The 144,179-nt window shown below is 43.8% G+C and overlaps 1 long non-coding RNA gene across 1 annotated transcript; it reads left to right on the top strand.

The window, feature by feature from the left end:
* The first annotated feature begins 53,857 nt into the window (after positions 1-53,857).
* LOC149441797 (uncharacterized) lies at positions 53,858-127,906 on the top strand. Its single transcript, XR_016307294.1, has 2 exons — positions 53,858-53,941; positions 127,532-127,906. It is a non-coding gene; the product is annotated as an uncharacterized LOC149441797 (long non-coding RNA).
* The last annotated feature ends 16,273 nt before the right edge of the window (positions 127,907-144,179 follow it).

Genomic DNA, 144,179 nt, shown 5'->3' with positions numbered 1-144,179 from the left:
GATGATGCCAACATGGTCATTGTATTGTGAGTTCGGGGTGCCATGGTGATGCCTCTCTCCAAGAGACAGATTCATGATGCCTTGCACTCATAGAAAGTGGACTAAATGATGCTGGGTTTTTATCCTGCACTGGATCATAGAGCTTGTGATTCTACGGGGAACAGCATCAGAGAGGTTCACCAAGAACTAGATTCTATTTTTTATAGTTCTTGGGCAGAGAAGAGGGTGGAGTCTGCTTTTTAATACTGAACTGTATATTTAGATGTTTATCTGGAGTTATGTTTTTTAATAAATGTAAAATTTTGTTTAGAATGTAGGATAATTATTACAATTTTGATAACACAACTGTTCAGTTGGATACCCCATTGAACCATTATGAGGAGGTGTATTACCAAGTTCCAAGACATACTTTTACAGAGCATACAGTATTCAAGGAGACAATGTGGATGACATCTCTCACTGATACTCTCCCATAAAGTTGAGAATTGATGGTGGTAAAGTGTCCTCCATGCTGAAAGTATGATAGGGCGGCATTGTAGTAAAGTTGGAGGTGTTACATGGGGACTATGAAACGTGAACGCTGGTCATCTGTTAAGCCCTCAAATAATCCTCGGAAGCCTCACAGTGTTGAACTGCTAAGACTTTATGGGGTTTATTTACTAAAGCTGGAGAGTCTAAAATCAGACTCCCTTCTGCATAGAAACCAATCAGCTTCCAGGTTTCATTGCCAAAGCTTCATTGAACAAGCTGAGGTTAGAAGCTGATTGGTTTCTATGCAGAAGGGAGTCTGATTTTGGACTCTCCAGCTTTAGTAAATAAACCCCTATGCGTCTTGATGTTATCTCCAAGAGATGTCAATGAATGTAGCTAGTTGGCTTCTCTTAAGGTTTCATAGTTAAGTTTATTAGATATTTGTTTTGAAAACTCAGATAGTTTAGGGTAAAATTCCAGTGGAATGTAAGTCATAATGCTGAATAAAGTTATTTAAGAGACTTGCATGCATGATTATCTGATAACTGTTTTGTTTGTATTATACAAATCACTCCATGTGACTTTTCTCCTTTACACCAAAGGCAAGGTCAAATAAGCTTTGCACATGGACATGGCACACCTAGCTCAAGAGCCCAAGCCCCAAATGATGCCATAGCAAATACGAATTTTATTTTCAGAGACTCTTTAATTTTGGCCCACAAATTTTAAGTATGAAATATACTGTTATTATGGCTAATAAAAAAAAATGTATTGCACCCGAAAATGTGATAGTGTTAACCCTTTTGAATCCGTATTATTAGGAAAAATTCAGTGTTGTAATGAATTTTACGTTTAGTCCACTGAGATAATAATATATTTTGTCAATTGGTGGTCAGTCTCATAAAAAACAATCCAATACAGTGATTTGGTGTATATAGATAGATAGATAGATAGATAGATAGATAGATATAAAGATATATATATATATATATTACAGTTGTGTTCAAAATAATAGCAGTGTGTTGAAAAAAGTGAATAAAGCTCAAAATTCTTCTAATAGCTTTTATTTCCATCCACACAAATGCATTGGGAACACAACACATTCTATTCCAAATCAAAACATGAAGAAAAATATATCAAATAAAAAAATGGAAGAAAAGTGAATATTAGACGGTTCAAAAAAATAGCAGTGTTTGTATTCTTCTTTACAAACTGAAACATTCACTATATAAACTGAAGAATGTTTGAAGATTTTGCTTTCCTTTGAATGACTTCATGAATATTTGGTTGTAGTCGCACTGTTTCTGAGAACTGCTGTACATCTGTGTTGCATGGAGTCACCCAACTTCTGGCCCCTGTGATCAGGTATTCCAGCCCAGGATGATTGGACCACATTCCACAGCTCTTCTCTATTTCTTGGTTTGGCCTCAGAAACTGCATTTTTGATGTCACCCCACAAGTTTTCTATTGGATTAAGATCCGGGGATTGGGCTGGTCACTCCATAACGTCAATCTTGTTGGTCTGGAACCAAGATGTTGCACGTTTACTGGTGTGTTTGGGATTGTTGTCTTGTTGGAACACCCATTTCAAGGGCATTTCCTCTTCAGCATAAGGCAGCATGACCTCTTCAAGTATTCTGATGTATTCAGACTGATCCATGATCCCTGGTATGCGATAAATAGGCCCAACACCGTAGTATGAGAAACATCCCCATATCATGATGCTTGCACCACCATGCTTCACTCTCTTCACAGTGTACTGTGGCTTGAATTCAGTGTTTGGGGGTCGTCTGACAAACTGTCTCCGGCCACTAGACCCAAAAAGAACAATCTTACTTTCATCAGTCCACAAAATGTTGCGCCATTTCTCTTTAGGCCAGTCAATGTGCTCTTTGGCAAATTGTAACCTCTTCAGCACACGTCTTTTTTCCAACAGTGGGACTTTGCGGGGGCTTCTTGCAGATAGCTTGGCTTCACATAGGTGTCTTCTAATTGTAACAGTCCTCACAGGGAACGTCACACCTTCTTTCATCTTCCTGGAGCTGATTGTTGGCTGAGTCCGCGCCATTTTGGCTATTCTTCTATTCATTCGAATGGTAGTTTTTCGCTTTCTTCCACGTCTTTCAGGTTTTGGTTGCCATTTTAAAGCATTTGCGATCATTTTAGCTGAGCAGCCTATAATTTTTTGCACTTCTTTATATGTTTTCCCCTCTCCAATCAACTTTTTAATCAAGGTACGCTGTTCTTCTGAACAATGTCTGGAACGACCCATTTTCCTCAGAATTTCAGAGAGGAATGCACTGTAACCAGCATGTGCAACATTTGCTGCCTTCCTTCCTTAAATAAGGGCAATAATTGCCACCTGTTTTTCAAAGAATGAATGACCTCACTAATAGAACTCCACACTGCTATTATTTTGAACACGCCCCTTTCAATGAGTGATTCAATGACACAGAATCAGCAGCATGCATGTCATGACTGTTGGGTCTGTTGGATTTCTATTACTCTACTACACCTGCTAGTAAATTATTTGCCATGTAGAAATATAATTTCTACCAAAAACAGTGATTGATCCGGTTAGTGATGTCTGACTGCTATTATTTTGAACACAACTGTGTGTATCTATCTATTTATCTATCTATCTATCTATCTATATGTATGTGTATGTATGTATATATATATATGTATATATATAAATTTAGAGATTGTGCTATATTGTGTTTATTAATAAAAGTTTACAGTTTTGTATATACTTCTCAGCGTTTTATCAGTATGCTGCAGGTGCTGGAGTCCCAGATATATTTTTATTTTTTTATTTTAGTCTTAATGTTATTTTAAGGGCAATCTAAAACGTCCTACTTGCACATTTCATTTATCACCTGCAGTAGATTTGCATTGATCATGTATTTTCCTGGTGTAATTTTTTTTCTGTGTTCACATCCTATAATAGAGTGAATCTTCACATTCCTGTTTCAGCAGTTCCTGTTCAAATATGAGGCATGTGGCATGGTACTGCACTGTAATGCATGATTTCTGCCTGTAGACTAAGGACTGGCACTTCCTGTGAAGACATTACATATCCTACAATCCCTGGGTCTCTCAGGCTAGTGCTGGTGCAGGTGAGAGCGACACTGTAAATAGATCAGACACAGACACAAACAGGCAGGACATTAAAAGACTCAGAGAGAGCTCACCGATGCAACCAAAACATTGTTTAGAAATGTAAATCGATGTACAAAAAATATCTATAAACTCTGTGAAAAATCACTAAAGAAAAGACACCCCTTATGAGGAAGTCAATGAAGTGACGAAACGCGTCAAGGGACGTTGCCCGAGAAACCGGAAGTAGCGGAGCGGCCATTTTAACTGTGGTAATAGTGTTTGGCGGTCCTGGAAGCTGCTTTATGGTGGAGTCATGGGATCTTTATTGGCATTTTATGTAAGCATATTAATTAAAGCGTGGAGTTATTTATCTTAAACATACTACACTATTTGGATCTGTTTTATCTTTATGAATGGATGTATTGGAGTACTAAGGAGGTAAGAGTATTGAAAGGAGCATTGGGGGATCAGAAGGTACCCACGAGGTTCCAGTAGATCCGTATCCATACCCTCCCTTGCATTTATCTATAAAGGCTGGCTTATTACTTAAGGTAAGGGTATGCAATTCAGCCATATTAGATGTGTGCACTGAGTGTTCACTAAGTACTTTATATAGTAAGAATACACAGAGTGGTTCACTATCACGTGTTTTCATGGGTCACCATGTGTTTTTACGATTTATGCGTTTTTTATTAAATTTATAAAGTTTTTTTGGCATAACTAATTTTGGGATACTAATGAATTTATATTGTGAGGATAATACAATAGTGAGTTTTCTTTTATTTTGAGGTACACTTCACTTACTGGATTTATACGGCGAGTTTTAAATTGGAAGAAAAGATTTATGGACTTTATTTTTGTTTTTTTATGTTATAATTGTATGGACACTAAGAAGGTTTATGATAATAATTAAAACATTTTTTTAAATGACATTAGCATTCCTACATTTGTAATGAAACGCAGAGCAATTGGACAGTGTGTTACTTGAACAGGAAGTTGTCTTGTCCCTTTGGCGAACAGGGACAATCCAGGTAAATTAATACATGAACATGGTGAATCAATCAGCCATGGCACCACAAACTGCAGCCACAATATGTGAGCCCATCATTACAAGTTAAGGCAAACAAACTGCACAGGGAAGTGCATTCAGAAAGTATTCAGACCCCCTTCACTTTTTTCAATTTTGTTATGTTGCAGCCTGATAATACACTTGTTTAAATTTTTTCTCATTAATCAACACTCAGTACCCCATGATGACAAAGGATCTCTGGATCGGGTTCTTGGTCACTTCTCTTACTAAGGCCCTTCCAATTGCTCAGTTTTCGTCGAGCAACGAGCTCTTGGAAGAGTCCTGGTTGTGCCAAACTTCTTCCATTTGAAAATTATGAAGGCCACTGTGCTCTTGGGAACCTTTAATGCAGCAAATATTTTTGTAGCCTTCTCCAGATCAGTGCCTTGCAATAGTCCTGTCTCTGAGCTCTGCAGGCAGTTCTTTTGACCTCATGGTTTTTGCTCTGATACAGTATGAATTGTCAGCTGTAAGGCCTTTTATAGAGAGGTGTGTGCCTTTCCAAATCATGTCTAATCAATTTAATTTACCACAGGTGGACTCCAATCTAGGTGTAGAAACATCTCAGTAACGATCAAAAGAATTGGGAGGCCCCTGACCTAAATTTAAAGTGTTGTTGCAAGGGGTCTGAATACTAACCCCCGGTTCACATCTGTGCGGGTGGTGCCGCTGCGGATCCACACGAAAATCCGTGCACCCGCACCACCCGCACAGAGAATTGCAGACCTGCGGGCGGGTGCCATTAGTTCTAATGGCACGCCGCCTGCACTGGGAAACATAACCGTACTGGGAACCGAGGTTCCCGTGCAGGCTGAGTTTTCCAAAGTAGTGCAGGGACTTCTTTCCCTGCGTTTCACGGGCATGGGAGTCCATTCAAATGAATGGGCTCTCGTGTCTGAGCAAAACGTGGCAAGCATGGCCACATAGGTGTGAACCTAGGGTTATGCCAATCTGATATTTCAGTTTTATTTTTTAATACATTTTTTAATACATTCGCAGAGATTTCTAAAATTCTGCTTTTGCTTTGCCATTATGGGGCACCGAGTGCAGAATAATGAGACAACAAAAATTACTTTAAACAACTGTTGTATCAGGCTACAACATTCAAAAAACATTGAAAAAGTGAAAGGGGTCTGGAAACTTTTTGAATGGACTGTAACTGCACTAATACCTAGTTAAAACAACAAAAACATTTGAAAGTGTACAGATTTATTTAAAGTGTGAGTTTCTAGATTGATACATTGATGTTTAAAAAAAACTCTATAAATATATATAGTGGGGGTTAGCTCAAGTGGGGATCACCTTCTCTGGAAAAAAAGCTGGTCCAATGTCAGGTCTTTTCTTAAAATTCTGACTTTTGGCCAGTTTTACTTAAAAGGTTGCACAAAAAAAGAAAATAGAGCCTAATATCCAGGCACTAACTAAACAGTACAGATTCCTCTTTCACAGGTGAAGGGCTTTTCCCAGTCACCAACAAAAAACAAGCCTTTTGCAAACTCTTTCTTTTCTCTTATAGAGAAATTTCCACATTTAATGCTGGTTCACACTATAGAAACGCAGTCCAGATGCGTTCTGGATGCATTTTCGCATGTGTTGCGTTTTTTTGCTTTCAAGTTCATTTTTCCCTCTCTCTATTTCTTCAATATAAATAGAGACATGTGCGTTCCAGTGAGTTTTTGGTGCGTTCCGGTGCGTTTTTGATGCGTTTTACCACTTTCCAGTGCAGTTCTGTTCAGCATGTTCTACTTTTTTTTCTGCAACCGGAATACACTGGAACTGCAATCACTGATGTGAACTATGACATTGACAACCATAAAACCTACTTTTTGTGTGGGTTCGATGCAGAAAAAAAGCAACTGAAACGCATGTAGTGTGCACTGGCCCTTATCGCTCTCTCTCTCAGGAGGCTTCCTGAGAGCCAGGCCAGAGCATCCGCAAGGAAAATCAATCACTCCCAGCGCTCAGAGGTCCTCCACAGTTGGATATGACATACATGAAACCAGGGGCGGACTGACCATTTGGAAACTCGGGCACTGCCCAAGGGCCCGGGGTCAGTAGGGGGCCCCATGAGATACCTCTGGTACCTTTTTTCATAAGCTTTTTTGAGTTTGGGCAAGGACACAGGGGCCCCATGATCCCCTATTGCCCAGGGGCCCCATGAGTTGTCAGTCCACCCCTGCATGAAACAACAGGTCCATGCCTGAAATGCTTGGCAAATGCAGCCCTAAGCTGTCAAGCTTAGCTCTGTAGAAGAGGGTGCGCCTCCAAAACATGTCAGCTCCCCAGCATGGCGGGGTGTTGAAGTACGCCTCATATGTTGTACCTTTGTGTGTACCCATTTGGCATTATTTTTAAATTTTTTGATAAACCTTTGGTAATGCACTACGGTAGGTGCTTGTGCCCTCCTGTTTGTTTTTTTGTAGTTTTTCAGAGTACCCTCTTGCTCCAGTCCTTCCTTATTTATCCCACCTGCTGTTGGTCACAAGTGGGAAGCAAAATCCAGTTTGGAACCAATACTGCCAAGGTAGTCTGGAAATCCGGAAAAGATTCCACCTTAGTTTCCCACATAAGCAAGCATGTGAGGTAAAACATACCGTCCCTCAACTACCTCCCCTTTCATTTTGTCACTACATATATAGGGAATGAGGTAGAGAGGCAGGAGTTCACCTTAGTACAGACTGGGAGGTACTACAGGTCAGGGCTTCTGGAGCCCTCCCACCCTTCCAGAAACTGGAGAACTTTCTGGAACAGGAGAGAAATAGGGGAGGAAGCACATATCTGCATGTTTGAGGGACCTTGGCCAATCCGCTGGCAAGAGCTGGGCATGGTCACCAGGGCAACCCTCAAATATGACAGAGCCTGGGGAGAGGGGGGAGTCGGGTGGAAGATGGACTAAAGGAAGGCTGGATGGTTGAGCCTGGGAGGGGGCCCCCAGGAGGGGAGCCTACCCACAGGCAAGATGCCTAATGGGAGGATCTCTACTGCCTCAATGTCTCTATGGGATGGACCTGTTAGCAGTGAAGAAGTCAGCCCAGTAAAAGGCCTAAAAGCAGCTACCAACCCGCCATGATGACTGGACAGAACTGAGTAAGTACTCCTACACCCCCTCAACCAGATAAGGGGAGAGGGTGGTCAGGTGCAACACCCAACTAATCTTCACCTGGGACTGCTTAACTGCAAGCTCTTGGGACCCCCTTGCTCAGGGATATTCTCAGCACAGTTTGGTGAAGAGAAGAATTCCTCTGGAGTCTGTGACAGTTCGCTGAAAACGGAGTTGTGCTTTATTTTTGTCAGTCCACCCTTTTATAGTTGCTAAGAAGTTTGTCCTCGAGTTCTACAGTTCTTTGGGCATCCTATATACCCCTAGGCCCCTTCCAAGATGTTAACCCCTTAATAAAAAAAAAAGAACTAAAAACCAGTTCAATGACTGTTTTACAAACTCTACAAGTACAAGTGTTGAAATGCAGACTGCCTGGCCATGCAGAAGTTAAGGGGACCCAATCAAATCCAGCGGCCCTGTTCCAATCCATCTCACCCTGTTCCAGTTTCAGTTCCTAGTTACCCTCTTGTTTGTTCTTATAAATACTATCAATATTCATGTTTCCAAGCTAGAACCCTGAAGGACTGTAATCAATAAAATGTTTAGCAAATGGCAGTTGTTTCTATGACCTATTTCAATAGACTTTTTATATAGTTATATGATTATAGGTTCCTTAGCCTTCTGTGTTGCTTGAAGGCTACCTTTTTTTCCTTTTCAGTCAGAATTTCACTTTTCATTATAAATAGAAGCCTTTTCTAATGTCCGTTCTCCTCAAGCCAACTTCATGTGCTTATTTCACCTTTGCTGAGTCCATGGCAGTCTTCAGTCTGCACCTCTCTGTTCAAAATTTCAAAACAATGCAATCTGAGCCCACCACTTCCTGTAGAATCATGTGACCATTTAGGAAACATCGTATCCCATCATACACTGCCTTACTGCATCATAGAATAGGACATGTTTTACCTCTCTGAAGCACACCTCCTTCATTACTATACCACCTCTTATTTTTCCACCCGCTTTTTCTTCTTCCATTAGGGTGGGTGTAATGCAATGACCTAGTTTATTTGATGCAAATTGAATGGATAGTTCAGGTGTTCATAAAATATGTAGTCTGATTGTGCAATCTATGTACAATATCCTTTAGACTTACCAAAATTTTATAATAAGAGGACACGCCTATCTATCCAATCACTCTGTATCCATTCAGACAGGCACTTGCGCTGCATAGTTGATGGTGAATCTAAAAGATTGTATATGTAGCACTCCTATAGTTAGCTAGGGGGAGTAGATAGGTTTTCAGCCAGAGGCTGAGCAGCAGGTCAGGGCTCAGGGTTCTGCAGATCAGTTCCCTGATACCTCCCCCTGCTCTAGAGACTTGAGAAGTTTCTGTAAGGCAGTGTGTGGGAGTGAGAAGGGGCTGATCTGCATACCCAGGGCACTCTGGCCAATCCCCAAGCTGGGGTCTGGGCAGCCTTTAAATATGACTGAGTCAGCACAGCAGGGGAGTAGTGTCGGGTGGAAAATGGAGTGAAGGTTGGAGTGTGGAGCCTGAGAGGGGGCCCAGGAGAAGGGCCTACCTGCCAAAAGGAGCTGGAAGGGGGGATCTCTCAGCTTCAACTATTCCCTGAGAGAAGACAGCCTGGGAAGCAGAGAAGGAGCCAGCCAGCATAAAGCCTGAAGGAAGCCACCAACCCACAAGCTTGCAGGAGAGGACTGAGTGAGTAATCCCACACACCCTGGGCCAGACAAGGGAAGAAGGCATTCTGGTGAGAAACCTGACTAGCCCTCATCTGGGACTATTGATTTAAATTGGCAGATTTTGAGTCCCCTTGCTCAGTGATTCCCATCTGGGGTCTGAGGTGGTACACCAGGAGGGATGGAGAGCTCTCCAAGAAGAGAATTTTTGTCTGACTTGTACATAGTTGCTAAGGAGTTTGTTTTCAAGTTGCAGCTTCCTTGGGCATCCCATACACCCCTCAACCCTGTCCAATTTATCAACCACTCAATAAAATCACAAAGAAACAAGCTCAAGGACTGTTTTAGCTGCTGAACTACATCCTTGCTCTACTAACAGTGTTCCCATCCTGCACGACATATACCAGGAAGTCATGGAGGAGTTTTCTATGGAAGAAACTGGAGGTTATGCATGCTCTAAATATAGGGAAAGCTTTTTCATGTCTGCAACAGAGGTACATTAATTGTATATTGGTACATTGGTAGGATGGAATTTAGAATAAAAAAGTTTAACTTTTTGGCCATTAAGTTGGCTTTAAGCTGGCCATACTGTGTATGGATTGAAATTTAGCCTGTTCAATTCTGATCCATGTATGGGCAAGAAGGTTGTATATAAGTCGATCTACTAATTGACTTTTGTACAACTACCCTGTCGGATAATCCTTAGAGTGTCTGGCAATCCAATAGCGGTGAAGGAGGTATTACACAGGACCACCGATTCTCATTTGTATGCTGTAATTATCTGGTGCGATTCAGCACCCATCACAAGTTATTACAATTTTATCTGTTTTATGCAGTAATTAAACATTTTAAAGGATAAAGCACTATGTAAAGTTTTATTTTCATGCAACAGAGTGGTGACTGAGGGGGAGGTGAGCGGAAAGCTGTGAATATTGATCTGGTATATACAAAGGAGATCCACATGGTCCATCCAAGGGACAAAAGGCGCTTTATGACTGAGCAGTTGATGTTAGGTCAGTGGAGATGAGCGGACATCTGGTGGTGGTGCAGTCACTCAATATTGCTGGTTTAAGCATAAATGGTGGCGCTGATTTCAAAGGCACAAGACCTTGTTTACCGAATGTAAAGGACTTTATTTTGATAAACATTCATTTTACAAAATTTTTACGTATTATTTAGCACTGCTATTACTTTATGATATAATAGAGAGTGTTATTACACTAAACAGCGCTGCCCGAATTGTTTTAAGTCATGATGGGGCCATGTGTATGCACTACACCCAAACACTGGTCTCTTCTGTAATCTTACCATTGGTATTGCTGAGAACCTGTTGCCAATGGGGTAGTGCTAATAACTTATATGTACCCACAGCTATCATGGCAGGTAAACAGCATAATACCCACATACAAAATCACAGGCTTCCTGAAAACTCGAAACCACCACGGAAACCACGCAAGCCTCACCAGTCAGGAGATGAGCCATGAGCTTAGCCCAACGGCAGAGTATTCTTCATTCCAGTGACTATCTCAGTAATGCTGAGAATGAAAGGTATCCTGTGCAGATGCAGATTTAAACGAACTGATCCTGGCTGGTATGCTACATTTTACTTTCTGTAAAGTAGAGGATTACATAGTAATGGATTGCAGCATGCATTTAAATAAGAATTCCAGGTATGGCATTTTTTACATAGTTACATGGTCCAGCTTAGATCAATGTAATTATGCATATACAGTTGCAAGAAAAAGTATGTGAACCCCTTGGGATTAGGTGGAGTTTTGCATGAATTGGGTATAAAATGTGCTCTGAACGTCATCTAAGTCACAACAATAGAAGAACGCAGTCTGCTGAACATAATACTACACAAACATTAGATGTTGCCATGGTTTGATTGCACATAACATGTAAACATTCACAGTGCAGGGAGGAAAAAGTATGTGATGCCCTAGCTTAATGACTTCTCCCAGAGCTAATTGGAGCCAGGAGTGAGCCAACCTTGACTCCAATCAGTGTGATGATATTGGATGTGTTGCTGACAGCTGTCCTGCCCTTAAAAAACACACACCTGTTTTGGGTTTACTGGTTTCAAGAAGCACTGTCTGATGTGAACCATGCCTCGCAGAAAAAAGCTCTCAGAAGACCTACGATCAAGAATTGTTGACTTGCATGAAGCTGGAAAGGGTTACAAAAGTATCTCCAAAAGCCTTGATGTTCATGTGTCCACGATAAGACAGACTGTCTACAAATGGAGAAAGTTTAGCACTGTTGCTACTCTCCCTACGATCAAGAATTGTTGACTTGCATGAAGCTGGAAAGGGTTACAAAAGTATCTCCAAAAGCCTTGATGTTCATGTGTCCACGATAAGACAGACTGTCTACAAATGGAGAAAGTTTAGCACTGTTGCTACTCTCCCTAGGCATGGTCGTCCTGTAAAAATGACTGCAAGAGCACAGCGCAGAATGCTGCATGAGGTAAAGAAGAATCCCAGAGTGTCAGCTAAAGACCTACAGAAATCTCTGGCACATGCTAACATTTTTGTTGACACATCTACAATAAGGAAAACATTAAACAAGAATGGAGTACATGGGAGGACACCACGGAGGAAGCCATTGCTGTCCAAAAAGAAGATTGCAGCACGTTTGAAGTTTGCAAAAGAGCACCTGGATGTTCCACAGCACTACTGGCAAAATATACTGTGGACAGATGAAACCAAGATTGAGTTGTTTGGGAAGAACACACAACACTATGTGTGGAGAAAAAAAGGCACAGCACACCAACATCAAAACCTCATCCCCACTGTGAAGCATGGCGGAGGGAGCATCATGGTTTGGGGCTGCTTTGCTGCCTCAGGGCCTGGACGGATTGTTGTCATTGATGGGAAAATGAATTCCAGAGTTTATCAAGACATTTTGCAGGAAAACGTACGACCATCTGTCCGCCAATTGAAGCTCCGCAGAGGATGGGTGATGCAACAAGACAATGACCCAAAGCGTACAAGTAATTCAACAAAACAATGGCTGCAACAGCACAGAATACGCCTTCTGGAGTGGCCCGGTCAGAGTCCTGACCTCAACCCCATTGAAATGCTGTGGCATGACCTTAAGAGAGCGATTCACACCAGACATCCCAAGAATATTGCCACACTGAAACAGTTTTGTGAAGAGGAGTGGTCCAAAATGACTCCAGATCGTTGTGCAGGTCTGATCTGCAACTACAGGAAACGTTTGGTTGAGGTTATTGCTGCCAAAGGAGGGTCAACAAGTTATTAAGTCCAAAGGTTCACATACTTTTTCCTCCCTGCACTGTGAATGTTTACATGTTATGTGCAATTAAACCATGGCAACATCTAATCTTTGTGTAGTATTATGTTCAGCAGACTGTGTTCTTCTATTGTTGTGACTTAGATGACGATCAGAGCACATTTTGTGCCCAATTCATGCAAAACTCCACGTAATCCCAAGGGGTTCACATACTTTTTCTTGCAACTGTATGTAGGATCCCTCTAGAAGCTAGAATCACTGTGGTAGACACTGCTTCTACACCACCATTACTTGATCTTTACTTGCTTATATGTCTGAGTGGGCTGCACTGCTTCATTCTGAACACAGTAGGTTGGTCACTTGGCACGGGTGACATTCAGAGAATAGTTTGCATTTTCTCAATGAATGCAAATCTTCCTTTGATTGGATGAGCTGTCAAGGCAGGACAGTAACATCACGCTCTCCACCTTGTCCAATCAGAGAAAGTGAAAGCAGGGATCATTTTTATACACCCCATCTATTGCCTTTCCATCTTAAGGGAAGCAGTTGGGGTGGTAAAAAGTTAATCTTTCTGATTCATCAAATCAACTCCAGCTTTGCTCCTTCAGTCTCCTTGTTGGGCAGTAAATCGGTGTGTCTAGTGAGCAGAAGCAAGAAGCAAACCCAACAAAAAATATAGTGATTATAGTGATCAAACTAGAAAATGTGTGCATTACAAGAATTGTTAGCCAAGTCCTTTGGCAGATGATTTAGTAAATGTATATATTTCTCAACTGTGTTTGCATGGAATTCCTCCAAAGCATTCCAAAAGAGTATGTACTTAATATAATTAATTTAATTTGCAAGGGGTTTATATGACTGCACTACTAGATAAGTTGTTAGGATGTTAGATAACTCTAGTTCTCTTTGGATCCCCTGTGATCATTGAAGCAGTTTTTGATTGTTTTGGGCTGTTCTGGATCTCACAGGCTGCAAGTGTGATTGTTTGTTTCCCCCTACATTCTAGAGGGTTCTAGAACATAGTGGGCAGGAAAGTCAAATGATCAGCCTGAATATTTATTGTGCTTCAGCTAATCTCTGGGGAGGTGTGCCCAGTAGGTGCTGAAGAGGCTGATAAATAGTCTGAGCTTTAGAACAGCAGGGTCTTCCTGTTGAAGGGATTTCACCCATCGGGGTGGGGTGCCTACCCTCCCACTTCCTCCACAGCAGTTCTACTGATTCAAGTTGATGTTCATTGAGGCTGTGGCAAAACTGAGGGGACCTACATCTGAAAGTGTCTCTAACATCCAAAGACTTCACCTAAAGGATTCAATGTGCACAGTCTCACCTAAAGGATCCAGTTTGCACAGTCTCAAGAGAAGGTATCTGGAGGAAGTTCAATGGGTACAGCTGCTCCCATTGCCTCATGAGTACTTACTTTATTACAAGAATCTGGTGACTTGGAAGGTGCGGTCTGTATTTTCCATTGTAGGTGGCCCTTAACCTGAGTGGTACCACAGATGGAGAGGAGGTCAGGTCAAACAAGGTTTCCTGGGTATTGGATGCAGTGTTCTGGTTGGCTGCATCCAGGTGACCCCCAGAGGCCATCTTGGGTCAGCAGAGCCTTTATAGGTCCCTGCCCCTGGGTTTTGGTGTGCTTTTTTGTAAAGTGATTAGCGGCAGAAAAATGTTCCAAATGAGAAGGGACAGAATAGGGCTCTACCATCCTTCAAGGATGACCGATGGGACTGACCAGGCTGTACTCAGCACTCTAAAACATACGCTGTTGGCACATCATTTCCTGCTGCCTCTCTGCATTTGAACTGAACTGTGAGTGTTTCCCTTGTGGTGCTTCCTGCCTGGGGTGTTTGTAATTTGGCATTCATACAAGTTCATTTTATTCCAACTAGTCTTTATTGCTGCCTCACGATGCTGCATCTTCCCACAGACAGTGTACCAATGGAATAGCTGGGCCAAGTAGTTCCTCTCCTGAAAGGTCCTTACATCTGGCCTTCTCTAGTCACTAGTGAGGGACAACTCTAGTCACCATAATTATCTTTCCTGCAGACATTACCACTTCTTGTGTTTCAGCCTACTTCATGGTCCTCAGCTGTGAACCTGTAGACTGTTCCAGTCTACCTTCACCTGTGCTAAAGATTCATGGTCCCCAGCAGTGAATATGTAGACTGTTCCAGCCTACCTGTACTTATGCTACTGTTACTAAGTGAGAAGTGTCCTCTGATAACAATACCTGACATTTTAGAGTATCCCACACCCCTTTATCCTCTTCGGTTATAGGTTCTACAAGCAATAAATATTAAAAAGACAACCTCTAGACTGTTCAATGAGCTGGAGTGAATGGACTGTTGTTTTGTGCCTGGCTGCCTCTGCAATGTCTTGGGAAAAAAACTAGGGAGTAGCGCTACGCTAATTACAGTATTCAGTCATCAGTTTATTAATGATGGAGAAACACCCTTGGAGTTGATCATTTCTCAGATTACAGTATTTCCTGAGCAGAAAATTCTCTATTTTCCTTTTGTGTGCTTTCATCTTATTGAGTCCATTGTTCTGAATTTCCTTATGAGACAACGGAGATAAGGACCACAGAGTACATATATGGTGTGTATAAATAACCAAGACAAGTATACTGTTCTGGTTGATAATTTAGTGCAGAAAGAACATGGATAATGTAATGTATGAAAATAAAGAATTAGTGGGGTTGCGTGAAATGAAAAGAAGCCTTAGAGACCAGGAGGAAGCTGGTGGTGCTGTACCAAATGACTTATACTTCAGTGGGCCAGGATAGGATTTAAAGGGTCTGTCCACCCAAACTGATATTAAAGTTCTTAATAGATTGTCTAGAATGCTTTTGGAAAAATATACACTTTCCAGCCACTTTATTAGGTACATGTTGTTAGTGCCAAGAAAATATCAGCAACACCATGACACCAATACCTCCAGCCTAAACCATTGATACAAGACAGGATGGATCCATGCTTTCATGTTGTTTAGACCAAATTCTAACCCTATCATCTGAATGTCACAGCTGAAATTGAGTCTCATCAGACAAGGCAATGTTTTACCAATCTTCTATTGTCCAATTTTGGTGAGCCTGTGTAGCCTTCGTTTCCTGTTCTTAGCTGACAGGCGTGGCACCTGGTGTGGTCTTCTGCTGCTGTAGCCGATCTGTTTCAAGGTTCGACATGTTATGCGTTCATAGATAGTATTCCGCTTACTTTGGTTGTAACGAGTGGTTATTTGTGTTACTGTTGCCTTTCTATCATCTCGAACCAGTCTGCCCATTCTCCTCTGACTGCAGACTTCAACAAGGCATGTTTATCCACACAGCTGCCGCTCACTGGATATTTTCTTTTTTTTCGGACCATTCTCTGTAAAGAGATGGTTGTGTGTGAAAATCCCAGTAGAGAGAGCAGCAGTTCTTGAAATACTCAGGCACCAACAACCATGTCATCTTCAAAGTCACTTAAATCCCCTTTCTTCCCCATTCTGATGCTTGGTTTGAAATCCAACAAGTCACCTTCACCACTTCTAGATGCCTAAATGGATTGAGTTGCTGCCACGTAATTGGCTGATTAGCAATTTGTGTTACCAAGCAATTAAACAGGTATACCTAACAAAGTGGCCAGTGAGTGTATACAGTATGCATACTCATATCCTCCTCTCGTAAATGCAAACTCCCACTGCCTCTTGGAGCTAATGTGCTGGGATGAAAGGCACTCATGTTGGCTCTGAACACGCCATAAGGACAAAAAGCAGCTGAACCCTAAGTATGTACCAAAGATTAGGGCTTTGTTCCAGCACAAACCATAGCCGTAGTCCCACCCAGACCTGTCCATGCACTGAACATGCCATAGATAAAAAAAACAAAGTAGTCGCACCCTGATGATCAAGGTCCTATTTCAGCACAAACCATAGCCATTGTCCCAACCAAAGGACTTCCTACTCTAATGCATTTCACCACAAACTTTTTCATCATAGATCAACAATTAAGCCCTCTGCAGTGAAACATATTAGGTGGGTGGTCTCTGGCCAGAAACAATGGCTATGGTTTGTGCTGGAATAAAACCTCGATCCTTGGTACACTATTGGTGTGTGGTCGCTTTGCACTTTTTCCCCATAAAGCCCTCAAAGTTGTTTAATTTCCTCTCCACTATGGGCCACAGATGTTTTAATTTAACGCTATGCAAACATAGGAGCTGATAGCTCTGTCTCTCTGAGAGTCATTGTCAAACAATGTGGGCAAAGCTAAACATGAGAGCAAACATGAGAGTCTTGCTGTACAGAACCAATCAGAGTGGCTCTGTACCCTATGATGGCTGTGAACCGATCCCAGCCATCACAAGTGTAAACACTAGTAGAGTTTATAAACAATCAGACCATTAAAAACAGAGACAGTTACCCTTCTTTCATTGTGAATGAACTGAAAACAAAGCAGGAAAGAGAACTTTAGTAGGTCCAAGGTGAACGTGGGGGTCCTTAAGTGTCACCTGCCAAAAGGCACTGGAGGAATTTAAAGTGCCACTGACCACCAATGATTGTGGAATTATTTTTGAGGGAGTTTAAAGTGCCACCAACAACCTGTGAGATTATTTTTGGAGGGTTTATCTGTCTAAAAAAAGAAAGCAAATTCAATTTGCATGTCAGAGTAATTGTCTGTAAGACTATCACAGCATAGAAAACTGAGAAACTGTGCCAGTCGCTTGAGTCTTCTTAGTGTATCAATTATTTCCTGTGATTGCCATGGTGTATTCCCTAGCCAGCTAGGAAGAGATACACTTTACACTTTACATCCTTAGTAGTGTTATCCTAACTAAATTAAATCATTTAATTAAAATCAATCAGGCTGAATTAACAGTAAAAAAAAAAAAAACGCAGCACTTTGTTTTCTTTTGTTTTTTTTTTAGTTCTTTTTTTTGAGGAAAGAGTGGAACCCCTGATTGGTTTATTTATCTGTGTATAAAAATATAATTTTCCTTATCTGCTGTCCCAATGACACCAAGGACAACAAGGAGTGGGGCAAAATCTCCCCAAAGGAATGTTATTAAAAAAAATTATATACAGTGGGGATCGAAAGTTTGGGCACCCCAGCTAAAAATTTGTATTAATGTGCATAAAGAAGCCAAGGAAAGATGGAAAAATCTCCAAAAGGCATCAAATTACAGATTAGACATTCTTATAATATGTCAACAAAAGTTAGATTTTATTTCCATCATTTACACTTTCAAAATAACAGAAAACAAAAAAATGGCGTCCACAAAAGTTTGGGCACCCTGCAGAGTTAATATCTTGTACTGCTCCCTTTGGCAAGTATCACAGCTTGTAAACGCTTTTTGTAGCCAGCCAAGAGTCTTTCAATTCTTGTTTGAGGTATCTTTGCCCATTCTTCCTTACAAAAGTCTTCCAGTTCTTTGAGATTTCTGGGCTGTCTGTCACGCACTGCTCTTTTAAGGTCTATCCATAGATTTTCAATTATGTTGAGGTCAGGAGATTGTGAAGGCCATGACAAAACCTTCAGTTTACGCCTCTTGATGTAATCCCCCGTGGATTTCGAGGTGTGTTTAGGATCATTATCCATTTGTAGAAGCCATCCTCTTTTTAACTTCAGCTTTTTCCACAGGTGGCATCAAGTTACCATCCAAAATTTGCTGAAATTTTATTGAATCCATTTTTCCTTCTACTCGTGAGATGTTCCCTGTGCCACTGGCTGCAACACAACCCCAAAGCATGATTGATCCAACCCCATGCCTAACAGTTGGACAGAGGTTCTTTTCATTAAATTCTGTGCCCCTTCTTCTCCAAACGTACCTTTGCTCATTCCGGCCAAAAAGTTCAATTTTAACCTCATCGGTCCATAGAACTTGTTTCCAAAATGCATCAGGCTTGTCTATATGTTCATTTGCAAAGTTCAAACGATGATTTTTGTGGTGAGGACGTAGAAGAGGTTTTCTTCTGATGACTCTTCCATGAAGACCATATTTGTACAAGTATCTCTTTATAGTGGAATAGTGTACCACAACTCCAGTGTCTGCCAGATCTTTCTGGAGGGATCGTGCAGTCAAACGTGGGTTTTGAATTGTTTTTCTCACAATCCTGCGAGCTGTTCTGTCTGATATTTTTCTTGGTCTTCCAGATGTTGCTTTAACTTCCACTGTTCCTGATGACTGCCATTTCTTAATTCCATTCCGAACAGAGGATATTGACATCTGAAAACGCTTTGCTATCTTCTTATAGCCTTCTCCAGCTTTGTGAGCGTCAACTATTTTCAGTTTCAGTTTTCTAGACAACTGCTTAGAAGAACCCATGGTGCTGATTGTTGGGGCAAGGTCAGATGAGTCTGGGCATTTAAAACCTTTGAGATTGACATCACCTGGTCTTTCCAGACGAGGATTGAGAACAATCCATGACACTGGCAGGTCTCAGCTTGGCAAAGGGGGCAGTGCATGCTATAAATTCTGCAGGGTGCCCAAACTTTTGCAGATGCCATTTTTTTGTTTTCTGTTATTTTGAAAGTGTAAATGATGGAAATAAAATCTAACTTTTGTTGACATATTATAAGAATGTCTAATCTGTAATTTGATGCCTTTTGGAGATTTTTCCATCTTTCCTTGGCTTCTTTATGCACATTAATACAAATTTTTAGCTGGGGTGCCCAAACTTTCGATCCCCACTGTAGCTTCTAATTTTATCTCAGTTTACTAAAGCAGTGGTCTCCAAACTGCAGTTCTTTGTTTGCTTTTATGCTGCCCTGGGGTGATTATTCCCCTCACTGTCAGCAACAGTGGTGCATTGTTACTGACACTGACAACCGGGCGCTATTCCTCCTACTGATACCAATTATGCAGCACTATTCCTTCCACTGACACCAATGATGTGGCACTTCTCGTCACACTAACACTAACGATGGGATACTATTCCTCCAACTGACACCAATGATGGGGCCCTTCTCTCACTGAGACCAAAGTTGGGATAATATTCCTTCCACCGACACCAACAATGGGGCACTAATCTTCCACTGGCACCAAAGATGGGACACTGTTCCTCCCCCTTAATACCAAAGAGGGGACACTTTTTACTCCCATTGGCAACAAGACATTTTCTACTCCCAATGGACACAGTTCAGCCATCCTAAAGTTTGAAGGACCATAAACTGGCCCTTTGTTTCAAACGTTTGAAGACCCCTGTATTAACTGAAGCCCCATTAATGGTTCATTTACACCACCCAATGCAGTTCCAAAGTTAGAACTAGGTAATTTCCTATATATCCTATGGCTTCAGTTCACACCAACTGTGAACTGAAGCCACAGGAATGAGAATTGAAAAAAAATGAGAACATATTGAATTTTTGCGCAGTGTTGGCTAATTTCATACATTATACAGAATGGTATTCTCATCAAACAAGAACTGCATGTTCTTTTAGAAGATCTTGATACAAAATGTTTATATTTTTTATTAAGGAACATTATCTGTGGCTTATCTTGTATCCTTAAAAAAAAAATACAGCAGACTATCATGTTTACAGTACACAAAACCAATATAAATAAGAAAAATACACAACTGGATACAACTTAATGTTAAGATTGCATTGGAATATATTTATTACTAACAATTGTTAAAAAATAGGAACATTGTGATTACAACATTTGTCTCAGACCTGCTTAACTGCCTTACGGCAAATCTTAGGATGCAATCTTTGTGACTTTACTGTTGTGTATTTGGTAAGATAAAGCTTATGTGGGGGAGAATACGGAAAAATACAAAATATTGCATCATCAACATTTTTGTAGACACTGTAGAAGGAATGAACTTCAAGCTTCCTCCATATTTGAGGGGAAAAAAACAGATAAATGTTTGAAGTGTCTATGTCAAAATTGTATTTCTAGTACTTAAATAGAATTGATCTGTTATAAAAGTATTAAAGTTACGCTAAAAACGTATTTACATTATACAGTCTAGGAGATTTGATGACGGAGAAGGATGCAGGTATTCTAGTAGATCATAGATCTGATAGCAATAGTAAGCATGGCCCCGAATAGCCACCAGCAACAACCATGCTGACCATAGAAGATAGAGTACACACTCCTGTAACGTGAAGGAGCTTCACCATCTTTGGTCACTTACATTCTCTTGGCTAAAGACCCACACCAGAAATAAGGAATTTCCACACATTCGGCCTTTTAAAAGGTTTTACTGTAGCAGGAACATAATGTACAGTTCTTGGCCAAAATAGCCGTCCACCCTGCCTCTTTAGCCCTGACATCAGTAACTCACAGTTCAAGTTCAACCCTAACATAGGACATTCATACAACCCTTTCAGTGTCCTAATTGTAGGTCCCCATAAGTGGGTTCTCCAAAAGAGCCTGTACTGGACCTACCGTGAAATGTTCCTAAAGCTAAAAGATCACATGGCAATATACTAGAGGTAGCTTCTTCCCATCACTCTCTGCCCCAGGCTCTTCTGGCTCCAAATTATAAGGAACTAAGCTAGCCCCACCCACCATATTCACCCAGAGGAGGGGTTTGCCTAAAATGGGTTCTAACGCCTGCTTACAAACATGTAAACCCAAAAGTAGAATAGAACAGTATAGACGAAAAAGTGAGGCTTCCTTGTCCCCATGGAAAAAGCATTAGTAAGTCCTCATCTTACAGTTCGTTATTGGAAATCAATTCACAAAAAAGAATATGGAGAGAGTACTTAGAGGGGAAACATGACTGATAGAAGGCATGGATTGCCACAGCTGTGAGGAAAGATTACACTCATAGAATTTCCTTGGAAATTTTTCATTTTCATAATGTTTGTTTGATTTTCTAAGAGGTTAAACTGAGGATCGTTTTCGACCGTAGTGACAAAAAATATTTGAAGGGGCAGGATGGAAATTGTTTCTTGTTTCTTATCTGAACAAATTAAATTAAAAAGTTAATGTGGTGTTCACCACAAAATTGCATTTGCTGAATTGTTACTCAGGAGCAGAAGTTTCATAAACATGAAGTTAGTTAGGCTATAGTGAGTGGAATGGTAGTTGATTGTTTTCCTCTGATGAGGATTCCTGAGCTGGAAGTTTGATTGCTTCCGCCCTGCCTCTGGAAAAAACTTTCAGAGAATAGGGAGGAAAATTCAAATGATTGGCTGAATATTTATCATACCTTAGCCAATCCCTGAAGGTGGGGGATCCACAAGGTGGCTGGGGAGGTGATGAATAGACAGAAGGCCTGGGCAGATTGTTCTTTTGTCATCCTGGGGCTGCTGCCTCTAGGAGAAGAATCACTAAGGCAAGTGACTACCATTTGGGCTTCAGCGGTTGCTGGGCTGAGGGCCTTAGGCGAATTGCTGAGAAGACATACCTGTCAAAGGACACTGCTTCAGAGTCTTGGTCTGGAGAAGGATTTTGTTATCTTTCTCACAAAAGATTTACTTGTGGCAGACAGTTCCTATGACAATGTGAGTAAAGATCTTACTGGGGACCAATAGCTGAGCAAAGCAGAAGAGATCAGTGGCCAGAGATTGCCCTGTGGTCTACAGCTCTTAGACATTCTGACTATCCCCTGCTACTTCCAGGAAATGTGAAAATTTAGAGTGTTCTTTACACGTAGGGCTTTATTTCAAAAGGTAAATATAAAGACAAAGTACCTTTAAAGCCTATCTAAGGCTGTCCTATCCACAGGGTGACAACAACACAAAATAAAGAACTTAAAGTCACCTTCATACAGGAAGTAGAACATTAGACTATGTATTGGAAGGAACATTGAAACAGTGTCCTTATGTATTGAATGTAGGCACAGGAGTGCCAAGACACCCTGAAATATGAGGAAGTACATTATTATTATACAAGATTTATATAGCGCCAACAGTTTGCGCAGCGCTTTACAAACTGAAGGTAGACATTACAGTTACAATACAATTTGGTACAAGAGAAAACAGAGGGCCCGGCTCGTTAGAGCTTCCAATCTAGGAGGAAGGGTTGAGTGATACAAAAGGTAATAGTTGTGGGGGGGATGAGCTGATGGAGGAAATAAATGGCGGTTTGCTAGGCAGAAGCAGGATAGACTTCTTTAAAGAGGTTTTCAGGGATTGTCTAATGGTAATTTTTATGAGAAATGTAAGAATATTCATGAAAGAGTGACATGTGAGATTCCACGGTGGTGGGCAGAGGTGACTGTTCCATCAAGGGTTGGATAAAGGTGGAGATGCCTTTTAGATGAGGCAGAAAAAGTGGTCACAAAAAGTTGTGACATCTTTTCTATCCTTGTGATTATTTAAAGCAGCGCTCCTCGGCCCATGCCCTATCGAAGATTTCGATTAACACTGATCTTGTTGAATCTAACTACAAAACGCTACTTCGATGGTATTTGGTTCCTGCTCGCCTAGCCAAAATGTATCCTTCCGTTTCATCTGGCTGTTTCCGACGCTGTGGTCAAGAGGGTACCATGTTTCACGTCTGGTGGAAATGTCCAGTTGTGAGTAGGTTCTGGATCCGCATATTTAAGTTTCTTTACTCAGTAACAGGAATTAGTATCTGTAGATCGCCGGAAGTGGCCTTGTTCAATATACTACCCTCTGATGTTCCTAAAAAATCGATTAAATTAATTTTATATATAATACTGGCGGTTCGCATTACCATAGCTAGAAGTTGGAAGCAATCCTTGATCCCGCTGGATAGAGTGAAACAAAAACTTAACTGGATAATGGTTAATGATAAACTGACGAGTATTGTCACTGATGATGTGTCCAGATTTGAGAGGACTTGGGAGCCTTGGATTAATTATATTACTGTATCGTCTGGCAGCTAACCCCCCCCCCTCTTATTTTCTTTCTTTCACTTGGGAGTAATTTCCTTCGTCTCTCTCTTCCTCTCTTTTTCTACTTTATTCGTTGAAATTTTTTTTTTTCTGTCACTTTTGGTTCATTTTGGTTTAATTTTTGTTGATTGATTTATGAAACCTGTACGTCCTGATGGCTATGACACTTTTTGTGTGAATTGTAATGCTATTGTCTGATAATCTTTTTACGTACCTATTAGAGATGAGCGAATCGAAGTATCCGAAGTGGAATTCGAGTCGAATATCGGAAAAATTTCGATTCGTGCCGAATCCGAAAAACAGCCTAATTCGGACGCGCGAATCGAAATTTTTCCGAAAATGGCGGCTGACATGTGCGGCGACGGAGCGGGGATGTCGGGGAAGGCGCGCAGACAAGGCGCGCTGCCCCATAATGCATTCCTCAACGACATGTGATCGCATCAGCCAATCAGCAGCCAGCCAGCCAGCACTGTGTAATGGTCGAGGTATATATAGCGGCCATTTTGGAAATCTTCATTTGCCTGCAGTCATTGAACAGAGGCAGACCGCTCTGTACTAGGGACAGGGACAGAGTTAGGGCCACAGAAACGAGAATTGGGGACAGAGAGAAGTTACTTAGGGACAGAGAACCATTACTCAGGGACACAGACTTGTTAATGAGGGCCACAGAATCGTTATTTAGGGACAAAGAAACGCTAGTTAGGGCCACAGAATTCATACTCAGGGACAGACAGAATTTTCACTCAGTGCCAGAGAATTGTTACTTAGGGCCACAGAAACGTTATTAGGGCCACAGAATTTTTACTCAGGGACAGACAGAATTGTTACTGAGTGCCAGAGAATTGTTACTCAGGGACAGACAGAATTGTTACTGAGTGCCAGAGAATTCTTACTCAGGGCCACAGAATTCATTCTCAGGGACAGACAGAATTGTTACTCAGGGACAGACAGAATTGTTACTGAGTGCCAGAGAATTGTTACTCAGGGACAGACAGAATTGTTACTGAGTGCCAGAGAATTGTTACTCAGGGACAGACAGAATTGTTACTGAGTGCCAGAGAATTGTTACTCGCACAGACACAAAATTGTTACTTGCACAGACACAGAATTGTTACTCGCACAGACAGAATTGTTACTCAGGGCCACAGAATTCATACTCAGGGACAGACAGAATTGTTACTGAGTGCCAGAGAATTGTTACTCAGGGACAGACAGAATTGTTACTGAGTGCCAGAGAATTGTTACTCAGGGACAGACAGAATTGTTACTGAGTGCCAGAGAATTGTTACTCAGGGACAGACAGAATTGTTACTGAGTGCCAGAGAATTGTTACTCGCACAGACACAAAATTGTTACTTGCACAGACACAGAATTGTTACTCGCACAGACAGAATTGTTACTCAGGGCCACAGAATTCATACTCAGGGACAGACAGAATTGTTACTGAGTGCCAGAGAATTGTTACTCAGGGACAGACAGAATTGTTACTGAGTGCCAGAGAATTGTTACTCAGGGACAGACAGAATTGTTACTGAGTGCCAGAGAATTGTTACTCAGGGACAGACAGAATTGTTACTGAGTGCCAGAGAATTGTTACTCGCACAGACACAGAATTGTTACTGAGTGCCAGAGAATTGTTACTCAGGGACAGACAGAATTGTTACTGAGTGCCAGAGAATTGTTACTCAGGGACAGACAGAATTGTTACTGAGTGCCAGAGAATTGTTACTCAGGGACAGACAGAATTGTTACTGAGTGCCAGAGAATTGTTACTCAGGGACAGACAGAATTGTTACTGAGTGCCAGAGAATTGTTACTCGCACAGACACAAAATTGTTACTTGCACAGACACAGAATTGTTACTCGCACAGACACAGAATTGTTACTCAGGGCCACAGAATTCATACTCAGGGACAGACAGAATTGTTACTGAGTGCCAGAGAATTGTTACTCAGGGACAGACAGAATTGTTACTGAGTGCCAGAGAATTGTTACTCAGGGACAGACAGAATTGTTACTGAGTGCCAGAGAATTGTTACTCGCACAGACACAAAATTGTTACTTGCACAGACACAGAATTGTTACTCGCACAGACACAGAATTGTTACTCAGGGCCACAGAATTCATACTCAGGGACAGACAGAATTGTTACTGAGTGCCAGAGAATTGTTACTCAGGGACAGACAGAATTGTTACTGAGTGCCAGAGAATTGTTACTCAGGGACAGACAGAATTGTTACTGAGTGCCAGAGAATTGTTACTCGCACAGACACAAAATTGTTACTTGCACAGACACAGAATTGTTACTCGCACAGACACAGAATTGTTACTGAGTGCCAGAGAATTGTTACTCAGGGACAGACAGAATTGTTACTGAGTGCCAGAGAATTGTTACTCAGGGACAGACAGAATTGTTACTGAGTGCCAGAGAATTGTTACTCAGGGACAGACAGAATTGTTACTGAGTGCCAGAGAATTGTTACTCGCACAGACACAAAATTGTTACTTGCACAGACACAGAATTGTTACTCGCACAGACACAGAATTGTTACTCAGGGCCACAGAATTCATACTCAGGGACAGACAGAATTGTTACTGAGTGCCAGAGAATTGTTACTCAGGGACAGACAGAATTGTTACTGAGTGCCAGAGAATTGTTACTCGCACAGACACAAAATTGTTACTTGCACAGACACAGAATTGTTACTCGCACAGACACAGAATTGTTACTCAGGGCCACAGAATTCATACTCAGGGACAGACAGAATTGTTACTGAGTGCCAGAGAATTGTTACTCAGGGACAGACAGAATTGTTACTGAGTGCCAGAGAATTGTTACTCAGGGACAGACAGAATTGTTACTGAGTGCCAGAGAATTGTTACTCGCACAGACACAAAATTGTTACTTGCACAGACACAGAATTGTTACTCGCACAGACACAGAATTGTTACTGAGTGCCAGAGAATTGTTACTCAGGGACAGACAGAATTGTTACTGAGTGCCAGAGAATTGTTACTCAGGGACAGACAGAATTGTTACTGAGTGCCAGAGAATTGTTACTCAGGGACAGACAGAATTGTTACTGAGTGCCAGAGAATTGTTACTCAGGGACAGACAGAATTGTTACTGAGTGCCAGAGAATTGTTACTCGCACAGACACAAAATTGTTACTTGCACAGACACAGAATTGTTACTCGCACAGACACAGAATTGTTACTCAGGGCCACAGAATTCATACTCAGGGACAGACAGAATTGTTACTGAGTGCCAGAGAATTGTTACTCAGGGACAGACAGAATTGTTACTGAGTGCCAGAGAATTGTTACTCAGGGACAGACAGAATTGTTACTGAGTGCCAGAGAATTGTTACTCGCACAGACACAAAATTGTTACTTGCACAGACACAGAATTGTTACTCGCACAGACACAGAATTGTTACTGAGTGCCAGAGAATTGTTACTCAGGGACAGACAGAATTGTTACTGAGTGCCAGAGAATTGTTACTCAGGGACAGACAGAATTGTTACTGAGTGCCAGAGAATTGTTACTCAGGGACAGACAGAATTGTTACTGAGTGCCAGAGAATTGTTACTCGCACAGACACAAAATTGTTACTTGCACAGACACAGAATTGTTACTCGCACAGACACAGAATTGTTACTCAGGGCCACAGAATTCATACTCAGGGACAGACAGAATTGTTACTGAGTGCCAGAGAATTGTTACTCAGGGACAGACAGAATTGTTACTGAGTGCCAGAGAATTGTTACTCGCACAGACACAAAATTGTTACTTGCACAGACACAGAATTGTTACTCGCACAGACACAGAATTGTTACTCAGGGCCACAGAATTCATACTCAGGGACAGACAGAATTGTTACTGAGTGCCAGAGAATTGTTACTCAGGGACAGACAGAATTGTTACTGAGTGCCAGAGAATTGTTACTCAGGGACAGACAGAATTGTTACTGAGTGCCAGAGAATTGTTACTCGCACAGACACAAAATTGTTACTTGCACAGACACAGAATTGTTACTCGCACAGACACAGAATTGTTACTCGCACAGACACAGAATTGTTACTCAGGGCCACAGAATTCATACTCAGGGACAGACAGAATTGTTACTGAGTGCCAGAGAATTGTTACTCAGGGACACCTAATCGTTGAATTAAATAGTATGTCAGACAACATGCAGAGGAGTGGCAGAGGAGGCAATGTTTTAGGAGCGAGCAGACGTGGCAGCAGAGGAAGGGGTCGAGGCAGCAGTATTCGCAGCCAGAGGCCAGTGCTCCCGGTGTCATCCAGCGGTCGTGTCTCCACCGACAACCCTGCCGTCATTGATTGGTTGGCTCGGTCGTCTTCCTCTTCCCAGGTCACCTCTGACACCTACAGCCAACGGTCGGTGGGTACGTCAGACACAACCGTTAGTTGGCATGGCCCGGGAGCAAGCCCACTGAAATCACGTGTCCTCTACCTGCCCCTGTCCTTTGCTGTTCCCTCACCAAGCGAAGTATCGCATGCTGTGGGCTCAGCCCCACTGTACAGTGAGGAAGAGCTAATAGAGGGCGGTCAGGAACGGGGGGAGACATCGGCCTTTTCAGCAGCCAAGCGAACAAGTACTGGCGAGGAGAGTGGCTCGGTAGCCGGTCTAGAGACAGGTCTGTCTCCTGACCCAGACGCAGCCGAGGGGGCTAGTAGTGAGGCGGAGACCCTACTTGATGATGAGGAGGTTGATCGCACTTGGCAGCCTCGTCGTCATCAGGCAATTTCTTCCGCATCATCAGGAGAAGAGGGTGGCAGCTTGGCAGCAAGCAAAACAGTCGGTGGGTTGCCCAGGAGACAGCAGCAGGGTCGCATCAGTGTCAGTGGAGCCAAACGTCCACGGAGTAGAGCACCAGCTCCACTGCAGCCTACCACCACGGCCAGTAGTGGTGCCGGTGCGCACGGAGGAAGTAGCAGTCAGCCAGTGAAGAGTAGCGGGGGCAAAGTTTCCTACTCGGTGGTGTGGCAATTTTTCCTCAAGCCGCCCGAGGAAGTAAACGTAGCCGTATGTCGACTATGTGGCCAGAAATGCAAGCGTGGCCAGGGGGCCCATGTTGGGACTACAGCGTTGCGTCAGCATATGCAGCGTCACCATTCGGTGGCCTGGGAAAACCGTGATAAACATACGGCGGTTCTGCCTGCCCCAGCCCCCGCTCCATCACCCGCTCCGTTACTTGCTCCGTCACCCGACGTCGTCAATCGCCCTCTATCAGCCAGTCAAGGCTCCAACACCTCTGCTGAGGGGAGTTGTCGCTCGTTGGCATCTTCCGCTCGTTCAGATGCTCCTTCTCCTGCTACTCCTCTTCTCGGATTCCGTCAACAGTCTTTCTTGGAATCCGTATCCAAGAGACAACAGTTTGCGAGCACGCACCCGACGGTGCAAAAGCTGAACGTCCTCCTGTCCAAGTTGCTGGTGCTGCAGTCCCTCCCTTTCCAACTGGTGGACTCAGCACCTTTCTGAGAAATGATGGCTTGTGCCGCGCCGCGGTGGAGAGTGCCAAGCCGTCATTTCTTTGCCCAAAAGGCAGTGCCAGCCCTGCATTCACATGTAGAAGAGATGGTGGGCCAGTCTTTGAGCATGTCGGTCTCTGCCAAAGTGCACGGCAGCGCCGACGTGTGGAGCTGTAACTACGGTCAGGGACAGTACATGTCATTTACGGCCCACTGGGTGAACGTGGTGCCGGCACAGCCGCACCAGCAACTTGGACAGGTCACGACGCTTTTGCCTCCACGTTTGCACGTCCTTGGTCCAGCAAGCATGTCCGCCTCTACCACCTCTTTTTCCGCCGTGTCCTCAGCCGCCACCCCCGTGCCAAGTCCCATTACCCGACCGGCATATCACATGTGCAGGGCGCAACGGTGTCACGCTGTGCTGCACCTGGTATGCCTTGGCGAACGTAGTCACACAGGGGAGGAACTGCTGAGTGTAATGAACAGAGAAATCGACAGATGGCTGTCTCCGCGCAAACTAAAAATCGGAACCATGTTGACTGACAACGGAAAGAACATGGTGTCTGCTCTGCGTCAAGGAAGGTTGTGCCATGCGCCATGCATGGCTCACGTGTTCAATCTGGTTGTCAAGCGGTTCCTAAAATCCACCATCCCACTGCAAGACATCCTTAAAATGTCACGTAAACTGTGCATGCATTTCAGCCATTCCTACACCGCAAAGAACACCCTCATTGAGCTGCAGCGGCAGAACGGAATTCCACAGCATCGCTTGATCTGCGACGTTGCAACAAGGTGGAATTCAACCCTACACATGTTAGACCGCCTTTACGAGCAGCGAAAGGCCATCACCGATTTCCTGATGTTACAAGCGGATAAAGGTACTCCCCTGTGTAACTTAGATGTCAGCCATTGGCAGCTCATGCGTGACACCTGCCGCTTGCTCAGGCCCTTTGAGGAGGCCACGCTATTCGTGAGTCGGCAGGACTATGGGATGAACGACGTCATTCCTCTGTTGCACGTCCTGGAACAAATGCTGTTAACAATGGCTGGTCAGGGTGCGGTAGACGTGGCGCACAGATCTCAACGCCACATGACCCCTGTGGGGGCAGGACAGGAAGAAGAGGAGGAGGTAGAGGAGGACATTTGTGCTCAGGAATTATTGAGTGAAATGGGTGGTTTTTCCACTCAGCGGACAGGAGTGGAGGAGCAGGAGCATCTGGTAGAGGAGGAGGAGGAGGAGACAGAGGACCCAGACGCACCGTGGCAGTATGCTGTGGAGATGGAGGCAGGGAGTCCCTCGCATTCCTTGGCACAAATGGCCCATAGCATGCTCGGTTGCTTGCGTAGCGACAGCCGAATAATAACCATCAGACAGAGGGATGACTTTTGGCTGTCCACCTTGTTGGACCCTCGCTACCGGTCCAAAATGGTGGCCTTTTTCACACCTGCTGAGAGGGAGGCCAAAATTACGTACTATAAAAACCACCTATGTAGTCAGTTGGTCTCTGCCTTTGTGCGCCAACGTCCATCCTCAGACACTGTGGGCCCTGTGCGCTCGCGTTCCGCTGGCATGGCAGCAGGGGAGGGGTGGGGTGGTAGGAGCAGTGGCAGCTCCACCAGCAGTGGCTGCCTCAGTCTGCAGTCGATGATGAGTAGCTTTCTTCACCAGCGCAGTGAGGAAACTACTAACCAGCCGCAGCAGCAGCAGCAGCATCAGGTGGACCTGGAGCAGGAGCTCAAACAACAGGCTTGGGCCTACTTGGACAGCACCCTGCCAACCGAGGTAGACAATCCCCTTGACTACTGGGCAACGAAACTTGACCTTTGGCCCCAACTAGCTGAATTTGCCCTTGAAAGGCTGTCATGCCCGGCCAGTAGCGTGGCATCGGAGCGCGTGTTTAGTGCGGCAGGAGGTATTGTAACTCCGCGGAGGACACGACTGTCCACCCAAAGTGTGGAGAGACTCACGTTTGTGAAAATGAATCAGGCGTGGATTAGTCTGGATTTCAAACCACCAGTTCCTGACACAACTGACTAAATCCGCCATGAATCATGCCTCAAACATGTGCCACTTTCAGGTCTCCTCACACTGCTGGTGTGTTTAATTTTTTGACATAGGGTGCTGGCAGATTACGGGCCTCCTATAGCTGCTGCCAGGCCCCTAATCTGCCATAGGCCCCTATATACCGCCTCCTCATGCTGCTGCTAGGTCCAGAGTCTCTCATGGGTCCCTGTATGGCCTCCCATTGCTGCTGTCTCCATCGCCACACTCTGCTGCCATGTGCCACTTTCAGGTCTCTTCACACTGCTGGTGTGCTAAATTTTTTGACATAGGGTGCAGGCAGATTACGGGCCTCACATAGCTGCTGCCAGGCCCCTAATCTGCCATGGGCCCCTATAAACCGCCTCCTCATGCTGCTGCCAAGTCTAGAGTCTCTCATGGGTCCCTGTACGGCCTCCCATTGCTGCTGTCTCCATCGCCACACTCTGCTGCCATGTGCCACTTTCAGGTCTCTTCACACTGCTGGTGTGTTAAATTTTTTGACATAGGGTGCAGGCAGATTACGGGCCTCACATAGCTGCTGCCAGGCCCCTAATCTGCCATGGGCCCCTATATACCGCCTCCTCATGCTGCTGCCAAGTCCAGAGTCTCTCATGGGTCCCTGTACGGCCTCCCATTGCTGCTGTCTCCATCGCCACACTCTGCTGCCATGTGCCACTTTCAGGTCTCTTCACACTGCTGGTGTGTTAAATTTTTTGACATAGGGTGCAGGCAGATTACGGGCCTCACATAGCTGCTGCCAGGCCCCTAATCTGCCATGGGCCCCTATATACCGCCTCCTCATGCTGCTGCCAAGTCTAGAGTCTCTCATGGGTCCCTGTACGGCCTCCCATTGCTGCTGTCTCCATCGCCACACTCTGCTGCCATGTGCCACTTTCAGGTCTCTTCACACTGCTGGTGTGTTAAATTTTTTGACATAGGGTGCAGGCAGATTACGGGCCTCACATAGCTGCTGCCAGGCCCCTAATCTGCCATGGGCCCCTATAAACCGCCTCCTCATGCTGCTGCCAAGTCTAGAGTCTCTCATGGGTCCCTGTACGGCCTCCCATTGCTGCTGTCTCCATCGCCACACTCTGCTGCCATGTGCCACTTTCAGGTCTCTTCACACTGCTGGTGTGTTTAATTTTTTGACATAGGGTGCTGCAAGATAACGGGCCTCACATAGCTGCTGCCAGGCCCCTAATCTGCCATGGGCCCCTATATACCGCCTCCTCATGCTGCTGCCAAGTCCAGAGTCTCTCATGGGTCCCTGTACGGCCTCCCATTGCTGCTGTCTCCATCGCCACACTCTGCTGCCATGTGCCACTTTCAGGTCTCTTCACACTGCTGGTGTGTTTAATTTTTTGACATAGGGTGCTGCAAGATAACGGGCCTCACATAGCTGCTGCCAGGCCCCTAATCTGCCATGGGCCCCTATATACCGCCTCCTCATGCTGCTGCCAAGTCCAGAGTCTCTCATGGGTCCCTGTACGGCCTCCCATTGCTGCTGTCTCCATCGCCACACTCTGCTGCCATGTGCCACTTTCAGGTCTCTTCACACTGCTGGTGTGTTAAATTTTTTGACATAGGGTGCAGGCAGATTACGGGCCTCACATAGCTGCTGCCAGGCCCCTAATCTGCCATGGGCCCCTATATACCGCCTCCTCATGCTGCTGCCAAGTCTAGAGTCTCTCATGGGTCCCTGTACGGCCTCCCATTGCTGCTGTCTCCATCGCCACACTCTGCTGCCATGTGCCACTTTCAGGTCTCTTCACACTGCTGGTGTGTTAAATTTTTTGACATAGGGTGCAGGCAGATTACGGGCCTCACATAGCTGCTGCCAGGCCCCTAATCTGCCATGGGCCCCTATATACCGCCTCCTCATGCTGCTGCCAAGTCCAGAGTCTCTCATGGGTCCCTGTACGGCCTCCCATTGCTGCTGTCTCCATCGCCACACTCTGCTGCCATGTGCCACTTTCAGGTCTCTTCACACTGCTGGTGTGTTTAATTTTTTGACATAGGGTGCTGCAAGATAACGGGCCTCACATAGCTGCTGCCAGGCCCCTAATCTGCCATGGGCCCCTATATACCGCCTCCTCATGCTGCTGCCAAGTCCAGAGTCTCTCATGGGTCCCTGTACGGCCTCCCATTGCTGCTGTCTCCATCGCCACACTCTGCTGCCATGTGCCACTTTCAGGTCTCTTCACACTGCTGGTGTGTTAAATTTTTTGACATAGGGTGCAGGCAGATTACGGGCCTCACATAGCTGCTGCCAGGCCCCTAATCTGCCATGGGCCCCTATATACCGCCTCCTCATGCTGCTGCCAAGTCCAGAGTCTCTCATGGGTCCCTGTACGGCCTCCCATTGCTGCTGTCTCCATCGCCACACTCTGCTGCCATGTGCCACTTTCAGGTCTCTTCACACTGCTGGTGTGTTAAATTTTTTGACATAGGGTGCAGGCAGATTACGGGCCTCACATAGCTGCTGCCAGGCCCCTAATCTGCCATGGGCCCCTATATACCGCCTCCTCATGCTGCTGCCAAGTCTAGAGTCTCTCATGGGTCCCTGTACGGCCTCCCATTGCTGCTGTCTCCATCGCCACACTCTGCTGCCATGTGCCACTTTCAGGTCTCTTCACACTGCTGGTGTGTTAAATTTTTTGACATAGGGTGCAGGCAGATTACGGGCCTCACATAGCTGCTGCCAGGCCCCTAATCTGCCATGGGCCCCTATAAACCGCCTCCTCATGCTGCTGCCAAGTCTAGAGTCTCTCATGGGTCCCTGTACGGCCTCCCATTGCTGCTGTCTCCATCGCCACACTCTGCTGCCATGTGCCACTTTCAGGTCTCTTCACACTGCTGGTGTGTTTAATTTTTTGACATAGGGTGCTGCAAGATAACGGGCCTCACATAGCTGCTGCCAGGCCCCTAATCTGCCATGGGCCCCTATATACCGCCTCCTCATGCTGCTGCCAAGTCCAGAGTCTCTCATGGGTCCCTGTACGGCCTCCCATTGCTGCTGTCTCCATCGCCACACTCTGCTGCCATGTGCCACTTTCAGGTCTCCTTCACACTGCTGGTGTGTTAAATTTTTTGACATAGGGTGCAGGCAGATTACGGGCCTCACATAGCTGCTGCCAGGCCCCTAATCTGCCATGGGCCCCTATATACCGCCTCCTCATGCTGCTGCCAAGTCTAGAGTCTCTCATGGGTCCCTGTACGGCCTCCCATTGCTGCTGTCTCCATCGCCACACTCTGCTGCCATGTGCCACTTTCAGGTCTCTTCACACTGCTGGTGTGTTAAATTTTTTGACATAGGGTGCAGGCAGATTACGGGCCTCACATAGCTGCTGCCAGGCCCCTAATCTGCCATGGGCCCCTATAAACCGCCTCCTCATGCTGCTGCCAAGTCTAGAGTCTCTCATGGGTCCCTGTACGGCCTCCCATTGCTGCTGTCTCCATCGCCACACTCTGCTGCCATGTGCCACTTTCAGGTCTCTTCACACTGCTGGTGTGTTTAATTTTTTGACATAGGGTGCTGCAAGATAACGGGCCTCACATAGCTGCTGCCAGGCCCCTAATCTGCCATGGGCCCCTATATACCGCCTCCTCATGCTGCTGCCAAGTCCAGAGTCTCTCATGGGTCCCTGTACGGCCTCCCATTGCTGCTGTCTCCATCGCCACACTCTGCTGCCATGTGCCACTTTCAGGTCTCTTCACACTGCTGGTGTGTTAAATTTTTTGACATAGGGTGCAGGCAGATTACGGGCCTCACATAGCTGCTGCCAGGCCCCTAATCTGCCATGGGCCCCTATATACCGCCTCCTCATGCTGCTGCCAAGTCTAGAGTCTGTCATGGGTCCCTGTACGGCCTCCCATTGCTGCTGTCTCCATCGCCACACTCTGCCATGTGCCACTTTCAGGTCTCTTCACACTGCTGGTGTGTTTAATTTTTTGACATAGGGTGCAGGCAGATTACGGGCCTCACATAGCTGCTGCCAGGCCCCTAATCTGCCATGGGCCCCTATATACCGCCTCCTCATGCTGCTGCCAAGTCCAGAGTCTCTCATGGGTCCCTGTACGGCCTCCCATTGCTGCTGTCTCCATCGCCACACTCTGCTGCCATGTGCCACTTTCAGGTCTCTTCACACTGCTGGTGTGTTTAATTTTTTGACATAGGGTGCAGGCAGATTACGGGCCTCACATAGCTGCTGCCAGGCCCCTAATCTGCCATGGGCCCCTATATACCGCCTCCTCATGCTGCTGCCAAGTCCAGAGTCTCTCATGGGTCCCTGTACGGCCTCCCATTGCTGCTGTCTCCATCGCCACACTCTGCTGCCCTGTGCCACTTTCAGGTCTCCTTCACACTGCTGGTGTGTTAAATTTTTTGACATAGGGTGCAGGCAGATTACGGGCCTCACATAGCTGCTGCCAGGCCCCTAATCTGCCATGGGCCCCTATAAACCGCCTCCTCATGCTGCTGCCAAGTCTAGAGTCTCTCATGGGTCCCTGTACGGCCTCCCATTGCTGCTGTCTCCATCGCCACACTCTGCTGCCATGTGCCACTTTCAGGTCTCTTCACACTGCTGGTGTGTTAAATTTTTTGACATAGGGTGCAGGCAGATTACGGGCCTCACATAGCTGCTGCCAGGCCCCTAATCTGCCATGGGCCCCTATATACCGCCTCCTCATGCTGCTGCCAAGTCTAGAGTCTCTCATGGGTCCCTGTACGGCCTCCCATTGCTGCTGTCTCCATCGCCACACTCTGCTGCCATGTGCCACTTTCAGGTCTCTTCACACTGCTGGTGTGTTAAATTTTTTGACATAGGGTGCTGGCAGATTACGGGCCTCCCATTGCTGCTGCCAGACATGTAATCTGCCATGGGCCCCCGTACCGACTCCTCATGCTGTGACGTTGCAACAAGGTGTAATTCAACCCTACATATGTTAGACCGCCTTTACGAACAGCTAAAGGCCATCACAGATTTCCTGATGTTAAAAGCGGATAAAGGTACTCCCTGTGTAACTTAGATGTCAGCCATTGTCAGCTCATGTGTGACACCTGCGCTTGCTCAGGCCCTTTGAGGAGGCCACGCTATTCGTGAGTCGGCAGGACTATGGGATGAATGAGGTCAAATCGGCCATGGGCCCCCGTACCGCCTGTTCACGCTGATGCTGGTCCCACAGTGTGACCTGGGTCCCTGTACGGCCTCCCATTGCTTCCACTCTGCCATGTACCTCTTTGAAATCTCCTCACACTCCTGCGGTTGTCCATTTTGTCATAGGTTGCTGGCAGATTAGCGGCCTTCCATAGGTGCCGCCAGGCCCCATATCGACCATGGGCCCCCGTACCTCCTGGTCACGCTGCCGCTGAGCCCACAGTGTGACCTGGGTCCCTGTACGGCCTCCCATTGCTTCCACTCTGCCATGTGCCACTTTGAAATCTCCTCACACTCCTGCGGTTGTCCATTTTGTCATAGGTTGCTGGCAGATTACAGGCCTTCCATAGGTGCCACCAAGCCCCATATCGGCCATGGGCCCCCGTACCGCCTGGTCACGCTGCTGCTGGGCCCACAGTGTGACCTGGGTCCCTGTACCGCCTCCCATTGCTCCCACTCTGCCATGTGCCACTTTCAGGTCTCCTCACGCTCCTGCTGGTTTCCATTTTGTCATAGGTTGCTGTATGGCCTCCCATTGCTGCTGCCTCCACCGCCACACTGTGGCTCCAAACACTGGTTTTGGCCCCGTGACTGGCCAAAGGAGTGAAGTGTGCAGTGATTCTAAGATCGACGGCACTCATCTGCATGTCATACTGACAGACAGTATTATTTCTCTTCCCCAGCAGACTCCAAGGGCATTTAAATTAAAGGTACAGTGTTCTGCACTAATATTAAGTCTCTCTGAAGCCTAGAAACACCCTTTTTTAAGTTAAATTCACAGCGAATTTATTCGACTCGAATCGAATATTGTCCACGAATTCGCCGAATCAGTCGAATCGAATTTTTCATTTCTTCGCTCATCTCTAGTACCTATGTTATGTTACCTAAGTGTTATGATTCTGATTCTACATCTTGTTCCACCATGCGGGAGGGCCTTTTTTTTTGTTTGCCATCTCGTTTTATGCTTTAATATGCTTGTTTCTCAATAAAAATATTGAAATATAAAGCAGCGCTCCTCCACACCTTCTCTTTTATATACTATTAGCCTCCTCTGTGTATGCAACAGACATATAAACATAACCTCTAATATGTGAACCTAATATCATTATTTAGTATATCACACCAACATAAAAATCTTCACATGTGTATATAATAAAAAATATATAAGCATCAAAATATCTCACATTAAACCAAAAAACCCAAAATAATTGGGTGGGGCTTTGGAGGTGACATCAACACGTAGCACTGATGAGATGTCAACGTTTGTGGCACCGGAGTTCACCCGTTTGCATATACACATGCTGTTTATACCAGTGTCAGTGTAGACACTGCAGATTGTGAGTGAGATTCATTTTTTAAATGGAATAAAGCTATTGACGGGTTTACACTATGGAGTTTCCTCTTCCTTTCTTCTTATGTAATTCCATCCATTTTCGTGAGGATTGACCAGATGAGTAGGAGTCAGAGATATTGCTGCACATCGTTGCTCCCAGAGCCACTGTGTGTCAGCTGGTTTATGATTTGACCAACCTGGAGCTCTGGTGAGTTTATTCAATTTGTTTGGTTGGTGGATCAGCATGGTGTGGTGGTGTTTAAATTACACATGAATTGCAGAACCATTATATGGATGAAAAATCTTCTCTTTCAATTTCACTTTACACATGGATTTTTTTTGATTAAGTAAAGACATTGGTTGGGTGCATTTTTTTAATAACATTTAAAAAAAGCATTTTTTTTGTTTAATGTGGGATATTTTTATGCTTATATTTTTTATTATATACACATGTGAAGATTTTCATATCGGTGTGATATACTAAATATTGATATTAGGTTCACATATTATGTTATGTTTATATGTCTGTTGCATACACAGAGGAGGCTAATAGTATATAAAAGAGAGGGTGTGGAACAGTGCTGCTTTAAATAATCACTGTTACTGTATACTGTATATGTCTTTGGATTCTGAGGAATAGACGGCAGCTCCTCCTCGTTTCCGATGTGAGTTTGTTAAGTTTAGTTTGGTTTTGTTTTTTGTGTTTTTTAGTTAACCATAGCTCACCATTGCCTAGTGGACCAACTGCACCGAGCACAGGCTTGTGTCCTTCCCCTCCCGGCATTTGAATCCAGATTCCCAGCGCTGCAACAATCAAAATTCAACCAGATGTTCAAAGGAAAGCAGAAAATATAGCTGGTCGAGTAGACTGACTGATGTCCAGTATGTAGCTATGGAGTTGTGTGGTCCATCTCAGCATCAATACATGGCCTGGTACATACCTGATTCCTAAAGGGGACCTCCACTGATTGATTTAATGCGTATTTACATTACGCATCTGGTGAGTGTGCATTCTTACCCCACTACTCTGGAGCACCAGCACTGAAGTTTTGCTGCTATTTCACCTATACCTGCACAGATTGTCACTTGTGGATGTATACCGTTTTAGTTGACATTTTATTTATTTTATTTTAATGTGGACTATTTCATACATTATTTTTAGTGCTACACTTTTTTATTTGTAATACTGCTGTCTATTAGAGGACAATCTTTTCTATCCTTACCTGACCAATCTATGGCCATGACAGTTGAAATTTTGTGTATGTAGACAATTATATTTGTGTTTTGTAGATACCTTGGAAAAAATATACTTTAATGAAGTTTAATGCACAAAAACACAATATAATACCCAAGTTTGAGGTAAAATATAAAAGATGATGTTATGCCGAGTAAATAGATACCAAACAAGTCACACTTTAAAATTGTGTATGCTCATGGAATGGCCCCAAACTATGGTACTTAAAAATCTTCATAGAGGATGCTTTAAAAGCCTTTACAGATTACCATTTTTAGAGTTATACAGGAGTTGTGGTGCCAGAATTATTGCTCTCACTCTGACATTCATGATGATACCTCACATGTGAGATGTGATCGCCGTTTACATATGTGTGCAGGACCAACACATGTGTTTGCCATTGCACTTTTATTGCTATCACAAGGAAGGTAAATATACAATAGGCAATGAGAGGTCCTCTTTACTGAGACATATGGGGTCTACTAGATCCCATATTTCTCCTCTGCTCTTGAAAGCTTCAGATCAAACTTGGTTTGGTTCAATCTGAAGCTTTCCTTAGCTGGTAAAATCCGGTAGACAAATACCAAAACTGAAAGTGGTGAAATCCTCGATCTCACACAGTGGGAGGACCAACATTCGTTCCTCCTACTGTGTCTAAGGAACGGTTGCATCCTTAGTGGGCTTCCCGGCCGCACAGGAGAGCCGGTAAAGGTGGGCGGCAGGAGCGTCCATAAAACTAGTATTCATTTTGTTTTGTGCAGAACTGCCAGCTCCAAAGAATAATATCTTGGTCATCACTCGGCCACCCTGCCCATCCAAGGATGTTCAGATACGTCCTATGGATGGGAAGTAGTTAAATCAGCCATGTGTTTTTAATAGGAATACTATTTTTATTGTTTTTGTACCTATAAAACATCAAACATTTTTTTTTAACTATATGAGAACTAGTGTATTGTGGTGAAGACCTCCTTCTCTCTAGTTCCCTGGTCTCCTCCTCCCATGCCCGCCTCCAGGACTTCTCCAGGGTGTCACCCATCCTCTGGAACTCCCTGCCCCAACCCATCAGATTATCACCTACTCTCCTCTCCTTTAGGCGCACCCTGAAAACCCATCTCTTCAGGGAAGCCTACCCCACCCCCTGCCATCCTCCACTCTTCCTACCACTCCATCCCCCACAGCTATCTCCTCCTGTACCACTATCCCCTCCCTCCTAGATTGTAAGCTCGAAAGAGCAGGGCTCTCGATCCCCTCATGTTTTGCATTGTATTGGTATTGTTCTGTCACATGTTCTGTCCCCCTTTGTAATGTACAGCGCTGAGCGAACCATTGGCGCTTTATAAATACTGTATAAAAATAATAATAATATTAATAATATACCTTTTGAAAAGTTCCATGGATGCTTTAATTTTTTTGTGGATCTGATAGAACCAAAAATTTTTCATCATGATGCTTTTTCAAGAGGAGGTTAGATCTTCCAAATGTTGGGTTTCAGAAACTTTGGAGCACCCAAAAAATATTGGTGTAGTGAATGTTTGTTTCTAAGGTAACAGAATGCAAGCTCAAGCTGCATTTATAAGGTGTATGAGGAAGGAACTCTTGTATGGCTATTGCGACAGATGGTTGGAATGAACAAGAAACACCACTGGGTTATCTTCTTGATGTTCAAGCTAGCACACTGCATCAACGCAATCCCTCTCTTGCCAGTTCCTACTCTACTGTGCAAAATGGCAAATACTTACTTGCCTATGATATATTTATTTGACTTATACTGTAGTACCAGTCTGGTGTGGCATTGTCCCAAGGCTGCTTCCTGGGATTGAGGGAGGGGAAGAACCTTCCTATAAGCACTTGGATGGTTCATGTGGGCCATTGGCCTTAGAAAGAGATTCCTAGCATGCTGGAAGTGGTTTAGGACCCAATGTCTTAGTCAACTACAAACCCTTGGTGACCCTAGTCAGTCTTGGCATGCTTCCTGTATTGGGGCATGACACTGAGGTAATGTAGGTCTACTGTGGTCAGGATAAAGCAGTTATGGTGTGCAAAGCCTACATGTTGCCAAACTGTGCCTTGAAGTTTTTTTTCTATGGTGTATGTACAGTATAGCCAATTTTTTAAAAGTTTTGAATGGAGTAGGAAAGAGTTAAAACCTATGACAGTTTTTTTTGTGTGCTGTTTATGCACCATTGTGGAAATTTAACTTCACTTCCTGTCCAGCGATGTAACTGAAGGCTAGAGGAAATCTCCCAAGGTGAGGGGAAATCCCATCTTAGACAGTTGTCTCCAAAACATGGGGCAACACTTACATTTTGCATTTTCTTCCTCATTGGCAATGGCTCCCAGTACGAAGAGAGGGGCAAATTCCCTGAATGGGGGGACAATTGTCATTATCCCTGATCGTCCTCACTAATTATGCTCGCTCATTATCCTCTTCATTCTTAGTTATCACCCTAACTTGTCATGCACAGTGATCAATGTGGCTCGCTGTTATTAGTCATCAGCCTTACTTGTGAACCTCAATAATTATTTCTAAATGCATTCCTTGGTTGTCATCTTCTCTTATCATTTTCAGTCATCAGCCATTGGTATCACTCAAGCTTTTCATTCCTCAGCATCACCTAGGTCACATCAGCCACCCACATTACTGAGTGACATCAGCCTTTTTCACCATTTGCAATCATTTTCCATTTTCAGTCATCATCTTCCCTCAGTAATGACTGATGATCTTATTTGCCATCTTCATTCCATATACTGTATACAGTGCAGTAAATGGGATACATACACAAGGACAGGAAATGTTATTTTCAGGATCACCAAAAGAAAATAAAAGGAAAAATCCTGAAAAAAGGAACACTAATGCAGACACATAATCTATGGACTGGTAAGTTTCAATAAATAACATTTTTATTTTTGGGTTTAATAGTTGTCATCTGGATCTTAGCCAATACACGTTTTACAGAAGGCATAGTCATCAAACTGGAACTTTGGGCAAAATGTAAAAAATTACATACAAGCAACAGTTTGTCACCAACAAAGTTTTGGTTTTTCTCATTACCCCTGTAACACCATTTTATTACAGGGTCAGATCCTACCCTATCTGATCTGGGGGTGCAGAAAAAAAAGTCAGGAGGCATAATGTCAACACTGTGTGAGTCACTGACAGTCTGTCACACTGTAGCACGACCTGGGAAACAATATTACATATTACATTGTCATTAGATTAGGATGATTAAATGGAACCTGTGCTCCCTTATATCAGATGTCCCTATCAGAGTCCCCCTTTACATCAGAAGTGCTCATCAGAGTCCCCCTTTACATCAGAAGTTCTCATCAGAGTCCCTCTTTACATCACAACTACTCACTCAGGTTCCCATTAGAGTGCCCCCTTACATCAGTGTTCCCATCAGAGTGCCTTGTTACATCAGTATCCCCATCATCAGAGTGGTCCCTTACATCAGGTGTCCCCATCTAAGTTCCCCCTTATATCAGTTGTCCCCATCAGAGTGCTCCTTTACATCATTGTTCCTAACAAAGTCCCTGCTTACATCCACTGTACCCATCAGAGTGTCCCCTTACTTATGATCAGTTATCCCCATCATAATGCTGTTGTACATCAGGTGTCCCCATCAGAGTGCCCTCTTACATCAGTGTCCCTATCAAGGTGCCCCCTTACATCAGTGCCCCCATCAGAGTGCCCCCTTACATCAGTGACCCCATCAGAGTGCCCCCTTACATCAGTGACCCCATCAGAGTGCCCCCTTACATCAGTGTTCCTATCAAAGTGTCCCTTTACATCAGGTGTCCCATTTGAGTGCCCCCTTTCACCAGGTGTCCCCATCAAAGAGTCCCCTTACATCAGGGTCTTCATCAAAGTGCCCCCTTAAATCAGGGTTCCCATCACAATGCCCTCTTACATCAGGTGTCCCCATCAGAACATGCCCTTACATCAGGTATCCCCATCAGAACATGCCCTTACATCAGTGTCCCTAATAGAGTCCCCCTTTCCATCAACTATCCCATCAATTGTCCCCAGCTGAGTGTCCCCTTACATATGATCAGTTATTCTCATCAGCGTGCCCCCTTACATCAGGGTCCCCATCAGAGTGCCCCCTTACATCAGGGTCCCCATCAGAGTGCCCCCTTACATCAGTGTCCCTATCAAGGTGCCCCCTTACATCAGTGCCCCCATCAGAGTGCCCCCTTACATCAGTGACCCCATCAGAGTGCCCCCTTACATCAGTGACCCCATCAGAGTGCCCCCTTACATCAGTGTTCCTATCAAAGTGTCCCTTTACATCAGGTGTCCCATTTGAGTGCCCCCTTTCACCAGGTGTCCCCATCAAAGAGTCCCCTTACATCAGGGTCTTCATCAAAGTGCCCCCTTAAATCAGGGTTCCCATCACAATGCCCTCTTACATCAGGTGTCCCCATCAGAACATGCCCTTACATCAGGTATCCCCATCAGAACATGCCCTTACATCAGTGTCCCTAATAGAGTCCCCCTTTCCATCAACTATCCCATCAATTGTCCCCAGCTGAGTGTCCCCTTACATATGATCAGTTATTCTCATCAGCGTGCCCCCTTACATCAGGGTCCCCATCAGAGTGCCCCCTTACATCAGGGTCCCCATCAGAGTGCCCCCTTACATCAGTGTCCCTATCAAGGTGCCCCCTTACATCAGTGCCCCCATCAGAGTGCCCCCTTACATCAGTGACCCCATCAGAGTGCCCCCTTACATCAGTGACCCCATCAGAGTGCCCCCTTACATCAGTGTTCCTATCAAAGTGTCCCTTTACATCAGGTGTCCCATTTGAGTGCCCCCTTTCACCAGGTGTCCCCATCAAAGAGTCCCCTTACATCAGGGTCTTCATCAAAGTGCCCCCTTAAATCAGGGTTCCCATCACAATGCCCTCTTACATCAGGTGTCCCCATCAGAACATGCCCTTACATCAGGTATCCCCATCAGAACATGCCCTTACATCAGTGTCCCTAATAGAGTCCCCCTTTCCATCAACTATCCCATCAATTGTCCCCAGCTGAGTGTCCCCTTACATATGATCAGTTATTCTCATCAGCGTGCCCCCTTACATCAGGGTCCCCATCAGAGTGCCCCCTTACATCAGGGTCCCCATCAGAGTGCCCCCTTACATCAGGTGTCCCGATCAGAGCATGCCGTTGCATCAGTGTCCTTAATAGAATCCCCCCTTTCTTCAACTATCCCCATCAGAGTGTTCCCTTACATATGATCAGTCAATCCCAACAGAGTGCCCCCTTTCATCAAGGTCTCCATCAGATTGCCCCCTTAAATCAGGGTTGCATCAGAGTATTCCTAACAGAGTTCCCCCTTACATCAATTGTCCCCAGCGGAGTGTCCCCTTACATTTGATCAGTTATTCGCATAGAGTGCCCTCTTACATCAGGGTCCCCATCAGATCACCCCCTCACATCAGTGTCCCTAATAGAGTTCCCCTTTCTACTATCCCCATCAGAGTGTCCCCTTACATATGATCAGTCAATCCCAACAGAGTGCCCCCTTTCATCAGTATCCCCATCAGAGTGCCCCTTTACATCAGACATCCCCATCAGAGTGCCCCCTAACATGGATTTTCCCTATCAGTATACCCTTTTTATCAACTGTCTGCATCAGACTGGCTCATGGATCAGTGAATGCACTCTCAGAAATCTGGGGGGGGGGGTTTGCTCAATAAAGTCTGGGGAAGCACAGCCCACCCCAGTAACCCTCTAGATCCGACCCTTTTTTATTACCTGTCATTCCTGCCAGTGGAGCCATTATTTTCCACCTCCTGTTACAGGGTGACAACTTTGTTTGGTCTGCAGTAAACTCGAACAGCAGTGTTGTCACCTTGTGGACAGAGCAGTCTTACATGAACATGTCCTTTTTAATAGACTGTAAGAAACAAATTAAAGCCCAACTTCTGTTAATCCTTTTAGGCAAATGTAATTTATTATATGCAGCTCTGGCAACATAATCTATAATTGCTCTAAATCTTGAATCTGCCACTTTTGCTGGACAGCTTGGCCTGTTACATGAAGGGGGAAAAATTAGGGATCTACTGGCAGGATCAACAAATGATAGAGGAACTCTGGAAAAAAAAACTGCTGTGTTAATGCTAAATGACAGACTGCATCGTATACATTAGTGCTTTTTATTATTTTGCCCAGAGTTACACTTTAAATGAATGTAATATTCTATAAGGTTTTTACTGAACTGCAATGAATGTGGCCAGTTTATATTCTGCAGTATTAGTGATATTGTAGCTCCACCTGCTGTCATATTTAAGGTATGACAAACAAAACTGATGTACTTCCTTGGTTCATATATTATTATTATTATTATTATTCAGGATTTATATATCAGCAACAGTTTGCTCAGCGCTTTACAATATACTTGCATGTCCTATAAATACTACATTTTATAGCAGGTGGATAAAAAGTCTATAGAGCCAAATCACTGCTCAAGGACCGCCAGCTTCTTTAGTTGAACCCCGGGGTGTTATCATTGTCAGGGGCGGACTGACCATTTGGAAACTCGGGCACTGCCCGAGGGCCTGGGGTCAGTAGGGGGCCCCATGAGATGCCCCTGGTACCTTTTTCATAGGCTTTTTTGAGTTTGAGCAAGGACACAGGGGCCCCATGATCCCCTATTGCCCGGGGGCCCCATGAGTTGTCAGTCCGCCCCTGACCATTGTCCTTCTTGCTTTAAGGATGAACTTCAGCCTTCCCTTTTAGGCTTTACACCTATGCTTTTGATCCATTTTTAAATGCTTTTTGTGCGTTTTTTTACACACTCATTTTTGCTGTGTTTTTTTTCTTGTTGCTGGGCAGAAATTTTTTAAAATGCAGTAAAAACTTGACAAAAACACACTACATGATTTCAACAGCTTTTCCAGTGAACTCTATTGAAGCAAAAATGCTGCTTTTTGCGCTTAACCTCCATAGCGGTCTGATTATGTCCATATTTCTGTGCTCAAAGCGGTACATTTTTTTGCATGGAAATATGTATTTTTTTTATTGTAGGTCTGTAATTTTTTTTTTGTAGGTCTGTAGGTCTGTAACTCACTGAAATCTGTCCGAACAAGAGTCTAGTAAACATCCGGGGATGATAAAACTTGAAACACGAAATCATAAGTTATAATTTAATAAATAATCATAAAAAATAATATAATAATAAATGTAATTCAATAATATAATCAAACCAAAAACACTGAAATTTGAAATATAGCGCCAAGTTTGCACATCGCTGAGCTCAGTCGCAGAATCGTTTTCAGTGTCTGATGATGAATTTCCCCCACGAATCATTATCACTCAATTCTGCAAGTGGTTCTGATTTACTATCGCTGTTCTCTAGCCGGTCTAAAACCGCTTTTGACCTAAAGGGACGCTTTTTGGACGCCATGGACGTTTCTCAGTTTCCAGGCAGAAAGAACAGTAAAAATGCAGGCAGGGCGCCGGACAAAGCACTCGGGACAAAATGTATGTGAAATGGTTTGATACAGGAATGTTATACTATGTGATTTTAGTGTATTTAGTGAATGTCACTTTTTCACATTTTTGAATTTCCTGCCGTTCCGTCCCCCATACGTCCCGACGTCACAGGGAACGGAACCCAGAAGACGGATGCCGGCATCGGCCGGAGGAGATGGCCAGGGACACTGCAGGAGGGACATCTCGGGAGCGCAGGACAAGGTAAGTGAAGAAGAGATCCCGAAGAAGCACTGCAGTGTATTTCCGAGTGTAGCTGGGGGGGGGGGGGGGTTACTTGTGGTGCTGAAACTTTACCCTGAGTTACACTCGGGAATACCGCCAGGGGGGTTAATAAAAATTTTAACCACTCATATAGGTAAATATATAAAGAGCTTATCATGAAAAGCTCAAGTCCCCAGATACAGTCCAAACTCTTCCTGGTCGGAATAAACGTTGCTACGTCACAAGCGATGGCTCCGCCCTACATGTTTCGTCATACGTGACGTCATTGGGGGCCATGGAAATTATAGAGGTTCAATATTACATGTGGGCATTACCCAGGGCAGTCTGCATGTAAATGTAGCCTGACATCCACTCGTCAGGGCATTTTTGATTTTTGCATAGCTTCTCCTGAGAGCCAGCCCACTGCTTGTAGCAGGGCTGAGGGCTCTTGAGAGAAGTACTGAGGCAGGCAGCTGTACTGTTTTCAGAAAGCTATGTATAACACCCTGATGGCCCCTCCCACAAGCCATGATCTGCCTTCATTGTATAAGGAAGCACAGAGACCCAGAGATGACATCGCTGGGACAAAAACAAGGTATGTAATGAAAATTGGAGGGTTTTATTTTAAAATGTCATTGGCATTTTGATGAAGGGGATAAGAGGAACCAGGGAAGGCATATGATAAGGAGATTAAACTTTAGCTTTATAGTGCTGAGAAAAGTATGGAAGTTACCACTACTGGGCAGCACAGTGGCTAAATGGTTAGGACTTCCACCTGGTAGTACTAGGGTCATTGGTTCAAATCACCACCTGCCTGGAGTTTGCATGTTCTCCCTGTGCCTGTGTGGGTTTCCTCCTGGTACTCCGGTTTCCTCCCACACTCCAAAGACATGTTTGCAGGTGAATTGGATCCTGTCTAAATTGTCCCTAGTATGTGTATGTATGAATGTGAGTTAGGGACCTTAGATTGTACACCCCTTGAGGGTTAGGGACTGATGTGAATGTACAATATATATATGTAAAGTGCTGTGTAGATTGACGGCGCTATATAAGTACCTGAAATAAATAATAAATTACTGGCATCTTCTCTTGTAAATGTTCGATCCCTGGCTGCCATGCTGATGCTTTGGCTTCAATGCTTTCTAAATCTCTAACCTGAAACAAGAATTCTACAACTTTTCTGACACTCATTTGCAGCATGCTCATTCAGGGTCTCTTTATATTCAAGCCAGACACAGCCAGGACAATCGCATTTTCAAAAGAGGATTTGTACTGGGGGCCCTGATACCCTTCTCTTCACAACGTCACTTTTAACTATTGCTGCCAGAGCCAGTTTTGCTTTTTTTTTTATTATTATTATTATTTTAGGCCTTAAAATGTTACTAAACCCACAACAGTACAATCAGTCTGTATATGTAAAGCATGCTTGTTATACTCACTGTGGAACCTAAGGGGTTAATCCTCCGCATTGTGTAAAAAGGCTGTTTGATCCCGTCTTTTCTAATCCTCCCCTTCTTCCAGTGTCTCCCTCTTATCTCCTGATAAGACATATCATGTGGAGTCACTCTTCAAATGCTCGGTTTGGTGTGTATTGCTAGAGAGGTTTTTGTTTTTCTTGTGTTAAACCCCTAAAATGTTATATTTTTTTTGAAAGCAGAGATCCTGCAGAATACAATAATGGTAGTTAAAATTTTGTTATGTCACGCAATATTATTGCAACAATTTAGCAAATACAAAATTTCAGTAAAAATACACTAAAGTTAATTTTAGGGCATGTAAACACAATATATTGCCCATTTTTTGGTAAAATATAAAAGATGAGGTTGCACAAAGTAAATAGATACCTAACATATCAAGCCCTAAATTGCATGCGCCGCTGAAATAACAACAAACTGCGGGACACTATATTTTCTTAGGTGATGCTTTAAAAGCCCCGACAGGTCAACAGTTTAGTTAACTGTGAACAATGGGCCTAGAAATATTGCTCTCACTCCAGCATACGCGGCAATATTTAACATGTGTAGTGCAATCGACTTTTTTGTGGGTACGTGCCCCTGATGCATGCATTTTGTACGTGCGTGCATGTGGAGCTGGGGGGATCAAAACATTTTTTGAGCAGGTTTTAAGTGCTTGGGTTTAACTTTAATTTTTTTACTCTTTTTTAAAGTTTTTGTTTTACTAAACTTTTTTTTTTCATCACTTAGTGGACAAAAAGTTCCCTATTCAGAGGTCCCCAACCCCCGGAACGCGGACCGGTGGGCAGCAGGTGAGCGAGCTAGGCCTGATCAGTATTTGCTGCCACTTGCATTGACACCTGGGCTCCTCTTGTTGATTGACTGTATTGGATTCTCATGGGAGCGCGGACCCTGCTGTGAGGGTCTAGTACCTGGTGGTGTGGGGTGGGACTGGTGTGGTGGTGCAGGGGAGCAGCTGCAAATGCAGTTCATTGGTGGAGAGAGGTTTGGCTGCAAGGAGAATCCTATGGAGGCCGTATCAGTGAGTGGCAGGTGACAATTGGGCTGCATCTTGTGGGGGTCTAGTGCCTGGGGGTCTTGTGACTGGTGGTTTGAGTGGAGCTGGGGTGGTGGTGCTGGGGAGCGGCTGCGAATGCAGATCATTGGTGGAGAGAGGTTTGGCTGCAAGGAGACCCTTATGGAGGTTGTATCAGTGAGTGGCAGGTGACAATTGGGCTGCACCTTGTGGGGGCCTAGTGCCTGGGGGTCTTGTGACTGGTGGTTTGAGTGGAGCTGGGGTGGTGGTGCTGGGGAGCGGCTGCAAATGCAGATCATTGGTGGAGAGAGGTTTGGCTGCAAGGAGACCCTTATGGAGGTTGTATCAGTGAGTGGCAGGTGACAATTGGGCTGCACTTTGTGGGGGTCTAGTGCCTGGGGGTCTTGTGACTGGTGGTCTGAGTGGAGCTGTGGTGGTGGTGGTGCTGGAGAGCAACTGCGAATGCAGATCATTAGTGGAGAGGTTTGGCTGCACCCCCCCCGTGTTTGTGGTCTGTGGAGGGATTGTCTTCCAAGGGGCTGGTCCCTGATGCCATGGAGGTTGGGGACTGCTGTCCTATATAATGTATTTTTATGACAGGTTTTCCTTAATGAGACATCAGAAGTCTCACTTGTTCTATAAACCTAATGGAGTGTAGTTCACGTGAAAGGATGTTCACTGATCACCAGCTTCTCTACCTGGCAGCACCCGCCATGCTAGTTTTGGGTCCTGCAGTGGGCATGCTGAGCCCAGGAAACATGTGCGGGGAGCCGTCACATAAAAGAGTGTGTGGAAGTGATCTGGTGGCTGTGTATCTGGCAGCTGACAGACGGCTTGTTGGATTTATACACACTCCCGGAGGCTGCAGCTGCCTGGAGTGTTTGTAAAATCCCCCACCGCTACCGACATACTATGCCTGTTGGTGGCAATAAAGGGGTTCATGCCAGGGGCGGACTGACCATTTAGCCACTCGGGCACTGCCTGAGGGCCTGGGGTCAGTAGGGGGCCCCATGAGATGCCCCTGGTACCTTTCATAGGCTTTTTTGGGTGTGGTTTGTGTGTGAGCAAGGATACAGGGGCCCATGATTTCCTATTGCCCGGGGCCCCATGAGTTGTCAGTCCACCCCTGGTTCATGCTCATTGGCCCTTTTTCCTATCAAACCAAGCAAGACAAAAAAAGCAAGACGAAAACAATTTTCCAATCAATTAATTATTATTTTCTTTTTTAAAAAGTTGCACATGGACAGGGCATTTCACAAAGCCTTACAATGCAAAAAATTCTATACAATTGTCTTTCAGTTATACATTGGCAAATATATACGAAAGCCATACTGCTGCAACATAAATCCACAATTCCTGCCTTCAGAAAAAGTAGCTACATGAATAAGAAGATACCAGTCAGGTAGATACCAAACCTTCCTATGTTAATAGGCCCAGAAAGCTAATAAAACACATTACAGTAGATCCAAGAGAAATATGCATGAGATCTATATCATATTTAGTCTTTAATGGATCGTAATTTCATCCTGTTAAATAATATGTTATTTGTCGGATTGCGAAAATCTGACAGGCAGGTATACCTGGAGGTAGCCAATTCCTCCTTAAAGGTGCAGAGACACCAGAAACCAATCACAGTACCATGGCAGCTGAAGACCTCTGGTGTGTTTTTGGCACCAAATCCAGCAAGCAAAAGAAAAACGGTAACCTTGTATGCAAACTGTGAATGCAAATAAACACAAAAAGTTTTTATCATAAATTATGTAAATAGTGTAGAATTAGATTTTTTTTACTAAGTAATACAATTAAAAAAATTATATTTTCATTTAAAAAGTTTTTATTTTTATTAGCTGTTGTGCAAGGCTGTAACATATTTTTGAAAATAGTCAGTCATTATCTATTTTAAGATGCAATCTGCTTTTTTCCAAATTGTAACCTATCCAGTAAAGCTTTGACCCCCAGTTCACATATATGCGGCCTGCGGGCTGCGTTTTGCATGGGCACGAGAGCCCATTCATTTGAATGGACTCCTGTGGCCGTGACACGCAGGGAAGAAGTCCCTGCACTTCTTTGGAAAATACAGCCCGCACGGGAACCTCGGTTCCCAGTACGGTTGCGTTTTCCAGTGCGGGGGGCATGCCATTAGAACTAATGGCACCCACCTGCGGGTCTGCATTTCTCTGTGCGGGTGGTGCGGCTGCACGGAGTTTCATGTGGATCCGCAGCGGCACCACCCACACAGATGTGAACCTAGGGTAAAGGTGTGCTTCAAATCTGTAAATCTTTTCAGTCTTGTTGATTTTTTTATACATGAAATCTGCCTGATCTCTCCCTCTGAAATAGTGAAGAAGGCTTCAAAAACTATGCTGCAAATATGTACATTTTTCGATCAGTTCACTTTATAAAAAAAGACAGTTATTTATTGCTCTCCCCCTCTGACATTGCATCTTAGCAAAATATTTGTATATACTGTCAAGAAAATCAGTTTTTCCGAGGCTTTTGTCTCTGAAAAACACACTCTATATTCATAATAAAACCTACCTAGTCTCTCCATTGTCCATTATGACCTAGTAAGAATGCTTACATGGTGTGCAGTGTGTCCGTTAAATATTTCTGGCATATATGCCTCATCTTTTCCTCTAACGTAGCGGCCAAGTACAAATGCTTGCAAAATGTGTCTTTACAATATTTATGACTTTAAAATAACATAATCTAATTGTTATTTCCTGAAAACGATTGACTTATATCTCCCTCTCCTTACATTACTGCCATGAGTCCCATTCAAACTGCTTACATGCTCTCCAGTCCCTTTGCCATATATTTATTTTTTAAATAAATTAAAAGTGAGCGCTCCAAATCCAGCAGCTATTGCACTCAAGGCAATCACAGCAAACCTTAAAGGAAAATAAATAAATAAAAGTGCAGCGCTAAATGTAGGTAATGAATATGAAAATTACAAATTGTCCCATAAATATAAATAACGCAGTTCATAAATAGATAATCCACTTGATGCAGCCGTATGTCAAAGAAAGTGGTCATGGGAACAAGTGATAAAAATGCGCACTCACCGGGCACGCTAAAATTATGCGCATGTAGTTATTAGCCACTCAGATCACTTAGGACAGTGGAGAAGATGAGCATCCGTCTAAAGGTGAATGATCCTGGTAATCCTGTCTCAATGGTATGTAGTAGAAAATTCCAGGTCCAGAGGTCCTCTTAAGGCTGGATGAATGCCTGAACTTGATACAGAGCTCCCTCCCTCTGGTGGCAGTGGATAATGGTGAGATGTCCTGAAATTCAATTAGCTCCAATCGGAGCCAATAACGGTGCCAATAGTGTAGTATGGTTATGAAGATTTTATTCAAATAGATGTAGTGATAAAACAGGGTAGTATACACTCGTAAAGGATCAGTAAATGATAAAGAGTTGTACTGACCCCTTAGTAAAGATGATCCTTTACTTTGCACACACAAGTGATCTCTGAATCTTCAGCTGGGTGTGATCTGGTTCCAGTCTGATGCAAGTCCATCCCCACCTTCGGGGGCCCTGGTGAAGAAGCAGGCTGGGGTTTGGACGTCACACCCTGGGGAACCCGGAGTTGGCCTTCTACAAGAGCTCACTACCAAAGGAACCTAAAACTTTCACTGTCCAGTCCCAGGCTGGGGGTGGGACTAGGATGACCAGGGCTCAGAGGAAGTTGGTTGAATGATGCTGGCCACCAGACTGAGACAGATGATAAAAATTCCTGCAGGGAAAATCTTTGGACTGAAGGTGAATATGGCAGCAAATGTAGTTATTTTATCTTTGTTATTTTGTCCAGTCACAGGCTGGTGGTGGGTTCAGGATGACCCGGGACAAAGAAAGGGGGATAACTGTCATAGGGCATTATTGTAAGACCCTTTATTGAAGATACCAACATTCCGATGTTTTTTTGTTTTTTTTTTCCAATCACAGGCTGGGGATGGATCCAGGATGACCTGGGCTCAGAAGAAGTAGATTGAATGATACTGGCCATCAGACTGACGACATCTATTTGCATAAATAAAGCACTGTTGGGAAAATCTTTGGACTGGAGGTGAATATGGCAGCGAATTCTGGTGTTGTTATTTTATCTTTGTTATTTTGTCCAGTCCCAGGCTGGGGGTGGGTCCAGGATGACCCGGAACAAAGACAAAGAAAGGGGAATAACTGTCATAGGGCATTGTTGTAAGACTCTTTATTGTAATTAGTAAAATACAATGTACTCACAAAAGTGAACAACTGCAAACATGAAATCAATCCAGTCCCGGAGTTGGAGCAGTGCCCATTCACAAGGGAGCAGCTTACATGTTTCAGGGGAGATGCCCTCTTCATCAGGATGACCTGGGATCAGAGGAAGTGGATTGAATAATGCTGGCCATCAGACTGAGGACATCTAGTGGCATAAATAAAGCACTGCGGGGTAAATCGTGGCTCAAAGGTGAATATGGCAGTTGCTATTTTATCCTTTCATGGGCTATTACCGTTTATCTTGCTATTTCTGGACCGGAGTTCCGCTTTAAAACAGCTATTTGCAGAGCCTATGAGTCTGAGAGCAGTGAAGTCGCCGGGAAGACTTTTCTTGCTGTTTTCTGGTAACATTTATGAGGCAGAGAATAGAGCGTCTTAACTTTAAATACATGCTTGAGGGCTTATTATTCCCCGCGATGGCTTTCTTCTCGGGCTCTTGAGCAGCGCTGTATTGTCGGCCTCTGCATTAGCTGATGATTTGAATGGCCGCTTTACAGCTTATTACTTTAGATGACATAAAACGATGAAGGGGAAGGGAGATTAACCACTGGGATTCCTGACCTTGAAATGGGTAGATGTTCATTTCGTTGAATAATCCTTTTATGCTTTATAACTTCCAGTAAGTGACAAAATCCGTATCGGCGTAATAAAGCTTCTGCGCTGCCTGCCTTTATGTCCGCTCATTTGCCTTTTACAGCCGAGGCTTTTAAGCGTCCATTTCCATGCAACCCAAGAAATCGCTGCGAGTGGAAGACGAGGTGACGGATCGGATCACAGAACTTCTCAGGTGAGCGGCGACTCGGGTCACACGTGAGCGTTTGCTGAACCAGGGTTCAATCGGAGGCATTGATTGCCGTACTATCCCGCAGATTTGATACTTTTATAAAAGTGGATTAAAAAGCAAGGACTATATCGGGGCTTTCCCGGTAGGATAGCGATCTTCTTAAACAACAATTATATTATCAAAACTCCATTATTTATTTAGCATCATTAACCCCTTGCCCTCCAGAGGATTTATCCCCCTCCCCCCCTCAAAAAGGCCATTCTTTGCATTAACTTTAACTGACAAAAGATTATTTATTTGCAAAATTTTATAATAGAAACTAAGAAAACCTTTTTTTTTTAAATATTCAGTATTTTTTATTTATATAGCAAAAAATAAAAAACCCATTGGTGATTAACCCCTTGCCCTCCTGAGGATTTACCCCCCTTCATGACCAGGCCATTTTTTACATTATGGCGCTGCGTTACTTTAACTGACAAAAGATTATTTATTTGCAAAATTTTAGAACAGAAACTAAGAAAACCTATTATTTTTCAAAATGTTCGATATCTTTTATTTATATATAGCATAAAATTAAAAAAAAAACTATGATAGCGATCTTCTCAAACAACAATTATATTATAAAAACTCCATTATTTATTTAGCATCATTAACCCCTTACCCTCCAGAGGATTTACCCCCCTCCCCCACCCCGAAAAGGCCATTTTTTGCGTTAACTTTAACTGACAAAAAATTATTTATTATTTGCAAAATTTTATAACAGAAATTAAGAAAACATTTTTTTTTCAAAATGTTCAGTATTTTTCTATTTATATAGCACCAATACAGTGATCAGTGCTAATAAAAAGCACTGACACTGTACTAATGGCACTGGGCAGGAAGGGGTTAACATCTGGGGCGATCAAAAGGTTAACTGTGTGCTGTTTTACTGTGTGCTGTGTCTGTGCTTTACACTGTAAGCACGCTGCTTTGTATGGCTGTGCTATGTAGAGCCATGCAAAGCAGTGTGTAGGAGCTGACAGGGGAGAGATCTGTATTGTTTACATACAGTTCTCTCCCTCTGTCGGCAATGCTCTGTGATCACCGGGTGCCAGCAAGTAAACACCGACGGGGAACCCCTACCCGGAAATGCAAAATCATGTGTATATATACGTGATTTTGCGCACCCCTGCCACCCTGTAGCAGTATATCTGCAATGGGGCGGCTGGTTAAAATATCCCCTATAGGTTTAGGTAAATATTCTAAATGCTATATAATATGGCAGCTTAGTGGGCAATATTCAACTCGTGCTTAATATTGTGCAAGAAAATTGTTTCTGAGTTCATATTTCGTTGGGTTTGCTTCAAGTGGTAAGTAGACATGTGCAGTTTGTTTCGTTCCGAACCGAAATGCGGACAAATTTTCCATTATTCTGAGTTTTGGATGTATCCAAATTCCGAATTACAATAGTAACGGATTTTAATGAATCTGAAATCAAACTAAATTTGTCCGAAATTCAAATCGATTTGAATTCGAAACACATTCGAAAACAAATTCAATTTCTAAAACAAATTTGAAAACCAATTTGAATTTGAAAACAAGAATAGAATAAAATAGAGCAGAAAATAATAGAATAGAAAAGAATTGAGGAAAAAAAAAACTGAATAGAAAATAAAAGAATAGAACAAAATAGAATATAAAATAAAGGAATAGAAAAGAATAGAATCCATTAGAATAGAATAGAAAATATTAGAATAGAAAATCAAAGAAATGAATAGAATCAATTAGAATAGAATAGAAAATCAAGAAATAGAATAGAAAAGATTAGAATAGAGAATCAAAGAATAGAATAGAAAAGAATACAAAAGAATAGAAACTATTAAAATAGAAAATCAATTAAAGGAACAGAAAGGAATAGAATCCATTAGAATAGAATAGAAAATATTAGAATAGAAAATCAAAGAAAAGAATAGAATCAATTAGAATAGAAAATAAAGAAATAGAATAGAAAAGATTAGAATAGAGAATCAAAGAATAGAATACAAAAGAATACAAAAGAATAGAAAATATTAAAATAGAAAATCAATTAAAGGAACAGAAAGGAATAGAATCCATTAGAATAGAACAGAAAATATTAGAATAGAAAATCAAAGAAAAGAATAGAATCAATTAGAATAGAAAATCAAGAAATAGAATAGAAAAGATTAGAATTGGTTGAATTCGAATAAACGAAACAGATTCCGAAAAACGAATGTAACTAATTGAGCGAAACAAAATTAGTAAAATAACTAATCGAACCGAAACAAAACAAACCCAATTTTTTCATTTTACACATGTCTAGTGGTAAGAGCAAGGGCGGACTGACAACTCATGGGGGCCCCGGGCAATAGGGGATCATGGGGCCCCTGCGTCCTTGCCCACACTCAATGCACACCCAAAAAAAGACTATAAAAGGTACCAGGGGCATCTCATGGGGCCCCCTACTGACCCCGGGCCCTCGGGCAGTGCCCAAGTTTCCAAATAGTCAGTCCGCCCCTGGGTAAGAGCATTAACCATTTCAATACCGGGCAATTTTACCCCCTTCCTTCCCAGGCCATTTTCAGGTTTCAGCGCTCTCACATTTTGAATGACAATTGCGCGGTCATACAACATTGTACCCAAACTAAAATTTTATCATTTTCTTCACACAACTAGAGCTTTCTTTTGGTGGTATTTAATCACCGCTGGGGTTTTTATTTTTTGCTAAATTAACAAAAAAAGACCAAAACCTTGAAAAAAAAACACATTTTTCTTTGTTTCTGTTATAAAAGTTTGCAAATAAATAATTGTTCTTCATAAATTTAGGCCGAGATGTATTCTGCTACATGTCTTTGGGGAAAATAACCCAAATTAGGATGTATTATTTAGTTTGTAGGAAAGTTATAGAGTTCACAAACTATGGTATAGATCTGAATATTGATCAATCCTGAAGTACTGACAGCCAATCTAATTTCTTGAGGTCCAAGAATGTCAGCACAGTACAGATATCCCCCAAATGTCAGGACAGTACAGATATCCCCCAAATGTCAGAACAGTACAGATATCCCCCAAATGTCAGGACAGTACAGATATCCCCCATATGTCAGGACAGTACAGATATCCCCCAAATGTCAGAACAGTACAGATATCTCCCAAATGTCAGGACAGTACAGATATCCCCCAAATGTCAGAACAGTACAGATATCCCCCAAATGTCAGGACAGTACAGATATCCCCCAAATGTCAGAACAGTACAGATATCCCCCAAATGTCAGAACAGTACAGATATCCCCCAAATGTCAGGACAGTACAGATATCCCCCAAATGTCAGAACAGTACAGATATCCCCAAATGACCCCTTTTTGCAGAGTAGACAGTCCGACGTACTTCATAAGAGGAATGGCGAGTTTTTTGAAGTTGTATTTTTTTTGTCATAATTTTTCGGAAAATGAAAAAATTAAAAAAATTATTTTCACTATTTTTTTTTTACATACTGTCACCAGTGCAGTACAGTGTCATCATTTAACTGGCATGGCGGTGATCAGAGACACTGACTGGTGACAGTATGAAAAAAAAAATATATATATATATTTTTTTAATTATTTTTAATTTTTTATTACTTTTTTTATTTTTTTAATATTATTTTTTATATTTTACTATGACCAAAGTAGTACAATGTTACCATAGTAACATTGTACTACTTTGGGGAAGTGATCAGTATTTTTTTTTTTACACAATTTGCTTATAGCAAAGAATTACTTTGCTATAAGCAAGCATTTATCTGAATGACATCGATTCATTCAGGGTTTTTTTTTTTTTTTTTGTGCTTAGCTGTGATTTGGCCACAGCTAATCACATGACATGTGCATGTGACCTGCTGTGACCATTCACAGCTAGACACTAGTATACAATGGATGGCATGAATGAAGCCATCCATTGTATACAGCTGTCATGTGACCTGCTGTGATTGGTCACATTTCCTGTGATTGGTCACAGCAGGTCACATGGCACCGGCAACGGGGGCCGGTACTCAGATCTGTCATCGGCCGTGTCCGATGTCTGAGTGGAGGCCAGTGGAGGGATTGCCAGTGGAGGGATTGGCAGAGAGGGGTAGAGGACACTGAGTGGAGACCAGTAGATGGATTGGCACAGTGGGATGGCAGATACAGAACGGTTAGTAAGGTGGATGAGTCTGGCAGCAGCATTCATGATAGACTGAAGAGGGGATAGCCTGCGATGAGATTGGCCAATGAGGAGGGAGTTACAATAGTTAAGGCGACATATAACAAGGGAGTGAATAAGTAGCTTAGTGGTTTCCGAGGTTTGGAAAGGGCGTATCTTGGAGATGTTGCGGAGGTGAAGTCTACATGCCCTGTGACTTGCAAAATCATATCCCAAGTCTCACCCTATTGCCCGCTATCAGAGCGATCATATCGGTGCGGTTCTGAGTTGGTCGGAGCCGCACCGATTTCTAAAGTAGTACATGCACTTCTTTTGTTGCGATTTGCATAGACATCTGTGTCAGATGTCTTGCAAATTACAATGAAATCGGCAAGTCACTTGATTTTGAAATCGTGCGACTTCATTGTAATTCTTATTGGCATCCCCATGCCCAAAATGCGTGTCTTCATGTGCCAAGTACCCAATCCCATGCTTCCTTTTGGAGTTCTAGTTGAAGACAGTTATTCATTGTTCCATGTGAGCCTACTGCACGACTACTGGAAAAGATTAATTGTCTCTAGGATCAGTAAAGATCAACATTTCCTGATGACACCCCGGTGCATTGACAAAACATGTGTGTCTTCACATGTAGCAACCAACATGGAGCTGCAGTACCATGCATTTCTGTGCAGTGCGATTTTAAGAAAAGGTCTGGGACTTCTTTCCCCTTCTTTGTGCAGGTAGGGCAGGCAACTGAAATGAATGGGCTGCCCTACATGCTGAATGTCAAGCAAGAAAAGAGAAAAATCCCCAGCTCAACTCATCAACCAGCCTGCAACCAACCGAATTGTCCTGTCTAACAGTTCACGTTATAAACAGGGTTTAGTTTGCATACATTCACAAATACATGCGTAAGCTGCAGAGCCTCTTCACGGCACCCCAGTATTCTGCAGTTCCCAACACTATCGATTTTGAGAGCCTCCATAGTAGAAGAACATGCATAATAATGGATAGGGAATTCTTCTCTGTTGTTGACATGTGTTGCCCTTCCATGTGCTCCTTACTGCAAAGGCCAGTTATAGATTGGGGCAGTTGGCATTTGTTTGTACTGATATACTGGTGAGGGGGCTGGACACCTTGAGTGCCATTGTGCTATATGCTGGGTGTGCAGTGCGTCCCTGTGCTTTTAAGGAGGGGTGAGCTCCATCCAGGCTCACCTGCCCTCAGTCTATCCATTATTATGTGCTTCTGATATGGAGGCTCTCAAAATTTATAGAGTTAGGAACTGCAGAATATTGGGGTGCTTTGAAGAGGCTCTGCAGTTGACACATATATTTGCAAATGTGTGCAAACTAAATCCCTGTTTTTACGTGAAATTATTATTATTATACAGTATTTATAAAGCGCCAATGGTTCGCTCAGCGCTGTACATTACAAAGGGGGACAGAACATGTGACAGAACAATACCAATACAATGCAAAACATGAGGGGATCGAGGGCCCTGCTCTTTCGAGCTTACAATGTAGGAGATGTTAGACAGGATAATTTTGTTGGCTGCAGGCTGGCTGGTTAGTGAGTTGGGAATTTTTCTCTGTTGTTGTTTGACATGGGTAACCCTTCCATGTGCTCCTTACTGCAATGGCCAGTTTTAGATTGGGGCAGTTGCCATTTGTTTGTACTGTTGATATACTGGGGAGGGGGCTGGACACCTTGAGTGCCATTGTGCTATATGCTGGGTTTCCAGTGCTCTCCTGTGCTTTTATGGAGGGGTGAGCTCCATCCAGGCTCACCTGCCCTCAGTCTATCCATTATTATGTGCTTCTGATATGGAGGCTCTCAAAATTCATAGAGTTAGGACCACAGAATATTTGGGTGGCGTGAAGAGGGTCTGCAGCTGACACATATGTTTCCAAATGTGTGCAAACTAAACCCCCGTTTTTATGTGAACTGTTAGACACCATAATTCGGTTGGTTGGTTGCAGGCTGGTTGGTAAGTGAGCTGGGAATTTTTCTCTGTTGTTGTTTGACATGGGTCGCCCTTCCATGTGCTCCTTACTGCAAAGGCCAGTCATACACTGAGGCATTTGCCATTTGTTTGTTCCTACATGCCGAATGCATGTCACAGTGAACCAAGCCAAAGTCCAAAAGCTGACAAATTATTATTATTATACAGTATTTATATAGCGCTAAAAGGTTTGCTCAGCGCTGTACATTATAGTGGGGGACAGAACATGAGACAATACAGTAACAATACAATACACAAGGGGTTCGAGGGCCCTGCTCTTTTGAGCTTACAATCTAGGACAAATCACAGGACTGTCAGGGACTGCACCTTTTTTGCTTCTCCGGTAGGGTTGCCACCTAATCCCTTTAAAACCGAACACATAGTAATCACACGGGTTCTGAGGCTAATTTATTGCAGATAAGGACCTAATTGAGTTTAATTACCACCTTAATCAGCCACAGAACCTGTGTAATCAATATGTGTTCGGATTTAAAGGTATATACTGCCAGGAAGCTTTCATTGAAGCCTTAACGGCGCTGTGGAGCGCCTTGGTAGTTCATTGACTCCACAGCGCCCCTAAGGCTGTCGGGACTTGTAGTTCATACATTCACAGAACTCTGTGAATGAATGACGCAGCCGCGTGGGTGGAGCCCCGCATGGCTGCACTGATTTAAAAAATGAATGGCTAGTACACTTGGGAATGGTTGAGGGGGATCGGCAGCAGCTGCAGCATTGGGGGCATGTTACATGTTCCACCCTAAAAACGGGTGGAACGTGTAACATGCTCCCAAAGGTGCACCTATCCTTTAACCACTTGCCTACCGGGCACTTATACCCCTTCTCTATCGGGCCAATTTTCAGCTTTCAGCGCTGTCGCACTTTGATTGACAATTGCGCGGTCATGCAAGATTGTACCCATATGAAATTTTTATCATTTTTTTCTTACAAATAGAGCTTTCTTTTGGTGGTATTTAATCACCGCTTGGCACTTTACTTTTTGCGCTATAAACAAAAAATTTTTAAAAAATTTGAAAAAAAAAGTTTCTTTGTTTCTATTATAAAATTTTTCAAACAGGTAATTTTTCTCCTTCACTGATGTGCGTTGATGAGGCAGCACTGATGGGCACTGATAGGCGGCACTGATGGGCACTGATAGGCTGCACTGATAGGCAGCACTAATGAGGTGGCACAGATAGGCGACACTGATAGGCAGCACTAATGAGGTGGCACGGATAGGTGGCACTGATAGGTGGCAGTGATAGAGAGCACTGATAGGTGGCACTGACTGGCATCACTGCTGGGCACTGACTGGCAGCACTACTAGGCATTGACTGGTGCAACTGCTGGGCACTGACTGGTGGCACTGCTGGGCTGCACTGATGGGCACTGGTGGGTTGCACTGGTTGGCACAGGTGGGTGGCACTTGTGGGCACAGGTGGGTGGGCACAGGTGGGTGGACACAGGTGGGTGGGCACAGGTGGGTGGCACTGCTGGGCACAGGTAGGTGGCATTTCTGGGCACAGGTAGGTGGCACTGCTGGGTGGCACAGGTGGGTACACTGCTGGGCACAGACTGGCAGCACTGCTGGGCTGCACTGATGGGCACTGGTGGGTTGCACTGGTTGGCACAGGTGGGTGGCACTGGTGGGCACAGGTGGGTGGCACTGCTGGGCACAGGTAGGTGGCACTTCTGGGCACAGGTGGGTGCACTGCTGGGCACAGGTGGGCGTACTGCTGGGCACAGGTGGGCGGAACTAGTGGGTGGCACTGCTGGGCACCCATCATCAGGGCACTGATCATCAGTGCCCTGATGATCGGTGCCGATCCCTGCTCTGACAACTGCTGGTTCTTGGCAGTACTTTCCTCACGCTCTGACAGCATGAGGAAAGTTTCGCCGAGAACCGGCACTTGCATTTTCCGGTGATCAGCGCGCCATTGTACACGGCTGATCACGTGGCCGCTGTGATTGACCTTTTACCACATCACGTGATCAGCTGTGTCCGTAGGACACAGCGATCACGGAGATCGCCGGGTGCGCGCCCCCTGGGGCGCGCAGGAGAGCGCGTTCTGGGGGGACGTCATATGACGTCCACTCAGAGCTGGCCGGCCGCAGTGCAGCTGTCATTCGGCTATCTGCGGTTGGCAACAAGTTAAAGTTGACACAAGTAGTAACTGACTCTGTACATGTCAATCAATCCTGTTTATGTTGTGTTACCAAACTACACTGAAGTTGCTCTAAATCTCTTACCAGGTCAGTGTATGAGTCTACTTGTTGAGGGTGATTTATCCGGTTAGTATACTGTGGTGTTAGCAGGGCTTGGGCTTTCAGAGAGGGGTCCAGAGCAACAGGGAGCCCAAAAATCATCCAGCAACTCCTAAGGTGCTAGTGCTATAATACTACATGCACATGTGATATTGGTGTGCTGTCATCTGAGTTTTTCCTCTTTCGCTTGTGTAGCCAGGTGACGGCTGTATCATTATGCCATTCAGGGACATTTACAGATGACAGTATGATTAATCCATTTCCCCCCTAGTGCCCAGCACTGGGACTGCTACATCACTTCCTGTTAGCAGAGTGGATTCAGTTTTTCTGAAAGCTGAGGATCTTGGGACCTGTAGTCCTATAGGCAATACATCCTGTATTCCTGAGTGCTGATTGAACTTCAACTACCAGAGAGCTGGCGAACGAGAAGGATTCTGGGAGAGCAGATATATTCTACAGCAAGGGACTGGCTCGCTCTCTTGGCATGGTTTTCAGAGCTGAACTCAGGGGGACTGCAGTTCTCCTCCATAGACAGATTGTTGGCCTGCTGCTATGGGACTCTGCACATCAGTTCAGCACACTGGTGACACCGATTGTCACATTGGGATCGCATCAACTTCTCTGCATGCCACTGTCTAGTCTTCACACAGACATTTCTGCTTGCCACATTGACAGGCTGTCAGGCGGTAACTCTGCACTTCCCTGCAAAGAGCCTGGGAAAAAACTGTTGATTCCTAGGAGGCCATGCTATCCATAAGTTTGGTGTGCAGGCGGAAGCCTAACCTCTTTCTGTCATCACTCTAGAGACACTGCATGCAGACACCTCTACACCTCAGTTACCAGGAGATCTTTGCTTTGAGCAGTTCCATGGCTTATCTGTTTAAAGTGGCTCTAAAGACTTTTTACCTTCATGCATTCTATTCATGATGGTAATAAATCTGTGTGCAGAATCACCCCCAGCTCCCCCTAACACTCACCTAAGCCTCCTCTCAATCCAGCAATGTGCACTGGAGTCTCAGCTATCCTAGGACTCCCTCTTCTCATTGGCTGAGACAGAAGTGAGAGCCATTGGCTCCCACTGCTGTCAATCACAGCCAGTTAGCCAATGAGAAGAGAGGGGGTGGGGCCAAGCTGAGGTTCCGTGTATGAATGGACACTCTGAGCAGAGGGTGCCCCCATAGCAAGCTGCTTGCTGTGGGGGAACCCAACAGAAGGGAAGGGCCAGGAGAGCCTGCGGGGGGACCCAAGAAGAGGAGGATCCGGGTTGCTCTATGCAAAACCACTACACACAGCAGGCAAGTATAGACATGTTTGCTACTGTTTCTAGAAAAAAAAAAAATAAGCCTTTAGAATCACTTTAACTTAACTGAATTACCAGTATTTATTATTATTACTTTATTTCAGGTACTTATATAGCGCCATCAATTTACGCCGCGCTTTACACATATATATTGTACATTCACATCAGTCCCTAACCCTCAAGGGGCGTACAATCTAAGGTCCCTAACTCACATCCATATATACACATACTTGGGCCAATTTAGACAGGAGCCAATTCACCTACCAGCATGTCTTTGGAGTGTGGGAGGAAACCAGAGTACCTGAAGGCACCCACGCAGGCACAGGCAGGCACAGGGAGAACATGCAAACTCCAGGCAGGTGTTGCCGTGGCTGGGATTCAAACCAACAACCCTAGTACTGCCAGGTGGAAGTGCTAACCGTTTAGCCACTGTGCTGCCCCAAATATTATTTAGTAATGCTTATGGGCCCCACCATTGCTAGCAGAAGACAGCAGATACGGAAACCACTATATCAAGAACTTTAAACATAACAGGATTTAAGTTGCAATCTATAGTTAAAGGGACCTTTTCTGTTCTAAGGCCATTTTTATTCAACTTACAGTATGGTACTTGTATCTATGTATGGTAGAGTATACATTCACATAATTCTCTGCATGCCCCGTTGCGATGCCAGTGGCATAGAGGAACATGATAAGTCAACAAGCCTTTTCTGATAAGTCAGCAAGCCAATTAAATAGTTGAAGTTTACTACTAATGACTGTATAACCTGTTAAACATTGCTAATTGATTATTCTTATTATACCAGTGTTCTGTTTTAGGTGTTAAATGGGGTTGTATATCTTAAACCCATTATTCCTGTTGCCTACTTTTGAACAAGTCTAATATAGAGGTGGTACTAAAGAATTGTGTCTCTTGTATTATTATTACATACTTTTGAAATAGTGTATGTCTGAACCCAGAGTGCCAGACGTGTCGGGGGCTTGTAAAGTCAGGCCAACCACTGGGGAAAAGCATTATCAAGCGGCCCCCGTGGGGTTAGCGTCACATTTGCACACAGTCATGGGCTGTACCTTTGTGGATTTAGGCTGATAATGGGGGACCAACCTGGAGCTGTGCTTCTATTTTGTATTTTTTAGAACCTGGTAAAGGCGGCGGATGGCAGTGGGAGAGGGGTATCTGTATAGCTGCTTGGATCACTTTTACAAGAAAGAGGCTAGCTGAAAAGAATGATATCTGGATCATCCACACAACTGCAGCTCACTGCATTTTTTTTCTTTTTTATGATCATTTTCTGCTTTTGAATAAAATTTTTTTTTTTTACATGACAAACTATTCTTAATTACACTTAATTAAGCCCCCATAGGTTTTTTTTTTTCAAACCAATGGATTTCTTTGTTTTATTCATAGATTATTATTATCACATAGGATTTATATAGCGCCAACAGTTTACACAGTGCTTTACAACATGAGGGCAGACAGTACAGTTACAGTACAAATGAATACAGGAGGCATCAGAGGGCCCTGTACCAGGGGCAGACTGACAACTCATGGGGCCCTCGGGCAATAGGGGATCATGGGGCCCATGTGTCCTTGCCCAAACTCAAAAAAGCCTATGAAAAAGGTACCAGGGGCATCTCATGGGGCCCCCTACTGACCCCAGGCCCTCGGGCAGTGCCCGAGTTTCCAAATGGTCAGTCCAGGCCTGCCCTTTACAATCTAAGGGCTTATGTACACAAGTAGCTGCTGAACTCGATTTTAAGAGCTTTTGGCATTTTTTTGCAAAAGCTCCTAAACTCAACTCCATAAAAGCCTATGGGTCCATGTACACACAGGCTTTCAGCCAGGGGCGGACTGACAACTCATGGGGCCCCCAGGCAATAGGGGATCATGGGGCCCCTGTGTCCTTGCCCAAACTCAAAAAAGCCTATGAAAAAGGTACCAGGGGCATCTCATGGGGCCCCCTACTGAACCCGGGGCCCTCGGGCAGTGCCCGAGTTTCCAAATGGTCAGTCCGTGCCTGCCCTTTACAATCTAAGGACTCATGTACACAAGTAGCTGCTGAACTCAATTTTAAGAGCTTTTGGCATTTTTTTGCAAAAGCTCCTAAACTCAACTCCATAAAAGCCTATGGGTCCATGTACACACAGGCTTTTAGCCAGGGGCGGACTGACAACTCATGGGGCCCCCGGGCAATAGGGGATCATGGGGCCCCTGTGTCCTTGCCCAAACTCAAAAAAGCCTATGAAAAAGGTACCAGGGGCATCTCATGGGGCCCCCTACTGACCTCGGGCCCTCGGGCAGCGCCTGAGTTTCCAAATGGTTAGTCCGCCCCTGCTTTTAGCAGCTGCCACGGTTAGGTGACGTTAAACCTCCCTCTTCTGAACGCAGAAGAATCGCGTTCAGGATAGGAACGTTTTGACCACCGAACGTGAGAAAACGCAAAATGCATAATTTGCGTTTTTCCCGCGGTCAGGGTAGGCTCGTGTACATGAAGCCTAAGAGAAAAAATGATTTGGGTGACAATTCTTTAAAAATGTTTTTTTCTTGCTGAATAATTTTACTTTTCATCCACCATCCTGTAATCATGCATACATTGAATTTCTGTGTTTTATTTTCGCTCGTAAAAGTGTGTGAAATTTAATCTCGAAAATTGGATCGACCCTTAAAGACTCGCTTCATTGTTTCCTTCTAAGTAAACTTCAGGTTTAATGATGTGAATTATAGCTAGATAGGAAATGACCTAAGTGCGTAAAACTGCAGAATTTAAGTTAGACTGGAAAGTGTTTTTTGTCCTTTTTTTTTTTTTAAACTTTTCTTTCCTCGGCATAAGCATACTGAGAGCGTAATCCCTAGGGGAGATAAACTACCTTTCGTTCACAGAGTCATCAAACCCCTTCTGCGATTTAATTACTCCTGGGTCAGTAACACAGTCAGCTGGATTAAATTAAATGAAAAGCATAGCAACAAGGCCTGTCTTGATCTGTCTCTTGACATGTTACTGGGAAATGACAACTTTACCTCCATCCAAGACAGGAAAAAAAAAAAATCCCTCTAATTGAAGAGCAAAGGGCCATTCAGCAACAAGAAATACACAGCTCCGTTTATGTAACATTTCCAGTTAAAATCTATCTTTGTAGACAGTTCGGTGGAAAGCTCGCCTGAAAAAGCAGTGTATCATATATCACAAATTTAATAGGGTTTTCAGGATTTTTACAAAGTGCCTCAACCAGACTCGCACAGCTGGAGGTGCCGCAGCAGGAGACCAAAAACACTGTATCTGTGTTTTTTAAACTCTTGCCAAAATCCATTGAATTTGATCTGGAATGACTATGAATACTGGGAATGTACCTTCACTTTTCCCTGGACTTATCCAAGTAATAGTCATTAAAAAAAAAAAAGTCCGTTCCTGAGAGAATTCCAGATGGAAACACTAAACAGGCGTTATAAAGGCTTGCCTATAAACAAAATTATAGTCCCAACTTTTTGGACTTGAACCATATTTTTCAACAAAGGACTTTTTGTACTTTAAAAAAAAAAAAAAAACAACAAAAAAAAACAAAACAAATGAATGTACATAGGCATCTATAGGCTGGAAGGTTTTCTTTGCAATTCCTTGCAAGCCAAAGAAAAGCAGCCTTGGGGAGGAAACGCAGTCGGGGCAACGCAGTAAATCCATCGCTAATAAATATCTAAGCTGACATCAAAAGGTTTTTTAATTAGAAGCGCATGTGCGGAGTAACAAATTCCTGGCACAGGCAGTGAGGTTGTAATTTAATGTTGTCAGATTGAAGTTTACAATTTATTTTTTTTTTTGCCTGTTTTTGCTCAGTCAGAAATTGGAAGGTTTATTTATTTTTTGTTTTCAATGATATAAGACCAATTAAAAATTTTGGCAAAGCAGCTTGCACTGTTTAGAGCCAAACTTTTTTTGGTTAGTTGTGAATAGTTTAGGGAATAGTTCAAACCTGCAAAATTTATTTTTTTTTGGTAGTCAACAAGACAAATTGAAAGGTGGAAACGGCAATAAAAAACGTCTAACCTAGAAAAGAAGTTTTAGCTTTAAATACACTTTTGGCCTGATTGAACTTTGAGTTTATATCAGCCAAATACATTCCAGGTGCAGAAAAGGTTGTGAAAAGTCTTACAATTTGTTTCCTTTAGAAAGCAGCCACAGTCTGAAAAAGAAAGCCTGTCTCCTGCCAGCATACTGCAGAGAAGGACTCTTAATCTCTATGATTAAGCCAGCCTTTCTCAACCTTTTCAGCACGGAGGAACCCTTGGAATAACTTTCCGGTCTCAGGGAACCCCTGCTAAAAATTACTATATCTGCAACTCGTGATACATTAATGCAGGGCTTGAAATTTCCACTCGCCTGCTTGCCAATGGCGAGTGGAATTATGGTGGGGGTGATTGTGTCCCCCAGGGCCGTCTTGCTGAGCAGGATCGGAGCTCAGGCCGGATCTGTCATTGGCACTGGGAGCCGTCAGACTGCTCAAAAGCTGAGCGCAGTGAAAGCAAAGCAAGGAGTGTGTGCTGTGCTCTCTGCCTCCCCCTAGAGTGCAGTACCCGGATCTGTGAGTGAACAACGAAGTACTGCAATGTTTTATGGGGGGGAGGGGTGGTGGTGTGTGTGTACGTGTACATGTGTGTGTGTGTTTGTGTGTGTCTGTTTATGCATGTACAATTGTACGTGTCTGTGTATATGTACATGTGTGTATCTGTACATGTGTCTGCGTGTATGTACATATATGTGTGTGTGTACATGTGTCTGTGTGTGTGTGTGCATGTACATGTGTGTTTGTATGAACGTACATGTGTCTGTGTGTACATGTGTCTGGATATGTATGTACATGTGTCTGTGTATGTATGTACATGTGTATGTGTGTATGTACATGTGTCTGTGCATGTGTATTTCTGTGTATGTACATGAATCTGTGTGTATGCATGTCTGTACGTGCCTGTGTGTGTATACATGTGTCTGTATATGTGTGTGTGTGTACACGTGTCTCTGTGCGTGTGTGTACATGTTTCTATGTGTGTATGTGTGTATGTACATGTCTGTGTGTGTGTACGGGTCAGGGGCGGACTATTTGGAAACTCAGGCACTGCCCGAGGGCGCGGGGTCAGTAGGGGGCCCCATGAGGTACCCCAGGTACCTTTTTCATAGGCTTTTTTGAGTTTGGGCAAGGACACAGGGGCCCCATGATAGCCTATTGCCCTGGGGCCCCATGAGTTGTCAGTCCGCCCCTGGTACGGGTGTCTCTGTTTGTGTGTGTTTGTTGGTGGCGAGTAACTCTAAGGCCTGGCTAGTAGCTCAGGGCTTGAAATTTTAAGCCCTGCTTAATGTGATGGTTAGTGGGAAGAATGCTCCTTATACTTGTGGTCATTGGGAAGAATTACCCCCAACAGATAGCTAAAAAAGATCAATGGTGTCAACTTGGTGGGAACTTGTCTGAGAGGCAGAAATTGCTTATTGTTCAAGGAACACCTAGCAACCTCTGGAGGAACCCTGGTTGAGAAATCCTTGGTTAAGCAGCGGTTACCCTGTTGAGTCGGAGCTTGAGCTCACCTTTTTTGCTGATTGCAGAGCTATAAGTCTGACTTATAGTGATTCTAAAGGCTTAATATTTTTTTAAGTAACAAAGATGTCTATGCTTACCTGCTGTGTGAAGTGGTTTTGCACAGAGCAGCCCAGATCCTCCTCTTCTTGGGTCCCCCCACCGGCGTTCCTGGCCCCCCTTCTATCGGGTGCCCCCACAGCAAGCAGCAGCACCCGGGCATGCACACTCCCCAACCGCTGTCCTGTGTGTCCATTCACACACGGAGTCGCGGCTCGGCCCCGTCCCCTTTCTTCTCATTGGCTCACTGGCTGAGATTGTCTGAGATTTAAAGGGGGCAGAGGACACCTCATTGGGGGGTAGAGGACACTACTCTGGTAGGCAGTGGGGCAGAGGTCACTGATATGGGGGGCATAGGACACTACCAGGGGTGGACTGACAACTCATGGGGCCCCCAGGCAATAGGGGATCATGGGGCCCCTGTGTCCTCGCCCACACCCAAAAAAGCCTATGAAAAAGCCAATGAAAGGTACCAGGGGCATCCTCTACTGACCCTGGGCCCTCGGGCAGTGCCTGAGTGCTCGAATGGTCAGTCCGCCCCTGGACACTACAGTGTGTGGGGGGTGATGTGAAGGGGCAGAGGACACTGCGTTGGGGGGTACAGGACACTACTGTGGGAGGAGGGGGCAGAGTACACTGCTATGAGGGGGGCAGAGGAGCACAGACCACTACTGTGAGGGGGGCACAGAACACTACTGTGGGGGGTGATGTGAAGAGGGGATACTACTGTAACACACTATGTGTTCTTCATACCATCTGTTTATTGTGAGCTTGATAGTTTTTTATCAATAGATAAAAATAAAGCTAAAATTGTTTTATAATGGCAGAAAGACATATAAGAAGCTAGGGGGTGAGTCAGTCCAATAGGCTCCACCTATATGTAAGACTCCACCCTTGAAGGTTTAGCGCTCATGTACACTGCAGCTGATAAACTGACGTTCAGGAGCTGTTCAGCGTTTTTTTCAGCAGCCCCTGAACTCTCCCTAATGTTCTCCTATATGTCCATGTACACATCGTCGTTTACAGGCAGGTGAGTTTACAGTCATTTTTTTGAATGCACCAAACTTGCGTTCAGGAGTAGATTTTATCAACGTTTCAAACGCCAAACGCTTGTAAACGCGGCTAACTGTGTTTATAAGTGTTTGTGTTTAGAAGCGTTTTATAACTGTTCCATATCCAGATGCTGCCCAGAGCCTTTTTTCATCATCAGAAATCCTTGCAAAGCATTTTCCATGTATTCAAATGGACCCGGTACACCAGCGCAGTCAGTTCCAGGTTTCGCGTGAAGGAAAAAATGGTAGAACGTGCCGCATTATGCTCATGATGGGATCCATAGTGACTACAACCAGAAAAGACAGGTCATCTCAACACATACTGCTCTCTCTGCTTCTGCTCGATTTCTCTCAAAATGTCTGAAATAGTTAATTATTTACTATTTTTCAGTGCATTCTGGGCATTTGGGAAGGTCTCCCGAGGTTATCTTTTAAAATTGCTTCTAAACGCAAAACGCACATAAACGTGGTATGCAAACGCGGCTAAACTGACGTTTTTTAACCTACGTTTTCCAGCAGTCAGTTTCATCGTTCAAAAGAGTTTTCTAAACTCCCCGTGTACATGAGCCCTTAAACCTGAATTTCAGGTATGACAATTCCTACATAGTTACACTGGTCCTGTTTGGACCAATGTAGGTCTCCATGTTCCAACCTGAGGGTATCCGCAGAAGCTGGAAATCAGTGTAGCAGAAGCTGCTACTCCAGTGATCTCCATGAGTTTCTGGGACCTATGCCAAGTGGCTGCCCTGTTGCAATGTGAACACAGAGGCCACTCGCTTGGCACCTATGCCATTAAAGGAACACTGCATTTTCTTAGTGAATGCAAAGCATTCTGTATGTTCTTAACCTCCCTGGAGGTATTCCCAAGTATAGCTCGGGGTAAAGTTTCAGCACCACAAGCGGTAACCCCGAGCTACACTCGGGAATACACTGCAGCGTTGCTCCGGGATCTCTTCTTCACTTACCTTGTCCCGCGCTCCCGCGATGTCCCCCCTGCAGTGTCCCCGGCAATGTCCTCCAGCCGATGCCGGCATCTGTCTTCTGGGTTCAGTTCCCTGCGACGTCGGGACGTACGGGGGACGGAACGGCGGGAAATTTGAAAATGACAAAAAGTGACATTCACTAAAATCACATAGTATAACATTCCTGTATCAAACCATTTCACATACATTTTGTCCCGAGTGCTTTGTCCTGCGCCCTGCCTGCAATTTTACTGTTCTTTCTGCCTGGAAACTGAGAAACGTCCATGGCGTCCAAAAAGCGTCCCTTTAGGTCAACAGCGGTTTTAGACCGGTTAGAGAACAGCGATAGTAAATCAGAATCACTTGCAGAATTGAGTGATAATGATTTGTGGGGAAATTCGTCATCAGACACTGAAAATGATTTTGCGACTGCTCAGCGATGTGCAAACTTGGCGCTATATTTCACATTTCAGTGTTTTTGGTTTGATTATATTGAATTAAATGTATTATTATTATATTATTATATTTTTTATGATTATTGATTAAATTATAATTTATGATTTCGTGCTTCAAATTTTATCATACCCGGAATGTTTCCTAGACTCTTGTTCGGATAGATTTCAATGAGTTATTCCTAAAAATGACAGCCTACAATAAAAAAAATACATATTTCCATGCAAAAAAATTTACCGCTTTGAGCACAGAAATATGGACATAATCAGAACGCTAGGGAGGTTAAACTGTATCTAAAGTCAATTTGCTTTTCTGAATTTAATAGAGCTTGGAGGCTCAGGGATTAGTCAGAATCAGATCTTACATTTTTCCAAAACAATTAATTCAGAACAGAAGGTAAATTTAGATGTAATGTTGTCAGAGGCTTTAACAATGTTATTGTTTAAAAGAAGACATTTTGCTGAATCATGCCTGTTGATGTCTACTTCTTCTTGTGGAATTTTCCTGTTGCTGGATTCCGTATTCTCCTAATCCACAGCCTGATGCTGGGTTTCTAAAAATAACTTTTTATTAAATTTAATAAACCAAAAAAACCTGCAATTTTGTTTTCACCATTTGAAATGGAGGTGGGGTTGGATTTTTTCTATTCCCATTGAGCACCTTTCAAGTCCTTCTTACACCTCCCTCTCTTCGCTGTATTTGTCTTTCTTCTCTAATTCATCTGGGGATCGAAGCCATTTATTGGCCTCCTGGACCCAGTGCCATGCTTCTTTGATGACTTTTCTGCCTAGGCACTCTACTTTCTCTCCTATCCTCTCTGGACCCAAGGTAGGCAACCTTAGAGAGGTGGAGATCTACCTGATCAACATGGGAGAAATCAAAGATCACCAGGCACCTCCTCTCCGGCTGATATAAACCCAGGGGCGGACTGACAACTCATGGGGCCCCCGGGCAATAGGGGATCATGGCGCCCCTGTGTCCTTGCCCACACTCAAAAAAGCCTATAAAAAAGGTACCAGAAGCATTTCATGGAGCCCCCTACTGACCCCGGGCCCTCGGGCAGTGCCCGAGTGCTCCAATGGTCAGTCCGCCCCTGTATAAACCTTTAATTTCTGTACTACAGCACTCACATGCATTAAACAGCAATGATAGGTTTAAACCAGGTGGTGAGGAGGCAAAATATTGTTTCCTCACCACCCGTCAAACAGTCTCAGATAGCTTTTCAGAGGAGCAGTAGTGTCTGCTACGCCTGTGAAAAAGGTCATTTGGCGGTGGCACCCTGAAGGCTTTGTTTACACATGAGGTTGGGGGTGGTAAAACTCCAATCCCTACCCCCTTTAGCTGCAGAGGCAGCAGCCAAAGGTGTACGCATGCCACAGCAGGAGTGATACTCCTTGTCGCTTTTGGTGAACGCTACTGCCCGCTATTCACAACCATTCACATAAGTGGGGTCCCTCTGCAAGCACCCCACAGCTGTGTGCTTCTGTTGGGTCCAAGGGGTTAAAGCAGGTAGTGAGGAAACGATACAATGCCTCCTCACTGTCTGCTTTAACCGCTTGGTTTCTATACTGCACAAGGCTGCAGGGCTCCTGGAGAGCAGCCTCATTCACTTGACAGGGTCATGCTGCACAGTTGCTACACCCAACAATTGTGACAGGGTGTACAACTTCTGCTGTGACCATGACAACTGCCATTGTGCCCATATAGCTGCTATATAGTCAATATATATTGGAACAACAGGAGTTATATGGGCACAATAGCATATGTTGTGCCCATGTAGATGGTGCTGTGCCCATATCGCTGATATTATGCAGCTATATGGGCACAACAACATAAAGATGCTATTGTGCCCATATAGATGCTGGGGTGCTCATATAGATAATATTGTGCCCATATAGCTGCTATAGCTGTTATTTTGTCCATATAGATGCTGAGTTGCCAGTATAGCTGCTATTGTGCCCATATAGATGATATTGTGCCCATAGATGCTGGAGTGCCCATATAGATGCTGGAGTGCCCATATAGATGATATTGTGCCCATATAGATAATATTGTGCCCATATAGATGCTGGAGTGCCCATATAGATGATATTGTGCCCATATAGATGCTGGAGTGCCCATATAGATGACATTACATAGTTACATAGTTAGTCTGGCTGAAAAAAAGACAAAAGTCCATCCAGTTCAACCATAGAAGAAAACACTTTTATGTGCCCATATAGATGCTGGGGTGCCCATATAGCTAATATTGTGCCCATATAGATGCTGGGGTGCCCATATAGCTGCTGTTGTGCCCATATAGCTGATATTATGCCCGTATAGATGCACAATGGCAGCTATATGGACGCACCAGCATCTATATGGGCATATTAGCATAAAGATGCTATAGTGCCCAGTGCCACCTAGCTGCTACTAGCTGCCGTTATTCCAAGTGTAAGATGCTGTCACTGACCTTTGCCCTCATGCAGAGTTGCTAGCCTCTGTGGATACTGCTATCAGAAATACATGGCGGAGTGCTGTTGGTATCACTCCGCCTGACAGCTGAGCCGGCACTATAGACAAGGTATCGGCTTGTGCTGCTGCCTGATGCCTCCGCGGCTGCCTGCCCCTTCTGCGTCCGGCGCCAGATGAGCTACGTGACTGGAAGTAGTCCCTGTGCTTCCTCTGCTCCTCTCCTCTACACTACTGGACGTTCATCCATGCTCTGAGGCAGCAGGTCTGCAAGAATCTTACACTGGCCAAACAGGACAGAAGTTGCAAACAAGGATGAATTTGCACAGACATACCATTAAGGAACATAAAGAAGATGACTTCTGCACACCTGTGGGACACCATTTCGCACAACCGGACCACACTATGGAAATCCTCAATGTTTTAGTTCTTAAAGGAAATTTCAAAACTATCCAGGAAAGGAAAACTTTTGAACTAAGAATTATATTTCTATTTGATACAAAAGATAACGGCCTTAATTTGGGCATGGGATTTCTCACTCATTATCCAACAGTTTTACGACCCTGTCTGTGACTGAAAGCTTGTCCTGAAAATTGTATGTTAGTGCAAATAAAAAAAGTATCATGGATAGTACTCAATTGTTTCTGACGTAAACAACATGAAAGCATGGATCCATCCTGCCTTGTATCAACGGTTCAGGCTGGTGGTGGTGGTGGTGTCATGGTGTGGGGGATCCATCCTGCCTTGTATCAACGGTTCAGGCTGGTGGTGGTGGTGTCATGGTGTGGTGGATCCATCCTGCCTTGTATCAATGGTTCAGGCTGGTGGTGTCATGGTGTGGGGGATCCATCCTGCCTTGTATCAACGGTTCAGGCTGGTGGTGGTGGTGTCATGGTGTGGTGGATCCATCCTGCCTTGTATCAACGGTTCAGGCTGGTGATGGTGGTGTCATGGTGTGGGGGATCCATCCTGCCTTGTATCAACGGTTCAGGCTGGTGGTGGTGTCATGGTGTGGGGGAGATTTTCTTGGCACTAGCAAGGTGTACCTAATAACATGGCTGGTGTGTGTATATTGCTATACATTATTATTATTAATATACATTATTTATATAGCGCCAGAAAGGTTTGCTCAGCGCTGTACAATATAGTGGGGGACAGAACATGAGACAATACAGTAACAAAACAATACACGAGGGGTTCGAGGGCCCTGCTCTTTCGAGCTTACAATCTAGGAGGGAAGGGAAAGTGGTAAAGGAATAAGTGGCTGTGGGGGATGGAGTGGTAGGAGGAGTGGAGGAGATCGGCTGTTAGGTGAGGGTGGGGTAGGCTTCCCTGAAGAGATGGGTTTTTAGGGTGTGCCTAAAGGTGAGGAGGGTAGGTGACAGTCTGATGGATTGAGGTAGGGAGTTCCAGAGGATGGGGGAAGTCCTGGAGAAGTCCTGCAGTCGGGCGTGGGAGGTGGAGACCAGGGAGCTAGAAAGTAGGAGGTCTTGTGAGGAGCAAAGATTACGGGTTGGGTGGTATTTGGGTATCTGGTCGGTGAGGTAGTTTGGGGCAGCGTTATGAATGGCTTTGTATGTCAATGTTAGTAGTTTGAATTTAATGCGTTGGGCAATTGGAAGCCAGTGGAGGGAACGACAGAGGGGGGTGGCAGAAGAGGAGCGGTTGGTAAGGTGGATGAGTCTGGCCGCTGAGTTCAGGATAGACTGAAGCGGGAATAGTCTGTGATGAGGTCGGTCGGTGAGAAGGGAGTTGCAGTAGTCCAAGCGTGAAATAATGAGGGAGTGAACGAGTTGTTTAGTAGAGTCTGGGGTTAGGAACGTGTTCATACTGGCTAAATGAATCAAAGTGATCCCTCTCTGGCCAGTCCCACCTCTACTGTGCAAAATCCCAAATACTTGCTTGTGGCTTTCAAAGCATATAGGGCCAATATGGGGTTAATAAATATAGTTGGAGGAGAGCTACAGAGGCAGGTATGGTCAATGATCTGCACTATACGACAGAAAGTGAGGATTAGGCCATGGCCTAGGATGCCATGGCAGTCAGGGATGGGTCATAGCTGCCTGGGTCTCTTTAAATTTATGCTGGGTACCATGTTTTAGAGGAAAACCCCGACTGACCTCTTTCTCCTACAGTAAGTACTAATTCAATTGACAGCCAAACCAAGGATGGTAGATTAAAACATGTTTCTGGTGGTGGTGTCAGTACTATACTGATTGTGTCTCTGCAGATCTGTTAAAAAAATAAATAAATCAATGGGTGGTTACAAGTAGGCACAAAATAGAAAAACAATTTATACTGAAAGTTTTAACCCTTAATACTATCCCCCCCCCAAATATTGCAGCTTTATAAACACCGAGGAAAATTGGTAGTAAATCTGTGAAACAGAATGCCTCAAAGATCAATCACCTTGCAATACTCATATTCCAACATATAAAACTGATATAAAGGTGGAACATTCCTCTGCAACAAACAAGTAATTGAGTAGTTTCTGGTGGACTGTTGTCACAAGTGCTTCCTGGACCTATTTATTTTTGTTGCAAAGTTGACTTGCGCTAAAATGTTATTTTAAATTTATGGATAAAGAAGAGCTGAAATTCCTACCTCGTCTCAAACAACTCTTTGCCAATGTACCTTCCAGTTATGACTACAGGCTTTTCATGACATGATCTCTGATTGTGGGGTAGACGTTGAGAATGGATGATCCTGCCATTAAGCAGAATACATCTGACCAAATGCCAAGGTTTGGTCTTTGTTCTAACTTGCTGTCCATGATGAAATAGCAGATGTGGTAACGCACGTGGTCAGAATAGCACCAGTTGCACATCTCCCGATGTACACAGGGCGATGTCTTTTGGCACACCCTCTTATGAAAGTTGTGCTCCCTGCGACTGTGCGTGCAGCCTTGTGCTGCCATCTGTTGGTGTGTTACAAAACTTTTTGATACCACCTCGAACATAGAGATTGACTGTGAAACACATGGAAATAAGTTTATGTTTAATATTATGTACTCATATTATGTAATATACCTGTAAAATGTATGCTACTAAGTTCAAAGCACTTGATTTAACTGTTTTTAGATAAAAGTTACATTTTAACAGTACAGTATTTTTTGGTACAAGGTTAGGCACCTTTAATCCTTTCCCGCCCCCTGCCTTTCAGCCCTTTAACCTCCCTGGCGGTATTCCCAAGTGTAGCTCAGGGTAAAGTTTCAGCACCAAAAGCGGTAACCCCGAGCTACACTCGGGAATACACTGCAGCACTTACCTTGTTCTGCGCTCCCGCGATGTCCCCCCTGCAGCGTCCCCGGCCATCTCCTCAAGCCGATGCCGGCATCCGTCTTCCGGGTTCCGTTCCCTGCAAGCGTCAGGGACGTACGGGGGACGGAACCTGCGGGAAATTTGAAAATTTTAAAAACTGACATTCACTAAATACACTAAAATCACATAGTATAACATTCCTGTATCAAACCATTTCACATACATTTTGTCCCGAGTGCTTTGTCCTGCACCCTGCCTGCATTTTTACTGTTCTTTCTGCCTGGAAACTGAGAAACGTCCATGGCGTCCAAAAAGCGTCCCTTTAGGTCAAAAGCGGTTTTAGACCGGCTAGAGAACAGCGATAGTAAATCAGAACCACTTACAGAATTGAGTGATAATGATTTGTGGGGGAAATTCGATTCTGTGACTTTGCTCAGTGATGTGTGAACTTGGCGCTCTATTTCAAATTTCAGTGTTTTTTGTTTGATTATATTATTGAATTAAATTTATTATTATATTATTATTTTTTATGATTATTTATTAAATTATAATTTCGTGTTTTAAATTTTATCCTACCCGGGATGTTTACTAGACTCTTGTTCGGACAGATTTCAGTGAGTTATTCCTAAAAATTACAGGCCTACAATAAAAAAAGACATATTTCCATGCAACAAAATGTACTGCTTTCAGCACAGAAATATGGACATAATCAGACCACTAGGGAGGTTAAGAGGTTCTAAATGCGGAGGCAGGCATTCTGATCATGTGACCATTGTGATTAGCTGTCACAGCAGTCCCATGATCAGAAAGCTCCCAATTTCAAGTAGGCATTGTGAGCTTTTCGGTACCCACTGGTAACTTTGCTGGGAGTGCACAGGACAAGCGCTCTAAGCACAGAAATGTTTACAATTGGGAAACAAATATGCAGCCTCTCAGCATTAAAGCCCAGAGGCTAAAGTCCCACACCTAGAAGAAACTGTGTTTGTATCCATTGACCCTAGGGAGGTTGGTGCCTATCCAAACAACCTTGGAGTTAGATATACTGTATGTAGCAGTGGTGGAGAACCTATGGCATGTGTGCCACCGCAGGCATGCAGAGCCCTCTCTATCAACACGTGAGCCAAGTCACCCCAGCATTGCCCCAGTAGCAGAGCATCGGATGACAGCACACGTAGGGGCTATGCGCATGCTCAGAAAGGAGTAGCAATGAAGTCAAGAGCCCCGACTCATCCGAGCTTTCGCATGGTCAGTGGAACTTTGCCTCCTTGTGCTGGTGGTCAGTGGAACTTTGCCCCCTTGTGTTGGTGGTCAGTGGAACTTTGCCCCCTTGTGTTGGTGGTCAGTGGAACTTTGCCCCCTTGTGTTGGTGGTCAGTGGAACTTTGCCCCCTTATGTTGGTGGTCAGTGGAACTTTGCCCCCTTGTGTTGGTGGTCAGTGGAACTTTGCCCCCTTGTGTTGGTGGTCAGTGGAACTTTACCCCCCTTGTGCTGGTGGTCAGTGGAACGTTGCCCCCTTGTGCTGGTGGTCAGTGGAATGTTGCCCTCTTGTGCTGGTGGTCAGTGAAATGTCGCCCCTGTTGTGCTGGTGGTCAGTGGAACTTTGCCCCCTTGTGCTGGTGGTAAGTGGAACTTTGCCCCCTTGTGCTGGTGGTAAGTGGAACATTGCCCCCTTGTGCTGGTGGTCAGTGAAATGTTACCCCTCTGTGCTGGTGGTCAGTGGAACTTTGCCCTGTTGTGCTGGTGGTCAGTGGAACGTTGCCACCTTGTGCTGATCGTCAGTGGAACTTTGTCGCCTTGCGCTGGTGGTTAGCAAATTCAGGTTTAATTGCAGTGCTGGCACTTTATGATAAATAAGGGGGTTTTGGGTTGCAGTTTGGGCACTCGGTCTCTAAAAGATTTGCCATCACTGGTATATAGGATAGATGTGTAGGTAGATGTGTAGGTATTTGGTCTTAAGAAGGTGGATTTCCATTTTCCTGCACCTATTAAGTCTCCCCAGCCCATCCTTTCTTCCTTTCTTCTTTCTCATGGTTTCCCTTTCTTTCCATCTTTTGTTCCTTTCTATTCTTCCTTTAAAAATAACAGTGGATAAAGGGGAAAGTGTAGGATAGTATGCTATAAGAGAGATTAAAGTTTTTGCTGTCAAGGGTGGAAGATTTTCAGTTAGGTTATTCATATTTGTGTGATTGGAAGAAGCAACCTCAAGTTGGACTGTGGAGAGCACACCTACAGTATGTCCACACCAACTTTTATAAATTTGGAAGTTACTCTTGTTGTCTGTATCTTCAGTCTTATATCTTATGATTTTTAAGGCCATCTTTTTGTATGGTTTTTATATAACAAATTAATATCAACATAATCAAACTCATGTTTCTACTACACTCAGTGAAGTACCACATTTGCCGCTCCATGATCTATCATTTGCATTATTCTCTGCATTTTCCCATATTTTTTGGTATCTAACAAACTGATTCTGTTGCTTGCCCTAGGCAATGAAATACATTGAAGGTATCTTATTACAATTGCCAGTAAAAACTTCATTGAGGGAGAAATCTTAGCAATTCCTTCATCCATGACAAGTGAAAATACAATGCTCAACCGCAAACTCAGCTTCCCGTGGCTAAAGACCGGTGCTCTGGCAAAAATGTTCCTACACTTAAGTAATGTAGCCCATAATAGAATTAAGCCAGTACTCAGTACAATCCATAAAAACTGAGAATCTTTATTGGCTAGATGTAAAAACACATTGATATTAAACTAACATGTTTCGGCTATAACAGCCTTTCCCATATCACCTGCTATATGGACTGCTGTTATAGCCGAAACATGTTAGCGTACCAATAATGTGTTTTTACACGTATCTATGAAAGATTCACAGTTTTACGGATCGTACCGACTGCTGGCTTAATTCAATTATGAATTCCTTCATCCATCCCTTTTGTTTGTCTTCTCCCTTTTTTGGGGCTACCCAACACCCACCTCATTCCCTGCTCTCTGCTATGAGAAAGGCTGTTACAGCTGAAACATGTTAATGTACTAATAATGTGTTTTTACAAGTATCTATGAAAGATTCTCAGTTTTATGGATCATACCGAGTGCTTCATTCCCTATTATCTGCTAAATCCATTACTGAAATTTCACTGGCCTGCCTAGTAAAAATAGGAATTCTTGCGATGGTGATTCATAAGATAGAAATGTAAAAATACTAACCTTGACACTTGCCAAATAGCTAGTAACTCACCATTCATTGCTTTCTCTTTGACCTGAACTATTTAATAGAAATGGAGGCATAGGCTCAAAGCTGCCCAGGACTCTGCTGACTGTTACTTCTAGAGGTCTATCAGGAAAACTCCTACCAACCTCTTGTCCCTAAATACTAATTCAAATGATAGCCAAACGTAGGGTGGTAGACTAAAACAGGTTTCTGGTGGTGTCACTACTGTATTGATTGTGTCTCTGTGGATGTTCCTAGCTGTGCCAGTAGGTACCAATCAAGCTACATCTTGTTCTTTCCTTTGTCTTCCTTCTTTGTTTGGATCCTTCCAACTCACCTCCATTCCTAGTGTCCCCATCACTGATATTCAAGTTGCCCTGTCCCTATAAATTCTGAAAATATTGACAGGAATAAAAACATGCTTCTCTACTATGAGAGGTCAATTCCTTATAAGCCATTATCTTTGTCAACATATTTCTGTCAACACTCAAGAAGCCAACTTCCAATTGTCCATATCAGTAACTGTCACATACCTGATAGGAGACTGAAATGACGAGGTCGGCCTCACTTGTGTCACTAGACCTGACCCCACTGGAGGTGGAACAGAGGGTGTCTAGGGACCAGGGGGACAAGAGCGCCAGTAGATGTTGTTTGCAGCTCTTGCGGTTGGTGACCTTGGAAGACTGATGCACCTCCGATTCAGACACAGTAGTAATATGCAGAGCTGGTATGGTAGATCGCCAGGTGTGCACCAGAGCAAGGCAGGAAGCTGGGATGGGAGACAGGAGCAACGTCATAGGAATAGCCGGGGTCATCAACGGGCGGACAGCGAGGTACCAAATCAGAAGCAAGCCAAAGTCAGGAGCAGAGCCGAAGTCAGGAACCAGTATCAAGCAGGAGAGTAATCAGAGTCAGGTCAGGAACAAGCCGGGTCAGCAACAAGGTAATCACACAGAGGAACGAGCAGGAAATGGGGAACAGCTGAAGACCAGTCAGCACTCAGCACAGGCAGAGGCACCTTTTAAATAGTCCGTCTGGCAATAATCTTTGCCGTGCGTGTGCACGTGCGCATGCATGTGCACATCTATTCGCTAGCCATCTCACGGGAATTCCCTTAGACTAACAATCTTAGTAGTTCACTTTATTGCTTTAATAGACAGTCCGATCCACCTCTGAATGTGAATGACTGCTTACATCCAGATCTTAGTGGATGATCATTTTAGTACATCCAAGCCGATCTTTTCATGTCGGTGACAGCTCATGATGGATGAGCCAACAACTGAGAATGAGTGGGATGGGAATCAACAACAAGGTCCTTTGCCAGAGCATCAATGACTGTGAGATGTTATTAATGGGTCTGAAAATTCCACTTGTGGTTTTTCCTGAGAATTTAAACTTTGAGTTCTCTTTAGGATATTTGATAATGTGATGCTGGACCACCCAAAAGTCTTTTTTGGCATCTCACCCTGTGTTTATCTCTAAATATAAAAAAGCGTAATAAGGAAAATATCAAAGAGGATAAAATGCAGATCGAAGGGAATTCATTACATCTTTGTAGAGTCTTTGTGTAGAGTAGAACTGTGTGCTCATAGATGTAGCAACCAGCTTTGGCAATACTTGCTCAGCCAGGGGTGGACTGACCATTTGGAAACTCGGGCACTTCCTGTGGAGGGCCCGGGGTCAGTAGGGGGCCCCATGAGATGCCCCTGGTACCTTTTTCATAGGTTTTTTTGAGTTTGGGCAAGGACACAGGGGCCCCATGATCCCCTATTTCCCGGGGGCCCCATGAGTTGTCAGTCCACCCCTGTGCTCAGCACATGTATCTTCTCTCTTATATACCCATCTCCCCATGAGGAACAAGTGAGAACTTGAAAATGGGATATTTCACTTTGCTGGAGATAAACCTGTACAAAAATAAAATGGCCATCCTCATCATGTAAATAAATACATATAGGATTTTCTGTAACTACAGTAATACCCAGGGACTTTTCCAGTAGCAATCAACGGGAATAAAAAGATTGAGCCATCTTATTACTGGAAATGAATTTCCCATTTTTGAGGGATTTAATTCTGAACTCTAGACCAGTGTTTATTTCATCGGCCAAAATATTTACATCATTTTTTGTCAGCGGCATGTTTCCAGTGACGAAAACTAAATGAAAATGACAATTCCAATTTTCGTCAAAGAACAAAAACAGAACAAAAATATGAGGTAGGGACGTTATACTTAGAAAGAAGTTATATGACGGCTAAGTCTAGGTTCACACCTATGTGTTCTCTGTTGTGTTTTGCAGAAACGCACGGCAGTCAATTTAACATGATTTCCTATGGGACAGGTGCACATCTCCGCGTTTTCACCCAGTGGGTTTTTGGAAAGGACATTTTAAACGCAAACCATTGCGTTTTGGGTTCAATAGACTTCAATGGAGACGCTGCTGAAATATATGTAGTGCGTTTTTGATGTGCTTTTGATGTGTTTTAATCTGCCCAGCAACAAGTTGGAAAAAAACCCACGCAAAATGCATAAAAAAGCTTCAAAAACACGACAAAAATGAATGTTAAACAATACAAAACGCACTGCAAAAAGCACTGCAGAAACGTATCAAACGCAAACTGCATAGGTGTGAACCTAGACGAAATCTGTGTCTGTGTAGTTTGTTCAAACCTTAATACCATAAATAATAACGTTATTAGGTTTTTTTGTTACTCTAGGAGTATATAATGAGTTTGGAAATTCCAGAGAAATACTTGTGTTACTAAGCCCAGGACCCTGCATCACTATATCTGGTCTCCCCAGACCCTGCATTCACTATATCCGCTCTCCCCAGACCCTGCATTCACTATATCTGGTCTCCCCGGACCCTGCATTCACTATATCTGGTCTCCCCGCACCCTGCATTCACTATATCTGGTCTCCCCGGACCCTGCATTCACTATATCCGCTCTCCCCGCACCCTGCATTCACTATATCCGCTCTCCCCAGACCCTGCATTCACTATATCCGGTCTCCCCGGACCCTGCATTCACTATATCTGCTCTCCCCAGACCCTGCATTCACTATATCCGCTCTCCCCGGTCCCTGCATTCACTATATCTGGTCTCCCCGCACCCTGCATTCACTATATCCGCTCTCCCCGGACCCCGCATTCACTTTATCTGGTCTCCCTGGACCCTGCATTCACTATATCCGCTCTCCCCGGACCCTGCATTAACTATATCCGCTCTCCCCGGACCCTGCATTCACTATATCTGGTCTCCCCGGACCCCGCATTCACTATATCTGCTCTCCCCGGACCCTGCATTCGCTATATCTGGTCTCCCCAGACTCTGCATTCACTATATCTAGTCTCCATGGACCCTGCATTCACTATATCCGGTCTCCCCAGACCCTGCATTCACTATATCTGGTCTCCCCGGACCCTGCAGTCACTATATCCGGCCTCCCGGACCCTGCATTCACTATATCTGGTCTCCCCGGACCCTGCAGTCACTATATCCGGCCTCCCCGGACCCTGCATTCACTATATCCGGTCTCCCCGTACCCTGCAGTCACTATATCCGGCCTCCCCGGACCCTGCATTCACTATATCCGGTCTCCCCGGACCCCGCATTCACTATATCTGGTCTCCCCGGACCCTACATTCACTATATCCGCTCTCCCCAGACCCTACATTCACTATATCTGGTCTCCCCGGACCCTGCATTCACTATATCTGGTTTCTCCGGACCCCGCATTCACTATATCTGGTCTCCCCGGACCCTGCAGTCACTATATCCGGTCTCCCCGGACCCTGCATTCACTATATCCGCTCTCCCCGGACCCTGCATTCACTATATCTGGTCTCCCCGGACCCCGCATTCACTATATCTGGTCTCCCACAGTACACACAACATGGAAATGCAATTATTTTAGTAAATATAAACTGCTAAATACCTTTTCTCATCAGCAGTATATAGTAGTCTTGTGACTTCTATCAGTACCCAGCAGAGCACTGGTTAAAGCTTGTAAGAGTTTTCATTCTTGATTGACAGTCCTATGAGTCTGCAGTACCCCTGAACAGTGTTGATTGGCCCTGTGATGATCACATGCACCCTCCCAAAGAAAAAAAATTCTCTAGCAATATGCACCAAACTGAGCATGTGCAGAGTTACCACTAGAGCTCTGTACTAACAGGAGATGGACTAGGGACAGCAGAAAAAGGGGAGGATCAGAGAAGACAGGATCAAACATCCTTTTACACAATGCGGAGGATTAATCCCTTAGGCTCCACAGTGAGTATAACAAGCATGCGTTACTGCATCTACAGACTGATTGTACTGTTGTGGGTTAAGTAACACTTTATAGAATAAGTTCACCTTTGGGAACATGTTACATGTTCCACGTGTTTTTAGGGTGGAACATGTAATATGTTCTCGATCCTGTAGTCACCGTCCGACCCCCGACCCCCCCCCCGTGACAGCAAGTTCCCCATTCAAGCTGTCACATGGCCCCCCCATGGCCACGCCATTCAATCACAGAGTTCTGTGAATGAATGAACTACAAGTCCCGACAGCCTTGGTGGCTGTTGGCTTGTAGTTCTCAGTGAACTACCACGGCGCATTGAGAGCTGTGGTACTTCATTGAGTCTTCCTGTCGGACGTATCGCCTTGCCCATACGGGATGTATCAGCAAGCAGATATTCTGACAGGTCTGCAGGAGACCTGAATGGCATGAGCAATCTACTGATCGCCGGTGCAATGTTTTCCAGGATCCTGCAGACAAAAATAATAAATGCACATTTATTATTTTTTGTAGGAAGGTGAACTCATCCTGTAGCCTCCCTAGCGGTCTGATTATGTCCATATTTCTGTGCTCAAAGCGGTACATTTTTTTGCATGGAAATATGTCTTTTTTTATTGTAGACCTGTCATTTTTAGGAGTAACTCACTGAAATCTGTCCAAACAAGAGTCTAGTAAACATCCCGGGGATGATAAAATTTTAAACACGAAATCATAAATTATAATTTAATAAATAATCATAAAAAATAATAATATAATAATAATAAATTTAATTCAATAATATAATCAAACCAAAAACACTGAAATGTGAAATATAGCGCCAAGTTCGCACATCACTGAGCAAAGTCGCAGAATCGTTTTCAGTGTCTGATGAGGAATTTCCCCCACGAATCATTATCACTCAATTCTGCAAGTGGTTCTGATTTACTATCGCTGTTCTCTAGCCGGTCTAAAACCGCTTTTGACCTAAAGGGACACTTTTTGGACGCCATGGACGTTTCTCAGTTTCCAGGCAGAAAGAACAGTAAAAATGCAGGCAGGGCGCCGGACAAAGCACTAGGGACAAAATGTATGTGAAATGGTTTGATCAGGGGCAGACTGACAACTCATGGGGCCCCTGGGCAATAGGGGATAATGGGGCCCCTGTGTCCGTGCCCAAACTCAAAAAAGCCTATGAAAATGGTACCAGGGGTACTCATGGGGCCCCCTACTGACCCCGGGCCCTCGGGCAGTGCCCGAGTTTCCAAATGGTCAGTCCCCCCTGGGTTTGATACAGTAATGTTACACTATGTGATTTTAGTGAATTTAGTGAATGTCACTTTTACAACTTTCAAATTTCCCGCCAGTTCCATCCCCCGTACGTTCTGTACGTCCCGACGCTCGCAGGGAAAGGAACATAGAAGACAGATGTCGACATCGGCCGGAGGACATTACAGGGGACACTGCAGGGGGGACATCGCAGAAGCGCAAGACAAGGTAAGTGAAGAAGAGATCCCGGAGCAACGCTGCAGTGTATTCCCGAGTGTAGCTCGGGGTTACCGCTTGTGGTGCTGAAACTTTACCCCGAGCTACACTCGGGAATACCGCCAGGGAGGTTAAATAATGCATGACAATTTAGCTAAACCCTTTAGATTTTAGTTGACAAAATGATTTTAGTCGACTAAAATAATACTAAAACTAAAACAATTCCGATGACTACAATATGACTAAAAGTAAAATAGTGTTGCAGTCAATAGACTCTGATTAAAACTAAATCTAAATTTGATGTACACTGGATGCGGGGGGTCGGGAAGGGGTTTTTCAAGACTTACATAACACCAACATACAAATCCTTTGTGAGCTAAAACAGCCAGAATATAATGTATGTGTTTAGGGCCGGTTCACACCATAGAAACGCAGTCTGAATAACTTTCTGCATGAACACTTCTGATGCATTTTTGATGCGTTCCAGGTGCCTTTTTTCCCTCTTTTTTGGGTCGTTTGGAGTCCAGTGCATTTTTTTTACGTGTTCCATTGTGTTCTGGTGCATTTTTTATGCGTTCCAGATGTTTTTTTCCTCCTTTTTTGGGTCATTTAGGGCCCAGTATATTTTTGATGGTTTTTGATGCATTCCAGTGTGTGAAAGTAGCCTTATCTGATTAAGCCCCCTCCTCCAGAAGAAAGAAAAAAATGCCATGAAGACTCCTGGGACGTATGACATCATTTTGGCCTAGGCCAGAAACCAGGAAGTAACTGAAGAGATATTAAATAAAGTTTAGAACAAGTAAATGTGATATTATTATTATTTTTATAATACAGGATTTATATGGCGCCAACCATTTGCTCAGCGCTTTACAATATAATGGGATACAATACAGTAACAAGACAGTTCAATACAAGAGGGAAAGGAGGGTCCTGCTCCTTGGAGTTTAGAATCTAGGAGATATACCTTCCTATCAGGGGCAGACTGACAACTCATGGGGCCTTCGGGCAATAGGGGATCATGGGGCCCCTGTGTCCTTGCCCAAACTCAAAAAAGCCTATGCAAAAGGTACCAGGGGCATCTCATGGGGCCCCCTACTGACCCCGGGCCCTCGGGCAGTTCATGCTGATTGAGAGCTCTTAGTTCTGCTTTAATAAGTATATATATATATATATATATATATCTCAACCTGCCCACTACATACTTGTGGGCCCCAAATGTCAAGCCGCTCCTGTTGGCTGTAGCATTTTCCAAATTTGGGGATTGTATTTTTTGGTCTCTTTAGAAGCATTTTTAAAATTGCAGTAGATAAAAAGTTCTTACTTTTCAATTACTGGTCAGTAGACCATGAAGCTAAGACATCTATCCAATCCCTAACTAAATTAGCACATCTCAGCCATCGTTGTGGCTACAAAGACAATTGTTAACAGGTGGATTTATCTGTCAATTCCCACCACATTTGAAGTCACGCAAGAGCTCCTCCATCTACCATCTGAACAGACCAAGTGCACTCATTACGGCAAAAAAGTCTACTCCAGCTTTCTTCTGCTAATGCGCTCAGCTGATTTTTTTACACTCTTCTCTACACTCTCTCTCAATCTATCCATTCAGTCATATCCGACTCTTGGCGAGTGCATGGACCATCACTTGTAAGTGACTTTTTCCATGAATTCTCTTGGCAATTATTTTTACAGGGTAGGTTGCCAGGTCTTTCCCCAACCCCTACCATGCAGGAGATCCCACATGGCCAGGGATGAAACTAGGACAATTTAGACAAGAGACAATTAACCTACCAGCATGTCTTTGGAGTGTGGGAGGAAACCAGAGCACACCCACGCAAGCACAGGGAGAACATGCAAACTCCATGCAGGAGGCACCACGGTTGGGAATTGAACCCATGACCCATATACTGCAAGGCAGAAGTGCTAACCACTAAGCCACTGTGCCGCCCTTCTCTACACTAATAATAGTATAATCAGGAATTTCTTGCAACTCTTCCTATATTCTTTTGGGTATACCCAGGGGCAGACTGACAACTCATGGGGCCCCTGGGCAATAAGAGATAATGAGATAATATGCGAGCGCTATCCGAGAATCTATAAAAAATAGAACACCAGAAAAGGTAACCAAGAAAGAACCTTCCAACAGAGTACATATATATAAGGTGTAGCGCTAAAATAACATAAATATCATATTATAGCATAAAATCAAGTGCAAATATCAGATCACACTGAGGTGAAATTGAGTGAATAAAAAGTCCAACGTGGGGATCCAATAGATCCTAATGGGTGCGTGGGATAGAGTTCCAGTGTACCACACGGTGAATCTGGGGTAAAAAGTGCGCACTCACCAGAAGTGCGTCAAGAATACGCATGTGAGATATATCCTGTTACATCAGGTAGTGGTCATCTACTGCCAAGATAAGGTCAGGGTCATACACCTTCCAATCGCAACTCGGGGTAGGCACTCCAAGATTCTTAAACGTGTCTCAAACGTGTCACCATCTGGGGTCCCCTTTTTGAACAGGTTCTGCAAGAGGGGACTCTCATTGAAGAGAGCCCAATAAGGGACACCACATAGTGTGATACCGTATACACTGAGTTTATTAAATCAGAAGGTAACACAACAATGAATGGTAGGAATAAAATGAAATGAAATGGAAGTAAACACTGACCAGATACTGTTCAGGATGGCCACCAGCGGTGGTCAGACGTCCGGATACTGTACCCCCCCACTGACGCGTTTCGTGTGATGTACATTATCAAAGGGTCATGGGCTTACCATAAGAGATAATGGGGCCCCCGTGTCTCCGCCTACACTCAAGCCAAAGCCACACCCACACAACACCCCACCTACATATTGCAGCTCAGCTGCAAAGAAAGAGCATTAAAAATAATAAAAAAAATAATAAAACAACATTGTGGGATCCCCCCTCCATTCATACCAAGCCCTTCGGGTCTGTTATGGGTTTTGAGGGGAACCCCCACGCCAAAATTTAAAAAAAAAAGGCGTGGGGCCCCCCCAAGATCCATACAGACCCTTATCCAAGCATGCAGTCCGGCAGGTCAGGAAGGGGGGGGACGAGCAAGCGCCCCCCCCGAACCATACCAGGCCACATGCCCTCAACATGGGGGGGTGGTTTTGTGGTTCCTCCCCAAAGTACCTTGTCCCCATGTTGATGGGGGCAAGGGCCTCTTCCCCACAACCCTGGGCTGTGGTTGTGGGGGTCTGCGGGCAGGGGGCTTATCGGAATCTGAAAGCCCCCTTTAGCAAGGGGGCCCCCAGATACTGCCCCCCCCATGTGAATGAGTATGGGGTACATGGTACCACTACCCATTCACAAAAAAAAGTGTAGTGTAAAAAAAGACAGGAGACAGTCTTTGACAAGTCCTTTATTAAAAGAAGAGAAATAAAAGAATATCCCCCAAAGTAGATCCAACATCAATCACAGTGCTCACCGTTGCTGCCGCTACCCGAACAAAGGAAAAAAAAAAAGACTTCTCTCCCGAGGATGGCTCCGCGTCGGCTTGACAGTTCTTAAATATGTAAGGGGCGGGGCCACCCAGTGACATCACATGTGTGGCCCCACCTTCTTGTGACATCATTGACCCAGCATGCCCCGGTTGATGACTCTACAAGGAGATGGGGCCACACATGATGTTCAGTTGCGTTTTTTTTTTTTTTTAATAAATCTGAGCTTCACTTTTTAGCTCCATTTTCACAGCCATTTACATCTGTTGTTGATCTGTTTAGATCCATTTGTGATCCAATTACATCAGTCTTTGAGACGATTGTGATCCGTTTACATCCATTTTACATACGTTTTTCATAAATTTTTGCATTAATCGTGTAAATTTCCCAGGACACTTTGCTCTAACCCAGCATGCATTGTGCTTCTTATGCTGATTTGCGGTCCCAGTGAACAGGGGTGGACTGACAACTCATGGGGCCCCTGGGCAATAGGGGATCATGGGGCCCCTGTGTCCTTGCCCAAACTCAAAAAAGCCTATGAAAAAGGTACCAGGGGCATCTCATGGGGCCCCCTACTGACCCTGGGCCCTCGGGCAGTGCCCGAGTTTCCAAATGGTCAGTCCGCCCCTGCCAGTGAATGACATCACAGTGTTCTTCCTGTGTGTTCCTGTGCCTTTCCTGTGATTTTGTGTTTTTGTTAAATTTTTTTATTTTTTTAAATTTTTTTATTATTGTTTTGTTATTATTATTTTGTATTATTATTACAATTATTATTTTGAATTTTTTCAGTAATTGTTTTATTATTATTTTTTTATTACAATTAAAATTATTATTATTTTTCTTTTTTATTATTGTTTTATTGAAAATAAAAAAAATATGCTATTTTGCAGAAAAATGGATGTTAGCGGATCGGATGTCAGCGGATGTCGTCCGCTAACATCCATTTTTCATCTGTTTCATTTTTTTTTACTGAAGAAAAATACAAATTTCTTCCGGTCAAAAAAAACGGATGTTCATAGATGCGGACATTAACGAATGTTAGCAGATGATCGTCCATTTACATCCGCTAGTCCAGAAAAATACATGATTAAACAAAAATCTAATATGTCCAATAACTCCACACCATAAACCCGAGTGCTAAGCTCAAAACTATAAATCCCAAAACATAAAGTCCAATGTCCAAAATAGAAAATTATCCGTGTAACGTCACTCAAAAATTTAAATAAAATCACTGCAACAAAATACATGTTCAAAATCCAACTTGTCGAATTCTTTGGTGCTGAGGCCCTCCACTGGCTCTTAGAGGACAGAAAATACCTAAAAAAAAAGAAAAAACTACATACTACATAGCAAAAAAACAAGTGACCACAACAGTGTATATTTCTATAGTGAAAAAGCATATATACTCTTACCAGAACAAAAAAGTAGAAACGCCTTATTCATATAGTACGAATTATCAGCATACTTCCACTCCAGGGACGGACTGACCATTTGGAAACTTGGGCACTGCCCGAGGGCCCGGGGTCAGTAGGGGGCCACATGAAATGTCCCTGGTACCTTTTTCATAGGATTTTTTGAGTTTGAGCAAGGACACTGGGGTCCCATGATCCCCTAATGCCCGGGGGCCCCATGAGTTGTCAGTCCGCCCCTGTTCCACTCCTTTCCTCCACTCCTGAAGTTTACCTCTTATGATGTCATCCACCATATCCTCCTGAGCATCCTCATGGTTTAAAAGGACATTCCCAAGACTCCAGAGTGCTCATGTAACAGATGTATGGATATAATATAGTGTAATTCCGTTTTTCATATAAAATTGATACTTTTATTATAACTGCTTACATTAAAAGGTAAGAAAAACCGCATATTCCCATGCCCGAATCCACTCAGGGTTGCTGAGCAGCTTCCTCTAAACTTGACATGCAGTTTTACCAGCTTCCAAAATGGCCATGGACATATTAGATTTTTGTTTAATGATTTGCACTTTCAAGGGTGGAAGTTTTTTTTCTAGTATGTGAAAGGATATTTGGGTTAGTTCAGTGGTAGGTGATACCGTACTTACAGTTCCAAGAAAAAGTATGTGAACCCCTTGGGATTACGTGGAGTTTTGCATGAATTGGGCATAAAATGTGCTCTGAATGTCATCTAAGTCACAACAATAGAAGAACACAGTCTGCTGAACATAATACTACACAAACATTAGATGTTGCCATGGTTTAATTGCACATAACATGTAAACATTCACAGTGCAGGGAGGAAAAAGTATGTGAACCTTTGGACTTAATAACTGGTTGACCCTCCTTTGGCAGCAATAACCTCAACCAAACGTTTCCTGTAGTTGCAGATCAGACCTGCACAACGATCTGGAGTCATTTTGGACTACTCCTCTTCACAAAACTGTTTCAGTGTAGCAATATTCTTGGGATGTTGGTGGGAATCGCTCTCTTAAGGTCATGCCACAGCATTTCAATCGGGTTGAGGTCAGGACTCTGACTGGGCCACTCCAGAAGGCGTATTCTGTGCTGTTGCAGCCATTGTTTTGTTGAATGACTTGTATGCTTTGGGTCATTGTCCTGTTGCATCACCCATCCTCTGCGGAGCTTCAGTTGGCGGACAGATGGTCGTACGTTTTCCTGCAAAATGTCTTGATAAACTCTGGAATTCATTTTCCCATCAATGACAACAATCCGTCCAGGCCCTGAGGCAGCAAAGCAGCCCCAAACCATGATGCTCCCTCCGCCATGTTTTACAGTGGGGATGAGGTTTTGATGTTGGTGTGCTGGGCCTTTTTTTCTCCACACATAGTGTTGTGTGTTCTTCCCAAACAACTCAATCTTGGTTTCATCTGTCCACAGTATATTTTGCCAGTAGTGCTGTGGAACATCCAGGTGCTCTTTTGCAAACTTCAAACGTGCTGCAATATTCTTTTTGGACAGCAATGGCTTCCTCCGTGGTGTCCTCCCATGTACTCCATTCTTGTTTAATGTTTTCCTTATTGTAGATGAGTCAACAAAAATGTTAGCATGTGCCAGAGATTTCTGTAGGTCTTTAGCTGACACTCTGGGATTCTTCTTTACCTCATGCAGCATTCTGCGCTGTGCTCTTGCAGTCATTTTTACAGGACGACCACGCCTAGGGAGAGTAGCAACAGTGCTAAACTTTCTCCATTTGTAGACAGTCTGTCTTACCGTGGACACATGAACATGAAGGCTTTTGGAGATACTTTTGTAACCCTTTCCAGCTTCATGCAAGTCAACAATTCTTGATCGTAGGTCTTCTGAGAGCTCTTTTCTGCGAGGCATGGTTCACATCAGACAGTGCTTCTTGAAACCAGTAAACCCAAAACAGGTGTGTGTTTTTTAAGGGCAGGACAGCTGGCAACACATCCAATATCATCACACTGATTGGAGTCAAGGTTGGCTGACTCCTGGCTCCAATTAGCTCTGGGAGAAGTCATTAAGCTAGGGCCTCACATACTTTTTCCTCCCTGCACTGTGAATGTTTACATGTTATGTGCAATTAAACCATGGCAACATCTAATGTTTGTGTAGTATTATGTTCAGCAGACTGTGTTCTTCTATTGTTGTGACTTAGATGATGTTCAGAGCACATTTTATGCCCAATTCATGCAAAACTCCACGTAATCCCAAGGGGTTCACATACTTTTTCTTGCAACTGTATGTGATTTTGTGCACCCATGCCTCCCTATAGCAGCGCTTGGGTGTTAATTAATTTAATTGGCCAAAATAATAATTTATTCTGGCCATTGACATGAATTAACACGCAAGCGCTAAATACTTGTAGCGCTGACATGCGTTTAGGTGGGTTTAGACATGCTTACACCCATTTACAAATGCTGCTGCTCCTGGATCCACTGGCCTTGGGTTTTTTTCCAGCTGATAAATGCCCCTACCACTGAAAGCTTCCAAAAGTCTGTGTGTGAGAAAAACATGGAGGGGCATTTGGAAGCAGTAGAAAAAAAATGCCTGATGCCCCTAAAAGAGGCCTAAAAACGTCTTTTTTTTAATGGAATTCAGCCATTTCTGGGAGTTTCGTTTCTTTTCTGAATGTTATGAAATTCAATAATACATACTTGAAAAATCCTGCGGTTACTCTGTAAGTGTAGATTAAACAAAAACATTTAAAATTTTGCAACGGAGAGATTTTCCAGACCTGTCAAAGCCAGTCATGTAATGCCGCAGGGTCCTCGTCTTCCTCACTGCACCTCTGGGCTGGGAGGTTTTGAAAGCTGAATTCCAGGTATGGTTTGTATTGCTTAGGCTCCATTCATACTTGTAGGACTCCAAAGGTGTGTGATGTTATTTTAAATTGTGACTTTGATGCAAATTTTAGGCAACTTTGGATGGGCGCGACTTGTGAGTTTGGCTGTTGACTTTGGCTTTGACTGATGCACAATTGTTGCATTGATAACATTAAGATGCGACTTTCATGCGACTTTTGAGAGTTTACATTGCAGTCTATGGCACTCACGTTGCATGAAAGTTGCATCAAAGTAGAACAGGAACCTTTTTAAAGTCGCTGCAATTTCAATTAGCATACACTATATTGCCAAAAGTATTGGGCCCGCCCTCCAAATCATTGGATTCATGTTTTCCAATCACCTCCATGGCCACAGGTGTATAAAATCAAGCCCCTAGGCATGCAGACTGCTTCTACATACATTTGTGAAAGAATGGGTCGCTCTCAGGAGCTCAGTGACTCCAAGCGTGGTCCCGAGATAGATTGCCACCTGTGCAATAAGTCCATCCCTGACATTTCCTGGCTACTAAATATTCCACACTTAACTGTTAGTGGGATTATAACAAAGTGGATGCAACTGGGAACAACAGCAACTCAGCCACCAAGTGGTAGGCCACGTCACATGACAGAGCGGGGTCAGTGCATGCTGAAGCGCACAGTGCGCAGAAGTCGCCAACTGTTTGCAGAGTCAATAACTAAAGACCTCCAAACTGCACGTGGCCTTCAGATTAGCACAACAACAGTGTGTAGAGAGCTTCATGGAATGGGTTTCCATGGCTGAGCAGCTGCATCCAAGCCTTACATCACCAAGTGCAATGCAAAGCGTCGGATGCCATGGTGTAAAGCACGCCGCCACTGAACTGTAGAGCAGTGGAGGTGTGTTCTCTGGAATGACCAATCACTCTTCTCTGTCTGGCAATCCGATGGATGTGTCTGGGTTTGGCGGTTGCCAGGTGAACGGTGCTTGCCTGACTGCATTGTGCCAAGTGAAAAGTTTGGTGGAGGAGGGATTATTTATTTCAGGTACTTATATAGCGCTGTCAATTTACACAGCGCTTTACACATATTGAACATTCACATCAGTCCCTAACCCTCAAGGGGCGTACAATCTAAGGTCCCTAACTCACATTCATACATACTAGGGCCAATTTAGACCAGATCCAATTAACCTACCAGCATGTCTTTGGAGTGTGGGAGGAAACCTGAGCACCCGGAGAAAACCCACACAAGCACAGGGAGAACATGCAAACTCCATGCAGGAGGCTCCATGGTCAGGAATCGAACCCATGACCCATTTACTGCAAGGCAGATGTGCTAACCACTAAGCCACTGTGCCGCCCATTATGGTGTAGAGTTGTTTTTCTGGGGTTGGGCTTGGCCCCTTAGTTCCAGTGAAGGGACATTTTGGACAATTTCATGCTCCCAACTTTGTGGGAAGAGTTTGGGGATGGCCCCTTCCTGTTCCAACATGACTGCACACCAGTGCACAAAGCAAGATCCATAAAGACATGGATGAGTGAGTTTGGGGTGGAGGAACTTGACTGACCTGCACAGAGTACTGACCGCAACCCGATAGAACATGAATTGGAGGGGAGACTGTGAGCCAGGCCTTCTCGTCCGACATCAGTGCCTGACCACACAAATGTGCTTCTGGAAGAATGGTCCAGCCTTCCCATAGACACCCTCCTAAACCTTGTGGACAGCCTTCCCAGAAGAGTTGAAGCTGTTATATCTGTAAACAGTAGGCCAACTCAATATTAGACCCTACTCTAGACTAGACTAAGAGTGGAATGCCATTAAATTTCATGTACGCATAAAGGCAGGTGTCCCAATACTTTGGCAATATAGTATGTAATATATATATATATATATATATATATATATATATACTGTATATCCAGTTCAGTCCATAAATATTTGAACACAGGTACAATTTTAGTGTTTTTTCGGGTATTTACCAAAACATATTCAAGCTATAGTTATATTTGGTTTAATTTGAGGGTATGTACATCCAAATTGGAGGAAGGGTGTAAGAATTACAGCTTTTAAGAGTAGCCACCCCCCCTTTTTCAAGGGACCAAAAGTAATTGGACAATTGAATCAACAGCTGTTTCATTGCCAGGTGTGGGTTACTCCTTCATTATTTCTTCATTAATTAAGCAGGTAAAAGGTCTGGAGTTGATTTTAAGTGTCATATTTGCATTTGGAATCCATTGCTATGAACCTACATCATGCGTTTAAAAGAGCTGTCCATGCCAGTGAAACAGGCCATTGTAAGGCTTCAAAAACAAAACAAATCCATCAGAGAAATAGCAGCAACATTAGGAGTGGCAAAATCAACAGTTTGGTACATTCTGAGGAAAGAAGAACACACTGGTGAGCTCAGCAACATAAAAAGGCATGGACGTCCATGGAGGACAACAGTGGTGGATGATCAAAGGATCCTCTCTATGGTAACGAAAAACCCATTCACAACATCCAGACAAGTGAAGGACACTCTCCAGGAGGAGGGCGTATCATTGTCAAAGTCTACATTCTAGAGAAGACTTCACGAGAGCAAATACAGAGGGTTCACCACAAGGTGCAAACCATTCATAAGCCTGAAGAATAGAAAAGACTTTGCCAAAAAACATCTAAAAAAGCCAGACCAGTTCTGGAAAAGGATTCTTTGAACAGATGAAACAAAGATATTCTGTACCAGAATGACGGGAAGAAAAATGTGTGGAGAAGGCTTGGAACAGCTCATGATCCAAAGCACACAACGTCATCTGTAAAACATGGTGGAGGCAGTGTGATGGCATGGACATGCATGGTTTCCAGTGTCACTGGGTCATTGGTGTTTATTGATGATGTGACAGAAGGCAGAAGCAACCGGATGAATTCTGCAATGTTTAGAGATATACTGTCAGCCCAAATTCAGCCAAATGCAGCAAAATACACTGCAAAAGCAACCCAGGAGCTTTGAATGAAAAGAAGTGGGACTGCATGAGTGCTGCTGGTGTTGGGGAGCTGCATTTCATTGACAGTATCATGAATTCCCAGATGTACTGCTCTATATTGAAAGAGAAGATGCTCCCATCACTCCGTGCCCTTCGTCGTCCCGCACTTTTCCAACATGACAATGATCCAAACCACACATCTAAGGACACTGCTGTATTTCTAAAGAAGAACAGGGTGAAAGTGATTCAGTGGCCAAATATGTCCCCTGATCTGAACCCAATCGAACACCTATGGGGAATTCTGAAGAGACAAGTTGAGCATCGCTCTCCATCCAGCATCCAGGCTCTAAAAAAGGTCGTTCTTGAAGAATGGAAAAAGATGTTGCAATATGTCACCAACATGTTCACTCCATGCCTAGAAGACTTGGTACTGTCCTTACAAATCATGGAGATCATACAAAATACTAGGTGGAGTAGGTTTTGTTGTGGGGTGGATTAATTTTTGCATCAACTAATTTGAGTAAAACTGAAGATTTTGTCATCTAAGTAATATTATTAGCCTTCCTGTCATGGAATGAGCTAAACAAATGTTCTATAAAATTCTGTTTTGTCAAAATTTTGGAAATTGTCCTTGTGTTCATCGAGATATTCATTAAAATCTTACTTTTCAGAAGGGGTGTACTCATTTATGCGGAGCACTGTGTGTGTATATATATATATATATATATATATATAATTTTGAAATGTTTACTACTTACTTTTTACATATTTCCTTTAAGCCAAGTTAATATTTCCAGATTTATGGCTTTCTTCACAAACTAATCTTTTCCTGATTTTTATGTGAATATTGTTTTTTTCTCTTCCAGCTGTAGCCTTTTAATAAATATTTTATCTATCTCCAGTGATTCTATTAGTTAAATTCCAGACTATGCAATGAAGGCAAAGTCATCTACATGTGCTTGTGAAGCAGATGTTAGTATTATACGGCTAAATACAATAAACGTATTTAAAGCGCTCATCTGTACTTCAGTTTATGAGCACTCGTAAGAGTTTACATCAAGCCGACCAAGAGCATCGGTGCGTAGTGGGAATGATGATGGTTATAGAACATCTGCTGTTACATGCAACCAAGAAACTGAGAGGCAGAATGAACAGAGGGAATATTACAGAGGGGTCTAAATGTTCTCTCTGCCAACGATATACATATTTCCTCAACCTCCTTTTGACAGTAAATAATTTTACAGGGAAATGATTTAAAGCTGAACACCAGTCAGCTTGTAAAGATGACCCTTTGGTAGCATATTCCCCCTTCTCTTGTAACACAGTAATACGTTTCATAAAGCTGAACTCCAGGAATTAAATCTACGCTTTCATTAGGCTCGAATATTGTTTAGTCTTGAGGTTCAGGGATAAGGTGTATTACTAACACTACTGTATCTTTCTGTCAAAAAAAAAATGTTAGTGTTCCCCCGGGACGTTATATGGCAAAAACTACAGTCAGTATCAGGGGCGGACTGACAACTCATGGGGCCCTCGGGCAATAGGGGATCATGGGGCCCCTGTGTCCTTGCCCACACTCAAAGCACACCCAAAAAAGCCTATAAAAAGGTACCAGGGGCATGTCATGGGGCCCCCTACTGACCCCGGGCCCTCGGGCAGTGCCAGAGTGCTCGAATGGTCAGTCCGCCCCTGGTCAGTATACAAAAGTATAAAATGATAATGTTTATTACAAGAGATTGTTACAATCAGGGGCGGACTGACCATTCAAGCACTCGGGCACTGCCCGAGGGCCCGGGGTCAGTAGGGGGCCCCATGAGATGCCCCTGGTACCTTTCAATGGCTTGTTCATAGGCTTTTTTGGGTGTGGACGAGGACACAGGGGCCCCATGATCCCCTATTGCCCGGGGGCCCCATGAGTTGTCAGTCCGCCCCTGGTTACAATAAAAACGAACCAATGAGTTCGATGGAGTGAATTCTAATACAATAGTGCATGGTTTACATGCAAAATATACACAAAGTGCAAATAACCTGAGAGTCTGTGATACATCAACTGGCAAATATGCTAACAGCTCAAAAGAGCTAATATAAAAAAAAAATCCTGACAAAAAAAATTCCTGCCCCTGACCCTTGACCCTGACCTTGACCCAAACACTAACCCTGGCACTGACCTAGATCAAACTTTGATCTAGGTATTTTTATTTTAATTATTTTTATTTATTTATTTTACAAATACTTTTTTTTCTCTCTGAAAGGACAGAGAGAGATACAATGTATCTCTCTCTTCTATTCAAAGAGAGAAAACAAGTAGGGGGCGGGCTTCACAGTGACTGATCACTGTGATATCCAATCAGAGGCTTTCACAGCGATCATGTAACCCAGAATTGGGAGTTTTGGGTCACAATCGTTAGAACGGGATCCAGGGCTCTTACTGACACCCCGGTCTTTGTGCTGGGAGCACGCTGTGCGGCGTGCTACCAGCACAAAGACAGGTATGCAAATTAGCACCCCCCACATGGAAAAAAGCCCAGTCCATTGGGGTTGCTAATTTCCGTATGCTCGGTGCCAAGGGACTAAATGCCACTAGAAGAAAGCTCTATCTGTCTAAAAAAAATTCACATGGGTACAGTGTTGCATGACCGCACAATTGTCATTCAAAGTACGACAGCCCTGAAATCTGAAAAATGGCCAGGGCAGGAAGCGGGTGAAAATGGCCGGTATTGAAGTGGGTAATAGCACACCGTAAATATGTGTTTCACTTATTGCCCCGTTTTACGTTGTCTACTTGGCTGTCCACACCTGTCCATCATCGGGGCCCCATGACGTTATCCTTGCTGCAGGCAAAGATGGATTTCAGCCCAATCTCTAGGAAGAAGGGGAAGACCATAGGGGTAGTCTGCTATGAGAAGAGAGTCACACAGGAGCCCCAGTAAGTCAGATACAATCAGATAACATGGAGTGTGTCACTCTGTGTCAGTTCACATGGAAAATGCGTTATGCGCTGCAGAGTTGAATCAGAATTAATTTTCTGGATTTGACGAGAGTCCAATACGCTCCTTATTCCATCCGGGCATTTCACTGGCATACACTGACAGATAAAGCCACAGGTTGAAATTGCTTATCTGGCCAGTCAGCATAAAAAGGTATTAAATGGGAGTTCAAGGCCAAAGATGATTTAAAAAGGTAACATTTCAGTTATATGTTGAGTCTTGTGAGATGATTCATCCAATAGATTTTTTTTTCAAGGACATCCATGGTCACATACACTATTATTGTATAACATCAACATTTTTATTTATTTATTTTTTTTTAATGGTTGAACTGGATGGACTTTTGTCTTTTTTCAGCCAGACTAACTATGTAAGTAGCTATTCCTGACAATCCAATATAAATCTACTTGGCACAATCTCATATTGTGAGTGCTGCCTGTCTGCTGGCCGTTTCCTTCAACAGCTTCCTGGATTCCCTGCATGTTTTGTAGCTTCAATTTCTAAGGACTACATATCCCATGGAGACAAGGTGCCCAAACCCCCCTAGCAAGGTACCCTCCATATTGAAGGCATGTGGTCTGGTATGGTTTAGGAAGGGGTGGAACATGTTCATCTTTACTCTTTTCCTGGATGCTTGGTAAAGGGTCTAGGGTGGAATTAGAGGAACTAACTAGAATAAGCTTTTAAAAGAAAAATTCCATATCAGATCTGAAAGGTCTGGTTTAGAATTCGAGGAAAACCTCAAGCTGTTTTTTATTTTTTCTTCTTTGTAAATGTCATTGTTGCTGGAGTAGATTGTCTACATCATACAGGTGTTGCCAGGCACGATCAGGGCATGTTATTTCATGGAGTGTTGCATTTTTAATTTTTCACTTTAAGCATTAATAAAATAGCTGTTCCATGCTAAGCTGAGTATTTATTTCACTAATTTATTTTTTGCTTTGGAATTGTTCATCAGGGCAGTGCCCAGCCCCCATGTCATTTGACAGTCCCTTGCCTATTGGCCTAGAAAATGGCCACTACTGTTAACATTCAACTCCTATTGACTTAGTAAGGTTCAGATTCAGCACCCGAAATGTATCAATGTTTGCCTAATGCTGCTCAAACCCAGGTAGGTTCAGCTCATCACTAGTCAGTATCCTATTCTCAGTTTACCTTGTCAGAGTATATCCAGTAAGCTGTGTTTACAGTAAAACTCATTGATAAAAAAAAGTCCAATAATAATTTTTTTTTTCTATGGACTTCATTGTCAATGAGTTGTATTGTAAACAAGTAATTTATACATTATGATGAGGTGGAATGAGAACATCAAAGTTTGAGAATGGACATTAGTTTACAAACATCAAATGCCCGTTCATTGCAGCTGAGAGCGAGAAGCCTTTAATTAAGTATTATAGTCTCATTTTACCTTGTCAGTATTCTATTTTCATTTTACCTTCTCCTTGGACCAGCTCTGTTCCCATGATTCCAGCCCAAAACATGACTCCACCACCGCCTTGCTGGCGTCGCAGCCTTGTTGGAACAGGGTGGCCATCCACCAACTATCCACTACTCCATCCATCTGGACTATCCAGAGTTGCACGGCACTCATCAGTGAACAGGACTGTTTGAAAATTAGTCTTCATGTATTTTTATGCCCAATGCAGCCGTTTCTGCTTGTGAGCATTGGTTAGTGGTGGCTGAATAGAAGGTTTAGGCACAGTTGCAAGACTCTGGAGGACTCTACACCTTAGTGTCCATGGGACTCCAGAGGCACCAGCAGCTTCAAATATCTGTTTGCTGCTATGTAATGGTATTTTAGCAGCTGCTCTCTTGATCCGATGCATGGATCTGGCAGAAATCTTCCTCAATATGCCTTTATCTGCACAAACCCGTCTGTGCTCTGAATCAGCCACAAATCTCTTTTTAGTGCGATGATCACGCTTAAGTTTTCATGAAATATTGAATGTTTTCATACCTCGTCCAAGGCATTGAACTATTTCACTCTTTTCGGCAGCAGAGAGATCCTTTTTCTTCCACATATTGCTTGAAAATGGTGCTCTGCTTAATAATGTGGAACCCCCTCCTTTAGTAGTTTTTCCTTAAATTGGGCTCACCTGCCAATCTAATTATCACAGGTGTCCGAGATTGTTTTCAGTGATCAAAAGAGCCCTGACACACAATGCCATCCATGAGTTAAACTGAAAAACAAAATATTTAATCTTTGTGACACAAATAGAATTTGCATAATAATTTGGAACAGGGTGTATACAGTATATTTTTGTCAATGGACTTCATTGTCAATGAGCTGTCCTGTACTGTAAGTATTATAGTCTCATTTTACCTTGTCAGTATTCTATTTTCATTTTACCATGTCAAAGTATAGGCAGTGAGCTGTGTTTACAATAGAGCTCCTTAATAAAAAGTGTAATAAAACATTTTTTAATGGACTGCATTGTCAAAGTCCAATAACAAAAATATACTGTATATATTTTTGTCAATGGACTTCATTGTCAATGAGCTCTACTGTAAACATAAGTTATTCAGTAAACTCTTATAAGGTGAAATGAGGATGTGATGATAAACAGGTTGTCAGTCACTCTCAGTACATGAATGGACATAAGTTTACAAACATCAAATGCCCGTTCATTGCAGCTGAGAGTGAGAAGCCTTTAATTAAGTAATATAGTCTCATTTTACCTTTTCAGTATTCTATTTTCATTTTACCATGTCAAAGTATAGACAGTGAGCCGTGTTTACAATAGAGCTCCTTAATAAAAAGTGCAATAAAACATTTTTTAATGGATTGCATTGTCAAAATCCAATAACAAAAATATACTGTATATATTTTTCTCAATGGACTTCATTTTCAATGAGCTGTACTGTAAAGATAAATCGTTCAGTAAACTCTTGTAAGGTGAAATGAGGATGTGATGATAAACAAGTTGTCAGTCACTCTCAGTACATGAATGGACATTAGTTTACAAACATCAAATGCCCGTTCATTGCAGCTGAGAGTGAGAAGCCTTTAATTAAGTATTGTATTTTAATTTTACATTGTCAAAGTAAATTCAGTAAGTTTACAGTTGAGCTCCTTGTTAAAAAAAAGTGCAATTAAAAAAAACATTTTTTTTCAATGGACTTCATTGTCAATGAGTTGTACTGTAAACACAAGTCATTTATACACTATGATGAGGTGGAATGAGAACATCAAAGTACATGAATGGACATTTTATCATGTCAAGGTAAATTCAGTGAGTTGTGTTAACAGAAGAGCTCATTGATAAAAAAAAAGTCCAATACTACAAAAACATTTTTTTTCAATGGACTTCATTCTCAATGAGCTTTACTGTAAAAACATATCACCCAATACACTCTGGTAATGTGAAATGAGGACATCATGATACGCAAGTTGTCCAACTCATCACTAGTCAGTATTTTATTCTCAGTGTACCTTGTCAGAGTGTATACAATAAGCTGTGTTTACAGTAGAGCTCACTGATAAAAAAAAGTCCAATAATATATTTTTATTTTTCAATAGACTTCATTGTCAATGAACTGTACTGTTAATACAAGTCATTCAATATACTCTGATAAAGTGAAATGAGGACATGATGATAGACAAGTTGTCAGTCACACTTAGTACATGAATGGAGATATGTTTACAAATATCAAATGCCCGTTCACGATAGTTTAGAGTGAGAAGCCTTTCATTAAATATTATATTCTCATTTTACCTTGTCAAAGTGTAGTCAGTGAGCCGTGTTTACGATAGAACTCCTTAATAAAAAGTGCAATACATTTTTTTGTAAATTAAGTTCATTGTCAAAGTTCAATAAACAAATATACTGTATACAGTATATTTTTGTCAATGGACTTCATTGTCAATGAGCTGTACTGGTAACACAAGTCATTCAATATACTCTGATAAAGTGAAATGAAGACGTGATGATAAACAGGTTGTCAGTCACACTCAGTACATGAATGGACATAAGTTTACAAACATCAAATGTCCATTCATAGTTACATAGTTAGTCTGGCTGAAAAAAGACAAAAGTCCATCCAGTTCAACCATGAAAAAAAAAAAAAGTTATAATCCTACACCCACAGTTGATCCAGAGGAAGGCAAAAAACCCAACAAAGCATGAACCAATTCGCTCCTGCAGGGGAAAAAATTCCTTCCTGATCCCCATTCATTGCGACTGAGAGTGAGAAGCCTTTAATTAAATATTAGTTTCTTGTAAAGCAATGAGGGGTGAGAAAACTAAAAACCATAAGTGGACAAAAAATGTGCAAGTGCAAAACACAAACACAAAAAAGTGCACTTAAGGGTGTTTTTTGTGCACCCCCTGACCTCTACCCTCATCCCCTGGGGTGCAAGGCTCCTGACGGGGTGAGAATGCCATTGTGAACATCATACTGCCCAGGGGCAGACTGACCATTTAGAAACTCGGGCACTGCTCGAGGGCTTGGGGTCATTAGGGGGCCCCATGAGATGCCCCTGGTACCTTTTTCATAGGCTTTTTTGAGTTTGGGCAAGGACACAGGGGCCCCATGATCCCCTATTGCCCAGGGGCCCCATGAGTTGTCAATCCGCCCCTGATACTGCCATTATCTTAAAGCATCAGGGAGTAGTGGGACTTATCTGAATTAACCACATCTTTACCGCGCTATAGCTGAATGACGGCTAGAGCACCGTTGTCCAGTTCTGGAAGGGTGTCATATGACGTCCTCCCAGAACGCGCCCTCTCACGTGCCCTCAGGGGCGGGCACCCGGTGATCTCCTGCGGACACAGTTGATCACGTGATGTGGTAAAAGGCCAATCACAGTGGTCATTTACCACGTGATCAGCCGTGTCCAAGGACTCAGCAGATCAAGGAGTAAATACAGTTGCCGATAATGGCAGCACTTTCCTCACACTGTCACAAAGCAGATCTGCACTGATCCATCAGGGTACTGCAGTACCACGAACCAGCGCCCAGCAGTGCCACCCAGTGGTGTATTTTGGTTTTGTGCTGCCCTAGGCAAAACTAAAATCTGTGCCCCCCTCCATCTGAATTTGTCCCACCCCAGCCACAGTATACCGTTCTCGTCTCAGGGTCTGATGAGGAAGCTGCAGCCATTCACAGTGAACATCTGCAGCTTCCTCATCAGACCCTGAGACATGAGACATATGTGGGCAATGGGGCAGAGGGTGGGGTCAGCGGGACATAGGACAGGGTCAGCATGACAGAGGATGGGGTCAGCGGGACATAGGACAGGGGTCAGCATGGCAGAGGATGGGGTCAGCGGGACATAGGACCGGGTCAGCGGGACATAGGATGGGGTCAGCATAGCAGAGTATGGGGTCAGCAGGGTATAGGACAGGGGTCAGTAGGGCAGAGCTTGGGGTCAGTGGGACAGGAGATAGGGTCAGCATGGTATAGGATGGGGTCACCGAGGCTGAGGACAGGGTCATTATGGCAGAGGATGGGGTCAGCGGGGCACAGGATGAGGTCAGCAGGCCTCTCTCTCCCTCCTGTTCACTATACACACTTCTCTATATACATTTCTGCACAGTTGTTTCTTCATGCCCAGGGGCGGACTGACAACTCATGGGGCCCCCACGCAATAGGGGATCATGGGGCCCCTGTGTCCTTGCCGAAACTCAAAAAAGCCTATGAAAAAGGTACCAGGGGCATCTCATGGGGCCCCCTACTGACCCTGGGCCCTCGGGCAGTGCCAGAGTTTCCAAATGGTCAGTCCGCCCCTGTTCATGTCACCACTCCCCCTCTGTCACTGCCCTGCCCCAACCTCAACGTCACGGCTCCCCTTTCCACCCTGCCTTTTCCTGAAACCCTTTCTCTGCTCCCGTTTTGCTCATTGGACTGTGCCCCCACGCCCCTCCTCTCCCTGTCTCCGATTGGCCCACGCTTCTTCCCTTCAGCCTCATCAATGCAGCCTATCAGTGACCATCATTGCTGCATATCAGTGCAGCATCATCAGTACCTCCTCATCAATGTCCACCAGGGCCACCTCATCAGTGCCGCCTATCAGTGTCTGTCACGAGTTCACCCACACGCCACGCCCACAGCGACTAGCTAACCGAGGCGTGCACGTGCGGCTGTGACTTGGGGTAAGAGGGAGTAAGGGGGACTTAACTTTGAACATATCTACGTATATAAGACTGGCCGTGATATACTTTCACAGCCTTCACTACCTCTTGGCCACCACCGGAGGGAGACTCCACTCCAATCCAGTCAACCGACCACACACACTGGCAGATACAAATCGTACATACATTCTGATGCACTAACTAGGGCTGAGGAGCAGCCTAGCAATCACACACCCTTCTAGGATCCCTCCAGCTATCCTCCAAGCTAGAACCCCGGAGTTAATCACTCTTCCACTGTCCACACACCCCCACACCAGACACACCACAAACGGTAGCTTGCCACCACCCAGCAGTTTATCCGCAGAACGGTCTGTTGGGACACCCCACACACACAGATCCCTGTCTGGCAGATCTGTTACCTTTACAATCTGCAAGCAATCTGCCAACACTCAGTGCGATTGCATACAGATTGGCAATGAGCTTGACCGAGCATATAAAGACACTAAAATACAATCCAATCTAATCTCTCTGGAGATATGAGCCGGAGCTTAAATACACAGAAGTCACTTATTAATTTTAAGATTTAATATCCCACAAGGTACAAGGTATAAAAAGTTACAGAAAATACAAAAAATACAAGAAGACACACAAATGACTATTCACTATAAAATGAAAGGGAATAAAAATCAGAGATAAAACTTTTACCAAGATTTATCCTGCGACCGCAGCAAGTCAGAGAGTCCGTAATCCGTTAGTCGATCAAACCAACTCTGTACGAATCACAATGTCCCAATGTCAGGGTCCTCAATTTGTGGGGATATGGATGTAGGCGGGACATTAGTTCTTGGCCAATTGACCCTGGGGGGTGTTCCTGTACGTGCCCACAGGATGTTCTGGGTGCTGACCTGCCCAAAGTTATTGGACCAAGACCGGTTTGAATCACCAAGTCGGGGATTATATTTCCGACACCAGTGCATCAGTCCGATCGTAACAGTACCAATCACTGTTCCACTATCGCACTCCAGTGCCACATAACCATTTCCTGTATTTTCCTGGCATTCTACATAGGTCACAAATATAGTTTATATATGCCGATGTAGCCTACAGAGTGCCCCATCAGAAGGAAGTATTTTCATCTCTCTGCAACTAATATTTTAGCTTTTATGAGGGTTGAAACATACTTCTTTGATCTACGTATATACTTTTAGAGCTCTCTAGACAGATAAGAGCCCCCCTGGTGTCATCAAGCCGAAATGTCTGCGTTTCTCTTTTAAACTTCAGGAAGATGGCCAAGTCTGATTACATATAGGTGACAAAATCTTATTAGCACCCAGATGTCACTTCCAGCCTGAGGAAGCTCTGCCTCTTTTCAGATGCTAATTGGTGACCATATGCTTCTGCCTATGACTGAATATTTCTTTAATGATAAGGACTGAACTAAATTTACGATTACATATTGCTACAGGTCACATTTCAGCTACTCAAATCTGTACATTTATGTCACAGTGCCCATCAGTGCTGCCTATCCTTGCCACCTCATCAGTGCCCATCAGTGCAGCCTATCAGTGACCATTATTGCTGCATATCATTGCAGCATCATCAGTACCTCCTCATCAATGCCCACCAGTGCCACCTCATCAGTGCCACCTATCAGTGCCCATCAGTGCTGCCTATCCATGCCACCTCATCAGTGCCCATCAGTGAAGCCTATCAGTGACCATCATTGCTGCATATCAGTGCAGCATCATCAGTACCTCCTCATCAATGCCCACCAGTGCCACCTCATCAGTGTCTCCTATCAGTGCCCATCAGTGCTGCCTATCCATGCCACCTCATTAGTGCAGCCTATCAGTGACCATCATTGCTGCATATCAGTGCAGCCTTATCAGTGCCTCCCAGGGGCGGACTGACCATTTGGAAACTCGGGCACTGCCCGAGGGCTCGAGTTCAGTAGGGGGCCCCAATGAGATGCCCCTGGTACCTTTTTCATAGGCTTTTTTGAGTTTGGCCAAGGACACAGGGGCCCCATGATCCCCTATTGCCCGGGGGCCCCATGAGTTGTCAGTCCGCCCCTGGTGCCTCCTCATCAATGCCCACCAGTGCCACCTCATCAGTGCCTCCTATCAGTGCCCATCAGTGCTGCCTATCCTTGCCACCTCATCAGTGCCCATCAGTGCTGCCTATCAGTGAAGCCTCATCAACGCACATCAGCGAAGGAGAAAAATGACCGGTTTGCAAAATTTTATAATAGAAACAAAGAAAAACTTTTTTCTCAAATGTTTTCCTCTTTTTTTGTTATAGTGCAAAAAATAAAAAACCCAGCGGTGAGTAAATACAATAGAAAGCTCTATGTGTGTGAAAAAAATGATAAAAATGTCATATGGGTTCAGTGTTGCATGACCACTCAATTGTCATTCAAAGTGCGACAGCACTAAAAGTTGACAATTGGCCTGGGCAGGAAGGGGGGGAAGCAGGGGCAGACTGACCATTTGGAAACTCTGGCACTGCCCGAGGGCCTGGGGACAGTAGGGGGCCCATGAGATTCCCCTGGTACCTTTTTCATAGGGTTTTTTGAGTTTGGGCAAGGACACAGGGGCCCCATGATCCCCTATTGCCCAAGGGCCCCATGAGTTGTCAGTCCGCCCCTGGGGGGAAGTACCTGGTAGGCAAGGGGTTAAGGCTCGGCGCACAGAGCGCTTATATTGGGCAGATTTCCTTTTTAAATGTTTTTATCATTCTAATGTTGTACTGAGCCGCAAGACAAAACAAGCGGGCACGTTCGGTGGAATTTTAGTCACTCGTTTCGAAGAGAAATCAAATTCACTCTAATTTTGCACTCGTCCCTAATCTCATTTGGGGAACACGATCCTGCCCATGAGTAAAGTTCTGGGAATTCAGACAAGCTCAACAATTGTGTGTTTTACGGGAGATCCATAGTCGCAGGCAGACGGCCAACACAAAGATTTATTCTGTATTTGCATCCCTCAGATGTACCAGCGATAAACGGGAGGCAAGTATGCATTCTGGACTGGATGATGTCGACTTTCACCAAGTGTTCTAAGATCCCCATTATTACACGGATCGAGTTTAAGCAGACAAGCTTCTCTATTTAACAAGTTGTACTCGGGTCACACCTACAGAAAATATTCACCCAAGAGCTCGATGTCCACCAACACGACTTTATTTACACAAGACTTTCCCAGACACTTCCCTTCTCAAATCAAAATAAAACCAGAAATTTGCTTTTATAGGATTGGCTCCAGTATTATAAGTTCTTTTTTTTTTTTGCTTAGGCTTTGGATCGACAAGGCGAGTTTTAAGGAAAAAAAAATATTTGCTTGTAGTGAATGTCTGTGTGACATTATGTTGTATTTGGCTGCTAGATCACGTGGAGTTCATATACACTTAGGAGGAAAAATGTTTTGTGCAACATCCACACAGTAGATAGAAAGAAGCAGGGGCGGACTGACCATTTGGAAACTCAGGCACTGCCTGAGGGCCCGGGGTCAATAGGGGGCCCCATGAGATGCCCCTGGTACCTTTATCATAGGCTTTTTTTAGTTTGGGCAAGGACACAGGGGCCCTATAATCCCTTATTGCCCGGGGGCCCCATGAGTTGTCAGTCTGCCCCTGGAAAGAAGAGAGACTGTTCTGTTTCAAATGCCACTTTATGCATTGACATACTTCCTGTTCCGGCAGTATGGTCACCTGCTGACTCGGCACCATCCACAGGCAGCTTAACTCTTCAATAAGCCCGGGTTCACACATATGCGGTGCGGTATATCGCGTGTGATTTGCACAGGAACCACACCGCATTCCTGTGCAAATAACATGCGATTTGTGTGCGGTGCGATCAAAACCATACATTTTGTATGGCTCTAATCACACCGCACCCACACCAAAAAGGTGCAGGACCTTTTTTTGAGTCCGCACTAGAATCGGATTGCATGGGTATTCACACCTATGCAATCCGATTCTGAACATCGCACCGTGTTTTGCGGACCGCTTTCAGGGTGTTGTTAACTTAACATAAACACCCGCAGCAGTTCGCACGAAAGGGGGTGTGATTCAGATGCGGTACGGAATTCACACAGAAAACGCTGCGAATTCCGCACTTCATCAGTGTGAATCCGGGATTAGACACAGAGGTTGAATCCAACAGTTTTACTTCAGCTAATTGCAGTACAGAGGATGTTGTACAGTTGTTTCAAATGTAAGAAGACAATGGGGCTTATTTACTAAAGGCAAATAGTCTGTGCACTGAAAGTTCAATGCAAGTGCAGTTGCTCTATATGTGAGGGGAAGCTCTGAAATGAAGGGAAGCTCCACTGATTTCTATCATCCAATGATTCTATCATGAATGCTGCTGCCAGACTCATCCACCTTACTAACCGTTCTGTATCTGCCGCCCCTCTCTGCCAATCCCTCCACTGGTCTCCACTCGGTGTCCTCCACCCCTCTCTGCCAATCCCTCCACTGACCTCCACTCAGTGTCCTCCACCCCTCTCTGCCAATCCCTCCACTGGCCTCCACTCGGTGTCCTCCACCCCTCTCTGCCAATCCCTCCACTGGCCTCCACTCGGTGTCCTCCACCCCTCTCTGCCAATCCCTCCACTGGCCTCCACTCGGTGTCCTCCACCCCTCTCTGCCAATCCCTCCACTGGCCTCCACTCGGTGTCCTCCACCCCTCTCTGCCAATCCCTCCAATGGCCTCCACTCGGTGTCCTCCACCCCTCTCTGCCAATCCCTCCACTGGCCTCCACTCGGTGTCCTCCACCCCTCTCTGCCAATCCCTCCACTGGCCTCCACTCGGTGTCCTCCACCCCTCTCTGCCAATCCATCCACTGGCCTCCACTCGGTGTCCTCCACCCCTCCCTGCCAATCCCTCCACTGGCCTCCACTCGGTGTCCTCCACCCCTCCCTGCCAATCCCTCCACTGGCCTCTACTCGGTGTCCTCCACCCCTCTCTGCCAATCCCTCCACTGGACTCCCATTGCCCAACTGATAAAATTCAAAACATTAACAATAACATATAAAGCCATTTGTAACTCTGCCCCAAATTACATCAGCAATCTTGTCTCCAAATATCACCCAAACAGTCCTCTCCGCTCCTTCCACAACCTCCTGCTCTCTAGCTCCCTTGTCTCCTCCTCCCATGCTCGTCTCCAGGACTTCTCCAGAGCTTCCCCCATCCTCTAAAACTCTCTACCCCAATTTATTAGACTATCACCTACTCTGCTCACTTTTAGGCGATCTCTGAAAACCTATCTCTTCAGGAAGCCTATCCTGCCCTCAGCTAATACTGGAATCTTCTACTCCTCCTACCAGTCCATCCCCCACAGATACTACCTTTTGTACCACCAGCCTCTCCCTCTTAGATTTTAAGCTCCCAGGATCAGGGCCCTCCTAATCCTCTTGTATTGAACTGTATTGTCTCCCGTTATACTGTAAAGCGCTGAGCAAACTGTTGGCGCCATATAAATCCTGTATAATAATAATGTGAAAGCAAAAATGCAGTTTTTTTGTCATTTCCTTGCATGAGTTTAGGTATTCTTTGCAAAGAGAGGCTTCACCTCATTTACTAAGCTCTGGAGAGACCTCCAAAAATGGGGACTTGAAAGGCACTGTGCTAAATGACAAAGGCAAAGATGAACTATAAAATTATAATTATTTATTAAAGTCCATTAAAACTGTAGACCATCAACTCCACTACTTAATTAATAGATAATTATTAACGCAGTCGCAGTCCACATCTGCTTCTTCGAAGGCTTTGCAGGGGTCATCTACAAAACGCATCGGCATTAACAGCGGGATATGGAATCATCAAATCTTCATATTCTGTGCTTTGTGGTCATGTGTTGTTAACCGCTTTCAAGCCGCCCTATGCCGGAAATACTATATATATATTCCGTCCTATAGCAGAAAAAACAGGGCACCAGGGGTTCGCAAAGTCATGTATATATACGTGATTTTGCATGTCTGGGTAGGGAGCATGCGCGATGCCAGTGATTACTCGCCAACACCTGTTGATCGCCAAGTATTACCAATGGGGGGGAGAGAACTGTATGTAAATAACACAGATCTCTCCCCTGTCAGCTCCTGCACACTGCTTTGTATGGCTCTGCATAGCAGTGTGCTTCCAGTGGAAAGCACACACACAGCCCCACAGTAAAACACACATAGCACAGTTAACCCTTTGATCGCCCCAGATGTTAACCCCTTCCTGCCCAGTGCCATTAGTACAGTGTCAGTGCTTTTTATTAGCACTGATCACTGTATTGGTGTCACTGGGGATGTCAGCGACACCAAATCAGTTCCACCCCCCAGTGTCAGAATGCCTGCCGCAGTACCGCAGTCCCTCTATGAGTCGCTGATCGCCGCTATTACTAGTACAAAAAAAAAAATTTCCAGTATATATACCGCCATTTGTAAACGCTATAACTTTCACATAAACCAATTAAATTTACATAGATAAATATATATAATTCACAACCAACTAGTGAATCAAAGCGGCGCATACACTCCACAGTGTCAAAACTAAAACAAATATTGATATTAATGATAACTTTCCTGTTATCACCAATACATTATATAACCTCTAAAAGTATATATCATATATATTATACTAGTGACTAAACAAAACAAAAGTGTGCTTAAATTATAGTGAACTAAAACCAATACTGTAATATCACAAATTAACCTCTTCACGCAGGGCGAAAGCAAATGTGCGGCCTTCTGTCGTCTGGGCCTAGACGCCGAACGGCCGCACATTTCCGTTCTATTAAAAAAGAACATATGTCCCAAGTGCGCACGCCCTGCGTGCTCCCAGCACACATGTCCGGTACTCACGGAAAGGTCCTGATCTCCTTTTTCGATCTGGACCTTTCCTTATCATGTGACTGCCGTGACGGCGTGTCACGGCGGTCACATGACCCTAAACCCCGCCCCGCCTCCCAGCTTCTGAAACCCGGGTTAAAGTCCCGTGATAAAAAATAATCAGATACCAGATAAAGTTCATCACATTCCACGTCCATGTTCGGCTCTGGGTGGTGGAGTATTAATGGAATGGAGATTCGAATTATCCTGGCATTTGATCATTGAGTGGACTGTTTTCGGAGGAACCTCCTGTTTATACCAGTGGAAACCTTCTTTATTACTCTATAATAAAGGCAAATTTGGTGAGTGCAAACCCGAGCGGGGGTGCACTGCGGGCACTGTACCAGGGGTGGACTGACAACTCATAGGGCCCCCAGGCAATAGGGGATCATGGGGTCCCTGTGTCCTTCCCCAAACTCAAAAGGCCTATGAAAAAGGTACCAGGGGCATCTGATGGGGCCTCTTACTGACCCCAGGCCCTCGGGCAGTGCCCGAGTTTCCAAATGGTAAGTCCGCCCCTGCACTATATATGGTTGACAATACCATATGGTTTTCATCACGAGAAGTTTTTTCATCACTGGACTGTATTATTATTATAATTTTTTCTATCTTTTATCACTGGATTATTATTGTTTATCACAGGATTTTAATTTGTGATATCACAGTATTGGTTGTAGTTCACTATAATTTAAGCACAATTTTGTTTTATTTTGTCACTGGAAAAATATATATAATATCTACTTTTAGAGAACATATAATGTATTGGTGATAATAGGAAAGTTATCATTAATATTCATATTTTTTTAGTTTTGACACTGTGGAGTGTATGCGCCGCTTTGATTCACTAGTTGGTTGTGAATTATATATATTTATCTATTTTGAAGTATCACATACTGTAGTGGCAACAAGGGTTTTTCACCTTTAATTTTATTCATTTCTATTATATTTGATGCGGTGAGAAAGGTAAGAGGAGAACCAGGAGAGAGCAGAGTCACGGAGGCCGACGGAGTGGAGTTTACTGAGGAGGAGCAGGTGGTCGACTGTGTCAAAGGCAGTGGAAAGGTCAAGGAGTAAGAGTATGGAGTAATGGCCGTTGGTTTTAGCAGTTAGTAGGTCATTAGTGAGTTTTAGTAGAGCAGTTTCTGTAGAATGTTGTGGGCGGAAGCCAGACTGTCAGGAATCAAGAAGGTTGTTGTCGGTGAGGTAGCAGTTCATACAGTTGTGAACAAGGTGCTCGAGAAGCTTGGAGGCAAATGGGAGCAGGGAGATGGGTCTTAAGTTGTTCAAACAGGTGGGGCCCAGCAAGGGTTTTTGAGGATGGGGGTAACCAGTGCATGTTTGAGTGGGGGGGCAAAGGTGCCCATGGAGAGTGAGAGGTTGAAGATGTGGGTTAGAGAGTTTAGGAGAGAGCAGGAAGGAGGCTGCAACAGTCGTGAGGGGACAGGATCCAGGGGACAGGTGGTGAAGTGGGCCTTGGAAAGGAGATCGGTAACTTCCTCGGTGGTAAAAGGGTCGAAGGAGGAGAGTGTTGAGTTTGGTGTTGGGCCTGGTATGTTGGTTAGAGGAGGAAGCTTGACACTGGAGATCTCATCACGAATTGTGTCAATCTTCTTCTTGAAGTGACTGGCAATCTCCTGTGCAGTAAATAAGTTAGTGGGCGGAGGCAGTGGGGGGGGGTGGAGTAAGGAATTAAGAGTAGAGTTGACGAGGATTGGATGAGAGGGTCTTGATGAGAGTGTTATAGTAGGTTTGCTTAGCAGCGTGGAGGCTGGAGTTGTATTTAAGAAGAGCGGATTTGTAGAGGGTAAAGTCTTTGTATTGAAGTTTGGGATGTGGCACTTTGCGTTTATCCCGAGTGATGGGTTATGTTTTTCCAAAGGAACGTGGAAGAAGTGGGGAGGGTCTAGTTGGGACCAGTGGTGTATTTAGGTTTTGTGCCACCCTAGGCAAAACAAAAAATCTGCTGCAATAAATACGCCCCTGATTAGGACTAAACTAACTAGCTCTATACAGGGGAGGAGGAAAAAGGAAGATACCAAAATCACATTAGCAAACAAGTTGTAGTGGCCATAAACCGCCACTGGATGTCAGCATATTACAAAACAACCTAATGCAATTCAATACAACACAGAAAATATACATGAAAGTGAGGCAGAAAAGCGACAACTGAAATCTGAAAAAAAAACCTCACAATGCCTTTTTCTTCCCCTTATAAGTCCTTATAGGTCTATTATAGAACGATTCTTATAAAGTGTACTTTACTCATTTACACCTTTGTTTCCCTTTGTATGTTAAATAGTATCTACTATAAATGAGATTCGCTGTGTTATGTACGTGTTTCCAGTAGATAACTGGTGTTCTGATTTTCTGCATTGGTAATTCTCAGCATGGGGCTTGCAGCACCAAAAACAGGTTTGAAAAGTGTTTCCTTATCTGCCCTAATTTTTATATTTAACTTCATCTTTAACACTTCTATTTATCTATTTATAAAAAATGTGTATAGCTGTTTTTTCCAGTGAAATTGAGCGTTCATTCGTTTTGTATAAAATAACCAGCTGTTGTTAGAATAGCGCACCATCCAAATTTCTTAAAGGGTAACTCCATTTGCATGGAAAAATGTATAGCAAATAATAATAATAATAAAAAAAAGTATATACAATGTAATGTAATGTTATTACAAATTACCTTTCCATTTTAACCACTTGCCCTCCTGAGGATTTACTCCCCTTCCTGACCAGGCATTTTTTTGTAATACGGCACTGCGTTACTTTAACTGTCTATTGCACGGTCATGCAATGCTGAACGCTTTTAAATACGTGGTATTTGATTGCTTGTGCATTTTTTTTCTTTTGAGCTATAAACAAAAAAAAGACTTGATTTTGATTAAAAACAATATATTTTTGACTTTTTGCAATTAACCATGTCTAGTAAAAAAATTAATTTAGACCAAAATGTATTCTGCTCCGTGTCTTTGCTAAACAAAATCCCAATACGTGTAAATTAATTGGTTTATATGAAAGTTATAGCGTTTACAAATGGGGGTACAGATACTGGAATTTTTTCTTCAATGTTCTTACTAGTAATGGCAGTGATCAGCGACTTATAACAGGACTGCGGCGGGGATTCTTACACTGGGGGGGAACTGACTTGGTGTCACTGACAACCTCAGTGACACCAATACAGTGATAAGTGCTAATAAAAAGCACTGGCACTGTACTAATGGCACTGGGCAGGAAGGGGTTAATATGTGGGGCGATCAAAGGGTTAACTGTGTGCTGTGTGTGTGCTTTCCACTGTAAGCACACTTTTTTGTATAGCAGAGCCACACAAAGCAGTGTGCAGGAGCTGACAGGGGAGAGATCTGTATTGTTTACATACAGGTTTCTCCCCTGTCGTAATACTCAGAGATCACTGGGTACCAGCAGGGAATCACCGGCCAGGACCCAGTGTTTGACAGCCAAGGCCACAAATGGGGGCGCCCCCTACCCAGAACTGCAAAATCACGTAAATATACGTGATTTTGCGCACCCATGCCACCCTGTAGCAGTATTTCTGCTATAGGGTGGCATGGAAGCGGTTAATCTGTTGCACTGTTTTTCTGTAAAATTTGATCCAACAGCACCACAGGTCAGGTGCAATGGTTTGGCCAATCACAGCCCATGATGACGTTACAAGGGGGTGACCCCACCTCCTTGTGATGTCATCACTGTATTTAAGAACTGTCATCGCAGTGCAGCTATCAAACAGTGGGAGCCAGCATCGAGAGTGGGGGGTCGGTGGTGGCGGCGGGCATTGTGATTGACGTTGGATCTACTTCAGGGGAAATGTTGTTATGTCTTTCTTTTTAATAAAGGTCTCCTGTCACTTTTCCACTACACTTTATTTTGTGAATGGGTAGTGGTACCATGCACCCTATACTCATTCACATGGGGGGGCCGGGACCTGGGATCTTCTAGATTACGATAAGCCCCAATCCCGCAGGCCCCCACAACAACCGGTCACAGTTGTGAGGAAGAGGCCCTTGTCCCCATCAACATGGGGACAAGTTGCTTTGGGGGGGAGGCCCCCTGCCCTAAAGCACCCCCCCCATGTTGAGGGCCTGGGGCCTGGTATGGTTCTTAAGAGGGGGGGCACTCACTCATCCCCCTCTTTCCAAGCCTGCTGAGCTGCATGCTTGGATAAGGGTCTGGTAAGGATTTTGTTAAACATTTTGGTGTGGAGGGTTCCCCTCAAAATCCATACCAGACCCAAAGGCTTGCTATGAATGAGGGGGGGGACCACACACATTTTTTTTTAAATTTTTCAATTGCTGGGCAATGCTGACAATTCTTTTTACATTTAGCTGTCAGCGGGGAAACCCGCTGACAGCTGAAACATTAAAGAATGTTTTTAGTAGTTGTACGGTATCTTATACTCAGATGTGGAAGTGGAAAATTTGGGACCTTGGTATTGGACCCATTTGGATTTTTATTTGAATTTTGAGACACATTTGGGATTGAATTTGATTTGGACACCATTTTAATTTTAATTGTATTAATTTTGATTGCATTAAGTAATTTTATTTGTGGAATTTTATTTCATTTTATTTGGGATTTATGTGGTTTATCACAAAAAGGATATGTTGTATTGTATACTCAGATGTGGTAAGATACCACTTAGTGAATTGTCCCCTTTATTCAAAGTTCACGGTCAAACTTTCGTTAGGGTTGAATATTCGACCGCGAACCGAACAGGGGAGTGTTTGGCCCATCACTAATAATTAGTTATTTTCCTGATTCACTCTGTGCATTATAAATGAACCTATCTTTACTACTGTCTATAATATTTGAGGGGCATTTATCCAAAAGATTAAATAGCCTCAGGGGTGGACTGACCATTTGGAAACTTGGGCACTGCCCGAGGGCCCGAGGTCAGTAGGGGGCTCCATGAGATGCCCCTGGTACCTTTTTCATAGGCTTTTTTGAGTTTTGGGCAAGGACACAGGGGCCCCATGATCCCCTTATTGCCCAGGGGCCCCATGAGTTGTCAGTCCGCCCCTGAATAGCCTATTTGATTTTGCCCCATTCTCACAAAAGTTGATTAGTTCACACAGAATAACGTACATGTCGTTTCCAAGGACAAATAGCTATGCATTTTTTAAATAAATGTACTCCTTTACCCAGGGCCTAAAATTTTGAGTCTAGACCAGGGGTGGGCAAACTTTTTGACTTGAGGGCCGCAATGGGTTCATATATTGGACCCGGGGGCCGGACCAAGAGTAGATGAATTATGTGTATGTGTCATCCATAGTAAGTATAGTAATATTCCCCCATAGTAAGAATAGTAATTAATCCCCCATATAGTAATTCATCCCCCATAGTAATTCATCCCCCATATAGTAATTCATCCCCCATAGTAATTCATCCCCCCTATAGTAATTCATCCTCCATAGTAATTCATCCCCCATATAGTAATTCATCCCCCCTATAGTAATTCATCCCCCATAGTAATTCATCCCCCATATAGTAATTCATCCCTCATATAGTAATTCATCCCCCATATAGTAATTCATCCCCCATATAGTAATTCATCCCCCATAGTAATTCATCCCCCATAGAGTAATTCATCCCCCATATAGTAATTCATCCCCCATAGAGTAATTCATCCCCCATATAGTATTTCATCCCCCATATTAATTCATCCCCCATATTAAGTCCCCCATATAGTAATTCATCCCCCCTATAGTAATTCACCCCCCCATATTAATTCATCCCCCATATTAAGTCCCCAAGTCCCCCCTGTGTCAATTCACTTACCTTTGCTCCGCGTGTTCCTCTCGCCGTGTCCCGCGCCGTTCCGGTGTAGCATGAAAATCTGTCTCCTATGAGGATCTGTCCCCCTCGACGTATCTGCGCATGTGCCAGTTTCAGGCATTAGCAGCCGATCGGCGATTTCCTGCACATGCGCAGATACGTCGAGGGGGACAGATCCTCATAGGAGACAGATTTTCATGCTACACCGGTCTTCAGGGCGGACTGTGAGAGGAGCCTAGCTCCGCGGGCCAGATTAAAAGGTCCACCGGGCCGTATACAGCCCGCGGGCCGTAGTTTGCCCATTGCTGGTCTAGACCTACTAGCCAGGCACAAACCTTACTCTCCACCAGTTGCCCCACCCAACCTTGCCCAGTTCCGCCTCCAACCCCACCCCCGGCCCACCCCCGGCCCATCCCCCAACCCTGCCCTCAGCCCATCCCCCAACCCTGCCCCCAGCCCTGCCCCCAACCACACCGCCTTAAAGCTTAACAGTAGAAAACATACACCGTGTGCAAATCTGGATAGTCTGTAATAATTAAAGACTGTCCGGATATGCACATCGTGTATGTTTTATACTTTTAAGTCATACATTGTTGTACTACAGCTCAACCTCACTGAGTCTTTCGATTCTTTTTTATCAAAAAATAATTTGTTGCAATAAACATTTATTGTTCTATACCTGTCTACACACTTTTTTTGCCTTTCAAAGTCCCAGGGGGATATTTCTATAGTTGTGGTCTGTTTCAATATTTGGGATGTTGGAAAAAACAGTGTAAATGGTGGGGAATTGTACCCAATTTCCTAGTCTTTGTAATCTCACCAGGCCAGACACAGACAACAGTAAAATACATAGGTTCTAGCCCTTTCTCTCTACATACAAAACTTCAAACAATTGAGTGGTGCTCCATTCTAACTGTGACAATGAGTAACGACCTGTAGTGTGCATGCAAGCAGCTCACCTTAAGCTGGCCATACACAAGTCATTTTCCCCCAAAGCGGTGGAGAGCGGGCCTTAATGTTCCCCGCAGCGGCGAGGAAACCGGAAGTCGAAAAACGGAAGTCGGAAACCGGCAGTCGGCTTCACAACGAGGCTTGGAGCGCAAGGGCAACGCAAATCAATCCCCGGGCCTAGGCATTGCAAGCCACCCGCTCCATTGCAAGCCACCCGCTCCATCTGTGCTCGCCACAAAGGGATTTTCCCTCGCATTTGGCGAGCGGGCAAGCAGAAGTTTGAAGTCCTGGCTTAACCCCTTGCCTACTGGGCATTTATACCCCCTTCCTGCCCAGGCCAATTTTCAGCTTTCATCGCTGTTGCACTTTGAATGACAATTGCGCGGTCATGCAACACTGTATCCATATGAATTTTTTTTTTTTTTTTACACAAATAGAGCTTTATTTTGGTGGTATTTCCTTTTGGTGGTATTTTTGTTTGTAATTAACATTTTATTGATTTTCAAACATTACAACAAACAGTCGAATAGATGAACATAAAACAACAGAAGGAGAGAAAACTGAAAAACAAGCTCATCAATGAAAGGTTCATAAGTACATACAATGTCAATACAAAACAGTGAAATGGCAATCAATCACAAATAATCTGAGCAGACAAGTCAGCTTTATAAGTGTCCCATGGGTCCCAAACTGCTTCAAACACAGGAACAGTAGCAATGTGTAAAGCAGTGAGGTACTCCATCTTTCTAATCTCTGCTATAACCTTCATCAATTCCAGTAACATGGGGGGTATAGAAGAACGCTAATGCATGGGAATGTTTTTCCTGGCTGCCGTTAAAATGTGGGTGGAAAGTTTCTGTGCAAATTTAGAGAAGCCCAAAAAATGTGGGCCCAGCAGAAAGTAAATGGGCTCAAAAGGAACAGGAGCCTGCAAAAGTAACCACAATAGGGTAAGGACCTCCCTTCAAAAGGGCTCAATGTACCGGCAATCCCAGAAAATGTGGAAAAGAGTGCCAGTTTCCTTCCCACAGTGCCAGCAGACAGAAGAAACACTCGAGCTACGAGCATGAAGAACCTCAGGAGTCCTATACCAAAACATCAGGATCTTAAAAGTACTTTCTTTATACACTACACACATAGAAGATTTAGAGGCGGCTTTCCAAATCCTGTTCCATTGATCCAAACCAATATCAAATTGAAGGAAACGGGGCTGTTTACGCATATAAAGGTGAGTATCAATAGAAAGGGGGCAGGTGTCTAAAAGCAATTTATACGTAGCAGATATTATGTCCCATTGGTATGAGCCTTGGATGCAGATACGCTCAAAAGGGGTAGGTTTATCAAGAGTCAGCTAAGAGGTTTTGGAGGACAAAAAAATGACGTATCTGTTGATAAACAAAATACTGATGAGGTGGCATATGAGCGACTTTTTGAATATCAGGGAAGGATTTAAGCTTGCAAGTCACTGGACTGACCAAATGTCGCAATTGGAATAGATTAGCCTCAGCCCAAGGACGCACACGAGCCATGGCCAGACTATCTGGGAGGCTTGGATTACAAATGACATTGGTCAAGGGGGAACACTTGGAGCCTAGGGCGAATCTAACCCTACACCTCCTCCATATAGACAACGTGAACTGCATGGGTCCTAATAGGAAACATCAAACATCAAACCCGCCCCGCAGGCCAGAGTACTTGGTGTCATTCTGGACTCCAACCTATCCTTCCAGCCCCAAGTCCAATCTTTAACAAACTCATGCAGACTCCACCTCCGCAACATCGCCAAAATCCGCACGTTCCTAACCCCAGAAACCACTAAACAGCTCATCCACTCCCTCATCATATCACGACTCGACTACGGCAACTCCCTCCTCACTGGCCTGCCTCGCCGCTGGCTATCCCCGCTTCAATCGATCCTGAATACAGCTGCCAGACTCATTCACCTTTCCAACCGCTCCGTCTCCGCCACCCCCCTCTGCCAATCCCTCCACTGGCTTCCGATTGCGCAACGGATCAAATTCAAAATCCTAACACTGACGTATAAAGCTGTCCACCATACTGCCCCGAACTACATCACCGACCTAATATCCAAGTACCACCCAACACGCACACTCCGCTCCTCACAAGACCTCCTTCTCTCTAGTTCCCTGGTCTCCTCCTCCCATGCCCACCTCCAGGACTTCTCCAGGGTGTCACCCATCCTCTGGAACTCCCTTCCCCAACCCATCAGATTATCACCTACTCTCCTCTCCTTTAGGCGCACCCTGAAAACCCATCTCTTCAGGGAAGCCTACCCCACCCCCTGCTAACTTACCGACCTCCTCCACTCTTCCTACCACTCCATCCCCCACAGCTATCTCCTCCTGTGCCACCATCCCCTCCCTCCTAGATTGTAAGCTTGAAAGAGCAGGGCCCTCAATCCCCTCATGTTTTGCATTGTATTGGTATTATTCTGTCACATGTTCTGTCCCCCTTTGTAATGTACAGCGCTGAGCGAACTATTGGCGCTTTATAAATACTGTATAATAATAATAATAATTTGTGAGAGAAGTCAGTGTTGGTCATAAATCAGAAGAGAGAACAAGGGCGTGTCGGACTGAGCTGTAGAGATTCAATCTTGGTCCATTTGTTAGGGGGGCGCTGAGAGGACCATGAGCCAAGGGTCTGGAGATGGGTAGCTAAATAGTATGATACAATGTCTGGGGCCCCCAGACCCCCCCTGGATCGAGGAGAAAGAAGGACAGTACGAGCAACCCAATGTGATTTGTTATGGAGAACACAATTTGGGCATGGGGATAGGGACAGGAAGTGTCTCAAACAGGTACAGAAGCTTGGGTAATATAGTCATTTTCAGTATGTTGATCCATTCAAGGAAGAAATGGGAAGAAAGTCCCATGATTTTAAGGATTGGGAAATTGCATAGAACAGAGGAGGGAAGTTAGCCGCATAAATGGAGTGATATGAGGAAGTAAGGTTGGTACCCAAATATTTTTTTGTTTACAAACGATTGTATGTTTCAAGAAATAGACTGTAAAGTAGCATTACAGCTTCAAACAGTATATAAAACAGAAACAAGGCACAACTGAAATGTGCATGTCAGAAAGTACAATCATGTAAGGTAAAGAGAAAGAGAATAAAGAACTAAAGTACATGAGCAATATAAATAGAAAGGTATACAGAATTATTCAGCTACTGACAGAGTAACTCAATCAATCCAAACACGGGTGTTTCTTAATCATGTAGTAAATGCCTATGAGTTTTTCAAATTTCCCATTTTCTATCAAATAAGTGCATCTTGTCCATTAAAGTGCAATAACTTCTCTCCGGTACCCAAATATTTGAAGGAGTGAGGACACCACCTGTAGAGATAGTTTAACTGAAGGGAGCATAGGACTGTAGGTGAGATATGGAGTGGCAGTGCTTCAATTTTGGACGCATTAACTTTATATCCCGACAAGGTACCAAAGAGCTGTAAAGTACGGTGTGAAAGGATTAATGGAATATAACTGAATCCATTTTGCATACACTAATACAAGATGCTTGTTTAACATACACATATATATGAACGTTGTACACACTAACAAAACTGTCCATGTCATCTTTATGTAGAAATAAGTGTTTTAAAAAAAAAAGGAGATAAGCTTTACTTTCATTTCTGAAAAGTTGCAACCACAGCTTGGGCATTGGGTCAGATTATAGCCATGGTCTGGGCGTTGGGTCAGATTATAGCCATGGTCTGGGCGTTGGGTCAGATTATAGCCATGGTCTGGACATTGAGTCAGATTATAGCCATGGTCTGGGCGTTGGGTCAGATTATAGCCATGGTCTGGGCGTTGGGTCAGATTATAGCCATGGTCTGGGCTTTGGGTCAGATTATAGCCATGGTCTGGGTGTTGGGCTAGATTATAGCTATGGTCTGGGCGTTGGGTCAGATTATAGCCATGGTCTGGGCGTTGGGTCAGATTATAGCCATGGTCTGGGCGTTGGTTCAGATTATAGCCATGGTCTGGGCGTTAGACCAGATATGGTGTGGCAGATAAGGCAGAAAAATGTAAATGCAGACCTCATAGAAATAATTGTTGAGTTGAGGTAAAAATAATTTACATGTATTTGGTTGGATGGTCTGAAGGTGTGTCTGCCCAAAGGCTACAGTATAAAAACTCTGATGTTATGCCAATAAAGCTGAAATGTTTGCTATTGCAACTGAGGTGACTTGAGTGCATTCACTTTCGGAGATCTCATAGCTGTGTCCAGGTGTGACCATTGGTATCCTGAGGGGGCTCCCAAGGAAAAGGAAAAAGACCACCTACCTACCTGCACGGTGCAAAACAGGTAAGGAAGTATGGGGTTCCGTCAGTGTCAGCAAAATGTCATCAGCGAACAGAGACAATTTAAAATCACAGTCATGAATACGTATCCCCTGTATATCCGGGTTAGATCTAATGGTGATGGCTAGGGGTTCCAAACAAAGGATAAGCAGCAGGGGGGAAATTAGACATCTGAAAGAAGGGTGACAGGAATGAAGGTAATTTGACTTGTGAGGTGGGGATGGAATATAGAGCTTTCAAGGCTGCCATAAATGGACCACTAAACCCAAATCTCTCCAGGATCAGAAACATATAAGGCCAGCTAAGTCAGTCAAATGCTTTTTGGGCGTCCAAGCTCAACAAGAGAGCCGAGGACTTATTAACAAGATCAATCAAATTGATAGTCCTCCTTGTGTTATCTGCGGCATGTCTGGCTGGTACAAAACCCACCTGGTCTGTGTGTATAAGCTTGGATATACATTTGGCCAACCTATTATCCAAAATTTTTATGAATATCTTGTAGTCAGAGTTTAATAAAGCTATAGGGCAGTAGCTATCTTGGAGGAAGTGGTCCTTGTCTGGCTTAGGGATCACCGAGATGTATGAGTGTGTAAAATCATCATGCGGGGGCAAGCCTTTCAAAAGATCTTGGAACAAGGACAAAAGATGGGGGGCCAGGGTGCCTATAAAAGTCTTATAGTACGAGTAAGGAAGACCATCTGGTCCCGGAGATTTGTGCGTAGGGAGGTGTTTGACAACATCTAGTAATTCCTCAGAGTAGATGTCCGCATTTAAAACCAAGACATCAGAAGGTGACAAACTTGGAAGTTGCAAGGTGGCGAAGAAAGCGCCAAAGGCTGCCTTCTGGAGGGGTGGGTGGACATCAGGGGCTAGGCAATTATAGAGCTTCTCATAACATTCCTCAAAAATAGTAGCCATTACGTGCGGGTCATATGTGGGTCTGCCACCCGAATGGAGTAGGTGACCTGGCAGCGAGGGGGACGTCTGGGAATTGAGTCTATTCACAAGCATGTGATGAGGTTTGTTAGAGAATTCATAGAATTTCTGTGTAGCCCAGGCAAAGGACTGGGCAGTTTTGCAGAGGTCAAGGGCTTTGATTTGGTCTCGTAGGTGGGTTACTTTCCGAAGCCAATCGATAGACGGTTTGTCTAGGAGCCATCCATCGCCCAGGCTTTTGGTGATATTTACTCGTCGCTGGGTGTTTTATTTTTTGCGCTATAAACAAAAAAGAGCAAAACGTTTGAAAAAAATGTTTATCTTTATTTCTATTATAAAATTTTGCAAACATAATTTTTCTCCTTCACTGATATGCATTGATGAGGCTGCACTGATAGGCAGCACTGATGGGCACCGATAGGCAGCAGCCTATGACAGCGAGAGGAAAGTGCAGCCGATACCAGCAACTGCATTTAATGGTGATCTGCTGTGTCATTGGACATGGCTGATCACATGGTAAAAGGCCGCTGTGATTGGCCTTTTAACACATCACGTGATAAGCTGTGTCATGTAGATCACCGGTGCACGCCACTCGGGGGCGCGCGGGAGGGCGTGTTCTTGGAGGACGTCATATGACTCCCTCCCAGTGCTGGACAACAGCGCTGTAGCCGTCATTCGGCTATAGCGCAGTTGGCAAGTGGTTAAAGTAGAACTGGAGCCATAATAACATGATAAAAAAAAAGTTCTTTAGCAAGTAACATGCAGTCCACATTTATAATTATGCTACCAAATTAGTGTGTGCTGTGAATTGCCTCCAGCATTATTCCCGTTTCTTCTTGCTGGCGGCTGCCATTTTGCTGAAGCCCAGAGCCCCTGAGCGGCGGTAAATATTTAGGTTGTCGTCAGATCAGCCTCTAGTCACTCTTATTTTCATCACAATGATGAAAAATAGAGGGCAACTGAACATGTTCAGGGCAGGGGGAGACAGTGTATTACTGGATTTTAAACATTATACACATTTATTTTTAATGTTTTACATAGATATACCAGCAAAAGGGGACAGACTGAAGTGATCTAGCAGGACTTAAATTTCTGACTAAAGTTCCACTTGTGCCAGACTATGGGAATTGACATTCTTATATTGTTTATAAGCAGCAAAAAAAATTAAAACAAGCCTTCACTGACCTCTCCAACTGCATGTACTGTGGAGTAATTCATTCTCAAAGATCACAACAGGGACTCTGAAGTAGCCTGCAGTGGATCGATCTTCAGAGAGTGTTTGACAGGTGGTGAGGAGCCATTGTGTTGTATCCTCACTGCCTGTTTTAACCCCTAAAAGGCTGCAGAACTGTTCAACTGCACACGCAACATGCAATTGAGGGCAGTTGCAAGGAATAAAACTGACTTCTTCTGCTGCATGTACTATGGAGTAATTCATTCTTAAAGATCACAATAGAAACCATGACGTAGAATGCAGTGGATCGATCTTCAGGGGGTGTTTGACAGGTGGTGAGGAGCTATTGTGTTGTATCCTCATTGCCTGTTTTAATCCCTAAAAGCCTGCACCACTGCCTTGCAACTGCATACATTGCACGCAGTTGAGGGCAGTTGCAAGGAATAAAACTGACCTCTCCTGCTGCATGCACTGTGGAGTAATTCCTTCTCAAAGATCACAATGGAGACTCTGAAGGAGAATGCTATGGATCAATCTTCAGAGGGTGTTTGACAGGTGGAGAGAAGCCATTGTGTTGTATCCTTACTGCCTGTTTTAACCCTTAAAAGTCTGTACCACTGCCTTGCAACTGCATACATTGCATGCAATTGAGGGCATTTGCAAGGAATACAACTGACCTCTCCTGTTGCATGTACTGTGGAGTAATTCATTCTCAAAAATCATACCAGATAACCTGAAGTATTCTGCAGTGGGTCAATCTTTAGAGAGTGACAGTTGATGAAGAGACATAATATTGTATCCTCACTGCCTGTTTTAAACCCCTAAAAGCCTGCACCACTGCCCTGCATACGGTGAACAAAATTGAGGGCAGTTGCAAAGAATAAAACTGACTTCTCCTGCTGCATGTACTGTGTAGTAATTCATTCTAAAAAAAAATCATACCAGAATAAAACAAAACAATTCTTAAATTGAGTATAAAATGAAATTAAATTATAAAAATAAAAATATATTTTGGAAAAATATAAAGGCACAGGAAATAAAAAAATATAATATATTGAATACTATCCTTAACAACATTCAGTGATCAAAATGCATTTTTTTGTGCTAGTGGTCCTTCAAACCTTATTTTAAATCCTAAACCTTATAAGATTTGTTATTATTATTGCTTTTATTTTTATTATTTTCATTAATTTCCAATACCACAGAATTCTGACGAAACATTTAAATAAAATGTATTTTTTTTTCAGTGTTTCCTAGCTATCATGCCAACTTATATAAGAGTTTTTTCCCCGTCTTTGATCCCGTTAAGATCACCTCTCTACTCTTCCCAGGCATGTTTAACGCCGTTTCAAATCGTCTCCAAGATTGATTTTCCAGATGTGCATCAACACAGGAAATAATTACACTCCTGATCATTTCCAGCTGCCCAAAGCCCCTGCCAACATATTCCCAGAAGGAGAAGTTGTTTTGTGTTGCAAAAGCGGGGAGAACACTGTAAACGAATAATGTGTGACTGTACATGCTGAAAAACGTAAAAAGAAATATGGACTCTGAAATAACTGGCAACAAGTCCAACCTTTGAGGTCAACAAAGTGTCAGAAAAAAAATATGAAATTGGAAAAAATAAAAAAAATAAAACATGGATTTGAATTTTTTTTTTAGAGATGTGCAACATGTTTGGGAGATAAAATAAATGGTGAAATTTTCATTTAGCTCGTCAAATTATTTTAATGTCTTATTTTACCATTGTGTAACTGTTCCTTCTCGATGACTTTGATCTCTTTAACTTAGGACGGTAATAGCTTTCCTGTTAAACATTTTATTGAAATATCATTAAAAGCGACCCTTTTACAGAATTTTATTTTGAAATGTTTTTACATCTTGAAAAATAATTCCTAAGCTAACATCTGGCTCTTCGTTCTAAATTTCCATTCATCTCGCCCTCAAAAAAAAGCTAGTTCTCACCTATTCCACGCATGCTAAATTATGGACAGCTAGCTAGACAGATACAGCCCGAGCTTGACAAGTTTTCAATTACTGTAGTTAATGGCTTTCGTCCAAGGAAAATTATTAAATGCAAGGAGTTTACCCCAGACAATCAGGCTAAGGAAAAATCTATAACATTTTTGTATGAATTGTAAACATTAACTTTTAAATTGGTATGGATCTAATTAAATTCAGATGCCCATTAAGCTGTCTTGGCCTGCTTTTAACATCTGCATTTGCTTGAATAAACCTGGGGATTTAAAAGTATTTTGGACAAGAATCAGGCTGAGACCTTTATGTGAGAATGTAGTCGATTTAAGAGAGATATGCAATTATAGAAGGATATTGAATCCTGCCCAAAAAAACAAAATGTATTTATTTGGATGCTGCTAGCAACGGTTATATTATGACCCGTTTGTTGTGCTGATGATAGGAAGGCAGTTAGTTTCCTATTCTTTATTAGATACAAATATTTTAAAAGTATTACCAGGCAACAAGTGGAACCAGACAGGGAAATTGTAATGCCACTCAACCAGCTCGGCAACTGTGCCTAAGTCCACTCACTCTCATCTAAAACGGGTAGGCAACCTTGCTGAGGTTGAGATCTACCTGGACAACATGGAGGAAAACAAAGATCCCCAGGGCAAAAAGGGGGCACCCATTAAAAAAAAAAAACTATCAAGCCCCCGGTAAAAAAAAAAAACAGCATAATGTCCTGAGCCCCCCATCACTAGTGTCCTCTGCTTCCCTTTACATAATCCCCCCCACAGTAGTGTCTCCTGCCACCCTACAGGAGTTTCTCTTCCCCACAGTAGTGACCTCTGCCCCCCCATACAGTAGTGTCCTCTGCCTCCCCATAGTAGTGTCCTGCCCCCCTTCACATAACCCTCCACTATGGTGTCCTCTGCCCCCCCCCCAAAGTAGGGTCCTTTGGCTCTCCCCCTATAGCAGTGTACTGTGCCCCCCTAAAGCAATGTCTTATGTCCCCCTTCACATCATGTCACCAGCTCTTGTGTCTTCTCCCCACCATAGCAGTGCCCTCTGTCCCCTACACATTACAACCCCCTCCCCCCACTGTAGTGTCCACTGCACCCCCATAACAGTGTCCTGTGCCCCCTCAAAGCAGTGTCCTCTGTCCTCTTCACACACCCCTACTGTAGTGTCTGCTGCCTCCCCCCAAGCAGTGTCCTCTGTCCCCTTTATACCCCCTCCCCCACTGTAGTGTCCTATGCCTCCCATAGCAGTGTCCTCTGTCCTCTTCACACACCCCTACTGTAGTGTCTTCTGCCCCCCCCCAAAGCAATGTCCTCTGTCCCTTACACACACCCCCACCACTGTAGTGTCCCTTGCGCCCCCTGCCCAATGCAGTGTCCTCTGTCCCCTTCACTCCCCCACTGTAGTGTCTTCTACCCCCCCCAAGCAATGTCCTCTGTTCCCTTCACACCCTCCCTCCATTGTAGTGTCCCTTGCGCCCGACCCAATTCAGTGTCCTCTGTCCTCTTCACCCCCCCCCCTCCACTGTAGTGTCCTCTGCACCCCAGAGTAATGTCCTATATCCCTCCCCCCCCCACTGTAGCATCCCTTGTGCCCCCCCGAATGCAGTATCCTCTGTCCCCTTCACTCCCGCACTGTAGTGTCCTCTGCATCCCCATAGCAGTGTCCTGTGCTACCTCAAAGCAGTGTCCTCTGTCCCCTTCACACCCCCCTAACTGTAGTGCCCTGTGCCCCCCAAAGCAGTGTCCTCTGTCCCTTATACACCCTCCCACTGTAGTGTCCTCTGCCCCCCCTAAAGCAATGTCTTCTGTCCCCTTCACACCGGCAGAGAGCAGAAATTATCAAATGTACTGGATGGGGGGGCAGGAGCTGCCAAAGTTAATGTTCCACATTAACAAGTTGGTGACTGGTTGCTAGGACCTTCGGGCAGCCAATCATTTGCTACTTAATGTGAAAAATGAACTCCAGCAGCTCCCCTCCCTGCTCTCTAACCAGTACTGTGAATTTTCCCAGTCCAGGGGCAGACTGACAACTCATGGGGCCCCCGGGCAATAGTGGATCATGGAGCCCCTGTGTCCTTGCCCAAACTCAAAAAAGCCTATGGAAAAGGTATCAGGGGCATCTCATGGAGCCTCCTACTGACCCCGGGCCCTCGGGCAGTGCCCAAGTTTCCAAATGGTCAGTCTGCCCCTGTCCCAGTCTCCACTTTACGATGAAGAGGAGAGCAGCGGAGGCTGGAGGAAGGACTGTGTGCAGGGCTTGCTGACCTTGTTCTAAATTATATCCAAACCCAAGAGCAAAATTTTTAAAAAAAAAATGTTTTTTTGCATTCTTTATTTACAAAGTCTTTTTTTAAGTCAGTAAGGAAAAAAAAAACAATTTACAGGCCAGAGAGACCACAAAACAAAAATAGTACTTTATCAAACCATCCTTCATAAAGAAAACCAAACATTATCCACAGCAGAAAATTGGCAACACGACCTGTATGTCAAAAAAACAGGTATTCAAAGACAAAGTTACTATTTATTTGGCCATATAAGTATCAAGGCGGGCAGCCACAGCTGTGCTATGCAGTGCAGGTGACCGTATACAATATTCATGGAATGAGTCACTTCACTTGACTTTGCCGGGGGGGGGGGGGGGCTATCATACCTTCATTATGGTAAGGTGTCCAACCGTTGGACCAAGCCCTTCAGGCTTCACTTTTTGAAACATACTACTCAGGAGAGCGACCCTTAAAAGAGTCTACATAGTCTATATAGTCCCTTTAACCTCCTCGGCGGTATGATTCTTTCTGATTTTTTGTGCTGAAAGCGGTACCATTTTTTTGCATGGAAATATGTAGTTTTTTATTGTAGGTCTGTAATTATTAGGAATAACTCACTGAAATCTGTCCGAACAAGAGTCTAGTAAACATCCCGGATATGATAAAATTTGAAACGCGAAATCATAAATTATAATTTAATAAATAATCATAAAAAATAATAATATAATAATAAATTTAATTCAATAATATAATCAAACCAAAACACTGAAATGTGAAATACAGAGGCAAATTTGCACATCGCTGAGCAAAGTCGCAAAATCGTTTTCAGTGTCTGATGATGAATTTCCCCCACGAATCATTATCACTCAATTCTGCAAGTGGTTCTGATTTACTATCGCGGTTCTCTAGCCGGTCTAAAACCGCTTTTGACATAAAGGGACGCTTTTTGGACGCCATGGACTTTTCCAAGTTTCCAGGCAGAAAGAACATTCAAAATGCAGGCAGGGTGCAGGACAAAGCAGAAGGGACAAAATATATGTCAAATGCATTGAAACAGCAATGACAGCAAAAATGACATTTTTTAAAAATTTCAAATTTCCTGCCAATTCCGGCGCCCGTATGTCCCGACGTCACAGGGACCGGAACACGGAAGCCGGATGCCGGCATCAGCCGGAGGAGATGGCCGGGGACTCTGCAGGGGACACATCGCGGGAGCGAAGGACAAGGTAAGTACTGCAGGGACCCCCAGAGCAACGCCGCATGGTAAGCCCGAGTGTAGCTCGGGGTTACCGCTTTTGGTATAGAAATTTTACCCCGAGCTACACTCGGGATTACCGCTAGGGAAGTTAAACACTTGTTTTTTTAGGGTTAGGGCTAGAAGAGAGAAGAGGACTCACAGCTCATTTTTCAGTACATAGCTGGGACATGGATAAAACATGGGCAGGATTTTATCTAGGATATGGACCACAGCTCTCAGATGTCTTGCTTGAAGATTAAAGTTAAAATTCAAGGCAAAAAAGGTGATGAGAAAGAAAAAAAAGAGTGGGGATAAGTCTGGAGAAGGAGATCAAGGTTCAACCTTCTCCCCAACCACTCCGAAGAGACAGAAATAGACCTTCAATCTTAGTCATAGCTGAGAACAACCTACTGTTGAATAAGGTTAGGGCTATACTTTACCACAGTTACTCACTCCTGCTTTGTCATTATTGGGACAGAGGAGGCGAATGGCCCAAGACATGCTTAAATTCAGCAGTGCAGGAATACTCCAACTAGTAGAACCATGTCTTGTTAAATTTCTCTTCCTTTCCCTTTACAGAGCTAGTCATACTCCCCAATATTGAATAAACTCAACTTTACGCAACCACTGTGGCAGAGGAGGCATTGTTGCGATTTTCCACAATGATGGAATGCATTAACCAGATGTTTAACCACTGATTCCTGGTAGATCTTGACCTGCATCAGGATGTAGCAAAAATTTGAATATATTGCAACTTACGACTCTTTGAATATTGTGACTGCATTAGTTTTTTCAGGATTTTTGCCTTTTAATTTCATCTTCTTATCCAGCCAGTAACCTACTTCCTACCTAGTTGAGACTCACTACACTGTATCTATGGGGGAGCAACGTTGTCAACCTAGGACAGAAAGTGATTAAAGCTTGCAAATTTCCTCCTCCTCCTCTGTTAGCTTCCCAGACTGTTCCACTGAGTCGATGGTGTCATGCCCCTCACAACATATACAAAGATAACCTAACAGTTACCTGTAGAAATCTTTCTCAACCTTTCTCTTCTCTAATCTGCTACTGACCATCTCTGTGACAAAATTTCAACCTTGTCCTGCCCAGATCTAGCCACTTTTGTCTACAATAGTTCACTGTCATCCTCCCTAGGCAAGCTCGCCCCCCTCGCTACATACACAGTCAGGCCCCAACCCCTACAACCTTGGCAAACAGATGACAAACAGAGGTCTCAAAAAACATAGCTGCGCTCTTGAGCGTCTGTGGCGTAAGACTAAGTCTCAGAAAGACTTCAACCAATATCAATCTGCCCTTCAAAAATAATATTTCCAGCTCCACAGTGCCAAGCAGACCTATTTCATTACTCTCAATAAAACCTTCTCATCCAGTCTCCCTCAACTCTTCTCTACCTTCAACTCTCTTCTTCATCCTCCACTGCCTTCACCCACTAACTCACTCACTGCCCAGGAGAGTGCCAATCAAAAAGAAAATAGTTACAATTCGTGAGCAGATCTCCAATGCACAGATACCTCCCCTACTTAACACTCCACATCCACAGAGACAATCAATACTTCCCACATTCAACCCCACTACTATAGATGAGGTTGCTAAACTTTTTTTTATCGCTCACCTAACCACGTGCTCCCTGGACTCTCTTCCATCACAAATGCTACAGTCATACTCTGACTCCATCTTACACTCTCTAACTCACATCTTCAATCTCTCCCCCTCTTCCACATCTTCCCAAACTCTCTAAAACATGCACTAGTCACTCCCATATTTAAAAAACCTTCACAAGACCCCACCAATCCTAACAACCTACAACCCATCTCCTTACTACCCTTTTCCTCCAAATTCCTTGAAAGCCTGGTCTGCAACCAGCTGAGCGACCACCTCACTGAGTATAACCTTCTTGATCCCCTTCAGTCTGGATTTCGCCCTCAGCACTCCATGGAAACTGCTCTCCTCAAACTTACAAACTATCTACTAACGGCTAAAACCAATAGACACTATTCTGTACTCCTATTTCTGGACCTTTCTGCTGCCTTTGACACAGTGGACCACTCCCTCCTCCTCAAAAAACTCTACTACTTTGGTCTCCGTGCCTGTACTCTTCATTGGTTCTCATCCTATCTATGCCACCGCACCTTCAGTGTCACTTACAATTCTACTTCCTCTTCTCTTCTTCCTTTCTCCATTGCAGTTCCCCAAGGCTCTGTTCTGGGACCCCTCCTATTCTCAATCTACACCTCCTCTCTGGGTCAGTTGATTGCCTCCCATGGCTTTCAATACAATTTCTATGCTGAGGACACCCAAATCTACACTATATTGCCAAAAGTATTGGAACACCTCTCCAAATCTTTGGATTCAGGTGTCCCAATCACCACCATGGCCACAGGTATATAAAATCAAGCCCCTAGGCACGCAGACTGCTTCTACCAACATTTGTGAAAGAATGGGTTGCTCTCAGGAGCTCAGTGAATTCAAGAGCGGTACCTTGATAGGTTGCCACCTGTGCAATAAGTCCATCCGTGACATTTATTTGCTACTAAATATTCCACGGTCAACTGTTAGTAGGATTATAACAAAGTGGAAGCAACTGGGAACAACAGCAACTCAGCCACCAAGTGGTAGGCCACATAAAATGACAGAGCGGGGTTAGTGCATGCTGAAGTGCTCAGTGCTCAGACATCGCCAACTGTCTGCAGATTCAATAGCTAAAGACCTTCAAACTTCATGTGGCCTTCAGGTTAGCACAACAACAGTGTGTAGAGAGCTTCATAGAATGAGTTTCCATGGCCGAGCAGCTGCATCCAAGCCTTACATCACCAAGTTCAATGCAGTGGCTTATGCCGCCACGGCTTATGCCGCCATGTTGCCACTGGACTCTAGAGCAGTGGAGACATGTTCTCTGGAGTGAGGAATCACGCTTCTCTGTCTGGCAATCCAATGGATGTGTCTGGGTTTGGTGGTTGCCAGAAGAACGGTACTTGCCTGACTGCATTGTGCCAAGTGTAAAGCTTGGTGGAGGGGGATTATAGTGTGGGGTTGTTTTTCAGGAGTTGGGCTTGGCCCCTTAGTTCCAGTGAAAGGAACTCTTTTGGCGTCATCATACCAAGACATTTTGGACAATTTCATGCTCCCAACTTTGTGGCAACAGTTTGGGAATTGCCCCTTCCTATTCCAAATTGACTGCCAAGCGCACAAAGCAATGTCCATAAAGACATGAATGAGCGAGTTTGGGGTGGAGGAACTTGATTGGCCTGCTCAGAGTTCCGACCTCAACCTGATAGAACACCTTTGTAATGAATTAGAGCAGAGACTGTGAGCCAGGCCTTCTCCTCCGACATCAGCACCTAACCTCAGAAATGCGCTTCTGAAAGAATGGTCAAACCTTCCCATAGACACCCTCCTAAACCTTGTGGATGGCCTTCCCAGAAGAGGTGAAGCTGCTATAGCTGCAAAGGGCGGGGCCAACTCAATATTGAACCCTACTGACAAAGACTGGGATGCCATTAAAGTTCATGTGCGTGTAAAGGCAGACGTCCCAATACTTTTGGCATAATAGTGTATCTCTCTACCCCTCCAGCTCACTCCATCAGTCTCCTCATGCATCATTAATCTACTACAGACATATCAGCCTGGATGTCACACCACTTCCTGAAAATTAATCTATCCAAAGTGGAGCTCATAATATTTCCTCCCAGACATGCCCCTTCCACTGTCAAAATCAATGGCTCAACCATCAACCCGTTCCCACATGCCAGTGTGCTAGGTGTAATCCTGGATTCTGAACTATCCTATCCACATCCAATCACTGTCCAAAGCTTGCCACCTCAACCTCCGCAACATCTCCAAGATACACACCTTCCTAACCAAGGACACCACTAAGCTTCTGACTCAGTCCTTGGTCATCTCTCACCTTGACTACTACAACTCCCTCCTCATTGGCTTACCTTTGCATAGGCTATCCCCCCTCCAGTCCATCATGAATGCTGCTGCCAGACTAATCCACCTTACCGACCATTCAGTGTCTGCCACCCCTCTTTGCCAGTCCCTCCACTAGCTCCCACTCACCCAATGAATAAAATTCAAGATACTTACAACAACTTATAAAGCCATCGACAACTCAGCCTGCAGTTACATCACTAACCTGATTTCAAAATACCAACCAAATTGTCCTCTTCCTTCCTCCCAAGACCTCCTGCTCTCTAGCTCCCTTGTCACCTCCTCCCATGCTCGCCTCCAGGACTTCTCCAGAGCCACTCTCATCCTCTGGAACTCCCTTCCCCAATGTGTCTGAGTATCTCCATCTCTGTCCACTTTTAGACGATCCCTGAAAACTCATCTCTTCAGAGAGGCCTATCCTGCCCCCACATGACAACTGTACATGTATTTTGTCCATCAGCCCATGCCCCACAGTTATTACCTTTTGTATCTCTCGACCCTCCCTCTTATATTGTAAGTTCTAACGAGCAGGGCCCTCTGAATCCTCCTGTATTAATTTGTAGTGTAATTGTACTGTTGTAAATGTTGTAAAGCACTGCGCAAACTGTTGGCGCTATATAAATCCTGCATAATAATAATAATAACCAAACAATTTTATACTAAGGGGATGTCATATTACACCGATCAGCCATAAAATTATGATCAACCAACATACATGGTTGAGGAATGGACTCCTCTAGACCTCTGAAGGTATGCTGTGGTATCTGGCACCAAGTTGCCAGTAGCAGACTCTGTTCTGTAAGTTACGAGATAGGGCCTCCATGGATCAGACTTGTTTTTCCAGCACATCCCACAGTTGCTTGATTGAATTAAGATTTGGAGAATTTGGAGGCCAAGTCAACACTTAAAACTTGTTGTGTTCATCAAAGCATTCTTGAATACATTCAACCAGGCCACCTTCTTTTATTGCTTTGTAGTCCAGTTTTAATGCTTAAGTGCCCATTGTAGGCAGTTTTACCTGTGAACACAGGTCAGCATGGGCACCCTGACCTGTCTGCAGCTACACAGCCCCATATGCAACAAACTGGGATGTGCTGTTTGTTCTGACACCTTTCTATCGGAACTAATATTAACTGTTTCAGCAGTTTGAGCTTCAGTAGCTCTTCTATTGTACCGGATTACAGGGGCCAGCCTTCGTTCCCCAAGTGCACCAAAGAGCCTTGGCCACCCATGACTTCATCACTGATTCACCAGTTTTCCTTCATTTGAGCAGTTTTGGTTGGTCCTGACCACTGCAGACCGGGAACATCCCACAAGAGCTGCAGTTTTAGAGTTGCTCTGACATAGTCGTCTAGCCATTACAATTTGGCCCTTGTCAAATTCGCTCAAATCCTTAAGCTTGCCTATTTTTTTCATCTTTCAACACATCAACTTCAGGAACAACATGTTTACTTGCTGCCTAATATATCCAGCAAACTTTTGCCACTGTTATGAGATAATCAAAGTTATTAATTTTACCTATCAGTGGTCATAAATGGTTATAGATGATTACAGTACAAATAAAACGATAGGAACCTCCTGTGCTACTCAAAATTGGACTAATAACAATTATGGGGAGGGGGCTGCTAACACCCAACCATATACCAAATTGATATTGTGCAAAATATAAAGTGAAGTGGTGCAGCGTTACCCCAACACTATACTACTTCCTCACTGGCTTATCCCAAAAAACAAATGAAATAAACCAATAAATGATGAATTAGTATTAGTGCGATTATTGATCCCACATTTGGGGATTCACCTTTTATGTTTATTATAATTCATAAATACTGAAGTCCCGTCAGGACTTTTTCTTTCACTGGCGTTTCTTTATCTACACATTATCTATTAATTTTTTTCCACTATGGATCCCTTAGCGGATCAGCTCACTTTATGAACTGTGAGAGATTGGCTTGTTGTATTCACTGAATTGCAGCAGTGGCATTCATTAGTCACTTATAAGTTTTGTATGAGCCATTTTGGATGATTCAAACTGTTTTATGTGCATTCTATTTTATTGTACGTATTTATTGTATGTCATTTATTGGTTTATTTCATTTGTTTTTTGGGATTAGCCAGCGAGGGAGTAGTGTAGTGTTGGGGTAGTACTTTATAGTACATTTTATTCTGGGGGTCTCTTGGTGACCCTTGGAGGTCATCTTTCCTTACCCTGATGGGATTTAAGGCAACCGCTTGGACTTCCTTGTTTACTAGCAGACTGACAATGTACTCCAGATGATACATTCGGCTATGTAAGCTATATGTGTGATTTCTATGTAATGTATACCAATGCCTAATGTGTAGGTTGATTGTGGCCAATGTTTGAGTTTAAGTGTACAATCCAAATGCACATGTTCCTGAGTTAAAATGGCTGTGTGTATCACCAATATGTATCCAAAAGTATTAATGAACTGATTTTTAATGAAAGTTTTATGAGATCGTTCATTAAAACTTTTGGATCCATATTGGTGATCCTTGGTGTGCTGTTGACATTTTCCCTCAATGTTTGCATTTAAACACCTGATTACATGTTTTATTACAGATAGATTACTGTTTTACTCCTGAACAAGATTATTTTTATTGAAACGGGTTGGGTTTCATATGTGATCTTTTGGTCCTTTAAAATCCCAAAGTTTATATACTGTGGTTGTGAACTTATAAGAAACTAGCCTATCTATGTACTGCTTGAGTTATGCCCCTTGTTAATGTCACGATCAGGGGCCAGGCTATGATGCCAGTGGCTATAGCAGTGGAAAGGCTCACACAGAAACCAACAGGGAAATACACAACCAGATTACTCTGGCAGGTGATGCGGGCTTATTCAAGTCATGGGGTCTAAGCACAGACTGGTCTTCACCAGAGCTCCTGATGGTGGAGATGGGTTTCACTGTGTGCTAGTACCAATTCAAGGTCCTCAGGATTGCCCCCCAGATGGTGAGAAGCCAGGGTGCGTTAGCAGATGTAGCATGTTGGGATCAAGCAGAAGCATAATTGATAAACCAGTCAATGGTTGGTAACAAGTAGTTGAAGTTTGGGCTCAAGTGGAAACATAGTTGAGAAACAAGCCAAAGGTCAGTATGAAATGATTGCAGGTTGGGATCAAGCAGAAGCATAGTTGAGGAACAAACCAAAAGTCAGTAACAAATGGTTGCAGGTCGGGATCAAGTGGATGCATAGCTGAGGAACAATCCAAAGGCTGGTATGAAAAGGTTGCAGGTTGGGATCAAATGGAAGCATAGTCGAGGAACATGCCAAAAATCAGCAACAAATGGTTGCAGGTTGGAATCAAGTGGAAGCATAGTCAAGGAACAAGCCAATGGTTGGTAACAAGCCGTTGCAGGTTGGTATCAAGCGAAAGCATAGCCAAGGAGCAAACCAAAGGTCAGTAACAAATTGTGATGATGAAGCAGATGGCAGCAGGAGCATAAGGTGCAAGATATTGGCTGGAGAAGAGCACAATAATCTGGTGAACAGGAAGTGGAAAGGCATGGCTTAAGTAGGTAGTTCATAGGAGGATCAAGAAGTTCAAGGTTCACCAGAAGCAAGATAGAAAGTAAGCTGGTCCAAGGGATCAGGCAGGGAGCTACCCAGTATCTCAGGTGGCTCAGTAAAGTATAACCTTCCTTGCAAAGTGAAGAGCCTATTTGCCTTTAGTAGATCAACCCCATTGTGTAACATGTGCCTCTGTTTCTGTTCCCCCTATGTTACGTATGCCTTTGATAATGATGGTCAGTTGTCATTATCAATCATCATCATCATCTTGAGACAACATCACCATTCACCATAACCTAGCATCATAATCAGTCATAACCATTCATCATATTTGGATGTCATTATGCATTACTGTTTTGCTGTATGTCTTTGCGGTAAAAGCAAGGAAGCAGGAAAACCTCTATAGTGCATTAATGCTTGTTTGACTAAAGAAAAATGCTGTACTCCCACAAAAAGTAAAATTTTAGGAAAACAATACAAGACCTACAGAATATTATAAAATATGCATACAATATACACATGCACACGCTAGCTAGTCTTTCTAGCAAATGAGCATGGGCAATGTATGCAATTACCCTAAGCAGCTACTTAACTTGGTTTTCCCTGATGATGGGATCTCCTTCCAGACTGCTCCTTGCTTCTCAGAGTCCTCCAGATTTACTTATTTCTTTGATCAGCACATTGCTGTGTTCAACTGTGGGTATAGGATTATAACTTTTTTTTTTTTATTATGGTTGAACTGGATGGACTTTTGTCTTTTTTCAGCCAGACTAACTATGTAACTGTGTAAGTCCTTTTTCCCTCCCTCTACTTCCTGTAGCATCACTTCCTGTCCTGAGTCCATGAACCAGTCCAACAAGTTAATTAGCTTATGAATAATGGAATCTTAGCTTTTCTTTTATTTATGCTATAAAAAAATCACTAAAATATGTGCAACTTTACTTGTTCATGCTGCTGAACATATTTGTTAAACGTAACTGTTAAAAAAATCACTAAAATAGCCATAGCAACACAATTACTAGTCATCATAACTAGAGATGAGCGAATTTCTCAAAAATTCGATTCGGCTGATTCGGCGAATTCCAGTATGAAATTCGATTCGATGCGAATTAATTTAATTAAAAGTTAACTTATTAAAAGGGTTTCTAGGCTTCAGAGAGCCTTTAAATTAGTGCAGAACACTGTACCTTTAATTTAAATGGCCTTGGAGATGAGGAAGGAGAAGGAGAAGGAGAAGGAGAAGGATGAGAAGAAGGAGAAGGAGAAGGATGAGAAGAAGGAGAAGGAGAAGGATGAGAAGAAGGAGAAGGAGAAGGATGAGAAGAAGGAGAAGGAGAAGGATGAGAAGAAGGAGAAAAGTGAGAAGAAGGAGAAGGATGAGAAGAAGGAGAAGGAGAAGGAGAAGGATGAGAAGAAGGAGAAGGAGAAGGATGAGAAGATGGAGAAGGAGAAGGATGAGAAGAAGGAGAAGGATGAGAAGAAGGAGAAGGATGAGAAGAAGGAGAAGGAGAAGGATGAGAAGAAGGAGAAGGATGAGAAGAAGGAGAAGGAGAAGGATGAGAAGAAGGAGAAGGATGAGAAGAAGGAGAAGGATGAGAAGAAGGATGAGAAGAAGGAGAAGGATGAGAAGAAGGATGAGAAGAAGGAGAAGGATGAGAAGAAGGAGAAGGAGAAGGATGAGAAGAAGGAGAAGGATGAGAAGAAGGAGAAGGATGAGAAGAAGGAGAAGGAGAAGGATGAGAAGAAGGAGAAGGAGAAGGATGAGAAGAAGGAGAAGGAGAAGGAGAAGGATGAGAAGAAGGAGAAGGATGAGAAGAAGGAGAAGGATGAGAAGAAAGAGAAGGAGAAGGAGAAGGATGAGAAGATGGAGAAGGAGAAGGATGAGAAGAAGGAGAAGGATGAGAAGAAGGAGAAGGATGAGAAGAAGGATGAGAAGAAGGATGAGAAGGAGAAGGATGAGAAGAAGGACAGTTCTGTGACAGTTTCTGTCTATTTCTGACAGTTCTGGGACATTCACTCCATACAGCGGTTTCAACCGCTGTATGGAGGGAATGTCATAGAACTGTCAGAAATAGACTATTTCTAACAGTTCTGGGACACTCACTCCATACAGCGGTTGAAACATTGTATCTATTTGTTTCCATAAATGGATCCATTTATGGAAACAAATAGATACAATGTTTCAACCGCTGTATGGAGTGAGTGTCCCAGAACTGTCATAAATAGTCTATTTCTGACAGTTCTATGACATTCCCTCCATACAGCGGTTTCAACCGCTGTATGGAGTGAATGTCCCAGAACTGTCATAAATAGTCTATTTCTGACAGTTATGGAACATTCACTCCATACAGCGGTTGAAACATTGTATCTATTTTTTTCCATAAATGACATTCTGCAGATACACTTAGAGGAGCGCTGCAGATACACTTTTTGCCGGCTTGGAATTATTCTTATTTTCATCCTACTTCTTCTTCTTCTTCTTCTTCTTCATCCTCATCCTCTTCTTCTTCTTATGAGGATGAGGATGAAGAAGAAGAAGATGAAGAAGAAGTAGGATGAAAATAAGATTAATTCCAAGCTGGCAAAAAGTGTATCTGCAGCGCTCCTCTAAGTGTATTTGCAGAATGTCATTTATGGAAAAAAATAGATACAATGTTTCAACCGCTGTATGGAGGGAATGTCCCAGAACTGTCAGAAATAGTCTATTTCTGACAGTTCTGGGACATTCCCTCCATACAGCGGTTTCCGGCAAAAAGTGTATGTGCAGAGTTCCTCTATTCTGCAGATACACTTAGAGGAGCTCTGCAGATACACTTAGAGGAGCTCTGCACATACACTTTTTGCCGGCTTGGAATTATTCTTATTTTCATCCTACTTCTTCTTCTTCTTCTTCTTCTTCATCCTCATCCTCATCCTCTTCTTCTTCTTCTGAGGATGAGGATGAAGAAGAAGAAGAAGTAGGATGAAAATAAGATTAATTCCAAGCCGGCAAAAAGTGTATGTGCAAAGCTCCTCTAAGTGTATGTGCAGAGCTCCTCTAAGTGTATGTGCAGAGCTCCTCTAAGTGTATCTGCAGAATAGAGGAACTCTGCACATACACTTTTTGCCGGCTTGGAATTATTCTTATTTTCATCCTACTTCTTCTTCTTCTTCTTCTTCATCCTCATCCTCTTCTTCTTCTTCTGAGGATGAGGATGAGGATGAAGAAGAAGAAGAAGTAGGATGAAAATAAGATTAATTCCAAGCCGGCAAAAAGTGTATGTGCAGAGCTCCTCTAAGTGTATGTGCAGAGCTCCTCTAAGTGTATCTGCAGAGCTCCTCTAAGTGTATCTGCAGAATAGAGGAACTCTGCACATACACTTTTTGCCGGCTTGGAATTATTCTTATTTTCATCCTACTTCTTCTTCTTCTTCTTCTTCTTCTTCTTCTTCTTCATCCTCATCCTCAGAAGAAGAGGATGAGGATGAGGATGAAGAAGAAGAAGAAGAAGAAGTAGGATGAAAATAAGAATAATTCCAAGCCGGCAAAAAGTGTATGTGCAGAGTTCCTCTATTTCTGACAGTTCTCTGACAGCTTCTTCACATGTACAGCGGTTGAAACATCTGTATCCTAAATGGAAACTAATAGATACAATGTTTCAACCGCTAAACATGTGTTCCTTCTGTCAGAGAACTGTCAGAAATAGCGGAGCTCACTGCAGGGACACTTTTGCCGGCTGATCGGGAAATATTCGATTCGCGCACCCGAAGTAGGCAAAATTTCGGATTCGACGCGAATCGAATATTTCCTGAAATTCGACTCGAATTCCGGTTCGCCTGGTTCGATTCGCTCATCTCTAATCATAACACATTTGTCACTATCACTAACCGATCAATCATTATTCCTAATTCAGTTTGTTATCATTGTCATAAAGCAAACAGCTAAGTTCAAGAGGGGCAATACATCCATGGGAGCTGTTTTATTCACAAACAGGATTTGCATTTTTCTTCATGTAGTCCTGAGATTTGCGTAGCTGTGACACACAACACAGCCCTGTATGGCAAAGCAGGGGACTTGATTTTTTGCTGCTGTCACTTACAGGTCTTGTCACTCCCCCAACCTGTGACAGGACAGTGAAATGAGAAGCAGCAGTCTGATGAGCAGAAATGGTCAGCCCACCAAAGGTTACAGATCTCAAATCTTTCCTGAGATCTTTCATTATATTTTAATTATCGTTATATTAACTAATAAATAATAACACATAAGCATAGACCATGCAGCATATAATTAAAAAAAGCACCAAATTTCAGAGACACTATGGACCCCTTCCTCATGGTGGCCATGCCGGAGCTTCGTTCAATCATGCAACCCAAATTGCTCGCAGTTTGTGATGCGTACTAAATAGGAAAGGTACGAACGCGGTCCATAGGAATGGCTTGCTGCATATCATTGGTGGGAGTGTGGAACACCATTCATCGAGTAGAGCAGCTTGTAGATAGTGCTGTCGCATTGATCAAAGGAGGTTGAACAAACTAGTAGGATCAGTAGATATTTAAATTTTTTTGCAATGTTTTTTGAAAATATATAGAGCATAATTACATTGAACAATATCACTGGCAGCTAATGGCGCATATTTGGATTTTGGATGTACAGGCGCTTTAAGTGAAATGTAAATTGTGTGTATGGGCATAACTTCGTTATTTAATTTGGAATAAAGTTGGGAATACATAAATCCCCCTGTGTCCCATGGGGAATATATTCCTTTACTTCCAGTTCCAGGAAGTGAGAGGAATTCTGTCACACACCTGTATGATGATCTTGAGATGAGGGTGGCTTCTTGCACAATTCCCATTCAAGCACCCCTGGAAGTTGAAACAAGGACTACTTGGGCACTGGAAGGGCTAAGATGCCAGGAAGCTGGAACTGCAGACTTAAAACTGGGGAGCGCTGGCATCAGGTGAGCATAGGTGCAGCAATAAGGCCACCCAAAGTTCACCCAGACCAGTAGAGAGCAGAGTCACAAGTCAAGATTGGGGAC

Source organism: Staurois parvus, unplaced genomic scaffold (assembly GCF_062004578.1).
Source record: "Staurois parvus isolate SC_StPar_1 unplaced genomic scaffold, SC_StPar_1.0 ptg000946l, whole genome shotgun sequence".
NCBI lineage: Eukaryota > Metazoa > Chordata > Amphibia > Anura > Ranidae > Staurois > Staurois parvus.
This window is presented reverse-complemented; position numbering and strand designations above follow the sequence as displayed.